Source organism: Lonchura striata, chromosome 3, assembly GCF_046129695.1.
Source record: "Lonchura striata isolate bLonStr1 chromosome 3, bLonStr1.mat, whole genome shotgun sequence".
Classification (NCBI taxonomy): Eukaryota; Metazoa; Chordata; class Aves; order Passeriformes; family Estrildidae; genus Lonchura; species Lonchura striata.
This window is the reverse complement of record NC_134605.1, coordinates 89,049,633-89,154,950: the sequence shown is the minus strand read 5'-3', so window position 1 is coordinate 89,154,950 and position 105,318 is coordinate 89,049,633. Positions and strand designations below refer to the sequence as shown.

Genomic DNA, 105,318 nt, shown 5'->3' with positions numbered 1-105,318 from the left:
AAAATATGAGTAGAAGTTAAATTAAATTAAATGAAAAGTTTCCGCTGTGCTCCTCAGCATTGTCGTACTTCTCCCCCTCTGGGCCGGGCTGGGTACAGCACGCCAAGCCAATGTGGGAACAGATGGAGCTCCTCGACCTGCTTCGGACAGTGCATTTCCAGTCTCTGTAAGATCTCTTGGGTATTAACACACTGGTCAAAGGCAAAAGCTTCATCTTCCTACAAATATTAGGAGGATTTTGGCAGATACACTCCTTACTCCTAAGCAACTCAGGCTGCAGCCAGGTGATGAAGGGAAGAAATTGTGTGCGATGAGCAGTGGCAATTTGAAAAAAACGTTGCTTCAGGTTAAAGTTTTATATATATAGGTAAAGATAAGAACTTGCTTTGGGTTAAATATTAACGATTACAAAAATATAAACACACAAATATATAAATAGTATATTTTCCCCTGGAAATGACAGGAGTCTCGGGCAATGAAACTTGACTTTGTGGCTGCCGGGGCAGTGCTGTGTGTCACAGCCGCTGTCACCTCGCCCGGCCTGCCCCGCGAACCCGGCACTGGTGCGTGCCTGCTCCGCCGTCCTTTCGTTGCTCTTAAGAGCTTGGCAGCCTCAACTACTGATCTTCCTCACTTTGTCGGCACAAACTGTACGCCATTCTGATTTCCCACCCTTCTGCGCTCCGAACTTCTCGCGAGATCACTAAGCAACTTTTAGGGAAAAATTTGTAAGTAGCATTTTGTGGCAGGGGCATGAAACAACATGCCCTCAGCTGCGGCAAAAATAGCAAATCCGGCAGTTCTCTTGGAAAAGTGACACAATTATAAAACCGTAGAACAGCGGAGAACGTGCCAGGCGCGGGCACCTGCCCGTGCCGCAGCCGCCATGTCGGGTGTGGGCAGCGGCCAGCACGGCCCCGCCCACATCGCTGCAGCAGCCAATGGCCGCCCGGCAGGCGCGGCCCTGCGCGGAAGTGGGCGGGGCCGGCGGAGCGCGGGAAGCCGGGGCGCGGGCCGGGCGGGCTCAGGTCGGGGCCCGGCGCGGTCCGGACGGGCTCAGAGACAGAGACAGCCCCGGGGCAGGGAGATGGAGTTCTCCAGTCGGGCAAGGCAGAGGCATGCGCGGTTGGCTGGAGACCGCAGGGAGCAGTACCCTCACAGCCTGCAGTTTTACCTGGAGCCCCCCACGGAAAGCATCTCCCTGGTGGAGTTTGAGAGCTTTGCCGTCGATCGCCTGAGGCGTGAGTAGCGTCTCCCTCCCGTCCCTTCCCTCCCTCGATGCTTTGAACCCTTCCTGTCATGGCTGTGTGCGTTTGTGGCAGGCCTGGATGCTCTGTTCGCCTGACAGAAGCGGGAGCTGGGCTGGCTGCTCTCATTAAAGAAAAACGAGTTGCTTTGGGCGTTTCGGAGAGCTGAGAGAGATTTCACAAGCGGCGTTTATTGTAGCTGTCGGGACTGTGTAGTTTTGGTTTACAGGGTGGGGGGGGTTATGAGCACATTTCACATTCTATAAATGTTTTGACATATTTGATGTCTCAGTATTGCATTTCAGGTCATTGTGGCTGGCAGCCAGGGATTCCCCTGAAGTCCTGAAAACTGGATCCAAATTTTCGTTAGAGTTGAAACCAATATTCTGGGACTGGTTCATCAGAATTAGCTGTCTCCCTTTCCTTGTTGATGGCATGGATCCCAGAATTGGGCCAGCTGTTCAGGACTCACAGGCCACACTTTATATTTCTCACCCTTTTGCTTCTCATGCCACTAAAAGCAATTCCTGTGGCCTTACCCCAGTTTGTGCCTTTCCCAAGCTGTCGTACATTTAGTTTGATTTCAGCATGTTGTCTCTAACACGGACATTTTCTTTTTTTGCCCAGTGCTTAAAGTAATTGAAAATCTTGGTGTGAGCTATGTAAGAGGTTCTGACGAATACATAACTAAACTGGGGGCTGAGCTCCGGAAACTGAAGTTTCCCTACAGAGTGAGTAAAGATCAAGACATAGAACTCCCTTGCACTTTGTTTTCTTTATACCATTCAAGAACAATGAATAAAAGTAGAGGTGTTGAAATGCTATTTCTAAAATTGCAATTCTGTGATTTTGTCAGAGGTAGTTTTTCTTGGAAGGGTTTCCTTTGAAGTTCTTCTTTCTTTAGGGTAAACACCTTCCTCAATAATGTGGCAAAAGATGACTATTAATACACTGTTAAATAGCAATGGTAAATTGATTGTGAATTTTTAATCTAGGAGAGATTATTTCTCAGAAATAATAAGAATATGTTCTACAGGCTTTGGTTGAGGACGATTATGAGGCAAGAAGAAAAGATCATATCTCTCATTTCATACTCCGCCTTGCCTACTGCCAGTCGTAAGTACTTTTTGGATTATGCTGTACTCTGATTATTAATTTTAAATATATACAAATACTGCAGTGCTTTATTGTAGACATTACAGATGCTTTAGAGTTACATGGCTAATAATGAGAGAAGGAGGCTCAAAGAGGATTTTTTGCTAGGAATCTGATCTCAACTGTGATGAAAAGGGATATGTGTAATCAAGATCTGGATTTTGTGATAACTAAAAAATTTACAAACTTTTGGCTTTTAAACACATGCAATTGATTTGAGTCTCTTGATGGCTTTTTTCTAAATGACTGCCTGTCAGTATTAACTGTTTGTCAGGCATTTGCAGTGATTGATAGCATAGTTTAACGTCTGTATATGCTAACTGTTGATAACTGACCAAAGACCTGACTATCTAAATAGGCTTTATATTACTGTGTAGACAGCACTGTTTCTGACTGACTAAAAGTACCATCTGAGTTTGAGGTTTCATCTACTGCCTCTGTTTTTTGTCCATATTTGTTGCTGTGGCTGGTTGCACTGCAATTTCTTTGTTAGATGAAATTTCAAGCAAAATCTTGATCAACACATTCTTTTGTTTCTCCTGTAGTTTTTGGATGAAATTAGAGGTTGTTAGTGCTTCATGTCTGCAAGTTGTTTTGTTATACTTTTGTGTGAACTCTTCTTACCACTGTGGTCTTTTCTTTGAATTAAAACTAGCAGATATGAAGTGTGTTGAATTGCTGACTCAATTGAACTTAAGGCTGCAATCCCCTTCAATACCCTTTATTTTAATTAAGTGACTGTGATGGAATGCATATTATGATACTGTGATAGCTAACATGACTGAAGTGCTGCTATAGATACAGATTTGTAAGCAAGAACAGGGAAGGTGAGTAGGAGGGATTGTGGTGTAAGCTGGGATATGGAGCTGGAATGGATGGGGCTTTTCTTTGAAATGGCTTTTGCTTCTTGCTGCAGAACATCTGATCAGAGTAGGAAGTAGCAAAGGTCTCAAAAGCCTGCCTCTAGATGGACGAGATCTCACTGTGACAGGCTCTGGGTGACTTTTAAAGACCCTGAAATCTTCCAGATCATTGGCGTCCCATCCTGTTGTCCTTTCAAAAGACATCTGGGCTGTGCTGAAGACAGTTTGTCAATGTGTGTGATCAATGAGCCTGCTAGATCCATGATGCATGTACCATGGAGGAATAGGTTGTGGATGTGAAGATCAATACCAGTCTTCACTGCAGTGATTCTTGTAGTGTACCTTGAAATCCTGAAAGAAGGGCGCAGATTGAATAACAGAATTGCAACTTTGTATTCTACATATATAATTTGAGATTGTGAATAATAAGTGTAATATTGCCTTCTTTCTAGTGCCCTGTTTGTTGTGTTTTTATAAATCCCCTTAATCATACTAGTCCTGCTGATTTTGATAGTATCTTTCTTTACATGTGTTGTAAGTTTGCCAAAACCCCCTAAAAGGTAGCATCCTCAAGTAGTCTGGGGTCTAAAAGGCCCCTGAAAACATAGTGGTTTGTGTTAGTGACATTATGAACAATCAATTTGGCTTAATTCCAAAGCCAAAACTTTAAACGCTTTTTTATTATATAGATCATTACTTTTCTTTGTGGGAGACAAGATGCTTGAGGGTGTTGGTAGTTAATGAAAATTCTGCTCTTGTGGAGGGTAGAATTTGACTCAAGTTCTTACTTAGTAAATAAATTGCAGGTACTATTGGAACCCTGTGTTAAATATTAGGCTATAGGCAGGGCAGAAATGGGCGGCTTGTTAATGGTGAATCGCTGTGCAGAAATGAATAAAAGTTATTTTGGGTCACAGAATCAGTAGGAAAGAACCTGGCTTTGTAATCTGGGGGGAAAGACATCTTTAGAGGAGGAGTTTTGAATAGAGCTCTGGGACACTGTTTAGACAACTTGCAGATGCCATTTTGTGTTCTCATTTTTATGTACTTGCTGCATTTTGAAAAAAGCAGCTTTTGGTCAGTTTCTACTTATACTTAGAAAAGGTGGATTTAGTGCTTACTCATAACATGGAAAACAGCATTCTAAGAACTAGGAGGTGGGCCTGTAACCCAGTGTTTTCTATTCTCTCTTGAAAAGCAACTACTGTGGGGATATTTTTATTGTCTACAACTGGCAAGTTTCCAAAAGATAAAATTGGGAGGCAAATAGAACATATAGTACTTCAAGTTTTTATCATACTAGGTCAGAAAAATAAGCTTGGCACAAATCATTAGGTTAACTGAAGAAAGTTGTTAAAGTAGAAGTGATTGAAAAAGTGCACTTAAATAGACATAACTGCAAGCTAGCTGAATTCAGTTCCTGAGTGTGTACCTGTGTTTACATTTTCCTGCCACAGTGCATTTTCAGTTGGCCAACACTGCCATCCAGGGGTAAAAGTTTATATCGATTTTTCTTTCCTAGTCACTGTCAGTCCTCACTTGTAAATTGGATTGTTTTGATTTCGTTTTCATGTGATCTGAAGTGACCAGCTCCACCATTCTGGCCAGTAAATTTGTAAGGTAGTTATCGTCTCTTAACTTTCCTTCTGCTTTCTGCAATCCAAGACTTTAAAGCTTATTTCCTTATGACAGAGTATTTGCAGTCTCATCCATACCCTTCTTTCACACCTCTTCTAATGTCACTTAGACTGTCAAGACCAGGAAATAAAATAACCTTGTTTCATTTGCTTTTATGGCACATGAAAGATGTAAAGATAATTTTATTTGCATGTGGATGGGAGTGTGCATTTTTGTTTTTTGTCTATTGCATCTCTTGTCACTTCAGCAAATCAGCTATGAAGAACCTTGAAAGTCACAGGGGCATAATGTTCACTTTACTGTCTTAAGATGGAAGAAATAAATTTTACCTCTGCTCTGACAGAAGGAATTTCTTTTATCCAGGAAATTTTCAAACATCCTTTTGTGCCGTTTTAAAGTTGTTTTGGCTTGATTTGCATCTGTGTCACATAACAAGGACATAAATTCTATTTCAGACTTAGCAAGGCCTGTTCACTACTCCCTGACATTTTTTTTCCTAAATTATAAATTAGACTTCTCTGCTAAAATAGCTCCCTCTTTATGTTGAGTAGCATTTTCTTTTGTGTGTTATCTGAACCCATGTTCTTCTTGCTGTCTAGTCTTTAAAATTTTGAGTAAATTGGTGTTGATTGCCTAGTAAAGCAGTGATCTGGCCCATGCCCAGAGTTTTCATAAATCAGTGTTAAGTTGTTGGAACTCTTGTATTAATTGTGGAATGGGAGCTACTTGTCTTAAATTCCAGATTTACAAGCATTTGCCTTCTATAAAGTACTTATATCTTCATGCTTCCTAACAATTATGCTGATTTTTTTCCTCCTTGGAGTGAAGAGTATTTCTATTCCAACCCCAGCCCCTCAAGTGCTGTTCCCTATATGAAAGAGACTGTTTTCTTATATTATTTTTAAAGTTGGGATCTATGAACTGGGTTTAAATTGCTAAATAATTTGCACTCCAGAGAGTTAAGTGGCAAAAAATGAGGAGATATTCTTAACATCTGCACTTCAATAACCTGCTACTCCCTTAACTCACCAAGCTGCTGCTGAAGCTATCTAATGATAGTGACTTTTCAGTTAAGCATGAGGTTTTGATAATAAGTATTATTCCTTAATATGAGTTTGAGATGAGAGTGTACAATTTTTTTCATGTGAGTAATGAGTATAAAATATGGTTTGACTTTAGCAGTGAGTTATAATGCCCTACTGATGATGATCCTAGGAAAGTAAATTTAAAGGTATTTGCTAGACATATACAGTAGTGTGAGGTCAGCTTGTCAGCTATTTTGTCAGTTGTAGGAAGAGTCCACATAGGTTTGTGTGTAAGAGATAAAATAGTATTTTCTTATTATGGTAACTTCAGTGGATAGGTGGGATTACAGCCTTTGATCTGATTTCCTGAAGGAAAGGAATGACAGACTGGCTGGCCTCCAAAGAAATGATATATAATCATGTTTGTGGTTTGTTTGTTTTTTATGTGTGTGTGTGGTGGTGTTTTTTTGTTTGGTACCCCCATAGGGAAACAAATGTGCTGTAAATCAACGAAAATGGAAAAAAATATCACATCCCAGGATTTAACTGCACTCCAAGATGGTCACAGAACTGCAACAGATCAGTCATTAAAGCATTAACTTCCATTTTAAGTTGCATTGTCCGCAGGATTATATTTTACAAAGCACCTTAACAGCCTTTCTGTTTAGCTATTTTATGTAACAATTACTTTTCTTCAAACCATATTTCAATCAGTGGTTTTGTCTACAAAACCACAAACAACTCTGTTGTTTTTCACATATTCCCTATGGGAAAAGATGCTTAAATATTGTAAAGAGAACATATGTAAGCCTGCAGTATTTCAGTGCTCTGTGAATTCCAATGGCAGTGGCCCAGAGGGTGGCTTTCAGAGGGCAGTTTAAGAGAGTGCCTCGTGGTAGTGAGATACAGCATCATCTGCATTCTGTGCTGGGACACGTGGGGTAGCTTTTTTTACTGGCACTCTGGTACCTACTTGCTGTGGCTTTCACTAATGTGCTGGTGCCTGGGAATCAGCACTAGGATGTGAAGAGTTCCATGAGTACTTAAAGTACTTGGATTGGCTTCAGTGTTGTTTTGAGTCTCCTGACTCCTGTTGCTGTGTTCTCGTTTGTTGTTCTACTTGTTCACCTCTGGTTGCTAAACCCCTTTTTCTCTTTTGTCAAGAGTTAGATGTTCTATTTGTGTTCCTCACCCAACTTCATTGCCATATAGTTTCATTTTGCGTATTTGCAGGCTGTTTGTTGCCTAAAATAGAATGCACAATTGTCACATTTACTGAGATATATGAATATTTTTTCAGCTGGAGATACATTTTGAAGGCTACTTTTTTAATTCTCACTTTTGGTGTATTTGCCTCATTACGTTAATTGTGATGTTAATTGTGCAATGAAGAAGTATTGTGCCATGTTGTAGAAAAAAACCTGTCCTTTAAATATCAAGGGAGAAAGTTACCTACAACATTTTTTATCCAAAACAAATAAAAAGTATTGTCTCTCCACAAGTCTTTTCTGATTGAGTATGCTTTACTGAAGGTTTCCTGCCTTCACTTCCAAGCTTCTCAGTGTGTGTGGGTCACATGCCAAAGTCAGCATTACTGTTGTGTTCACTAGGTTTGTGGTCTAGTTTTCAAGCAAAGAAATAATGTAGATTCAGAAAATGTTTTTTTTTTATTGTTTTTTTTTGCAGTGAGGATCTCAGGCGTTGGTTTCTTCAACAAGAAATGGATCTCTTCCGATATCGCTTCAATGAACTAACTGAAAATTTAATGCAGAAATTCCTGGAACACGTTAACTTATCATTTGAAGCTGTAAGTGTGTTACTTTCTGTATTTGTGTTGCACGTGTCTGTTGTTTTTTAAAATTCTCATTCAGATAGTTTTAGCAATCATGTTTAAAAAAATAGAAAGTGGAGTTATGATTTTAAAAAACCTAACCACACAGAACTTCTAAACTTGGGGAATAGTGTATGTGAGGATTAAGTGTTGTAATTTTTTGCTACAACAAGAGAAGCTCAGTCTGTTTCAGTCTACAAACACAGCTGAAAAAAATGTGTAATTACACAGGTAAGTTAACAAGGTTTACTAAAGCTGTTCAGTATTTTTGAGTCAATATTTTGGGTGAATTAGATCATAGGTCATAGAATGGTTTGGGTTGGAAGGGACCTTACATATCATCTAGTTCCAACTCCCTGCTGTGGGCAGGGACACTTTCCAGTAGACCATGTTGTTCAGAGTCCCATCCAACCTTGCCTTGAGCACTTCCAGCAATGGGACATCCATGGCTCCTCTAGGTAGCCTATTCTTGGACATCACTGCCCCCACAATAAAGAATATTTTCCTGCTCTAAACTTAATTCTAAACTAAACCTACTCGCCTTCAGTTTGAAGCCATTCCCCCTTGTCCTGTCATCACATAGCCCTTGTGAAAAGTCCCTCTCCATTTTCTAGGCTTTTTGTAGTACTGGATGCCACAGTTAGGTCACCCCAAAGCCTTCTGTTTTCCAGGCTGAACGATTCCAATTCTCCCAGCTTTTCTTAACATAAGTGGTGTTCTATGCCTCTCATCATCTTGGTGTCCCTCCCCTGGACTCATTCCAACAGGTCCATGTCCTTCCTGTGCTGAGGACCCCAGAGCTGGATGCAGCACTGCAGGTGGGGTCTCACCAGAGTGAAGCAGAGGGGAAGGATCAACTGTTAGGGTTAGAAGGGTCCTCTGGAGATCATCCAGTCTAATCACCCTGCCAAGGCAGAGTCACCTAGAGCAGGTTACACAGGAACCATGTGAGTTTTGAACATCTCCAGAGAGGGAGACTCCCCAGCCTTCCTGGGCAGCCTATTCCAGTGGTCTGCAGCCCTCAGCATGAAGTTCTTCCTCATGCAGAGTTGAAACTTCCTGTGTTTTAGTTGACCATTGACTGCTACCCTTTGAATGTAGATGTCCAGCCAATTCCTTATCCATCTGATGGTTCTCCTATTGCATCCATTTATCTCCAGTTTGGAGAGATGGATGTTGTGGGGGTCTGTGTCAAAGCTTTAGAGAAATGCAGATAAATGTCATTTGTAGCCCTTCCCTTATCTACTGATGTAGTCACTCCATCACAGAAAGCCACCAGTTTGGTCAGGCAGGACTTGCCCTTGATTAAGCTATGCTGGCTGTCCCAAATCACTTTCCTGTTATCCATGTGCCTTAGCACAGCTTCTAGGAGGATCTGTTCCATGGTCTTTCCAGGCACAGAGGTGAGGCTGACTGGTTGGTATTTGACAGGGTTTTCTCTAAGCTTTTTAAAGGTGTGTACAGTGTTTGCCTTTTTCCTTTCGCTTGGGAGTTCCGACTGCCATGCCTTTTCAAATACCACAGGGAGTAGCTTGGCAACTACATCATCCAAGTCTCTCAGGATTCTGGGATGCATCTTATCAGGTCCCAAATTTATGTTCTTCAGATAAGAGCATTGTTTGGATTCTTCAGATAAGATCTTATCTGGCTATCTGGGCCAAATAACACTGATGTTAATAATATCTTGCTTTCTTAGTGAATTGTGTGATAATTCACTCTAAGTGTTTCAGTAATAAGAAAAACAACAGCTGCATTTGATTCTTACATGAATGTAAGAATGTTCTTACACGTGTAGTCTGTTCTCACCACATTGTTGACTTCAGTTGAAAAGTAATTGTGGCCAAAATGTGTTTTTATTCATAAACATTGCTCTACAACCTTTACAATCTTCTACCTGCTTTTAAGATGTGGCTTCTTGTTATAGAAACCACAGCAAACTACAATGACCTGGGGACACTGTGCATTGTTCTTTTTGTGAACACTGACATCTGGAAACCTATGTGGAAGTGAAAAATAAGTGCATTCAATTAATGCTTATGATCGCTGTTGAGGACATAGTTAAAATTTAATAATCCAAGTATGAAAATCCTGTATGGATTGCTCAAAAATGTAACTTTCTGTGTTACTGTCACCATGGGGGCATGCACATGTTTGTGCATGCTAAGAACCATTTTGATTTTTCTTGTTTCTGTGTATTATGTGAGTTACTGAAGCTGTAGGTGTATAGCCAAGACCATGATTTAGCTTAAATAACACAAAATTAGAGGCTGGTATTAAATGCAGTAGCAACAAATTGTGGTTAAGGATAACTTATATAAGGATTATTTATTTTTTATAACTTTAAAAGAAATTATGTGCAATTAGACTTTATACATGCACATACATGTAAATTATCCTATTTTCTTGTAATAGACAATTTGATTTTTGCCCATTAAGTATGTGGTATAGAGAATGCAGAATATAAGTTGTCCAAAATTCTGTAAATGCTCTCATTCCACATTTGTTTTAGCATCATAACTTAGGTTCAAAACTTTTTCCCTTTTGACTTAAGCTTGTTCTGTTTCTTTTGATGAAAAACCTTGAAAATGCAAAATCTGTTTAGACAAACAACTGTTGTTGGTGTTTTAGGGATATTACGAAAGAGTTTCTGCTGTTATATACTGTTTTGTTTGTCTGAGTTGATTAAAGGAAAATGCCTATTGCAGTGTCTTCATTAATGATTTTAATAGTATTTTGCACTGCAGCTATGAACTGTTTTGTTGAGAAAGTCCAGCTTTGCCTGTAGCTCTCACTGCAAACTTGGGTGAATAAAAATTAACATGCAATCATCACTCCACAGAGAAAGCCTTTCTCTTAAAATACTGCTTATTAGAATAACTTAAATATTCTAAGATATGTGGCTGATGTACATTATGTGTTGCTGGACTGAAATATCTGGCGTCAGTGCATATTGGTAAAACACTACTTATGCAGTTTTAAGAGTAACAGAGGCTTTCCTGTGTCTTTGAGAGACTATTAGAAATGTCATTCTGTGGTTTAGCAGACCTTTCAGTGAAAGTTGTGCTTGTGGAGCTGCATTTTTGTTGCTTATTCCCCAGCCTCTTATTCTCCTGTCACAGTTTCAGCATTTGGGCTTGTAAGAATAAATTAATGTTTGCAGGCTGCTGGAAATAGCTAGGAGCATGTCTTGATTCCGTGCTACTGTATGTGCCTTCAATATGTCAAAATGATTAAGAAGGTATTACTTTCTTATTCCTGTTGAGGCAAAAAAGCATAATTTCATTGAAAATCTACTTCCCTGCTTCTTCTTTCACCCCCTGCTTCCAATTCTCATGGGAATTTAGCCAAAACTAATCCTTCTTTGCACTGTCATGTATAAAACATTTGAATATTATTAATGAATTCCATATGTATTTGAAACAGGTCTAAATGCTATAGAGTATGTAGAGGCCTCTACAAAAGTAAGGCCACTCTAAAAGCAGTATTATTTTACTCAGTGTTCTCTTTGTAAAAGGAGACACTTCCTTTGAAAAGGAAATTAGGATGAACTATTCTCCTTATGCTTCCCTGTTAGAAGCTGCAGTGTTTTCATGCCTTACTGTGCATAAAACAAGACAGAAATCAAACTTTGTGTTCTACCTGTTACTAAAAAAGATGGTTTTCAGAAAAAGGAAGTAAGTTCTGATGTTACAATCCATTTTCTATATGGGTAAATGGATAGAAATTCTATTTCTTATCTTTCAATTGTTTATGATGCACTAAGAAACTTATAGTTAAATTTCTTTAACTATAGAAGGGAGAGAGGTGCCTTTGCATTTTCTAGATACAGTTCTGGTTTCAGAACTGTAATCTGAGAAAGGTCAGAGCTGCTAAAACCTGACCTTGGCGTAGTCTGGCATAGCAATGTTAACAATTCTAAGAACCACTGTAAGAAGTGATTCTCAGTATTTATTAAAAGAGTCAACTCTTTTGTGGGGAGAAGGAATAAATGGATTGTCTTGTACAGTTTTGTCAGAGTTTTCTTGTCTTTTACAGCACCAATAAAGGGAACCTAAAATTGAGAATTCAATAACTGTCACCTCTTACCTTTTCTTATTTGCTTACATACATGAGGAAGTGGTACTTGCATATATATTTTGCAGGGGTTTTGTGGACTAATTTCTGAGATTTTGTGATTTGTTTTGTATTGTGTGTATTGCTTTATAGAATTGAGAAATCTTCAATCCCACTTATGGATAATGCTTAAGAAGTTGTTAGGATCTTTCCATATTTAAGGTCTTTGAATACTTAATAAAAAGATCTTACTTAGCAAATTTTGGAAAGGGTAAAATTGTTGACAACTAGAAGAAAAAAAAAGTACCGAATTTCCAAAGCTTTTATGTGATAGGCAGCTGTAGAGAGTTTGAAATGATAGTAGTTGTCATCTCATGGTTAAAGAAATTTTTAATTGAAGAACAAGAGCTTTCTGTAATTGAAAATAGAACTGGAATTTAAGGAAAACTAATGTTTTATTTTTTTAATAGGATTTCTTATATCTAGTGGCTGACATTTGTATTGCTGATGGAGCAAAATATGTAGCACAGTGTTTATTACATTTAGTAAATAGCTGCTCTGGGGAGTTTTACCTGATTATAAAGATGTTCTTCACTTGAAAAAGGAAGGCTGTAAACTTCATGATATTCAGGCTAAACATGTGACTTCAGTATGATGAATATGTCTGAATATGTATAGGATTATTGCAATTCAAAAATTTTACAATGTTTGTGAAAATAAGTATCTCTAAATTTACTATAAATCATGGAAATTTGAAGGTTATGTAAGTACTTCCTTGGAAAGTTTTTACAAAGCTGGCACTGGATTAAGTTAGTCCATCTTTAGTATTCTGTAAGAAGCTTCTGGGACTTGGATTTCTTGGGAGAAGAAAATGAAGCTTGAGTTGAGTTTGTATTTGAGATACTTTTTGGAACTACTGACATGTAGATTGCATTTTAATCACTTGTAGGAACAGCTTTGGCCAGTCTCTTTGACAAGTGTGGAAGATGCCTGGACTGGTGTTGCCCAGCCTAGTGGAACCTTACTTGGGTGCTCAAAATTTTACAGTGTTCTGAAATATTATTGTTTATACCTACCAATGTATGCCAGCATGAGCAAGAGGTAGAGTGCATGATGTTGAATCAAATGTCGAGAAAGGATGAGGATAAAAGGAAAGCAAGAATAAATCTGTGCTTTAAGAGTATTTTCCCCTGATGCATTGATTGGTTTCTTATTGCAGTAAAAGGAGAATAATGGAATGGTTCTGAAGGTATTTCAGAATGTTTTTAGTCTGTTCTATACTTTAAATATTAAAAAAAAAGGAGAGATAAATGTGTTTAAGGGACAGTACTCTCATAATCCAGTTAAATGTGGAACTTTTTATGTATGGCATGTAATTTTCAGCATTCAAGGTACAGTCTATGGGCAAAATCAGTCACATAGGGAGCATCAGAAATCCTTAAGCAGGACTCTAGAGGAGGAAATACTGACATTTAAGGTGACAGAACCCATCAAAGAGAATATGGAGACACAGGTGTGCAGTTGAGATTTACATCAATTTAGGAGATTAAAGTATTAAAATCTTGCTAAAAATGAGTAATTACATCAATGATGCCTGGCAGTTTCTGGCAGTAAAAGGCACTAACAGATTTAAAGATTTTTAAAGGGAAATTTGTGAATATTTTAAATATTATAGTCATTGAAGAAAATATTTTAATCTCAAAGTAAGTTGTTCAAGGTATGAAGGAATTGTATAAAATAAATGGTTTTACAGGTAACTGATACTTGGACTTCAACTCTGAAGCTGCTCTTGACATGGTTAGAAATGTCTCCTTTGGAGCCCTCAATCCGAGTTTTGGCCTTTTGTCTGCTTTCCCTCACATAATTTTAAATCTCCAAGACCTACCACTTGTTCTTAGACATCAAATCAAAGAGTTATTCTTTTAGCATCTGCAGCTGTAGGTCTGTGATAGATCTTGTGCTGATTTGGAACATCTAATTAACTTCTGGGTCCATTCCACTTGGTTCTTGTAAAAACCTGGCCAAAAGCCTGTTTACCTTAACCAGTCACACTTTTTTTCCCTGGGGATGGTCTTAGGGTCTTTTCAGGTGGACAAAATGTTCTGTGGTTACTTTCAAAGTTCAAGTCTCACAGTGGTGATCATCATTCCGCTGTTTTACTTTCCTTTTAACTTTTTAAAACTAATGTCGAACCTAACATATTTCTTCTTGTTCTGTCCACTAGTTGAGAAAGGTAGGGCTTTTTTTCCTGCTTGTTTGTTTTTTCCTTCTCTTCATATTTGCCTTCTATCTGTCATTATACTTTTTTGTTTCTTCTTTAAGCCTTTCTTTGTGTGATGTTTTGTCATTTCGGTGAGTGTCCTCTGCCATTTTTACAGGCTTCAATTTTAGATCAGATTTTCTTCTCTGATCCTGTTCTCTAGAGCTCTAGCAGTGCCCCCAGCCTCATGGCATTTTAGTATGTGATCTGCTTCTTTTTTAATATACAGGTTAGGAACTGAAGTATTGAATTTTACTTTGGTTGTGGAACTTGGCTTAAGCCATCCTTCTATTTTGAGTGAAATTTTTCTACACATGTCTTTTCCAATGGATTTTGAACCCAGGCTATAGAAGATCCAGTGGAACTATTTGGTCATTTGCATGTGAAAGTGTCTTCTGGTGACCTCAAGGGTGCTTGACACAATATGACACCTGCTTTTTTTGTGCCCCTGAGGCCTTCACACTGTGATAAAGGCCGTGAAATCAGCTTAACACAGTGGGGTTTTTTTGGCACAGGTGGATAGCTGTTTGTCTCATGTTTTTTCCTAAGATGCTTTGCTTTGTTGCTATGCCTCTCTAGGAATTTGACTTACATACTGGAATATGAAGTGAAGTAGAATGCAGAATTTAATTCTGAATTTATTTTTTGTGTTATTCTGGTCATCATTTTGAATATTCTGATTTCTTTATCTTCAGACTGTTAGTACCTCTTTGTTACTCCCAGAAAAAATGAAAATTAATAGACATTATCATGTCTTAATTTGTAGTGTCAGGATGTTGTATAATTGGATTTATATTTCCTGCAGTGCTTCTGTTCACTATTATCTTTCTGCATTGTGCAAAAGAAATAAACTTCTAAGTGTAACATATTTAATCTTGAATACATCTGTGTTGCTGTTTTCACTCCACAGAGCAGAAAAGAAATCATGTTTAAATTGAACTTTCTTACTTCTGAGTAGCCTCTTGGAATTTAAAAAATATGATGACGTTTTAAATAACTTCTCATTTAGATGCCTTATTTTTGGGGTAACAGCCGGTTATTGCAGAATCAGATGTCCTAATTTTTAGATGCTATTGTAAAGCACATTATTTTAAGAAAGGCTTTGGGTCATAGTAATCGTGAAGGAATGGCAGATGGGAATAGTCAGCTGGGGGAGCTAGAGGTCTTCAGTGCATCTGCAGGCATTTGAGAGGAAGGAATAAGAACTGCAAAATAAAATGGAAAGAGCGAAATGCATTAGCGATGGAATTTTTTTCCACAATAGCTCTTTGATGATACAGTTGAAGTGCTTTTTTAGCTGCTTTAAGCAGTAGAAATTAAACTTCTTTAATTTCCATTTTTATGATCTGAGTAGTCCTATGAGAGACTTTCTGATATCACTATTATGCAGTCTTCAAAAACATTTATCTTGGTAGTAAGGCAGTTGTATAAATATTTGTAGTTCGGCTCCTTGAAAAAACACTTTATGACTGCCTTTATTTGATACAGAAGATCCTACAGTCGGGTGTGGATTAATGAGAATGGGGACTAGTTTGTGTCCCTATTAAGGACAGATACATTTGAGAGAATATTCAATATAATTTCGAACCATTAAGGGGCTGTGACTATAACTATCCATTTTGGAACAGGTGTTTAATCCAGAATGTTCTTTTGATAAGGGTTATGGCTTTTCATTTCAGGGGCATCAAATAATATTTCTTCCTTTCCTAAACAGGATGAGGAAAACTAGAAACTATCTGGAGTCTATATTACTGTGTGGAAACTTAGGCCAAACTAAGAGAATAACTATGCAAGTAGGCTATAGTTTACATTTGCTAAGGAAATGGTTCTGAATTGTATCTTACTTTTCCACTGCATGAATCTTCTATTTGTCCCCTTGCTTGAAAACCAGTGATGATTATCTTATAGTTGACAGCAAAAGGCGTAACGGATGCATGCCTAAGTGAGAAATGTGCCTTACTGCCAAAAGTGTATTTTCTGTCATTTAACTCCATGCTTAGAGTCATTACAGACAACAAAATTGTATGTAGAAAGGTTGAGTGGTTCTTTAATGGCTGGAGTTTGTTAAATAAGACAGTGAAACATTTACTATTAGTGCTTTAATAAACGTAGTGAGTTATTCTCATCTAAAAGTAATTGGGTTAATTGCTCAACAGCCTGGCTATTCTAGTGAGCTAACATTTTGAGGAATGGGTAGATAGGATGAGGTTTGATTCAAATATTTAAGCTTAAAATAAGCTTAATATTTTCTTACAAACCTTTAAAATAAAGCTTGATTTTTTTTTTTCTTGGTTTTTTGGTGCACTGACATCATGTATGGGGGGCTCTTTATTTACTTTTCTCTAATGGATCCTTGAGCTGTAAGCATTATTTTGTTACTAGTTATGGAGAAAGCTGGTGCATTTTGCTGCAGTAATTCTAGTTGCATGCATTTATTTGCACATATGGTGTTGGTGATATTCTATGAAATTGTAGAATTGAGTAATAGATGTGATTAAAGAATATATAGCTACTGGGGATGTCCTTTTTCACCTTCATAAACTTAATGAACAACAGTTTGGAAATGATGCAAAATGCTAATTAAAATTTTAATTTGGCAATCATCTCAGTTTGATTAGAAGCAGATGCTGATTATCTGCAGAAATCTAAATGGACCCTTAGAAGATCTTCCTTATTGCTTAAAATTGACTTGTGGAAGTAAAGTCAAACTACTCTACAAAATGTGCAGTTACTTAAGCCCCTTTAGAGCACTGGGGCACTATGATTCTTACTAAATGGCTTTGTGTAATTCATCATTTGAGTTAAGCAGGAACTTTACAGTCCACTCTAAGACTGAATCCTTCTGTACTCACTACTATGTATGTTCTTTCTGAAGTACATTCCCTAACTCCTTTGAAATAAAAGTTGCAGAAAAGGCTGCAGTAAAGATTGTGATAAATAAAAACATTCTTTCTCTTAATTTAGTTGAAAGCAGCTAGACAACATTTGGAATACAGTCTGAATCCTGAGGCAGATGTTCTGCTGTAACTCTGGATTTCTAAAGTAAAATTGAAATGACAGCTGTGCCAAAAATGTAGTGGAAAATAGGATCATGTACACTAGGCTCCTCAGCTTAAGGTAGAAGAAGTGGGAAGGGGAACCACACTACTTGTGTGATAATGTGTTCTAGCACTCAGTAGTTGACCAGGTCATACTTGACTGCCATTTATCTAAAGGCTTAGAAAAGGTGAAAAAATAGCAAATCCTAACCTCATCCTTACAGATTTTCAGTTTTTAACAGTTAGTATTGTTGGATTCTTGGAAGAAACTTGATATAGACAAGCAGAAAGGTGTCATCAAGTGTCTCCTCTTTTCTCTGTAAATATTTGAGAGATTCTTTCAGGGAATGAGAAAAGAAAAAAACTGAGAAATTAATACTTTATTTTTAAAAATGATACCAATATGTTGTGCAAGATTTTTTTTTTTTAATAATCAAGGTGTTAAGTTCCTTTGTAGTGGTTAAAGTTCAAAATGTTTGAAAAATGAATTTATTTTTTACATAGCAGTGAATGCAGTAGCTTTGGAAATGTTTATATTGTTCCTTAATACAGCAGCATAAAAGCTGACAGGATGATTTCTGCAGGATATAATTACTCTGCAAGTAGAATTTACTAACTGCTGTTTTTGACAAGCTGTTTGGGATAAGCTTCAGAAGATGGTCTGCCAACTTTAAGACAGTCTTCCTGGCTAATCCTGTGATTGAATCTAGAGAAACATTTGTTATCAAGTTTCTTTAAAATTGCTTCTGATGTTACTATCCTGATTTGTAAATGAAAGAAAATTTGTTGATATATTTACTGGAAGCTCTTATTTTTCTGTTAGCTCTTCCGTCATGTGCGACTCTAGCTTGTATGTGGTAGTGTTTCTAGGTAATTCTGTAGTAATTGTTTGGTTGAGCTTTCCTTTAAATGGATATAGAGAAATGTTTGTCAGGAATGTATGAGGCTGAACTTGTATAACTGAGTTTTTTTGCTGTGATTATTGTAACCATGAATTAGCTGCATAGTGGGGCAGATCATAAAATGTTCTTTCTGTGCCTACTCTTGACTCTAAAAAAAAAAGGTCCAAACAATGTTTCACTTGATGGATAAGAACAGATAATTCCAAGTGCTGCCCTTTGTATTTTTAGGTATGCCAGGAAGCTGAACTTCAGCTAAGATATAAAGTTGTAGTATTTTCAAAGATAAAATTTTCTTCTTAATTAATTTGTGCTTGGCCAAAATGAAATTGATAATCATCAGGTTTGTGAATGACAGATTTATAAGCCTCTAGAATGTTTTCTTTAAGGCTCCTTTTAATTGGTAGGAGAGCTGGGAATGGTGTCCTTTGCTAATCAAACAATTCATTAACTTGCTGATTACTTTATATTCTCAAATTTAATGGTATCTAGGTTAATACTTTGGTATTCTAGCGCTAGCTTAGTTTGTAGTGTGATGTGTGGCAATGGAGAAGATTGATTAAGAAATTATTATTTTTTCTGCTTCATGCCTAGAGTTGCAATTCAGCAAAGTATAGATTGGCATAACTTGTTTTTGGTACCCACTTGAGTACCAGCTGCTCTCTTGACTCAAAGCAAATTTTAGAAGTTCATTTTCTAAGGACACCAGTGGCATGTGCACATAAATACCTGAAGCTCAGTCCTGAAAAAGGAAAGGACTTTGTGCATGGAGTTCTTGTTCCTTACTTGCAGAAACAGTACAACTAAGTAGTTGGACACATATATAGCAGTATAATGTGTGCATGCATCTTTCTCTTCATTAAAACAGAATAGTGATATCAATTTATTTTTAAGTTTTTGGACTACCTCACTGACTGTGTTTGTTTAACCAAGCCCTGCGTATTAAATTATTTATATTTTAATCTAAATTTATGCGTCTTTGTGTTTCCAGGACACTTCTGTGATTAAAAGTCAATGAATAAACTGCATGTAGAAGGCAAGAAAACTAAAAATAATAGAACTTGTCCTGAGTGCTTGCTTCTTTTCCTTCCTCTCTTTTTCTATCTTTATTTTTCCTAAGTCTCAGGAATTTACAATTAATTGTTTGAAGCTATGCTACCTGACCCATGTCACTGAAAAGGGAAGATCCTTTTCCTGGTGTTATTTGCTTGTGCAAAGCAAAGTCTGACATAGTGATAAGCAGCTTACTAAACTGACTACAAATGAATAAGGCAAAACTAGTGAATTCTTTTCTGTGAGGTGAGTTTAATCAGTGCCGTGTAGAGGGTCAGATGACTGGTGAGACACTCAGAAGACTAGGGTTTTTTTTTAATATTTTGAGCAACAATGTTTTACCTGGTGAAGATCACCAAGTTCTGTCAGAAGTTAAGCAGCCTGTTTATCTTTCCAATCTCAGTTAGAATCCTAAAAGCTGTATTTAATTGTATTTAATTTTTAAATGCTTACTGGACTGTGTATTTGCAGGTGCTATTTTAGGATGAAATTATTAAATATACCAACTGTAGTACTCTTACTTAAATTATTAAAAACCCCAAAAACAACAGTAAAAAAGAAGCTTTTCTAGCTTCTGTGAACCAAGAAAAATTGGGACATGTGTTCATGATGCTCTGGATGCAGCAATACAGGCATGGCCTAACTGAAAGCTTGAGACTTTAGACTATGAGTAGTGTATTCCTTTGCATTGCAACTTCAGCCAATTTGATGTGAAAATGGTGAAATCATTAATGCCAGTGGAAGGTTTATTTTTTCATGTTCCAGTCTTTAGGGAAGCTAGTGTTATTTTTGAATGTATTCTGGAGTAATTTTCCAGCTTTAGGTGGGGGCCTAGGATTATCCTTGTTTCTTCTTCCTCTTTCTTTCTATTAGTTGAAAACATGAAGGCAATGTGAATTTGATGAAAAGGCAAGGAGCAAAGTGTATGTGAGGCTCCTGTATGTTTGCCTAACCTGTAAGATACTTGAGCTTGTAAGAAATAAATTATTTAACAGCTTTATGTATATAATTTATGTATATAATAAACAATGGTTTGCAATACTATTTGTGTTAGTTTGAAAAATAACATTTCTGATAAAACTGTATTTTTGGTCACACTGTCTTACCTAAATCTCTAGTAATGGCCCATTAACCTAATTTATGTTAGGGTTCACCAGGATCACTTTTACCCCAACAACGTTAAATTATTTGCTAGTGAAGTGCAAGAAAATCTAAAATGATTGTCACTACATCTGTACAAAATTGATATGGTCAAATTACTAATTAAGAAGGATGAAGACAGCTTGTGAAGTTTGGAGTAAATCCCCCTTGAAATTAAGTGTAATACTGGAAAAAATGGTTTTGTTGATGAAATTAAGCTGATTTGTTTTGGAAGAACAAATAAAGAAGGAACCTTTGCCTTTCCCTCTTCTCCCCTCAATATTTCTTGTCTGTAAAAGTTTCTGGACTCCTTTAATAGCTCTCTGGGAAAAACACTCTGCTCTGTCCTTGGCTTAGTTTGTTTGATGGAGTTATTTTTAGTAAGATATGCTAGAAGAAGTGGTGGAATTGTAACCACCATTGCTATACAGTGTGTTGTACTGTTTTTATTTGGTCAGCGTATTTACACAGTTATTGAGGGTTTAGAATGGCATGGTGGACAGGCTCTCCTAAGGGATTTCTACTAAGAATGCATAAAACTGTTACATCTGAAAATGGAAGCCACTATTTTGGAGTTAAAATGAAAACTTAGGTCTCTGGTAACTGAAAGGCAGGCTTGCAGGCTGATGCAGTGACTTAGATTTATACTTATTTAGACAAGAAATAGATCATCTGGAGTTTTGGTACCACTGTGTGAAATTTGTATATAGTTTCAGTATGTCATGAAAAGCAGGAATTTTTCAAAGTCTTAAAAAGAATGAGATTGTTAATGAGAGTATTTTATAGAAAGTATTTTCTTGATTCATTTACAGAAACAAATTTAATTGTTTTGATACAGTTATTTTGTTAAAGAATGCTTTCTTTACAGGCTGCTGAGCTTTACATTTTTACATTCAGAAATATAATGCTGTTGTGTATTTCCTCTTTCTTCAAAGCTACATTCTTCTGCCTTGCTGGCATCTTTATTATTATTTTTTAAAGCTGGTTTTCCTGAGAGAGTACTACAGATTACATCGAGATGTAGACAGGGTAACTAACCAGAAGCCTTTTCAACATAGCTGCCTTGGCTATTTCATACGCATATATCATATCACTAATTTTCACTCGGCTACTCCTTCAAGTTTGAAATTAAATGGTCCTTCCCATGACTTCCAAGAGAAGTGGGTTTTCTTGGGTTTTTCAGTTGAGAAAGAAAGAAGTTTTGGTGAAATGCCCATTAAACTATGTATCAGTGTTGGTCAATAAATTAGATATTCTGCCTCATTCAGAGAATAAAATTGCTTAAGTACATCCCTTCCCAGGGAAAGACATTGGGTGACTTCATCTTGCATTTGGACTCTGCACATTTATTGTATGTGATGGCATGGGCTTGGTTCCTGACTAGTTTCTAAAAACTACCTTGACTGCAGCCTTGTATGGCTCACTGTAGGTTTTGGAGCACACATCCAGTTCGTGGAAAGCAGTGTCACACAATGTGTTATGCTTTGGTGACACTTGCGTCCATCCACGCTTTTGGAAGGTACTCTGCCTTCCTTAACATTTAAAATCCTTTCAGTCAGGGACTACTCCCATTATACTTCATCAAAAGCATGTTATGCAAAATGTGTGTGGATTTGGGTGCCACAATATAAGAAAAATATAAAGTTATTAGAGTGTCCGAAGGAGGGTGAGGAGGATGGTGGAAGGTCTGGAGGTGAAGCCGTATGAGGAGTGGCTGAGTCACTTGGTCTGTTCAGCCTGGAGGAGACTGAGAGGAGACCTCATTGCAGTTTGCAACTTCCTCATGAAGGGAAGAGGAGGGGCAGACACTGATCTTTTCTCTGGTGGTCAGTGACAGCACCCAAGGGAATGGCCTGAAACTGTAACAGGAGGTTGGGTATTAGAAAGAGGTTCTTCACCCAGAGTTGCTGGGCACTGGAACAGCTCCCCAGGGCAGTGGTCACAGCACCAAACCTGAGAGTTCAGGAGGTGTTTGGACAATGCTCTTGGGCACTTGGGGTTAGTCTTGGGAGCAGGAAGTGAACTTTATGATCCTGATGGGTCCCTTCCGGCTCTGTATATTCTATGATTGTATGATGTATATCTATGTATATGCACTACATAAGATTTTTTTGTTATGAAATGTAATATTGTGATTTTAAAATATGTTGTTTAATTAGAACATTGCTACTTTACTTACTTGTTTCAAGAACTGCAAAAGCACTAACACCCAGAGGACAGTAAAGATACCATTGTTCTCACTCCTTAGAAAAAGGGAAGTTAAATTCCTGAATATAGTTATATATACAATTAGATATAGTTTTGTTTTATCTGTATTTAAAAATAAGCTGAAACTGTTCTTTTTGTTAATATGTGATGAAGGTAAGTCTTTACTAATTGCCATTTATTCATCTTGCTTTGTTTTAATGCATATCTAGAGAAGCGAAGATTGTCATGAGTTTTATTTTAGAGAAGCTGACTTCTAAAAAGTGTGTTTTGCAGTTCTTGTTAATGCTTAAAATTATTGTAGTTTAAAATCTGCCCTTCTACTTCAGAGGGAAGGTTGCTTAACACTATTGACGACTAGTGTTTTGCTGGTTTCTGCTTAATTAATTATTAATGATCACTTACTGTATATGTAGCTCTTTCTTTTTTCAACTAAACTGATAATATTACAGGTTAAGAAATACTTTAGCTCATGCTAATAAAATAAAAAAGCCTTATCCTAAAGTATTCTAACAGTTTTAAAACAAATTCTTAATTTTAGATTGGTGAAGACCTGAAAAATGAATTGGCTAATGAGCTGAGTGTGTCAACTCCTGGCTTCAATATGTCTAAAGTAAAAGAACAAATGTTCTATAAGGTAAGTAAAAATTGCTGAGTCCCACAGATCTGCATTCATTCCCTCTCAGTTAAATGCAAAGTTACTAATTTTAAGTTTACCTGATAGTCACAGTAAATCCAAGTATCTTTAAGACTAATGAGAGTTCCTCTACTTGATGTGAGTACCAGAGTGGAGGGAGTGACTGGGAAAATGAAGCAAGCTTCAAACTACTACTAATGTCTTCTGTCCTTCTGTCTTCTGCCATCTCCTACTTTTGCCACAAAAATGATCTTAAGTTTTAATGTTTCCCAGACAAATGACTTAATTTACCTGGCTATCAGATTGTTCAGGATGGAGACATTGTCCAACATCTATTGCTGAAATTAGGGCTGGTCTGATTGTATTAGTGAGAAATTTGTTTTGCAAGAGAGCAAGGGGAGAGGAAAAAATTCCTAATGTGACCCACCGATTCTTTGGAGTGAAGCTGGCTGGGTTCCAGATCAGCTAGCAGAACCTTTTGTATGTGGCTTACATGAATCAAATATTCCTAGACGTTTGAAACAGAAATCCATTTTCAAGTATCAAACCAGTAAGTGATGCAAAGCTATGTAATTGGATCAATACTTGTAGACACAAACTTTGAAGTACTTTATTTTGCCGAGGTACATGACTTTCTGTAAGCAAAATAATGATTAGCTATTCCTAAATCAAGATTTAATTTCACAGTCTTTGAATTTTGTCTGGAGACAATACTAAAAGACAGAAAATTACCTAAAGCTTTACTGGTCCATCTTGAATCTTAGGGCTGTAAACATTACTGCTACTGTGTTATTTTCCTATTCCACAATGTGGGTTTTTCTTCCTTCTCAGGTTGGACTTGCCGATGCTGTGGATTTATTTAGAGCCAGAAAAGTATTTATTAAAGATGGTTTTGCCTATGTGCCATTTAAGGAGATTGATGTGATTGTTTTGAATCACTATAGAACAAAATTGTCTAAAGCACTGGCGGTAAGTCAGATGAAGTCTGATTTTCACAACTCTTGTATTGTTTGGTGACACTCCTGGACAACAGCCTTTTTGGGTTTAAAATGTATATGCTTCCATCTGGAGAATACCAGAAACCTTACTACAAGTACTAGTAGCACTGAAAAACATTGGTTGTGAGCCGAGTGTCCATTAATTTAGCATATAATGTGTATTCTAAAGAAATTTGTGCTAGAGGATTTTAGCAATTGTTTTGCACAGAGATAGTAACGTGCCCTTTCATTCAACATGTCAGCCCTATGCACACAACTGTTTTTTTACTGGTATCTATCTTTGCTCCTACAACATTTTGCAACAGTTTTTTGTTGGAGCAAGTGAAATAGCTGTGGATTTTTACTCTATGTTAAGTTGGTAAGAACTGAGATTAGCTCACTTGGTTAGAGCATGGTGCTAATAATGCCAAGGTCATTAGTCATCATTCAGTCTCTGAACAGGTCATGAACTTAAGGGTTGGGCTTGAAGGTCCTTGTGGGTCCATTCTAACCTTGAATATTCTATGAACTCAAATGAGGATAAGCCAGAGTATGTCAGGCAATGGTAAAGTTTTTGTTGTACAAACATTTGAGTTATCATATCTAGTTAGGACATCTGTGGTAAACACTGTATGTGAATGTCCTTCTGTTAGTAATTTGATCAGCTCAGGAATTGTTTCTTTTACAATATCTCTGAGACTCTTCACAAGGTTTAAAAATGGGTGATCATGCCTAATACACAAAATTTTAGTCCTAGAAAATGCAGCATTGAATAACATGAAGGCAGATAGGATTGCTTTTCAAAAATGTTTTCAAAACCTTGTATTGTTATGTTACATTAATGCCAAGGCTGACCACGAACATTTAGTAAACAAACAGTGGGAAGCAAAAATGCATTCCTTTATCAAATTAGGAAATTAGCATACTGCAGTCTTGTTTTGAATGTAACTGGAGTCTGTGAAATTACTTAATGTACAGTGAAAATTGTGATAGTCTTATATGAACATTTTCCTTGGAACTCTTTAAGAGAACTGCAAGTAGAGATGCCTATATTTGAGTTGATGCATAATGTTTTTGTTGAAAGCTGATAACACTTCTGTGGGATTTAAAAAGAATGAATGTATTCCACAGAAATGTGGCTAATTATGCACATTATCTGCATCTCTTCAAAATACTTTTGAGAAGCTTTGTGAACATCCTAAATTTATGTCTTGTGTGAATCGCTGAGAAGTCTGAAAAACAGTAAGAGCTGCAATGAGTAGGCCCTGACTTAGTTTGAAGAGAAATCTGCAAACACACACACTATCTCACACTATCTCATATCCATGTTATTCATTTCACCTGGATTGCCTTCTTAAAGCCAATAACTGCTTTTTAGGAAAGAAGTACTTCTTTACGTGATACTTTGTAGTCATGGTTTAGAAATTTGGACACTCATGACCTAGGAAAACTACCTTCTACAGAATTGTTGTATTTGAAGTTATTGTGGTGCTTTGGGTTCACATTAGTCTTTTAATAGATAAGGTTTGTTTATTAAAGTTCACCATGTTTTTGAGGTAAAGGATAAAAGATTAATGATTTCTGTCCTATTCCAAAGTTTTGAATTGAACTTGGGGGGGTTTTGATTACTAAATTAGTTTGAGAAGCTGTATTTAGGAAACTGTTTCAGCTACTTTTAACCAGTGCAGTGCACTGCTAAGAGATGCTAGGGATTATTGAGTCTTTGGAAATGAAGGCTAAAGTTCCAGCATGTTTTACAGAGATCAGTCTAATGTTAACTCTGTTGCATGAGGGGCTTAATTGAAGTGAGGTACTTGGTAGCTGGTTACTTTGCGTAGTTTTCAGTGGAACAAAGCTATAAACATCAATTATGTTTCAGTGAAACTGTAAAAATACACTTTTAAAGAAAGGATTGTGTATATATAAATCCAGAGGATAATCTTAACAATTGTCCTCAGCCATATCTGGAGTGAAAAGGCAGAAGTTATGACACAATAGCACAATTCAAGTATTGTTTGTGAAAAGTAGTTGTTGAAATACTGTTTGATCTAGGCCCAAGTTCTGCAAGTACAGCTGGTTTAGCTGTGCTTTTATAGGACATGGATGTTTTTTTTGTGTCTGCTGCAAAAGAGAAATCGGCCAAGAGAAATGTGTTCATTTCAGGCGCTCTGATGATACAGAGGTCTTCATGACTTTGCACAGAAGTTGTGCAACACGGCCAAACTTAATTAAGAAGTAATAAAGTCTTGAACATCATCACCTGTTTTGTTATTTGTCTCTTAATGAATATATCTGATAACATTGCCACTTTGGTAAGCATTACTTTTATGTTCTTTTGGGAGTATGTTTTAATTGTTTTGCAGCTTCTGGGTGTTTGCACTTTGCTCTCAGCATTTTCTAGTGGACAATCCTTGTATTATAATTTGAGAATTTAAGACTGTAATGGTGTGATAATCTGAATTAGGTTTATTCTATTTCTAAAGAAGGGGTTTGTAAAATTAGGTTAAAAATTGTATTTTTTGTTAAATATTTTGATATCACTGGCTTAAAACTAACTGGATGGCTGGGTCTCAGCTGTGGTGGTGAATGGAGCCACATTCAGTTGGTGTCTGGTCACTAGTGGTGTTCCCAGGGCTCAGTATTGGATCCAGTCCTGTTTAACATCTTTACTGATGCCCTAGATGAAGGGATGAAGTATTCTCTTTGTAAATTAATGAATGGCATCAAGTTGTTTTGGAGTGTCATCTGCTGGAATCACACCTTCCTATGAAGGCTCTCCAGATCTGGATCTGGGCAGGCTGGATAGATGGGCGATGAATGGTATGATGTTCAACAAAGCCATGTGCTAGATCCTGCACTTGGGTCACAACAGCCCCAGGCAGTGCCACAGGCTGAGGGCAGAGTGGCTGGAAAGCTGCCCTGCAGAAAAGCCCTGGGGGTCCTGGTTGACAGCTGGCTGAACATGATCCAGTGTGTGCCCAGGTGGCCCTGAAGGCCAGTGCATCCTGGCCTGAACCAGCAATAGTGTGGCCAGCAGGACCAGGGCAGGGATTGTCCCCCTGTACTCAGCACTGCTGAGGCCACACCTCAAATCCTGTGTCCAGTTTTGGGCCTCTCAGTTCAAGAAGGACATTGAGGTGTGTCCAGACAAGGGCAACAGAGCCTGTGAAGGGTCTGCAGCACAAGTCTCATGAGGGGTGGCTGAGGGAGCTGGGGTTGTTTAACCTGAAGAAACAGAAGCTCAAGGGAGACCTTATTGTTACCTACACCTGCCTGAAAGGAGGTTGTAGCAAGGTTGACCTCTGCTTCCAGGTGATTTGAGACAGGACAAGAAGACAGCCTCAAGCTGCGCCAGGGGAGGTTCAGGTTGGATAGTAGAAGGAATTTCTTCACTGGAGGGGTGATTAGGTATTGGAGTGGGCTACACAGGGAGACTGTGGAGTCACTGTCCTTGGAGGTGTTTAAGGAAAGATTGAACATGGCACTTGGTGCCATGGTCTGTTTGATGAAGTGGTGTTTGGTTATAGGTTAGACTTGATCATCTCACAGGTCTTTTGTAGCGTAGTTGATTCTGCAGTTCTGTGACTAGGCAATACTTCTGGTTTTGACAAAATACCCTGGTTATAGATATTGGGGAGATGGTTTTTCAAGCATGTACTTTCTTACAGCTCTCAGAGGCACAATTTTTCAATGTTACAGCACCACAGTTTTCCAGTATGGGTTGTTTGTGCAGTATTATTGATTATTTGTATTTGATCCATGTTTTGCTTTGTGGAGCTTATTTGGTGCTACTCTAAGTAGTCACATGTGCAGGTTTTTGGAAGGAGTTATGCCTAGGCAGGAATGATATTATGATGACCTGTCCTGCCTTTTCCAAGGTACTCTGAAATTGTACACCTTATGGGAGTGTGCTTGTGCTAAAAATGCTCTTCCTAGGTCTCCTAAGCATTGAATAATTTGGATGGTTGCCTAGCCTTGTTACATTGCTCACTACACTGCAGATGTATGTCACCATCCTATATATTAGAGCGATTCTAATTGGGGTTGTAAGGGAGGAATAGAATGAGAGTGAATTGATGTGTTGACACTGAGCTTTGAAAGAACAGTAAATAATTCATAGCACTGACTTTAAAAAAAAGTTTTGTGTTGACACTGGCAGAAATTCAGTTCAGTCAGTTACACTTTAATCACTTACTAGTCAAGTCCATGAAGCATTCAGATGTTCTCTTTCATCATTTAAAAACAAGTTTGACATCCCAACTGTGGCTATTTCTTGAGGCTTTTTAATAAGAGGAGTTGATATTAGTCAAGCCTTCTTGGCAGTTCCAAGTACAACTGAAGATGTTAATTTTATGCGCAAAATCAATACTGCAAAGGCCATATGTATTCTCTGACTCATTTGATAGTAAATAATTTCCTTGTGCCATTAATGATGATTAAACTGTAGAAAGCTTAAACATTTTCTGTAACATGTGAGCAGTAATGTTAGCACAACAATTGTTTTATAATGTAACACAATTTAAATTCATAGAAGTTTGCTTAATGTTTTATTCATGAGGGTTTCACTGCATTTACACTAACATACAAAATTATGCATCTCATATTTGAGGGAAGTATTAAAAAAATTCAGAAGATTCAGCTTAGTGTCATGGCTCAGACACTAATCACAGACCTATATCAGAGCTATACTGGTCTCAGTACTGCACAAAAGGATTGCTCCAGAGAAATCTGAAGTGAGACAAAAGACGGAGAGGATGGAAGAAGCAGCTGACAGATGGACACAGGATGGAAGGAGAAACCCACACTGAAGCAGGTGGAGAGTCCTGAAGGAACCATAGCTTGTGAAGAGCCCATATTTAAGCATTTTTGTTTTCCTGAAGGACTGCATCCCATGGGAGAAAACTGATCCAGAGCAGGGGGGATCCTGAGCAGGCAGGAGGTGTGGAGAGGATCTGTTCTGGACCAGTCACAGCTGCCCCTGCTGCCCTGGGGGAGGTGTGGGAATCCTGGGGGAAGGGGCACAGTGCAACTGATGAGAGAGGAAAGCAGAGGCTTTGCAAGCCTCATTTGTCTCTGCTCCTCACTACCTAAGTCTAATTGACAGTAAATTACATTCATTTCCCTCACGTTGGGTCTGTTTCACTTGCAGTGGTAATTGTTTATCAATGTCCCCTGTCTTTATCAGCATCTGTGTGGGAATTTGGCCTTAGGTTGGTGTGAGTTATCTGTGGCTGGTCTTCTAATATTTTGTTGTGAGACTTGTAGTTCTGCTGAGGTTGGATACTGGAGGAAAGGAGGCTCAGCATGCTGGTTTCAGCTCACACAGCCACGTTAGCTCCTGTGTTTCCTGGGCTCTTTCTTTCAAAGAGCTTCCTGATAAATTCAAAATGTGGGAATCCTAGATACTGAAAAACCCGACTCTGGGATGCCTCCAGTAGTGTTTGAATCAAATAGATTGAATCTTTGTCATTTTACCTTCATGAACATTACATTCAGAAAATGCTTTGTTTTAAAGTTTTTGTGGTTTTTGAGCAGTATATTTTAAAGCTATAAGCTGATGCTTGAGAATGTGTAAATATTCCTGCTGTGTGAGTGCTTTTATGGTGTGTTGAAGAGTTTTATTTTACAAAGACTTATAATTATCTATCTTAGCATAACTGAGCCATAGACTTATTATATTGTTTTTAAATACTGCCCCTTTTTTTGCCTAGCTATTGAAGTAATAATTCTGCTGGTCTCTGAATTACTGCAAAAAAGTTGCTTTTGTGAAAACTCTTTGTCAGAACATAATATAACATCTTACTGTTTGCAAATCAAAATATAACCTAGAAATAGCACTAATTGGTGCCATAAGAAATTAGTTCCAATATTAATACATACAATCTTGATAGAGCGTTTTTCTTCCTAATTTAATACCAGCACTTTTTTAGTTTGAATTATTATCTTGTGTAATCTGAAAAAATGTCTACAAATAAAATTGTTGGGTTTTAGGGGCTCACTGCAAAAGGAAGATCTTACTGGTGTTGTCTAATTTTGTATATTTTTTCTTGATTCCTTTCCTGATTTGGCATGTAATCTTTTAAACAGTTAGAAATGGGAATCAAATAAGTTGCATCACTAATATTTGTAATGATTTGTCCTTTAAAATGAAATATTAGTCAAACCAATATGGTATTTTGGTTGACTTATGCTATAGTTACAAAGAACCTCCTAATTCAGAAAAGTATCAGTATAGATAGCACCATCTGTGAAACATTTTCTTCCTAAAATGCCTCTATTTTTAAGCAGTAGAGCAGAAGGCTTTATGTGGTGGCATTAATGTTGAGAAAGTATGATTGATGATGGTCTTGTCACTTGAAATTCATTTCAGGTGTTGTGTTCCCAGTGTTAACTTGAAGTAATTCACTGTAACATAAATGGATGGTTTTTATAATATGCACATACAAGGTTAGTAAGGTAATAACTTAGGCAGTGTAAGGTAAAACGTGATTACAGCAACTTTGTCCTCTGAATCTCTCAGGGAAAGTTTGCAGTGAGAATTTTGCAGAGAAGCAGCTGGTCTTGGTTTCTGAGTATCACAAGGTCATTGTTTAAGGCACAGGTCAACTGAATAAAATGGTGATACTTTGAGTGGGAGAAGTGATATTCAGGGAAATTATTTAGAGAGAGTGTGTGTGAAGAGAAGACTGAAGCTTGTGTGTGGACTTGTTACTGGACTTTGCTTTGTGGCTTTTTTTTTGGCCGTTGTCCCATTGCTATTTTCTAAAATACATCCTTCAGTGTTTTATCTCCTCTACTAATTGAAGTACATATGTTCCTTCTAGAGACCACATAGATTGCTAGCATAAAGTAATTATAAATAATGTTGGAAGGCTAAATGAAATTTGACTGTATTCAATATTTTTTCTTTATATTTTATTCTCTTGTCTTCTTGCATCTTTTATACCAAGTGTAAGAATTTGTTAAGTACAAAATTTGCAACATAAACATTTGCTGTGGTCTCTACATAGTCCTGTCTAGTCTGATTTGTATGAAAATGCTTCAATCTTCAAATCCACATTGATTTTTCATAATAGTCAAGCTAACAAAACAAGATTTGCAGTACTTGAAGCATGTGGAAGGCTTGCCTAAGTAAGTTGTTCCCCAAATTTCAGAAAAAAAATGGAATTGAATATATTGGTTGCAAATGCAATTTTTTCTTTGTTGTGTGAGAGATGTGATAACCTGAAAACTCGTCAGTTAATTTGGCACCTATTAAATGTAATTTATTAATATACTGGTAACAATAATTTGCAAATTATGCACTTTAGTCAGTGAGAAGGAACTGTAATAGCATATGCAGTTGGTGAGTAAACAAAAGTCTGTATCTATCTGGAGTTAATTTCCTCCACTGTACTCTGACTTAGCAAGTTTATGGAGCAAGCAAAAAGAAATGGGTTCAATCACTAAAAATTGTGATGACTGCTTCTCCAATTATGTGAGTCTTTTTCACACATTTTGCAATAAAATATGGAGAATGGCTGTTCTCCTTAGTAAAGTGTTATGATGTCCTAAGCTATGGAATGTACATTGCACATGTGACATTAGCATGTTTGTTGCCATTCCTACTAATGATAAAGATTGGCTGACCTTTGGGGAAGGGCTAAATTTTAAATCCTTTTTTCAGTCAGAAGGAAAAATTGGAAATGACTGTCAGTAGATAAAAATCAGACTTGAAATAAATTGAACACCTGGTACTCATCTCAGGTCTTGGCAGATTAACTTAGAGAATCTTTTTAGAGGTTGGAGCACTCCTTAAAGCAATGAGTGGCAGACTAAAGTATGCACAAGTTTTATCTCAGCAATGCCTTTGCCAAGATGTGTTTCAAAGAAATTCTGCTGTAAACTAATTTTAAAAAGCTCCACTAATTTTACTGATTACACAGCTCGAGTGTTTTGAATTCTTTTAAGAAACAAGTAGCAATATGCTTTTTGAACTTACTGAATATTTATTTTCAGACTTCAAATATAGATTAAGTGAATATTTTTAGAAATGCTTATCACTGTCAGTGTTGCAGTAGCTAATTTCTGGGTGGCCTCATTGTATAACTTTCCATTTTACTGCAGTTTCCCAAAGGATATTTCATATGTTAATGTATTGCTTCTTCAATTAATTGCTAATCTGCATACCTATGCTATAGAGACTTTTTTGTAGTTCTTGTAAATGAAGATTATTTTTCAGAATAACCTTTTCTGAATAATAGGGAAGTAGGGTATGTTTCAGAGGCTGTATGTTAGAACAGAATTTTTATAACAGAAAATATTCCTGAAATATTAGCAACATTGTTGGGGAAGATGAAACAAGAAAGCCTTATAAATATGATTGCCTGGTAAAAGATTTTGAGAATATAGAAACTATAAGTGAGATTGAAATGAAATCAAGCTTTGAGGTACCAAGCCTTAGTTACTGAACAACTGGAAAACAATGGTATTGCTGGCTGAAGGTAATCCCCTTTTGATGAAACAATACTCTCTGCTTGCAGACAGGTGCAAGGGTCAGAGCAGACCCTATTGGCTTGGCAGAAGGGGTCCAAAGAATAGTTTTTAGGGTTTAAAATGTAACACAGTATGGTAGTGTCATGATTCTTATAGGCTGTATGTAAATGCTATAGGATTTGTATATTATTTGACTGGTTAGTGAAAATTAGAATATTCAGCACAGAAGGAAATTTATTGTATTGTAACTGGAACTTGGCTCTCTTACTCTTGCCCTCTCTTACTCTTGCCCTCTCTTGCTCTTGCCTCTCTCCCTCTTGCTCTTTCAGGCCTGCTCTGAGCTGCAGCTGACAGCTCTAGGCAGGGCCCCTGCACCCACACCCTTTGTAATAAACTGTGTGTTCCAAGAGCTGACTTCAGAGATCTCTCATCTCCGTCTGTCCCGACCGTCCTACCAACCAACACTCTGACAAACATGATTTAATTAGGCTGCAAATATGAGCTGGAGTAGTTTAGCTTGGCTGTAGTAGCATTGGAATCCTGCCCCTGTCCCTTCCCAGCTGTGCCTTCATTTTGCACCTCTGGCTTGAAAAGAAGCAGGTCTCTACTTGGACAGTGACTTGTCTCCAGGAAAGCATCAGGTGCCTCTGCACTGCCTGTGCTCTGCTGCCAAGCTCCTACTGGATCATCACTTTCCTTCTAGTGGCCATTGACCGACCTGCCTCAGGAGTGTACTGCTGTAGCCCTGAATGTTTTGACTGCAGGAATGTTTTAAAGTAGGGTAATCATTGACTTGGCCTTTCTTTTGATTGGATTTCCTCTTGGATTATTCCACAGGTCCTACATGAGTTATGTACGTTTGGTAGTGTCAACATACATAAATGTTTTCTGTCATCTCATTGGTCTGATGATACCTGTGTGAGGGAAGAGACAGAAAAGTACTAAAATATAGATATTTTGTTATAAAAATGGATTTTGGAAGGTGATGATGTATTTGGAAGTCTCCAGTTCTATGTGAAATTTTGTAAAATTTTGCATGTGCTTTATAGATTTTTGCAGGGACACTGAATTAGCTGTCCAGTGTCCTGAGTTGTAGAAAGGCAGAAAATAAGGTGAAGTAGCAGGGAAAAATAGACCAATGAAGATCCGCAGTTTCAATTTACATGTAGCTTGTGAAAGATCTTTTTGGCTGTAGTTTTTTTTCTGTATTTATGTAAACAATACTGCCTTTTTATGTAAATACTAGTGTTTCTCTGTTTGTAAGGATTGATGTTTAATTTAAATAATCTGTATTCTTGAACAAATATCAGAAAGCAAAGGTCTTTTTATTACCATCTGTTGCAAGTTAAGCAAAATGACCTGGTTCATTAGTGACTGCAGCCTTTCTTATGTATGTACACATGGAAAAAAATTGATTAAATTTGGATGTACCGCTTAGAGCTTTAAGTAAGAGAAAAACCAATGCATTTTCCCTGGATTTTTTGTAGCTACGATGGCAAAGTGAGGTAAAGGGTGTCCTGTTACTTGATTTCTTAATCCCAAACATTATTTATGTTTCTTTTACTCCATCCTTTTGATTTATAGATGGTGGAAATAAAATTTTAAAAAATGAAAATCCCAACACATTCCCCCTTCCCCCGCCCACCCCCCCCTTTAAAACTGAAGTGTAAATCAGGAGAATTTTCTTTGGGGATGGTGGAAATGTAGAATTACTTTTTTTCAAAGTGAGTAGACTGCCACCAGTTGTCAGAGTGAATGAATAAAACTATTAATCACTTCTTACTCCAGATGACAGGCTTTTAAAGTAATTTTAGGAAGAGTTGAGTCTCCCAGGCAGTATTGTAGAATGCTAGGCATGTGGCACCCCTTGTTGACAGAAAGTAAATACTTGTTTTTCAATAAAAGTTCATGATAGCTCATATTGCATAGGCAAGTAAATAAAAGAAATGTAATAGGAGGATGTAAATGAAAAAAGTGCTATGAATTAATTTAGCATATATTTAAATTTAAAATCAGCTTCTTATCTGTCTCACACAATACATTTTGCTATGTTAGATACTTTAATAAGTGTGATTTCAAAAGCAAATTATACTATTTTTTCAAAATGGGATTCTAAACTTTACTGAAATTCTTTCCCCTTATTGTTGCTACTGAACAAATGAAAATCTTGGGGTGAATCTGCATTTAAATTTGGTTCTCTGATGTTCCTGTCTAAGAAACAAAAGGCTTTGGAGAGCAGGCATCTTGATGCCTGTAGTTACCTTTTCTTTCTTCCCTGTCAGTGCTTTTATCACTCATAGTACAACCAGCCAATTTTAGACCAACCAGTTTTAAGTAGTAAATCCCGTTGGACTTTTGATCTTAAGTTATTTCAGGAGGAATGAAGAGGGGAGTGTGGTGGATCATCTGATGATGTGCTTTTGTCAAAATTTAGGCTGGGGTATAATCCCTGGTTTTCATCATTAGTGCCCATTCTAGTGGAAGACTATTAGACACATATTAATCTATGTATTTTTCTTATGTTACAGGATAATTGCTGTTAGAGCCTGGAGTAAGAACAGAGATTACTGAACTAATAATTCGAGAGGCAATAATAAAAAAAAATTTCCAAGCTACATGTTTTTAAAACCAGCACCATGCTTAGATCTGTGACTTTGGGAATTTATAATGGCTCCAAGACAAGAGTAATTCTTATGAAGTCCACAACTGAGTACTTAGCTCTTAAGAGATTAGAAATTTTTCAGGCACGGATTTGGGATATTTGAATTCAATTGGTGCAAGGGAGAATATATCATACATGGCATGGGCATAAACCTGTGCTCTGCTAGATGTGGAATACAGGAGAATGAAAGCTCCTGTCCTGCTCGGTGCAGGGTGCTCTGCCAGAACTGCTGGAAATCTGTGCAGAAGCTGTGTGAGGGTCATTGTGAGCACTTCTTTCAGGTGGATAACTTTTCCCCAGGCATGAATACTATTATGAGCATAAGGATATGAGATATTTGAAAAAAAGAAAACAATTTTATTTTCTTTCGTAACATCCTTTGTCTTTGTGACAGTGTCTAGAAGCTAAAGAGAATGTCTCAGAAAGAGAAGCTGCTTTTGTTTTTGTGTTGCTTCTTTTTTTAAAATATTTTTTATTTTAAATATGTAGCTCACCACAAAAATGTAATACTGTGTATAGTAAATGGTAACGTACTCTCATCTGACAAGTGATTACTCTGAGCTCAGGAGTAGTTCTTCAGCTTTTCTCCTTAGGCCTTTTTTTTCCTGAATGTTGGGTAGGACTATCGAAATCTAAGTCACAGTCACCAAGATTTTCCCTGGTCACTGATGTGTGTTCCTTCAGCCACTTAAATAGCATAGCAAAAGCAGCCACAGTGGGATTATGTGATGTTGTTGCTTGAACTTTTAGTACAAGTGTTACATTTTGGATTGAGCGTAGTTCATCTAAGCAAACAGTAGTTTCAATGTATGCTAGCAAAGTGCCCTGGCAGCAGAGAAGGTCAACAGTACCTTGGGCTGTATTGACAGAAGTGTAGCAGGTAGGTAGGGAGAAACCAATTCCCCCTTTACACTTAATAGACCACATCTAGAATATTATGTCTGGTTCGGGGGCTCACAGCACAAGAAAGATGTTGATAAGTTTTGTAAAATTCTACCCTTTTGGTTTTCTCTGTGTGTTGGTGCTGCCAAAGTTGAACCTCCTGCTTCCCAGATTTTCAGCTTTTTTCTGGAAGAGCTCCAGTGAGTTGGCCATCATCCTGTACCATTCTGTTGTAGGTGCAGGACTTCTCAGTTGTGCTTGGTGAATTTCAATTACAATTAGTCACCTGAATTTCTCCTGCAGCCAGGGAATATGGTTGGCACAACACAAGCCCAGGCAACACATGCAGTGTAGAACAGCCCAGGCTTGGCTTACTCAGGTTTACTGTAAATAGAATCCTTAGCTGCTTGCATTTTACGGTGGGCAGTGAGCTGGTTAGCATCACTCCAACCTTCCAACAGCTTTTCAGCCATCTAATTTAACCTGGACTATAAAATTGCACCTTAAATACAGGGATCCAGTATCAAAAGTCTTGTCAAAGCCAAGGCAAATGACATCTACTGTTCCTTACTCGCAGATGTACTTGTTTTTGTGACAGAAGGGAGCCATATTGGTTAAAAAAAAATATTAAAAGTGCATTTCAAGAATTCTAAGCTCTGTGACTTTCCCAGGGTCTAGAGTGAGACTGCCTTGTTTCCCACTCATCCTTATTGCTCCCTCAGAAGATGGATGGAGGACTTGCCTTTAAGTCATCAGGAGCCTCTCCTGATTAGAGTAGCCTTCCAGTAAAGGTGGAGAGTGGATTCATAACTTCAGCTCTCAGTACCCTCAGGTACATCCTGTCAAGTTTCAGAGACTTGGCATTAGAGCACATTTCTTGGTAGATCTCCTGCTGAATCCTTTTTGATTACTTGATAGTTCTTTGCTTCCTTAAATAATCTTTATAAGGTGTAAATGTCTTGAAATTTATCAGTAAAGATGAGTGAAAAATGTTAGAATTGCTCTCAAACTTGCATTTGTCTCTATTTGTGGCATTACTCTTAGAAGTTAAAATACATAAGATCTAATTGATTTCTGTTTACTTTTGGAAATTTGGAAAGTCAATATGTAATACTCCTTTTTTTTTTTTTTGGTTTACTATGTCCTGTAACTTAGCAAACATAATTAAACTATGCACTTTAAATATTACATGGAAATACTGTAGCAATTAAATTTCAGTGTCTGCATAATTGGACTCAAAAGTTTCCTGTATTTGCAGGATTCAAAGCATGGGAATTTGAAAACACTTTTGGATAATTCTATCACTTTTCAACTTAGATTTCTTTGCCTCCTGAAGTCTTTATTCAGCTCTTTAAAATGAGCTCTGTGAATGCACTGTTTTGTGTGTTGGGCTCAAATTTAAGGAAACTTTCAGAAAAGCAAGCTCAGGCAAATTACTAAAAATCAAATTCTATGTATGAATTTTCTATCCATGCTGCTGCAGTTCCACAACTTACATCATGTGGTCCAGCTGAACATTTTACCCGCTGAGTGTGGAGTTTGGAGCAGCTTCCTCAGTTTGGTGTTCTGTGAGCTGACTCTATGAGCGACGGTGGCAGGTTTAGTTCTGGTCAGCACACGGGTGATGCAGTGAGGACTGGGAGCCTTCCTCTGAGCCTGGTGTGGCTAAGGCAGGTGTGCCAGGCGTTTTCCTGCAGGTGTGGCTAAGGCAGTACCTGCCAGGCGTTTTCCCTGCAGGTGTGGCTTAGGCAGTACCTGCCAGGCGTATTCCTGCAGGTGTGGCTAAGGCAGTACCTGCCAGGCGTTTTCCCTGCAGGTGTGGCTAAGGCAGTACCTGCCAGGCGTTTTCCCTGCAGGTGTGGCTTAGGCAGTACCTGCCAGGCGTTTTCCCTGCAGGTGTGGCTAAGGCAGTACCTGCCAGGCGTTTCCCTGCAGGTGTGGCTAAGGCAGTACCTGCCAGGCGCTTTCCCCGCGGGAGCGGCGGGGCTGCGGCTGCAGCTCCGGGCGCGGCCGGCGGAGGGCGCGGCGGGAGCGCCGGACGGGCGCTGGGGCGGCGTTGCGGAGCCGCTGCGTGTTTGGCATCTCTAGCTCCGTCTGTCACATCTGGTGCATGCACAGCTTCCAGGCTCCTGGGTAATATTTTGTTTTGTCCATGATGTTAAGACTATACAGGTTAATCTTGCAGTCAGTAGACTCTATTCCATAAGACTTAGCATCAACTAAACCAAATACCTGACCGTAAATGAGCAGTTACATTTTTCTTGTTTATTATTGTTTAGACTGTTTACCATTGATTTCTATGGTCAAATCGTTGTTCTTATTTTCTTTCCCTAGTGTTTTAGTTAATTTTCTTCCTGATGTCGTTGTATTTTTACTAAATGGACATATGTTCCTTTTTAAATAATCTATATTAAAAGCTTCTTGTAATGTTTAAAAGATGAGTGGTTCTTTCTCTTTGAATATTTTTTACCAGCTGGTGTTGACCCTGGAAAGTCATGCTATCTGGATTTACCAAAAAAGCAGAAAACTGTTGCTCATTAACTTGCTACTCATTTGTTTCGAAAACTGTTCCTGTTTGCCTGTCTTTTCAGCTTTCTGAGGTCATTGCTTGAGCATTTCCATCAAGTCCTCTATAACCTGAAATACTGCAGATGTATCATCATCAGTGGACAGCTGGCTGTAAAAGTCATCCTGAGTTTAGAGTGTTGTTTTTTTTGCCTTGATATGGTTATATTCATCACATCTAGCCTTAATATTCTAGTTTAAGATCTCTGTGTTTGATTTTTTCTTGCAAATATTGTGTATTGCATCTCTGTAGATACTGTTTTACCAGCTGGATATTTAGAGCATTGTCCTGCATTCAATATTGTAAGAAGAGCACAGCCTTTTCCTGGTACTCTGGAGCCACAGTGGCACAGGGGTTCTGTCACAGATTTTTATTCTTGTCAGCTATGAAGTTGCATGTCAGGTTCCTTGTAGAAAATATATATTCCAGATTTTAGCTAATATCTCAAGGTTATATCTAAAACTTTTCAAGAAGAGAACGTAGCATCTACAATCTTATTTCTCCAGACTTGTGTTCTACTTGAATTCTCTTCATTTTCAGATGTAGCTTGTGTTGAGTTGTGTGTTCCGTGCCTGGTAACAAATGCAATTCTTCAGCAAGCTTAAAAAAAGCAAACCACAATTCTACTATAGGCTGCAATAAAAGTAAATAAATAAAGCATGTTACTTATTCTTTGTAGAGCCCCAGCCTTAAAAATGGTTATGCTAGGTGGTAACTGTGCAGCTTAGTGCAGAGGTAACAGGATTAGTGACATGTGGCTCTAGTACCTTCTACAGCATATCTGTGTTATGCCAAGGTATGACTGAGAAGTAGATGAAAGTAGCAGTAGAGTACCATGATAACATGGTGATTTTATTCTTAGGTAAAAGAATACCTATCTCTAGTGGTATCTCTAGTGAAAGCTGTGTGTGTTTAGCACATGTGGAGGCATGTACATTCTGAAAATCATTCTGCATAATATGGCTTTTCTGCATGTGGACTTAAATGTAGTGCAAACATAGTTCAGATTTGCTTCTACTTCAGCTCACGTCTACCTGACTTAAATGGCAGTATAAATTTAGGTTGTCTCACACTTCAGGAACAAGCTGAAACCCTGTTACTGTCTGTGTTCCAGCTGGTAAACCAATGAACAAATAGAGGCTTGAGTGAAAAAGCCTCCAATTCCAATTTGGAATGCTTCTGCAGTTGTCTGCTCTTGCAGCAAGATAAAGCAATAAAATAGCTTTGAAAAATATTTGACACATTTTCTGACATAATTTGCCTGTAAGCAACGAATCCTATATAGCTCAGTTTTGCTGTTTTCCTCCTGTAACAACATTTCCTCCTGCAGTTTGCAATGGTCTTTCTCAAAATAATAAAACTAATAAGAGGCATAGTACTTCCTGAGTAGTAGAGATCTGACTTTATAAACCATAACCCTGTTAGTGATACCTTCGCAGTAAAAATTCTTTTCTGTGTTTTCCTGGATTTGCCATTTTAAGCCTTGTTTGTGGAGTTTCATCCAGAATAATAGTATATAGTGTATAATAGCTGTATACACTTGTGCACTGTGTTTAATTAAAAATATAGTTTAATCGGCTCTTATGATGTGGTTATGCAGCATTAAATTAGTAGGCCCCACAACTGTTAAGAAACAGGCATCTGTTTAAAAAAACCACACATAGCTGAAGATACTTTTAGCACTTGTAAAGATTTTTTTCATGCCTCTTGCTGACCGTGGACACATGAAACTGCCAGCTTGTAAAGGAGAAGGACAGTGTCAGGTAAATTTACTTCCTCTTCTTTTTAGAAAGATTTTATTTATCTGCAAGATAAAGTAAAAGATCTTTGGTATATCAAGTGCTTCTAAACCAACCTTAAAACTACACTGTATGAGTTAAAACAGGTATTTTAAGTTTCTCAAGCTAGTCCTAATGAATTATATTTTTCTTACAAAAAAAATTAGTTGCTATTTATTGATATATCTAACAGTGCATTTAAATTTTTGTAATGACTAACGGAGTTTTTAATTTATAGGTATATATTTACACAAGTATAGTATTTTTATTATTTAAAACTCAAATCAAAATAATATGTAATTTTAGGAAAATGAAACAGACATCAGTATTGTCACTGAATTTACTACACTGTTAATTAAAGTACAAGATAGGTGTCACTGCTGTGGTCAGTCATTATGGAGAAGACATATTCACTTCATGTTTGAATATTGAAGTTTTGGATGTGTCATTCCTTAAGCAAGATTTGCCGCATTAATGAACCAGGGTGAATGGTGAGAATGGTTTATATTTTTGTTGGCTTATTTTACCTTTTCACGTTACCCATCAATCCTAAGTACTTTTCTCAAAAAAGGTGAGGATTTACTCAGTCTTTGTTAGATGAACTAAGTCTTTAATAATTCTCAGGAACACATAAGGAAGATTAAATCCAAACAGACTATTTTAGCCAACCATTCCAACGTAGTTCATTCTGTGAACTTAAAGTTTATCGGGTTTTGTGGATAATAGACTGTTGTGTAAAGTTCTTTTGTTTTGAGTAGAGGGAGTTTTGTTTGGTTGGTTTTTTGGTGGGTGTGTTTAAGTGTACTTGGTTAACCATTAGGACTATATGAAAAATAGTTGCATTTTTATTGAAAACATATGTGGGAATTGACAGAATCTTGTTTCTGTTTATTTGGTGACATACTAAAATGAAGCATGCTATTTTAAACATCTTTGCTGTGTTTTGGTTCGAGAAATACTTGAGATATTTTTAGGATTTGAAATGTAATATTTGGGTTAAGTAATGATGTTTTATGGAGATTTTCTTGGTTTTTATTTTAAATTTTGTGGCATCTAGACTTGACTGTTTAGCCTGGTATAGCTTGTGTTCTGTTTCTACCCAGAAGTCCTGATGGAATTCTGTAATTTTCCTTGCATGTTGCTTTTGATCTCTCTGGTCTCTTTTGGTCCCTTTGATGCTTGTTTGGTGCAAGGTTGGCATGTCTTACTATCCACTTGTATTCCCATAGTGGCAATATTATTGAAAAATACTGATCTGGCCCGTGGTAGCTTCACACTGTTGAAAAGTGCTTTAGCAATGGTCAGCTCAAGAGCAAGGCAAATGCTCCCATACAATATCACTTTGTGCTGTGGATAAAGGGGCCTAATTTGGTGAAAACTGTGATCCTTGTCTTTATCCAAGTTTCAGACTGTCTCAGGCAAACAAAAATTATATAGTCCATTGCCTTCTTCATCTGGAGTACTTTATAGATATAACATTCAGTGAAGAACAACTGAAGTGGCAATAGATGTCAGAGACAGAGCTGAAGTGGCTCTTTCGGAAAATAAGAGGTATTTGGCCTTAGTTGGCAGAAAACAACTTCTTGATAGATACTACAGAAGAGCCGGTCATCTTTAATACTGCTCCACTGGTAGTAAATTTTCTGTACTTTTTGTTCATATATAGATTATATAATTGAAAAATATAGTAAAATATAAATAATTGGCTAATTAAAAGCAAAAAAATGCAATTGAAAAATCAGCATGACAGCTTAGTATGTCTTTTAGAGTGTACGTTAAGAACATTGCAATCTCTTAAAACACTAAAAACACTACACGCTGGTTTTGATTTACTCTCTTCATTTTCCTTTCACCCTATACCACTTGGTAGGGCTGGGTAATGGAATTGGGAATACAGGAGTGAATCTGAACTTGGGGAGAAGAGGAGGGTCACAGCAAGGTTGCATTTTGGTTTTTTGTCTTTGTTTTCCACCACACAAATCTATATTTATTGTCAATACATGAGCATTTCCCCAGGTTGGGTCTGTTTTGCCCATAATGGCAATTGATGAGTAATGGACTTACAGATCTATTTTCCTCCCACTTTCCTTTTAAGTATGTGAATGTCTGGGTGGGAGTTTGGTGCTTAGCCAAGGTCTACCCACCAAATGGTTCTATGACCAGCTCTCACGTTCTCTGAAGTCAAGAGAGTTACATCAAACAGATTTCCTCTTGTCAAGCTGTGGTTAGTACATGGACTCTGAGCAGGGCACTCACAGGAAGGGTCAGGTCTTGGCTGGTGCATAGTGGTTCCCTCTTGGGGTCAGCCTTTCGCAGTGTTCAGTGTTCATGGGTGAGTCACCTCCTGCTGTTCAGGGCTATTATTTTTTATTTATTTGCTGCATTCTAGTTTAGGCACTTGGCATAAGCTGTCAGAGGCCTCCTTGGGGATGTTGTCTCTTTGACATTCTCTATGTCTAAAGCCCACCTGCTGTTGTTACCTGAGGTGCTGTCACTGGTTTGCATTTTGCCTCAACGGTAAGAATGCAAAGCTCTTATGAGTTTTATCCACTCTTCTTGTTTTTGTCCTGCCTATGCCTAAGCCATTAGAACCAGGCAGATATCAGGCAAGCTTACACCGCTTATCTGTGCTTTCCTCATTTTACCAGTGTATACTGGTATCATCTAAGCTAGAGCTGGACAAATGTTGTCAAATTCCTATCTTCTGAGTGACACTTCCAAGCACACCTGGACTATACACAGTTAATTCTGTCACTTCTCGAAGGCATTAGGAACAGAAAATTTGAATAAAGGAAGATAAGGATGTTTTGTTGCATGTGTTTTTCTATTTTGACTTAGTGAATTGACCTTAAAGAAAAGAGTTTATATTTTAGATAAAGAATTTCTCATTTAACTTTGCTTTCTATAACAACATTCTCTATAAGCTGAGGAGTGAGTGTGATTGCTCTGGCATTTTGTGGGAACTGTTTTCTGCTTTTTCCTAATCTCTTCCATTATCTCTTGCACATAGATGAAAACAATATGATTTTCCCAGCCTTGGTAACCTTACTGTCTCAGATAATTTTCCTCCTGCTTGAATATTCAGTACAGGCTTGGTCATAGTAAAGTCACAGGTTGTGTGAAAATAAGCTAAATTTCTTATGCAAATGGACAATGGGCTTTCACATGACTTTCAGTAACCGGTAGAGAAAGTGTTGTAAAAATCAAAATTAAAAAAAAACTGAGCAGGTTTGCAATCTGTGCTTTTACGATCATAAGGATGATGCAATATGCTGAGTTCTTTAGGAGGTATGCTTAGTAGGACTTGTGAACACTGTTTCAAGAAATAACAAAGTAGCTAATGGGTATATATTAAAAAAAATGTCACTCAGTTCACCTGGTCCCAGTTTAGTGAGGGCTTTGGAGCCATTTTGGTGTCCAAGGGTTATGCCAAACAAATCTGCAAAAAAATTAGTAAGCTGACTTTGAATGGTAAGTGGTGTTTTAATTTTTATTTGCTGTTGCTATGCTGATAAACTACCCAGAACATGACTGGTATGATATGTATTAGATCTAGTAACTTCTAACTTTTGATTCGTTTTATACTATATTTGGCTTTGCTGAACTATGTAGAAAGCAGCTTTTTATGTACTTTATGTACGCTTTCTCTACATGGGTTATTTTCTGTTATGAGAGCGTGCTGCAAGTAATTGTGAGCAGCTTAGAGATCCTTTAGGGCTTTATAATTACTCAGCAGCCATAGTGAAACAGATTTGATGCTAGCAGCAAGAGTTCCTTGGCTAATATAAATACTTGAACTACTGATTACAGCCTCTGATCCTCTGCCAGTAGTAATTACATCCTCTATTTCTCCGCCCTGAGGGTGCTGAACTGGTGTAACTTAGGAGAAACCAAACTTCTGTGCTCTGTTGACAGACACTTGGCCAATACCATTGTATATTTTCATGGCTCTCAATGGATCATAAACTGTGGTTTGAAGAATGTTAGAATGATACAAGAATACAAAAGATATTTGGTAACAGGTTTTGCTTAACAATATGTTCTTTCTGCAGAAAATGGATACCAGCTATGTTCAAAGACTAATGTTTGCAGAGCACATTCTTCATAAAAACTCCTTTTCAGTACTTCCTGTATTTGAAGGCATTACTGAAAGGTAGCTTGCCTTACCTTCTGAAATGCACTTGCACTACCTGATGTAGTATTTATTTGGGTTGGTTTTCCTTTGCACATTGATCTGGCTTCAAACAACTTGTATCTTTCAATCGTACTTTTGGTTGATGGACTCCATAGTCTTTTGGTGCCTGTTTTTGTGTGTGTGTAGTTCTTGAGAAGGCCAGAGATGTCTGCACAGTGTATGTGTGTATGAGGAGTACATGGCCAGCCTGGCTGTGTGAGCCACAGGCCTTCATGAGGGTCAAACAGAGGTCCCACTTCCATAGTTAAATTCTAAGGCAGCAATATTTGTCTTTTATAAATAAGCAGCTGTTTTGAAGAGTTGCTTTTCTGCTTTGTGAAATTTACTCCTTGGGGAAGTGTTCTTATGTCAGAGTGTATTTGTTTATTCAGAAATAAAATATTTGCAATAATTGTAAATGCAAATAATAATTTAAAAAAATATTAGAGCTCTGCATGTTGGAGTTGCTAGTAGTTTTCTTTGATACAAGTGTCCTTTTCTGTTTTGGAAAAAAAAGACTTAAACATTAACTCTTACTCATGTCTGAGGAGTGTTGTTGTTACTGGCAGTTGAGAGTTAATGAAATAAAATGTTGGAAAATGATGATAAGTAGGCTCAAATTAATGCTGGGTTTTAGCTGTATGAAATTTGAGTGCCTGTCATGTTTTCAGCTCTACTCACTAAAGATAAGAATGTAATCACTGGTACTTGAACATATGGGAAACTGGGGCTTAAAACTCTGTCAAAGGCTGGCAAGATTTGATTTTACTTCTTAATAAAAGATAACCAATATTTTAAAATATGCACAAATGAGCAAAATCGTTCCAAATGCATTTTACTTTTAAGAGATGAATATTTTCCCAAGTTTTAGCAACAAAACAATTATTTTCAAGCAGTACCACATATTGAGAGAATTAAACAATTGAAATTCAAATGCTGCCTTCTGAGTTTTCAAAGTGAGATTGTTGTCATGCAGGCTGTTGTAATGAAATCTTTTCTATGTTGTTTGTTACTAAAGATCAGGTATGGAATTCCTAAGGTTTATTTAAACTTATTTGAAATTGTATAGTAAATTTGTCAAGGGAAAAAAGTAACTATATGGAGATTTGAGAAGCTCATTAAACACAGAAAAGTGTTTTGCAATAGTATCCTCTTTCCTTAGATGTTAGTGTGTCTATCTTACTGTTTAAGGACTGAATAAGAACACAGCCTTGATAAGAATCAACCTCCCTAAGTACTCCTGGTCTTTAAGAAAAAGTGATTTTTAAGATCTTTTTTTACTATTTTTTTTCTTGAAGGAAATCTAAGAGTAAAATGGTCTTGCTTCCAAAAAAATCCCTGCATTTCATCCTCCTGAAAAAGGACTTCACGGTCTTGTTAGAATTTGTTCGGAAAACCACGAGTAACTAGAGAGAGAGAGAGAATGGAAGCTTTTATGTGCAAAACAGGAAGGCTTCGTTGTTCAGAAATATTTTGTACTGTATTTTGGGCTGTATTATGTATTTGGTTTTCAGCAGGTTACCCAGGGAGATGGCAGAGTCTCCATTCTTGGAGATATTCAAGCCCTGCCTAGACAATCCTGGTCAAAGAGCTCTAGATGACCCTGCTTGATCTGAGGACTTGGACCAAATGATCTTCAGAGGTGGTTGGACACATTGTGAATCACAGTTGTTGAAAACCAAATGCACAATACATAATACAGACAGTGTTTTTTGCTGTTCAGATGAGATCTCCTGTGTTTCAGTTTGTTGCCCACATTTCATGTGTGGTCACCCATGGAAAGAGCCTGGCTCTGTTCTATTTGCAACCTCCATTTGGGTATTTATATGCATTGGTAGAATCCTCCAGAACCTTTTTTCCTTCCCACTGGACAGTTCCAGCTCTCCCAGTCTTTCCTCATAGGAGATGTTCCAGTCCCTTCATCTGTGTGGCCCTGTGCTGGTCTTTCTCTGGTATGTCCATCTCTCTTTTAGAGAGGAACCTAGAACTTGGACAGATAATTGATTCCCAGTAGTAAAATCCTATTACTAATAAAATCTAAATATCTCTTCTGAAGCTCTGTAATAAAACTGATTTATAGTGCCTGATTTTTATACAGTAGCAGACATTTGTTTCCTGTAGTGCATAGGGCTTTATTTAAATGGGGTTTGCAAAGATAAAACAAGTTTTTAACTGAAGGTTTTTATGAAGGCCTACATTGATGAAGCCCTATAGTACTAATGATGACTATGGAAAATGAGCTTTTAATCAAGTATATAGGATGGATATATAGAGGGTTGTTTCTTCTCTCTTTGATGATACAGTCTTCAGCATTGGAGAACTTTTGCTAGTGTGGTTGTTCTGAAAGCATTCTGGAACACAGTGCTAGACTGATGAGGTCTGTGATGGGAAACACCTACCATGGTTTGTGACAGTGACTTTGAGGGTCTTCAAATAATAATCTTTCATCCATTCTAACCAATTGCTTCCTGTGTGGTACTGGCCAGTAGCTGCTACCAAGAAGAGATTTTATGAAGAGATTTTGGCTTTCTTAATTTCCTTCTCACAAATGAAGTGCAAGGGGCAGGGTGTGTGTGTGAAACTTTAAAATCATGACATTAAGACCCTGGGGAAATCACTGCTGTCTGAGTTACCTTCTCCCACATCAACTCCATGGATGTAAGTTAATTAAAGCATCATTGTATAGTTGAACTGAGGAATACATTCCAGGTCACTTTAGAGTACTGGAATCACCGTTTAGTCTGTGAACCTGGGAGAAGGACTAGAAAGGCAACAAACTGTTCATAAATAACACCAGAAGAAGAAACAAAAGATCTGCATGCAGCCAAAGAATAGTAAGCAGCATTGAAGAGATGAAGAACTGTTTGCTGAATCAGAAGTTCATGGTGAAATAAAAGAAACAATCTCATTTTCCATGCTTGCTGCAAAGGCAAGTGTCCCAGTACACTGTTCTTTTGGTTTGAACATAACTAGGTATCTGGAAGTTGATACAAAAAAAGGACTCGGGTCTAAATTAAAAGTTGAGAAAGCTCTCTGTAAAGGCCGACTTAGTGGTGAAACAGTTGATAAAATCACGGAAGAACGTGTGAGAACAACTATGAGAAGCAGTATTATTTAACAGAAGATTTGGATTTTGCTCACAGGGTAGTTTCTTAAATGTCTTTTTCAATCTACATATAATTAAAGCCTGAAACACACTATGCATTATTGTAAGAAAGATGAAATCAATAACTTGTTTTTTGGGGAAAATATCTAATGAGCATATTCATAACTGTCAACTTCAGCTTTATTCTAGTATGGAAAAAAGTATAAGAGATGAGTTCATTTGCATGCTGTCACCCTCAAATGCAAGTGAAGTGATTATATGCACAAGTAATAATGCTGCAAAACCCAGCAACAGTTCGTTTGGCAATTAAACAAGGTTTAATGATTGAAAAATTTTACTTTAAAGGACTCTAATCCAGGTGTTATTTATACCTCGGTGTGAATATGAAAGCCTAGACATTTCCAAATGGGAAAAAGAAATCAATTACTTTCAGAAGCAAGTGCCTCAGGAAAACATTAATTATTATTCTGAGTGCATTTGACAAATGCTAAGCTGAAATTAGTGGACTTTGAGTTTCTTCAGCGTTCTTAAAGTATGAGGTAAATATCTAGGACATGCTAGCAAGGACACTTTTTACAACTCTTAATTTGTTTCTTATATAGAAAATTTGTAATCTGGCAGTTTGAATTAACTGGCAAAATGAAAAGAACACATTATATATGTAATATTTATAATTTATAATATATATTTTGCAACATAATTTATATTTTATTATACTTGTATATAGATTTTAAATGTTTAGATACAGCATCTAAGCAACATTGATAACTATTGTCCCCTGCCTTTTAGAGTCAAAAAAGAAAATGAGTGCTAATAATGTAACTTTTTTTCTTTTGTTTGATTGTTTTTTAAATAAGTTAGTTGCTGCCTTTGATTTGCTTTCCTTAAACATAGAAGGCCACTTAGTGTTTCATGTGGTTTTCTTTTGGCTAGCTTGTTTTACTGTGAGCAGGTGTGTGTGTGAGGAGTTGGTGGGGAGTTTTATATAATTAAATAACAAAACAAAAGCAAACACACAAAACCAAGTTTAGCCTTATAATGACACTCATAACATCCACTAGGGATTCAAGAGGGAAATTTTTTCCTGTTCATTAGAAATGTCAGAATTGTTACATTTGTACTAGGAGCCCAGTAATGCTAGTCTGTATTATTTATTTCCTTTTTTCATAAATTTGGTGGTACTAGATGGAAATAATCTAAATGCTTTATGATTTAAATTAAATTAAATTATTAAATTAAATTAATTTAAATTAAATTATATTGATCAATTAAAAAGAAAAGTTTCATAACGTTGAAAGCATTTTTTGCATAGTTTTGTTAGTTGTGAAGAATGTTATTTGCTGTTATGTAGGTTGTGTGTTGTGGAATAAATGTATCCTTAATTGTTTGGTGTGGTTTTAATTGAGCATATTTCAGTGTACGTGTTGCTGAAATAACTTTTAATAGCTGAAGAAGCCTTGGCAAAAATTACTTATTAATTTTGTACAGTGCTTGAGATTTGTAAGATGCTGTGAAAGGTTAAACCACAACTTTTTTCAAAAGAAAATTGATCAGTATTAAAATGTCAACTGTCTAGGTTCAGCAGCATACTGGCATGCAAACACTGCTCTCTCATTCCAGGTTCCCCAGCTGCATAGTATTTGCATTGTGACATTTTCTAACATTAGCTGATGTTTCAAAATCAGTCAGTTTCTGTTGGTATGAGACAGCCTGCAGCTTAGCTGGATGTTGAACGTGATTGTCTGGAGTATAATTAACTTGAATTCTTGGGTTCTGGCAATATCTGCATCTCATGACTTCTTAGTGCAAAATCATACAAACCAGGTAATATAATTCTGAAATGTCTTTTAAAAAATAAATAAAGGCAAACCAAAGTAATATTAAGGCTTTCTCAGAAGTACAAAACCTTTCTCTTGGACTCTATAAACATTGAGTCTGAAATTTAATCTAAAACAAGTATTTTGGTGCCTGGTGCATTTAAATGCCTTACTGGAGAATTCATATCCTTTAATACTACATTTTAGAGAATAGCCAGCTAGAATTCAGATTTTGTTTTAACGTTTTCTATTCATAAACAATGCTCCTAATCAGAGAGAAATGCATTAAGAAGTCTTTTGCGACTATTACTTCCTCTGTTTAGGCTGAATTCTGTAATAAAATGTACATGAAAACTATTTTTTGTTGCTGAAGGCAGATTGCAGTGGGAAACAGATTTTACCTGAATGATTTATGTTTCAAATGTCATTGTATGCTAGACTTTCCATTTTTATATAAAGGCATGGCCTTATATATGGACTCATGAACTCTGTGTAAGTGGAGCTGAGACTTAAAGACTATTTGTCATAATCTTGCTGGATATTCACAGAATTCGTGTTCAAGACTAAGCTGGATGGGGCTCTGGTCTAGTGAAAGGTGTCACTGCCCATGACAGAGAGTTTGGAACTAGATGAGCTTTAAGGCCCCTTCCAGCCCAAACCATCCTATGAGTCTATGTTGATCCTGTGAATGTGTAGAGTACTCTGATATGTGTGTAGTGTATCCCTAAGAATATAGTGAATATTATGACACTATGAGTAGAACTAAAATGTTTCTACAATATTGTTTTTAACCTGTTCTCTATCTTAAAATGGGAATGAGGAGAGGAAAGCTTCCCAAAGGCTTTTGTAGCATCTTCTGAAGATTGTTTTTTCTTTTGATCAAATGTATACTCCAGAAGGATAGCAAATATAGATAAACTAGGGTTAAAGAAAAAAAAAAACCTGAATTAATAGAAAAACTTTTACAGAAAGCATCTTACTGTCTTCTTTTGTTTCTCAGTTGTTCCCAGTGAAGGGAGAAAGCTGGGAACTGTTACTCTGACTTTTGGATATGGCATGGCTACAGTATAGTCAATTAAAAAACCATAAATGGTTTAGTTACATAAAATTTGATATTCTGTTAGATTGGTTACATTTAGATAACATCTTAAAATGATGGCCAAACAGATCTTCAAATAAAGTTTATCTAGTACTAATGAGTTAGTTGGAACAAGTGTGCCTATTAATGTTAAACAGCTCTTAAACAAGTGCCTATTAATGCTAAACAGCTATTGCTAAAGGCAGTTTCTATTTCAAAAAGTTCAAGAGAAAGACCTGACTAGTGCTGGATTAGTAGAACAAAAGGTAATTTTATTTCATTTCACTAAAGGTAATTTCTAACTGTATACCATTCCTTTAGATGAGTTACTGCACAGGTACTACTATCATGTCATATTTTACTCATATCCTTGTTTCCATTTTTATGGAAAGAAGCTTCTACCTTCTTTCCCTCTTGCACTTTGCTTCTGTTCAGGCTCATACTCAACTGGGTGATGCATTTAATGGGAATAAATAGCCCATAGTGCATTTCTTGGGTGCAGATAGGTCTGGCAGTAAGTTGGGCACACGCCCTGCAGAGAGACCTTGACAAATTAGAGGGCTGGGCAATCACCAACCATATGAACTGTAACGAGGGAAAGTGCCAGATTCTGCACCTGGGATGGGGCAGCCCTGGTTGTGTGCATAGACTGGGAATGAGAGGCTGGAGAGCAGCACTGTGGAATGAGATTTGGAGGTCCTGGATGATGGAAAGGCAAATCTGAGCCAGCAGTGCCCTGTCAGCCAGGAGGGCCAGTCCTGTCCTGGGGGCATCAGGCCCAGCATGGCCAGCATTGTCCCACTCTGCTCTGCACTGGGGCAGCCTCACCTCGAGTGCTGGGGGCAGTTATGGGTGCCACAATATAAGCTGAAGGAAAATGTGCTCTTTCAATTAAAGTTGTTCAAATATTTTGATGAGGTCTCCTCAAGTATGTTTAAGGAAAGCTATCCTTAGTGTTAGGTAGAAAAGAGCAGTGTCATGAGGATACCACATCTTTCTGAAATTAAACATTTGAAATAACTGGATAAAGTGTTTGTTCTAAGATTTGAAAAGTGTTAGATCTTATTTTCACAACACCATGGTTTGTAGAGAACATTACCTTGTCCAGGCAACATAATTGATGAAAATGAGGACTAATTTTGCTCCTAAGATTTGAAGATTCAGGAAGATATTGGCTGTGTGGATTCTCCTTTGACTTCAAGGGATTGGTTTTTTGCCCTTTAATGGTAGATCCTGAAACTGCCAAGCATAGACCACCTCTTCTATACTCTTTCATTGCAGTGTCAAGAAAAATCTTGCTTAAAGATCACTAAGTCTTGGTTATGCCTTAATTACTACAAGTCTCCTAAATTAGTTTTAAACTAGTGTTTCTGATAATTGATAGTGCTTACACAGAAATGTAGTTTATTTTATATATAACTTTGATAATAATGTTGATACTTTTCCAGGTTTTGAATGCTTTTTTTTTTTTTTTTTTTTTTTTTTTTTTTTTTTTTTTTTTTTTTTTTTCTGCTTACATCATTATTCAGTCAGACTTTCATAAACACCCTGTTACAAATGCAGGCTTTTTTCTGCTTAAATGCAATGTTTCAAGTGCTGCATAGAGAAAAATGCTTGTCTTATGTAAAATTATACCTATGTGTTTGAGTGTGCACACAAATACTGTTTTCTATATCTAAGTTAATAATGGAGAAAGAAATAGACGGTATTTCAGATGGTTCAGTCTTTGTTCTGATAACTTTGATTGGTGTTTAGAAGGCTTCCAAGTTCTTTTCAGAAATAATTTCTGATTTTCTGGTTGTGTTTAGAACAAAGTTAGAGGGTTACTTTATAGGGGATGTGAGTATAGAACAATGCATATATTGACTTTTAAAAACTCAGTAGTAGGAAAATGAGTGTTTTTTTCTAATAAAAACAAACTTCTGAATACATGCAGAGTTTACTGAAGTTTTAGTGTATCATATGCATTTCAGTCTAGTTCCATAAAACGAAGGAATGTGGATCATGCTGTAACTGCCAAGACAGCTGCCTTCCTTAAAAGGAGGATGCATGGGTTGCTGAGAGTGCCAGGTTACCATTTTCTGCAGCAGTCAGGTGGGCTGAGTACCTTTGGGATACCTGGGCTGAGCAGATCCGTGCTGTGAGACAGTGACTGCTGCAGCCCAGAGCAGCAGCAATGGCCCCTTCCTCCTTCCCTGCTGTCCCTGTGTTCAGTGGCTTCAGCCTTCCCTGGCACACAGCTGCTTCCAACCTCCTCTCATTTATTTGCTGGATGGTGCTGCGAGCGTGAGGTGCAAGTTTCAAATTTGATCCCAGTCTGAGTTCTGCCCAGAAGCAAAGGTTGTCAAGTTGATGTAACAGATGGGTGGTCTTTCAGGAGTTACATATTTTTAATTAGTATGTATAAAAATTAATTTAATTAATACTGCATCCTATTTTTGAGTTACCTGTGAAATACTTCAAAACTTGATCCTTATTTATACAGTGTGAAATATCTTGAAATTTCTACTTTGTTCAAAGGTAGTTTTCAACATACAGCCTAAGAATCATGGCAGCCACAGAATCATGAAATGCATGTTTATGTTCATTATTTTGAGTTAGATGTATGTCAGAATTATCCAAAGTGCTATGTTTGTAGCTTTTGTAGGTGAAGGTAGCCACCTTATATACAGATACTGAACGCATTTAATACATATATTTTTCTAGTTATTTTAGCTAATACACCAGTTAACTAATATTGTACAATAGTGTAACATATAAACTCTGGGTTTATTTTTGCAGAAAAAGTTGAATGTTTTAACTAGTCATATGAATTAGAAAAAAATATTTTAGAACAATCAAATTGCAAAATAGGTTATGCTCATTTAAAAGAAAACAGTGTACACAGAGGCATGTTTATATAAAAATCACATAGTGCTAAATACTATGTAAATTGCTTTTATACAAATGTAAATTATGTATAATGTGGCTTTATGAATTATATTTACATTGATAGAAGGCTGCCTAGGCATAAGATCACTTCTGGTTCAAATATGTTTGGAAAAACGTGTACCACTTTCAATAATGTCTTGCTATTTAATTCTAATTGCATTGTAATTTTAGAAAAATGATTTTTCACTGTTTGTTAACTTGTAAATATTTCTGCTAGCTTCAGGCCCTGGAAGACTGTGCTTAGTTATTTTTAATAGGAGAAATTATGTCTTACCCAATGTTGTATAAAGTAGTAACAATGCAATGTGACTTCTAACATAATCCTTCCCTTGTGCTATCAGGTTTTTTGAGCTAATATTTTATTAATTTTACTCCTTTTTTCTTCCAGCTGACAGCACGATCACTACCTTCCATACAGTCTGATGAGAGACTTCAACCTCTGCTTAATCATCTCAGGTAGTGTAAAGTGAAAGCATGACTATATTCCTTCATACAGATTAAAGTAATTGTTTTGGTAGAATGCCTTAGGTACAAGTTTTTTACAGACCTCATCTGTGTGATTGGCTTTGTAAAAAAACCCCAAATTGTTGCAAATATGCCATGCTTTCTGCTCTTTTTGGAAGATTTTGCTGTCATTGATGAATGGAGTACTAATATGTTCTTTTAATAGACCTATGTAGATTGCTGAAAGTGTGAAGCATTAGAGTAAATAGCTTGCCTCCCTCTTAGTTGTGTGTGTTTATATAGATATATATAAGTGTATATAAATGTATATAAGCTTTCTACTTTAATTGTAGAAGAAGGTAAGTAACGAACTCTTTCATATATATATATATATATATACACGTGTATATATATATATATATATATATGAATGATTGCTTTTTACCACTTTATGTGGGAGACTTTTCTTCCTTTGGTCATATGCAAGAGGACAAGGTCCATACAATTAGAGGGAGCTGGTTTAGAATCATGGAATAATTTAGCTTGAAGTGCACCTCTGGAGATGATTTAATCTAGCCTGTGCTCAATGCAGATCTAGTTGGATCAGGTTGCTCAGGTGTTTGTTTTTGTAGAATTTTTAATGTCTCTAAGGATAGAAATTTACTAAAATATTGAATGTCAGCAATGAAAGCTGTTTCTGAACACATACATCTTAGCATTAAGATCATTGAAATGATGTTGGATGAATTAGAAATGGAAGTGTTGAGGCTCCATTATGACAGCACTGCATGGGTAATTGGGATGCAGATCTTGTTTGCAGATCATGCTTCTTATTTTCTATGGTGCTCTACTGCTTGAACTATCTATTTGCAAACCCTGACATTTTATTCTGATTTTTAAAAGTCTCATAATTTCTATTATATAGGAAGAGTTTTATATTTTGTTGTTTTTAGTGTAAATCAGAATATGAAATATAGCTTTAATTGTATCACTGCTTATGTACATATGATTGAACTTTGTTCAAAAGCAATGAATGAAAACAAGGATTGCAATGTTATTGTTACTATTACATAGCTGGGGGTATGTCTGAATGCTAATAACCTTCAGTGATTTTATTACCCTACATCTTCCTGGGGTTGTAAAAATACGCCTCAGTGGTATACCTTTCTTAATTTGAAGAGCAAGATCAATTAAGTTAGGTTTTTATAAATGTGCTCTCTAGGAGCAATTACTGAGAAATTGAAAATTTCTTTTTGATGTATGCTCTGTTCTATGTAAGTGGAACAGTCAGTCCTTCAGTATCATGATCAGTCTTGTCTGTGCATTTTTTTTTTTTTTTTTGTTAATATGTAAAAAGGAAAGGTTCCAAAAGAAGGTACTTCAACAGGGATACTATACCCTAAATTTATGCCAACTACTATTTTTGTACATTGTTATGTTACCTTGTATGTTATATAGCTGATAACTCACATCCATTTTGCTCTTTTGAAAATGGAGGGACTGTTTCCTGTTCGTTTTGTCACCAACTGAAAAAAATTATACAATACTTACTTCCAAGTTGCCTATTTGGAAGTTCCTTTAAAATTAACAGAATATGTCAGACCTTGCAACTTGAAAAGCAACCTCTGGCAGTGAACAGATAGGTGACCAAAGGGAATTTAGATGCTTCTATAGTAAAATTAGTAATAATGGACACATGTGGTTTAAATACTTTAAATTCTTTATCTCTTTTGTGCGATGAAAAAAATCTATTAAGTACAGCAATCCCTAGAGGAGTACCTAGGGTCCTGTCTTCTTTAGCTTCTACTTTATTGCCTTGGGTGATGGAATTGGGTGTGTACTCAGCGAGTCTCACATGATATAAAACTGGGGAGAATGGTTTGCACCAGATGGGTGCTCTGCCTTTCAGATGGGCAGGTGGGAGAAATGGGTTGCCAGGAACCCTGTGAAGTTCAGCAAAGGGAAACAGCAAGGTGTGCAGTTGGAGAGGATTGCCCCATGTGCCAGTGTAAGTTGAGGGCTGAATGGCTGTGGGTGCAGAAGAGGACCTTGGGGTCCTGCTGGACAGCAAGCTGTGAGCCACCTGTGAAGCAAAGACAGCCAACAGTCCCCTTGCATGGCATTAGGAAGGGCACATGCATCAGGTCAGGGAAGATGATTCTTCTGCTCTGCTAAGCACTGGTGAGACCACATCTACAGGTCTGTGTCCAATCCTGGGCTCCCCAGTAAGTATGAGAAGAGACTGAGAAAACTGAGGTTGTTGAGCCTAGAGGAGATAAATTTCAGGAAGTGTGTGTGTGTGCATATAAACAGGTGTCTGATAAGGAGGAGTGAAAAAAAGAGTGAGTTTTCTTAGTGGTATCCAGTGATAGGCCAGGAGGCAATGGGCAGAGAACGATATAAAGTCTCTGGAAATTGCCTAAACATAAGAAAACACTTTTCTTGGTAGGGTGGTTGAACATTGGAACAGGTTGCTCAGAAGGTTATGAATCTCTGTCATTGAATATGCTCAAATCCCAGCTTTATGAGATCCTAAGCAACCTGCTGTAGCAGATACCATTTTGAGCAGGGGCTGGACTAGATGATCTTCAGTGGTCTCTCTAATCTAAACCCTATATGATCCCTCACCTCTCCTTTCAGATAAAGAGGGTTTCTTTGTTGTATGTTTGCTCTAATGTTGGCTTTATGAGTCCTAATTACTTGGTTTCTTGTTTTGCCTGATATGAAATATTTGCAGCCCATAACTGATAAATTATTTTATTTCAAAATTGCTAAACTTAAAAATATTTTGGAACTGCTTTAAATGGTGCCATAATGTTTGCTTTGTTTTTCAGCCATTCTTATGTTGGCCCAGATTACAGCGTCCAAAAAAACACTGGAAAAATTTCTCTAGAGCAAATCGATGCTGTAAGTTGTTTCTGGAGTTATATAGGATGTTGAAATATAGCTTTTTAAATTTAAGTACTCTATGTACAAACTAAATATAAAGCCTTTATCTTCTTTTTATTCATATTTTCTTTGTAACTGTTGAACGAAATTGTGTTGTAGTTCGAGACAGAGAAGAATTAGCTGAAAATGCATCTAATAAGGATTCAGACTCAGAGTGAAGTTGTAGTGAAATGCTTAATTTGCTGTTCAATTTTGTGCACTTTCACAAATGCCTAACATAATTATAAACAGAATACAACAAAATTTTCTTATTGAACAATCTTGCAAACCATGATGTTTAGTTTATGATTACTGTGTTGCAGAATTAGTCTTTCCTATGCTGGTTTTTGATTTTTGACTTACAGGCAGGGTTTTGAAAACAAGGAAGTAAATAAAATGGAAGTAACAAGAGTCCATTCAAAACATATTATAACTCCTTTATCTGAATTTTAGGAACCGTGTGTTTTCAGCATCTCTTTTAATCTTGATAGTGTTTCTCTGGCAGTGAATTAAAATCCTCTCCCCTTCCCCAACCCCAAAACTCTATACAAGGTCATTTTGCCATTCCACATGCTAAAATAAAGCAGAGTTAAGAAATATTGTAATGCAAGTATGGGTATATTTTTCCTCACGGCAATTAAACCTGTGTAACTTTGTAGCTGGAGACAGTCTGATAGTACCAGCTGTATTACTCTGTCCTCTGGATTTTGTTCTTGAGTTGGTTGTTGAATTGGTTAGTTTATGGACTCACGTGTGTTATGAATTCAGTCCCATGGTTCTCTGTACATGCCTATCTTTTCTTCCAGTCATTGGCATTTTCAAATGGAGCTAATTAATAATCGCATATCCTACAAATTAAATGATCAATATGCCTTAAACAGAAATTCTTCTCTTGTCAGCTGTCTGTGAAGTCGTTCCCTGTGTGCATGCGGCAGCTGCACAGAGCGCTCCGTGACAACCACCACCTCCGGCACGGCGGCCGGATGCAGTATGGGCTCTTCCTGAAAGGCATCGGCCTGACTCTGGAGCAGGCACTGGAATTTTGGAAGAAAGAATTTATCAGAGGAAAAGTGGATGCAGATAAGGTAATTCAGCTAATGAAAAGTATCTCAGTATGTAAATGTGGGGACATAGATAATGTGTACGGTGTGCTACAGATTTGAATAGACGCTTTTTGAAGTATTGGGCAAAAGGTATAGTAATGCATTTTAAATGTGGGAGGGTTTTGATTTTTTTTTACTCTTTGCTTATAGTTTTAGTCATTTTGTTGGTTATTGACCTGAACTATGGGTAAAAAAGGAAGCCATAAAGAGACTTTTGTAAATGTGGACTAGAAAAAAACCTTACTAGGAAATTACTAGGAAATCAGTATATTTTATGAAGTACATGTATGATGTAACTAAATTAATTCACCAAGCAGATCAGTGACCAAACCCAATACTGTCTGAAAGACAAGGTTAGACTTTTTTGTTGTTTAATTAAAAAAAAAAAATTAGTTGGACAGCTCTGTGTGAAGTAGTCTTGCCTTAGCAAATTTACAGTTGAAGAATGAAAGAACAAACTGGGGACAGGAGACAGAAGAATATGTTCAAGGAAATAGTGAGAAAATACTATTCAGTGCAATGGGAGGTATTACTGACATATTAGTCATTGGTCTCTTGCCAATATTTTTGGGAGTACTGTGGGTGTGGAAAGATGTAATGTCTAATTTTTGGAGGATTGTGGTCTGCTGCTTATCTTGAACAGCTCATCTACCATGAAACAGTCTTCCTCTCATCCTTCTATGCCTGGCCTGTGGTATGTGTTTGAGCAGAGTTTCAGGCCTTATCTCACTTTTGTGTGGAGTGTGATACTTCATATTTAGTGTTGTGAGATCTCAGCCTTCCAGAGTACTATGAAGTATTTTTGGAGTGCTTGGTAGACAATCTTTTATTACCTTAGCTTCTCTGGGCTGTGGCTATTTATAGAAGATACAGGGCAAAAAAAAAAAGTCTGCTAAAATGAATTATGGCACATATTCATACATACATGGCCTCTTTCAAGACCCAGAAGATAGATCAACTTGTCTAGAATTTTTTTGGGAAGGAGAAGGGGATTTAAAAATATGATTTCAACGAGTATCTAAACCTCTGTTTATCTAGTTCCTTAAATGTAACATGATTTAAAAAGAGATAGGTAGTTTGTTAAAAAAAACCTTCAAAATGCATATTTTTACAAAGGTCTCATGAGCATCTCTGAAGAATGGCAGTAAATTTTGCAGTGGAATACCAATTAATTACTAGTTGTACTGTGTTTATGTGGCCAGGTTTTGGTAGTGAATGGGGCTAGAGGGGTTAGGTCATGTGAGAAGCTGCCAGAAGCTTCCCCCAGACAACTGGCTCCAAATAGAGTCCTGTGGCCGGGGCTGAGCCCATAAGCAGTGGTGGGTAGTACCTCTGGGATAACACATTCAAGAAAAGGGGGTAAAAAACTCACAATATCAGTTTCAGCCAGTGAAAGGAGAGTGAGAATATGTGAGAGAACAGCTCTGCAGGCTCCACGATCAGTGTAAAAGAAGGAGGAGGAGGAGGAGGTGCACCAGGTGCAGAGCTGAGATTCCCCTGCATGGTGAGGCAGCTGTGCCCCTGCAACCCATGGAGGGCCATGGAGGATGCAGAGATCCACCTGCAGCCCTTGGAGGACCTCATCCCAGAGCAGAGCCTGAAGCAGGCTGTGACCCAGTAGGAAGCCCGTGCTGGACCAGGCTCCTGGCAGGACCTGTGGCCCCATGGAGAGAGGAGCTCACTCTGGAGCAGGTTTGCTGGCAGGATTTGTGATTCCATAGGGACTCCCACTGGAGCAGGCTGTTCCTGAAGGACTGCACACCATGGAAAGGACTATGCTGGAGCAGTCTGTGAAGAACTGCGGCATGTGGGAAAACTAAACATCGGAAAAGTTCATGGAGGACTGTTTCCTGTGGGAGGGACCCCACTGTAGAGCAGGGGAAAGTGTAAGGAGTCCCCCTCCAAGAAGATAGGAGTGGCAGGAATGTGGAATAAACTCCCATTTCCTGTCAGCCTGCACCACCTGTGGGAGGAGGTAGAAAAGTCAGGAGTAAAGTCAAACCTGGATTAGGGGTGATGTTTTAAGATTTGTTTTTGTTTCTCATTTCCCTCCTCTGATTTGATTGGTAATAAATTACTTTTCCCAAGTCAAGTCTGTTTTGCCTGTGACAGTAACTGATGAGTAATCCTTCTGTGTGCTTGAGTCCTTTGTTGTATTGTTTTACTCCTGTCCACCTGAAGAGAGGAGTGATAGACTTGCATGGGCACCTGACATCCAGTCAGGGTCAACCCACAACACTACCTGAATTCAGGAAAATCCAGAATTTTCAGTTGCCATATCCTGTGCTTAAAGGAACTAAAAGACTTAAACTATTAGAAACGATAATGGTATAAACCCACACTTTTGTTACTTCTGTTTTTGAAAAATATTGTCAGAACACATCTGATTCCACCTACTTGTGCTTTGACCATATATGTACATGCACATGTATGAAGACATGCATGCACGTCTGTTGCATGTGTATGCACATGTATGCATCCTGTTTTCAATCACAGGGTTATGACTTTCTGTTACAGCATCTCTGTTGGTAGGCTCTAGAAATAAATGAAGTTTTATGATCCTGTGTTTAGCTTCAAGAGTTAGAAAACATATTGTGAATCAAACAAGGGGTTTGGTTACTGCATTTTTCACAAGCAAGCTGCTACTTCCATGTAATTTTGGTTCTTTTCAAATTCTAGATAACCAGCTTTAATCTTGAATAAAAAAGAAAACTAATTTTTCATGTCTCTAAGTGAGGTTGGTGGCCTGTGATTTTTCACAGTAGTGTCATACAATGTTTAATGTCCTGAAAAAACAAAGATTAATACAATTCTTATTGCTGTTTTCTTCTTTTGACATTTTTATTTTCTGGCATTCATGCCATTGTTCCTTTCCTGTAGAGTGGAGATAATTAATTATACTGTTTCATTGTACTGGAGCATTGTGAAGATATATGCATGATACTATGTAAAGATGAAGGTTAATGATGTATTACCTATTGACTCTTACATTGCAAAGAGGGAGTGTTCAATTTGCTGGAAATTGTTATGATTTCAAAATGGTTTGTTCATTTTTGTCTTTAATAGTTGCAGCATCTATGTCAGTTTTCAATCCTAAGAATTCTTGGCACACACCTTCAGTCTTCAGCAGGAAGGAAGTTACCATGAACACATTAGCAGTGAACTGGCTAAGCATGGTCTCCAGGCTGAGCATAGGCATATGGACAATTTGCACCAAAAAGAATTCCTTCTGTGCTCTGAAAAACAGATTCAAGCATACCTCAGACCTCACTGATAAAAATGCTGTAGAAAAGCTTTTAAGAAATTATATTTTACCTTTAGAGAGGAATCTGTGAAGTATGAATGAAGTGTGAAATCATGTAGTCCGTGGGAAAAAAAAATCAAGTAACACCTATAATAAAGAAGGTAGAGGTGCTCTGTTGGTGGAGTGGGGGAGGGAATAGTCATGTTCACAAGAGGGACAAATGCAGAATGTAAAATAAAACATTTTCTAATTCAGGCGCTGCAGTTAAAATTCCTATGCAGATTGCTAGGTTAAGAGTGCCTAAATGGTAAATTGTTGTTTCTCAGATGAAAATATCAACTGCCAAATAGGAGTAGATGCATTACTTCTGAATGAATGGTTTTGCCAGTTGGCTTCATAACTATGGTGTTATTTCAAGGCTGATTTTTTTCTATAAATTGTAATCTTGCTCTAAACAGATATTGATTCTCACAGATTCTTTCACTTTTCTTTCTTAAAAACTAAGTCCTGATCTTGTCCAAAAAAAAAAAGGGGGGGGGGAAGGGATATAACTCCAGTGTGCTTTAAAAATACACAAAGGTAGTAAAATGACAAGACAAATAATTAGAATGCAGATGTAAAAATGCTTTCATAGTTGAAAATAAAGTCCCCTAACAGATATCATTGTAGTGGAGTTTTACTGTTTTCAGATATTTTTGTATGATTAATCTATGAATGTAAAAAGGAGGAGTTGAAAGATAATGCACTATTTCGAACAAAGGAAAGAAGGAATGCAGAATCAGTTTCTTTAACATGTTATTCAGTTACTTCTTTAGTTAATAGCCCGGATCTGAGATTTTTATGCAGATGGAAGGCTTCAAGGCAGTTCCTCAATTTTTGCTTTCCATTGCTACATATACTTGTGATACACGTTCTTTTTTCTTAGCAGTTATTGGTGTATGGTGGTACGAAATGCCCTCTTCTAGTACTCTGATTTTTTTACCTCTTTGTACAGAGGTAACAGTTGCTGGTTATACACTCCTGTGCTGAGAAGTAATTCCTTTGGTAGTGCAATTTTATATTGCACTAGTTTTTATTATTGTTGCATGTGCTACTGAAGCACATCTTAAAATTGTGCAAGAGCGTGGGGGTTTATTTATTCAATAAATCTCCAAGACTGAAGTATTACTATATTTACAAAATTATCCTTGTGATAGAACAGCTTTCTTGTCTTTGTGACTTCTTAGGGCTCTTTAGCCCCTGTGTTCTAGGATGCTTTCTTTAGAGATGTGGTGGCACTCAGGCTGGCAAAGCCTCTTATTCATCCTGACTCAGTCTTCCAGATAAACTTACTGTAGTTGCATAGGACCTGTTGTTTTCTGTTGCAGTTGATTGCAAATGGCAAGGAACACATTGTTTTTCAGTTGTCTGAGGCAGGCCTCTTCATCCCTTCTTGCTAGTGAGGGCCTCATGAGAGATTTTTTGCTGGAAGAAAGAAGAGGAAAGTTCACTTAAATTCAACCTTGCTCAGGGTCTGTTATGGGTAAAGAAGCAAACCCTTCACAGTCAAGCTTTTGAACTTCAGTTGATCATTGATATATTCTACATGTTTCTTCCACACATGGTGGTTGTGTATGAAGCTGAGGACAGATAATGTGATGGCCATATACTGCATCAATATGCAAAAACATGTGTCCTACTCTGTTAAAAGACAATGAAACTTTGGGATGACGATACATCCCAAGTGATCGTTCCAGAGACTTCATTTTCCTGGCTCTTCGATTTCTTCTCCAAATGCTCTTAGGAGGTTCTTGAGTCTGGATTCAGCAGTGAGCCTTTACCTTGATTGCAAAGAGCTGGTGATGAGTGTTTCTAACAAGGCCAACCAGAAATTCCTTGAAGGGGAGTGTGGACTAGGGACCTCCTGAGGTCCTAACCAGCCTGAATTGCCCTGTGATTCTGCAGAAGGGCTGAATCCAGGTAGAAGCTCATGTTTGTGAGAGCTAGCCACTAGAGGGAGACAAGATAGTATTGAATAAACAAATGTAATGTTAGATAAATAAAATGTAAATAAATAAACAAATGTAAATTAGAGGTGTTTGTGCTCTAATGTGTTGTAAATCTATACAATTACATTATTTAAAAAGCCCTTTGTATTTAAATGAAAGTAAAAGTAGGCACTTGGCAATCTTCAGGTCAGTGCTTTTAAGCATATACAACTATCCCCAGTGCAGTTTATAATGCTTGGATGATATGGTGGTTCTTTACAACAACCTCCACCTGCTCAAATCCTCAGGAATATTTTCTTTATTAGTCAGTTGGTTATGTTTGTGTTTGGTATTTTACTTTCTCATTTTTAGAGATTTGTGATTTTAGATTCTTTTTCTTACTTGCCCCCTTTATATTGGGTATTGCTAGCTACTACTTTAGGAAAGTTTTGATTAATAAATCAGAAAAGGATCTTTATTCTCTCATATTTTTAATTATAATTCTCTAATTGAATTTTATCTGCTATTTTTAGTCTTTAATAATTTAAGCTTTAAAAATCTGCAGGCTAGAATGACATTTTGGACAGAAAGCTACAATCTTTAACATCTAAGAGGTAAAGGTAAAATTGAAATGCCTCTATATAGATTAAAATCTCATTTTAAAAAATTGTACATTAGTGCTATTGAAATATAAATAGGTGGCCAGGCTTGAATTCCCCTGAGATGTATAAAGACTGAAATAGAACTTCAAGAAGATGTTGTTTTCTCTTCTAGGATATATAAAACAAAATTTTAATAAAAGTGGAGCATATATTAGCAGTAAGATCTTATTTCCTGAATTCTGCAGTGAAGGAGTGTGTCATGGTAACAAAGTGTTAATATAGTCAAGAATGTTGTTGTTGCTTTAATGGGTTATCAGGGGCCTAGATATTCACATTATTGATTAAATTGTGGTTTTGTGTTAAACTTATCATAAAATCACAAAGTTTTTTTTTCCTTCCACCAATGACTAAAAATTAGCTTCAGTAGAACCACTTACTAGCTGTATTTATCTTCAATTATTTGGAATTTATGATTTCATACTCTAGTTGTAGTAAAATAGTACTTTAAAGATTTTGAGTGGAATTTTAAAGATTTTGAGTGAATAATTTTTATTATGTTTTGACACAATTGCATTCCATTCATAACATTATTTTCATAACATTTTATTTTGTATGGCAATACTTATGTAATATATCTATGTTTCAAACAGTATGTGTCAAAATGTATTTTGTATTCTAAAAAGTTAGCTCTTGAAGTTTCTTTAATAACAGGCTTAAAGTGATTTAATTGTCAGAAGAAACATGAAAATGTGTTTTTCATTTGTATGACTCATTTTTATCCCTAAATGTACTGTTTAATTGACATTAAATCTTTTCTTTCAGTGCAAGTTGAAAGCAAAATACAGTAATGCGCAGTTGTTAGGGGTCTCAAGACAGTTAGTAGATGATCCAAGGCCTATATACTAGGCATGTAGGCTTGAACTAAAAATTAATATTTAATTTGAATTTTAACCCCAAAGGCAAAAGAGCCAAGTAAAGAAAAGAAAGCTAAGTCTATGAAATCAGAGTATTTGTGCATAACTGCAATGTGATTCTACTGAGGTATATGTTGGGATGCTTGTTAGGAATTGAGCAGCCTCTGAGACAGTGATACACTGAAGACCAAGTTAAAAAATTACTCCTGTTAGTTTCCAGAAATCAGCCTAATATCACTGAGTCAAATATCAGGAGATCTACTCCTTTCATATAACTTCCTCAGTGTTTTTTTCCACATACAAATTGCAGCCCGGAGGAGGAGAGGTGTGTTGTTCAAATAGGACATAACTGTTTTTGTAGGTGATGTTCACATGAAGACAGATGGCTGCTGAGGTCAGTGAGCTGCCTTGATCCTGGCTGAAGAGGATAGTCTGTGGCCCTTTGTATTTTAATAAGCAATATGCAGAAGAGGTGTTTTGAGTTAATTTGTTTTATAGAAAAAAAAATACAGTCAGGCAGAAGAATTAAAAGCATTACATCAGGCTATAAATACATAGATTACTGGTGTTATATTTAAGTCAAGCTGAATTAGTAGTATTCTTGTTGGTTGTATCTGGAAAAAGATTTTGATTTATTTTCCTTTGGCTATTGTAGTTTGCTAATTAGCAGTGAGGAGTAAAACTAAAATAACTGAAAATCCTGAGGTTTCATGTTGTGGGAAGCTATTGTTCTTCACCATTTGGTTCCATATGAATAGTTGGAGCTAAGCCTGACAAGTAGGATTTTCTTGAAAAACCTCTGTCATCTGGCCACGGAGTTTAGAATCATAGAATCATAAAATTGTAATAACTTTCTTTAGCTGAATGAAAATAAGCTTCAGTTGCCATTAAAATGATGGGGTTTTTTAGCTTTATAGCTATCACAGTATGTTTGTTAAGTCTGTGCAAGGTTCTTGCTGTCATGTATTATTATCTAAAGTTATGTTTTACAGGTGGGAATTTGTCCTCTGTTTCCTTCATGTCCTGTGTATCCTGGACACATTTGCCTATGCTTGCTAGCATTCTGTTCCCTTTTCTTGTGGAGTGCTTCAGAATTTTGAAAGCTCATCAGAGTCTTGTTGGTGGATTACTGACACACTGGTCTGCATGGTTTGGTTTAGTCATTTTTGTGCCCATTGACTACAGCAGTAGGAAGGAGATCTGTAATAGATTCTGAAGTGAGAGGACTGAGAAAGCACGCTCACAGGGGTTGCATTTGATTGTATTCCAAGGAGGAGAGTACCTAGGGACATGGCTTAGTGGGGGACTTGGCAGTGTTAAATTTATGGTTGGACTCAATCTTGAAGGCCTTTTCTAACATAAATGATTCTATGTTTTTGTGATCATAGTTCAATAACTTCTTGCAGAGTCCTGTTAAATTCTGCCAGACCATAGCAAGGAACTGGGACAAGATTCCTCACTTGCTGTATCAGAAGTGGAGATGATTAGCAATGCCTGTAAAGATATAACTGTGGCCAGAGGGAAGTCCCTATCAGCATTGTCAGTGTTACTTGTGTTTAGTCTTGTGTACACAGTGATTCTGAAAAGAATGCATAAAATTAGCTCATCTAATCAGAGCTAGAGATAGCTGTTTTTTTCCTATTTAATTAAGCATTGTGAGATCAAATCAAAATTGTTTAAAGTTGTTTGCATCAGATAATGATTTTTATTAGGACTTAGATATAAATAATCGTATAGAATTGCTGTCATTAAAATAACATGCCATGTTGCATTTGTGGACGTTGCTGCCTGATGTGATTAGTAGTACAAGTTTTACAAAGCAGTTGATAACCATTTCTGCTTTCCTGATGGATAAACAATTATGACTGCTACAAAGAGATTTGCCAGTAACATCTACATTGTTCACAGTTCTCACACAAATACATTTGTGTGAGATACATAAATACATAACCTTTTTACAAAACAAAGAAATACAATACAGACTTTTTCTGTGGCTGTTTCTCTTCTAGTTTGTTTTACTTTTGGTTCCAAATAAGACAAGTAAACAAAGCACATCATAATTATGGTTGACACATAAGAAGTTAGATGATGAAAAATCAGATGTGAGTGTAAGAATGCATGCTCCACTTATTTCAGGAAAGTTAGATGAAAGTAATTTTTTTTTCACCATTTCTGCCCATATGCTATATATGTAATCAACATTGAAAAGGTACTGATAACTTGCAACTTTATGGAAACATAAATACATAAATACACATGCATACCCTGTCCAAGGGTAGATGCTGCTCTGGTTCCTTTTAGCAGGTGAATAATCTGTAACTTCACTTGATACTGTTTTCATTCAGTTTGCATAGAATTTCTTTTTTGACTGACACACTGGGAGTTCTGAGCACTAGAAGGCATAAAAACAAAGCCAATCTTTTTTTACCTCTTACTTGTAAGAATTTATTTTAAACAGTACTGCCTGACCTTTTAAACCCAGGGTGCTTACAGGATTATCAGTGAAGTTAAGGATGCTAAGGAAAAAATGTCTTTGGGACATAATTATGTTTTAATTATGCCCTGCAGCTGATGATGCATATTAATCTCAACCATATTTCTGTGTATTTCCCTCTGAAACTTTATATTCTCAAGCCAAAAATCATCATATCAGTGTCTTAGTTATCTAATCTTAGGAATATTGACAAAAATCTGTTGCATTTTATAACTGTTTTTCTTAAGAGAGTATTTTTGTTACAGAAACTTCTAAATAAAAAAGCACTAGTTTTTGTGTAATAGATGCAAAGTCTTAAAGCAGTATTTCTTAAATGAAATGGATCTGGTATAGACCCATTATTTTTCACCATATTTTTGTTTCATTGGTGTTGTTCCAATGAATCCCAACTGAAGATAAGGTACTAGAAAACATTGAAGAGTATTAGACTGTAATATATGTGAAGGCTATAGTGTGCACATAAATATTTGAGGAATCACAGTAGTAAATGATATTTATTCCAAATTCAATCCCCTTTTCAGTTTCCCCAATTATTCGAGTTGAGACTGGAACTCTGCAGTCTTTGTTGTAACACCAAAGCTATGCAGTCGTTTGCCTGTAATTATGCACTTTAAAGTGCTTTAATTTGTTCAGTATTTTTTTTAACCTGTTAAGAATGTTTGATTTTCAGTTTTCCTCTTCTGAATTACGTTAGAAGGGAAGATTTTGGACAGTGTTTCAGCCTTTGGCATGTCTTAGGGGTAGAGAAGTGCTCTAGCTTTAATCTCTCTTCCAGGACATTAACAGTGCTGGCATAGTTTTAATGATGTTTCACTGTGCTAGCTACCATAAAAAGAAATAGGATCACTTTTTGTTGTTACATATTAGACACAGAAATCTGCATTTAATAATCTAATGTTTGAGCTGGTTGGTGATAAGGTTCTTGCAGTGAAGAGAGTGAAAGCAATAATTATCTTTCCTGTACTAAAACTAATTTAGATCAGAATCTGCTCTCTTATGACTTGTTTTATTCTCAGCAACACAACATTGCTGTAGATAATACTTGATGTAGTGTCTTGTTAGAACTGCATGTATAAAAATGAATGGTGAAGCCAGACCTTTAATTTTCTAAGATTCCTTTTGTAGTTTAGAATCACTTGTCAGTCCTTGCACTTCATTATCAGTGTAGATGGACTGTACTTGTCAGAAGAGTTTTCTGTTTTATTGGCCCTTGCAGCAGCAGAGCAAGAAAGTCATTCCATGACATTTTAAGAAAAGTAATAGATGGATTTGCCTATGTGGCTGATAAATTTCTAAGTTTAGGGATAATGAAGTATCTGAGTGTCACTAAATATAGAGCTTTTAGCAGACTTTTGAACACCTTCTTAACCATACAGCTCTAACCATCTGCTGAAAAATGCCTGCTGCACATTGCTGCACACGCCACTTGGTAATATATTTAAGCTCTTTGGCTATTTACCCCAAGTTCTGAGACACGGGTTAGTGGTTTTTGAGATGCAAATCTTTTCATCCACATCTTTCTATTACCTTCCAGGACAAGCTGAGTGGCGCAGCAGGTCTCTTCCAGTTTTGTTCCTGTGCTTTTTGAACAGAAACGTTTTGCTAGAGATTTTTAAAATCTTGATACTCTTAGTTGAAATAATGCTTTAAAATAATTTTATCAAATATTCAGGTATCCTGGAATTGTATAAACTGTTTTCAAAAACAGGACTCAGGACTCTGAATACTTTTTTTGATAATGTCCATATAATTGCTGTAGCATCATATAGCTGTCATATTCAGTCTATACTCAGCCAATAAATCATGTCTGTGTTTCATATTCAGTCATCCAGAAAAGCAGCATATTGTATCAAATGTGCACTCTGCTGATATATCACAATAAGCATGATGTAAATAAAAATGTACTTTTGCTTTCAGAATTGATTTAGCATTCTGCCTCCTGTCTTTGAAATCTGTTGAATCTCATGAATAAAGACAGAATAGCTCTTCATACATTATTTGTTCTATGTGCAATTTATGTTTTGGAACTTTAATATTTTGATTTAGGGAAGGGAAATGCTGATAGGGCTCAAGTATTTCAATGGTGTTACTACTTCTTTAAAGAAGGCCAGATTCTAATTTTGTATGAAATGTGCAATACTATTTAGTTGTGAAACTGAATTCCATAGAATGTGGTATGTGCTAGGCTTTTACGTCTTTTTGCATCCCCTCTTAAGTCCACTTACAAAGAAAGAAAACCAAAATGTCCTCAAATATGGGGTTTTTTGGGGTTTTGGATTTTTTTTTTGTTTGTTTTCTGTTTCCCTGTTTTTCTTTTGGTCACCTGCTGTACATGTAGGAGTGAAAACATGTGGTCTTTATGGCAAGTTTTGCTATTTAAATTCCAATTTTTTTTTAAATTTTTTTTTTTTTTTTTATTTCATATACTTAATGAAGTTGAATTTGGGTCATGAGAACTGGGGCAATACTAGTGAATTCTAACAAACTTTTTAAAAAAAGTCAATTACAATAGTTGGGCTTCTTCTTGTACTTTGTTACCACAGTTATTTTCCTGTTTTTAGAAGTTTACAGCAGGCACTGAAAATGAGATATGTGTTACTTCTTCTGAGGCAGTTCAGAGCAGTTTGGTAGTGGAGCTTCTTTATTCTTCTGTTCCCATTTTCTCTTTAGTCAAATAATCTTTTAGCCAGAAAAAAAACCTAGAAGGATAGGAAAATAGTCTTGTGTATTTTTGAAACAAGCTTTCTTTTGTTGAGTGCAGAAAGGCTGTTGTAATTGCAGTCTAGAGTTGAAATATGTCTTGATTATAGTGCACTTTGCATAAGGTAGAATATAAAATGCTCTTTGTATGTAATCAGTTCTCTTTATTATGACAACAAGGGGTGATACCTGGTTTTCTGCACTTCTGTTTGATCATTATCTTAAAATCTGTTTTTTGTCTTTTATTATCCTGTTAATAAATAAAAAAAAAATCTGGTTTTACAGCAGAGTTTTTAGAGAGAGAATGCCAGTGATTTTGAGTCAAACTGTGCTGTTAGGAGAGCTCCAATATCTGGTTTACTCTGTTCAAGAGGGTTAATAAACATCAACCAGCCATGCACTGTTATATGTTTCATTGCCTTGCTTTTGTCATTCTTCTATGACTGCCTCAAAAAAGCTAAGTGTATATGTTTCTAGAGTAGATATAAGGAATACTTATCAGCCTGAGGAGATTTATTAATTACTCAGTCTCCTTGTAATTTTATTTTAAGAATTATTTGGGCTTTTTTTCCAATGATCAGTTTATCTAGAAAATAAATAAATTTTTAAAAATTTGCAATTATATTTAGGATTTGCTGACATCTTGAAACATGTGACTGTGTCTTAATATCCTTTTGTTCTGTCACTGATCCTTGTCCAATATCTCAGTAAAAGGCAGGGATTTTTGTCACAGTTGTATAAAATTTTGATAACTGTGTCACTTTGGTTGAAGGGATGTTTTTCAGTTTTTCAGTCACTGAATCTCTTTGAGTTATGCTGCCATCTTTGAAAATCTGAGGCTTAGAGTAAAATTCAAATAAAATTATAGAACATCATATGAGAGTATTCTGGAATTGATAGGGAATTGATAGAGCTTGAACTAGCAGTAGGAAATTAGTTTTTGGACTGTGGGTCCCTGGCCAGTACTCAGGGTACTGTGGCATCCATGTAGGTATGGGTTTTTATCAGTTTTGATAAAGACATACTAAATTTCTCCTTAGTATACATTCTCTTTACACTTGCATTATAAACTGCCATTATGACCAATGGAAATCTAGCCTATATAGTCAATACTGTCTAGAGAATTATTTATTTTATGAGCCTCCAGAGCAAATTGAATTGCTCCCCAGACTCCTCTGATAGCATTGAACACCACTGATGATAATGACAGATGTCTGGATATCTGGATTTAGATGTTTGGAGTGGAATCTTATTTCTGCAGATGCAGTTAGTTACTATTCTACTTCTGTTGAGCTTTCTTAGTTATCAAAATAAAAATAGAGGACCCTCTTCCTCTATTTCCTCCCACCTCCAAAAATCACAGCACCGTCCCAACAAGCCACAAGTGTTAGATAATAAATTGCTGACCATGTGCTGAGGAATGCCCCCCCCTCCCCCCCCAGTCCTTAAGCAGTGACCAGCAGCCCCCACACAGCTTAGAGCAGTTTATGTACCAAGCATGATTTCTGTGGTCTGTAATATTCCTTAGCTAACTGTCCTGTCAGTTCTTCCTCCCAGCTTCTGGTGCACATCCTCTCTGGCTGAGCCTGGGAAACTGAGAAGTCCTTGACTCTGAGTAAGCACTAATTATAAATAACCAAAACATCAATGTGTTGCATCATTCTCATACTAAATCCAAAACATAGTGTTGTACCAGCTACTGGAAAGAAAATTAACTTTATCCCAACTGAAACCATCAGAATTATTTAGATACAGAAGGAAATACTGTAATGTTTTGAAGTAGCTTTTGTAGATGACCAAGCTTGTGCTCCAAACATGGAGGCATAAAGCCTCCATGTTACAGAGGAGGCTTTAAGATGTGCTGTGCTGATAATTTGATGCAGTGTCTTGAGGTAGAAGACAGCCTGCTGTGTTTTAGGTTTTACTTTTCCTTTTCAAAGTCTTGGTGCATGTAAAAGTGTGAAAAAAATTGTGTAAATAAATTCTGTATTTAGCTAAATTATATGACGGCAAGCTTAGACTGATGAAAATAAAAGCCTATGGTATCAAATTTTAGCTACTTCATCAGCCACAAACTTTATGTTCATATTGGTACTATACAAGGTGTTTAATATAAAAAAATTCTTATTTTCTTATAGTAGATACAACCATCTCCAGCAGTAAGAAATTCTTGCCTCATGTAGTTTGATAATCCTGGAACTAGAGAGAAAAAGGTTTTTATACTGCTGTGAATTTGTCTGTGCTGACGGCTACACAATGTAGCAGTTTTCCAGCTCCTTTTTAGGTGATGTCTCTGATCTGTACCTTTGAGGTAGAAATTGGGCTACAGGATGGTAATTTAGGACAAATTTTTCTGTTGGCAGATAGAGAAGCATTTATTTGTGCTCCTAAATACAACTGTGCTTGCAAAAAGATAATCTCAAGTTGAGGTTATTTTAAGAATGAGCTTGAAAAAAGAAAAGTTGCTTGGATAAAGATATGCCAACTAAGCAGGGTCAACAGTAATGATTTGAGTGACTGCCTAGGAAATGAATGAGAAAGAGAACCAATTATTTCAGCAGATACATGACTCTGTGTGATGAATTTATGAATCTGAAGCTGTTATCTACACAGGCTCAATGATTTTTTGACAGGAAATTACCCAATGACTGTTTAAAAAAAAGGTGTTAAGCCATTACTTTGAATTTTGCAGACTTGGAACTAATCAAGTGGTCAGCCAAGAAGCTAGACAAAGTTAGTGCACCATTTTGCTTAGTTAACAGACTTTAAATAAATAAATTTCCCAGTCCTGTAAAGAATAGATGCATAAAATCTTACAAGAATATATAAAAGTAGTTCTGACTGAAACATGAAAGTTTTGTGGAAGTGTGAACCTGAGCATACAGGGCTTGCAAGATATTTCAGCAAATTATTTTCTCTCCTAATATCCAAATTTGAATATCAAATTTGATAACAAATTTTATGGGGCACCCAGTTATATTTACAGATACTAATCTGCAAATATGGCAAGTGATATAAGGAAGGTAGCTATGAGTGATGACATGATGCCCATTGTTCAATGACTGGCGTGGCTAGGGAATGTCATTTCTTGTAGCTCTCTTTTGAAAGTGTATTCTATTACATCAAACTGATAATTATGGGGCAGATGTGACCCATGCTTTCCTGCTCTGTCTGTTGAAAAGTTTCCTGCAAAGGAGAGCATCCTCATGCCATAGCTAAAGATCTTGTATGCGTTTATGTGATCAGAACTTGTTGAAAAAAGCTTTTCTTATCTGGATCTTTTCCTGTCTAGAACTTACTATCTGGAATATAGGAATCTGGTATTAGGCTATACCAGTTGCAAATTTATAGCTTTTAGATATCTGTATCTATACCTAGCCCTTTTTATTTATACTATAATTTATAACTTTTGTATCTTCTAGTGAAGGCTATCTAGTACAGTATGTGTGTATTTAATAACATTTGTTAGACAAATTAATCTGCATTACCTGATACTCATGGGAATGTACCACATGAAAGCAAAAGCTAAGTTCCTTGCTACAGTACACTTACCTGTACCAAGTGAACTGTCTCCCAAGCCTCCTTGGTTGTGGCTTTGGACTGTTGGTTTTGTCCCACTTACCAGTACTCAGAGTTTTGTTTCTTAGAGGGAGAAGTTGTCTAAGAAAGCCTCAGTCTCAGCAGGATAGCCAGTATCACCATTAGCACATTCACTATGATACAATGGACATGCCAGTTCATCACAGCAGGCACTGGTGCATAAACCCTCAGAACTGCCCACTTGCCAGGTCTGAAGTGCTCTGCTGATAACATCACCTGCATCCTACATCCATACCTAAAGGAAAGAGAAGTCCCTAAAAAACTATGTCTTTAGTGATCAAGTTAAACCTTTGAGAGTTGACTTGCAGTTTCTTTTAAAACAAAAATTCACACTGCTACTAAAGCCCAGACTTACACATTCCAAGATTCAAATGACAATTTTTGCTAGGGCTGCCTTTGCCTCAGTTTCTTGGCTCAGCGTGAATCGGTTCATTGCTTAAACGAGATACATGTCTTGATCTCTTTCTCCCCTGCCAAAGCCGTGGCCCATTCACCTCACACATAAATTATAAATGTATTACATATTCTAGAAAGCTCAGAGAGCTAAATAGAGGCAAAGTGAGATAGTCCTGATGTGGGCCATACAGTTAAAAAGTTGGAGAGAATCCTTGCTGTCAAGTGTGACCAGCAGTAGGTCATCTCAATAGTGTAATGATGGTGCTTCAGTATTACTGTTTCATGGTAACTTTGGCAATTTCTGTCGATACTTAGCACAACTGTGGTGGAATGTGTAGAATATAGCAAGCTTTTCTATGAATAATTTTTTTTGTTTGTGTTCATTTCATCTCCATGGAAACTGTCATGCAGAGTACAAGGGAAATGGACTTGCTCCTGCAGCATCATTACTGTTGAGCAAGTTCATATCAGGGTTCAATTAGACCCTCAAAATCTTCAAATAACTTAATTTGAGCCTGACCTTTTACAGGTTGTTGCCATAATGCCCTTTTAATAGATTGCAGTTAGAATAGGTGGTAATAGTAGTTTTGTGGATTTTTAAGCTGTTTCTCTAAAATTGTTTAAAACTAAGCAATTAGAATGATCCTGGAAACATCTACATGCATTATATGTGCTGTCTATAATTCATTTTGCTGAATGAATTTTAATTGAACCACTTCAATTTGGAGTGTTAGAATAAATAGGAAGGAACAGATCCCTCTGCCTTCTTCTTTCAGCAGATTTCAAACATGTCTAAATTTACCTTGGTGCTTTTTCTAGCGAAACAGGTTGCTCCTTGTGCTTTTTTTTTTCTTTATGCACATCCTAGTAATGATATTATGGTATTAGGAAAGAATGAGGCTGACTATGGAGTTTACTCCCCAGTGTACAAGAAGGCTCTTCTGCAGGGTGCATTTTCTGTAATAAAATGCCCTAATTCATGACTTCTTCCCACTGAGGATGACCACACAGCCTGTCAGATACTGGCCCTGCTAAAATCCTGTTTCCTTGATCAGTGATAAGAAAAGCTGAATCACAAGGATGAGAGAGCTCTCAGTGATGTGTGTAACTACACATGTGTCAACTTGTGCCACGTAGCTGTGTTATTCTCGGCCATCTGCCATGCAAAAAGAGAGAATCAAACAGCATTACAAGAAAGCAGTGAGAAAATATCCAACCTGTCCCAAGGCTGTGTTGTGTTATTATGTAGCTGTTGTTTCTATGTACTGCAAGAGCTGCTTCTCAGCATAAAGTAATGAGTTAGGTGCTAAAAGTAATTTCTGTGGACATTAAGGCAAGTGATGTGAAAAGTACAGCTCAAGATTTTAGTATACAGAACTGTTAAAGAGGGGTGTCAATTTTCTAGGAAACTAAGCACTACATCCTGAAGCATTCATGACTTGTTTTACCCTTGGGGAAAAAAAAATAGTCTAACTTAATTGCTTGCTCAAATATCCTTTGTTAAGAAGACAAAATGTACTTTAATTCATCTTTTGAAAAGGAGGAAATATTCCAGAGTTACTGCGTAGAAGAACAGGTGGCTACAGGATCCCAGATTCCATCTTCAGTTTAACAGGTTCATGCAGAGACTGGAAATTAAAATGCAGACATCTTTGTATTTGATCTTTGCTGTTTCTCAGGGGTAGCCAGATCATTTGCAGTGCCAGCAGGAGCAGCAGCAGGACTTGGCCAGCAGCTGCTGGTGCTGGTGAAGGGGTGGGGAGCTGTTCCCTGGCCCTTCTGAGTGTGAGCACACAGCCAGGGAATCCCTTCTAGTGTTGAGTTGGTAAGCCTGACTCTGTTGCTGGAAAAGGTGTTGTCCATTTGCTGTTCAACCAATCAGTTCTTTTATCTCCTGACCAAAAAAGTTGACTAGATAGGAAGGAGTATTCCCACCTGCTTGAGCCTGCCTGTGGCTATGCTGAAAACTAAATGCTATTTTTTCTCTTTTCTTCCCCTTCTTGCTTTTTAAAAAGTCTTTTAAAGTAAACTCACTTTGTCAAATGCACAGTATGGATTAATTAGTCAATGTTTGTTCAGAGCTGTGGATGTCTTAAGCCTTATTAGGGCTGAGTGCTGAATTTTAGTCTTCCTGTATTGACTTGATTATGAGCAGCATCTTGATGGAGAAGTTTCATTTTTACTGTGTAATTTAGGATTTTATTCTCAAAGTTTGTGTATATTTTTATACACATTTATAATCTATATTTGCATATTATGTTATAGAGTTTTAACTACTATATTTTCAAAATCATTGGAAAAAATACATTTATATTTCTAGTTTGTTTTTGACATCTTTAGGCCCGCCAAGAGATTTTGTAGGTATATTAATATTCTGAAGTACTATTTAGACATCCACAGGCCAAATAAAGAACTACTTTTATCAGTAGAAATGAGAATATTCATGCAGTAGTAGTGTTAGCAGTGGCATGTTTGAATGATTTTTCTCAGGGTATTGTCTTCTATTAGTAAAATACCAGAGTCAGAGTAAAAGTTAATTTAAAATTGTTTTGAGAAGAAAACTTAAATTCTTATCAGAATTGTCTATTATTTAGATGGAGAATTTGAGATTAATGCCATAATTTTGAACTGAGCAAGAGCAGAGTTGTTCCTTTTATGTATTGTCATAGTTCTTTTTTTTTTGAGACAAAGAGACTGAAGAGGTGCAATTCTAAATATGATGCTTCTTTATTTTATGATATTTTTGGTTTTTAGAACTTGAAGCATGATCTTTGAACAAATGTTCCTTGATGTCTTATAATAACTAATGCAATGTAATAAAATTGTGTATTAAGTAATATGATTCCTCTACAGATTTTATGTGATCTATTCCTATTACCATGTAAAAAATGACACAAACTCATGTAATTGAATGGTTTCCACAGGACTTATCTAAAATGATATATTCATAGCTGTGTGCTCAGCTATCAGTAAAGATAGATGTTAGATTGCATCAATATACTTTAGAAGATTTCATTTCATTGGAGGAGTTGGTAGTCTGTTGGTAGACATAAGAGAAAATCTTTTTTATACAAGCAAAATAGACATAATTTTAGAATCTGAAGATTCTGAACTTAAGTGCTGAAGCAAAGCTAGGTGTAACGTTATACTTTGGGAGAACAAGAACATGAGCCTGAGTAAAGAAATCTGAATTTTTGTTTGTTTTTTCCCCCAATCACATTTGTGAGGGATTTTAAATTACCATGTTTTCTCCATTTACTAATACTGTGGGGTCCAAAATTTTGATCCTTATATTATCTTATCTTTAAAGCCATTACAGAATCAGCTGACAAGACCTTAAATCAGTGCAGTTAGACACTTCTCTTGAGTTGTGTCTGTAACGCACCGTTATGTACAAATATGAGTTCATGTAATAAAAAAACTCAAAGCTAGCAGCAAGCAACTAGGGTTTTATTTTCATCAGTTTGAGTATGTTTGGAAAAATTATTTTGTTATTCAATATAAATTTGAGTTAGAGAAGTTAGAATTACTGATCCAATCTATAAGAATTTATTCTTCTGTTTTTACTTAGTTTGACAAAGGATATGCTTACAGCATTCGCCACAGCTATGGCAAAGAAGGAAAGAGGACTGATTATACCCCATACAGCTGCATGAAGATTATCATGTCCAATCCACCAAGTCAAGGGGATTATCATGGTGAGTTCCTTAAGGGAGAAACCCCCAAGCATTTACAAACAGCAGAATCTCTTGGCTAGATAAGTTATTCCCTCCTATAGTCTCTTAAACTGTGTATTTAATTTCCAGACCATAGTGGTCTCCAGCTATTCTCTTTAGATCAGACTTAATAACTGCTGTTTTTACTTACATTGTGTCATGCAGCTCAAGGAAACTTTAACTGTGCAGATGCTTTAAGAAATGACCAATTAGAGGTGTTCTGAGATATGAATTCAATCATACAGGAAGTCTGAAGTTTGCTAGGGTATTTTAAAAACTCCTACATGTATGACTAAACATGGAAAACCTAACTTGCTTCACTGTTGTTATGTATGCTAATATTCATTCAGTTGTGTCTCAAAACTCACTCTAGGACAAAAAAAAAAAAATCCACTTAGCTGGTGGAACTTTCTAAGTTACTTGTGATATTTTTCCAACTGACTGTGCTTTCAAGGACTGGTTGACTCTCATTGCTTCTATTTTCTTGGTTTTTTTAAACAGCTATTAAATGTACCAATACTGTCATTGTTAGTAAGAAACCAACTTAAACTCTTTTCCTGTCAGTGAATAAGAATTGTGGCCTGTTTATGGTGGGATATTTTATGTGACTCTTGAGCCTGTGGTGCCTTGATAACTCTGCAGTAAAGTAATTATTTAGAGGGAAAAAAAGGCAATTGTACACATGGGTAATTAACTTTCCTATTAATAAGCTGTTAGACAATTAGGAACAGCTTAGATGGTCTCTTGAGTGCCTTACTGCACTAACTCCTGAGTAAACAGCCTTGTTTGTGAGCTTGCTTATTTTTTACTGTCAGGGTGCCCATTCCGCCACAGTGATCCCGAGCTACTCAAGCAAAAGCTGCAGTCATACAAGATCTCTCCCAGTGGAATAGCTCAGGTAAGGCATATTTTGTTTGACACCTTCATTAATAAGGCATTGCTTTTCAATTTTACTTTGTATTCATGTAGGAATGCCACATGCAATTTGTCACTGTGTATTGTGAAATATTTCTTCTTTTATAAGTTTTATACCAGAATTTTGGCTTTCTGGCTGCAATGCTCTGACTGATGTGATGATTATTGTCACCACTTTTTATTGCTTAATATAGTGAGGAGGTTTATTCCAATAGTGGATACAATCCAGATTTTTTTTTTATACTTTGTTTTACTGCACTGTGATTAAAAAAGAAGTTTAAATGAAACTGGCTGTGTTTTAGAGAATTCATTTTTATTTTTATTTTATTCAGTGACTGGTGGATGACTACTGTGTAGTCAGTACACAAATGTGATTCTTTTCTATAATAACCTTCTAAAACCCATTCATTCCTCATTATCTGTTGTGCTAACTTCCTCTGAACAACAAAAGCACATAAAACTAACGGAATTAAACAGAAATTTTTATCAGCTTTTAAAAAATGTAAACTTAAATTTATCTAAAATCAATCTTACATAGATGTAGGAATTGGATTTTTGAGAACTGTGTTTCTCACTGCATTCTCTAGCAAGAGCTTAAGGCAGTAAGAGGATGTCATAATTTTCATTGAAAGAAGGAGGTACTGGTGAGATTTAAGCTGAGACCAGACAGTTCTGTGTATTAACTGGCTGGAATCTGCTTTAGGTCCATAGGAAAAAACTGCTTTAAATTGTTGTCTTTAGTTCATGTGGAATGTCACCACTGTTCGTCAAGCATCAACAGGCTGTTGTACCAAATGGAAAAGAATGTGAAAGTTCCATTTCAAGCAGTCTCCCTTGGAAGGACTAAGATGCAAATTAAAAGAAAATAGTTTTAAAGAGTTTATTGTTCACTATAGTAATTCTTGACAAATTCCTGAAACATTCGTATTTTTTGTAGGAGTATTTTTTCTTTTTCCTTTTTTTTTTCCCCCTGTTTTCTTCTGGTTCATATCAGTAAGCATCATACAGGCCCTAGAGATATTTTCCTTTGGCTTTTTTTCCTTATATATATATATATATATATATATAAATTTATCCTGGTCTGGGATTTTTTTATCCTCCTAATCATTGGAAAGATTGGTAAGGATTTACTGGCTTAGATGCCTTGCTGTATGAGTGGATAGGATTTAGTAGAGGTTATTTCTTCAGTGAATTTGCACAGTAAGACGGTATCTTCATATTTAATGTAGTTCCTTATTTAATGTGAATTGTGATTTTGTTTTTGTATGTGTTTAGGGTTTTTTGTTTTTTTTTTCGTAAAGTAGAATTAGAATTCACTAGAAGTCTTATATTTTCTTAGCAAAAGTGACTAAGAAAAACTGTCTCCTGCAACATCATCTTTGCCCAGAAATGGATGTTGTCCTGTCCATGACTTTTGTGGTGTTTAAGTGCATTTAGGGTAAAGGGCTCTTCAGTGTCCACTCCTAGGTTAAACCAAAGAAACCCCAAAATGATACAGCTTCCATGCAAAACCTAATAAAAATAAAACAAAATAATGTAAAATAAAATGTTGGCTGGTCCTGGCTTCTGAGAAGTCAATCTTTTATGTTAAACAGTCTTTGAGATATCCAGTAAGAGAAGAGGAAGAAAAATGGTTGCCATCAGTCTCCAACATGTCATTATTGCTGCCTCTGCTTTCTGCTCCATTTTCATGGTCCATTATTATTTGTGTGACTAAGAACAGGTTAGGATCCTTCAGTCCAGACAGGGCTTTTAGGAGTCTTCCCTGATGTTGATTATGGTTGGTGGGTATCAGAAATGCTTTTTTCTCTTTAGCTCTGTGAATAGATATTAGGGGTGGATGGTTTACCAATCTTTCAATGGTCTCATGTAACTAGACTGTCCATACCCTTTGACTCTTGACTTCCTGTTAACTCCAGGTCCAACAAGAGTTCTCTTAGAAACTGGTAGATAGTATTTTTAATGAATGGCTCAAAGCTTGATCTTTCAGCTATGTATTTCAATAAAGAGTATGTTTTTTCTAGGGCTCAGGACCTCTTATGCTCGTTCCTTGCTCTGTTCCAAAATTCTGGCAATGATGCATAATTTTTCAAACATCTCCTTTGAATTTAGCTCTGCACTGATGAATTGGTTCCCCACTGGGATTTTCATCTTTTGGTTAGAGTACTCATGTCTTCCCTCCAAACCCAAAAACAAGGCCCTTCCTTGTCTTTGAAGCTTGCTCCTCATGGCTATTATGTGAGCCACAATGGGGGTTGGTGTCTAGCCCTAACGGCTGTGGTTTTTCCCCAGTTTTTTAGTATTGGTCTCAGCCTCCTGTTTCTGGGGCTAGCCATACTCTTGACATGCACCCTTTCCTTTAAAGTTCAGAAGAGTTTCTGAGTTTTAACAATACAGATAAAACATTTGATTGCTGCTTGGTAGGAACAAACCCCATCCTAAAGGGCTAAGACTGTGTGTGGAAAGGGAAAGATGATGTGATGATGGTAAAGAGCAAATCCTGCCAGACCTCATGTGACTTCAGTAGTCAGTCTGAGCATTAGACTGCTTTCATTGCATTCATTTTTGTAGTACTGTCAGTAATGAAAAAATGGACTAAAGCATTTGAATATGTGAATCTGCTTGCTCTGAAGTATTTGGATACAACCTGTTGTTCCAGTCTAGATTTTCTGAGGCTGTATCTTGTCTAGGATTGTATCTGCTGAAGTAAGTGTCTTCAAGTAATGCAGCAGATGACATACAGGTCTTCCCTAGTTATCATAGTGCTCAAAGCAGAGAGGTAATCCTCATGTTTATTCCAATAACTGAATTACTTAATTTGTATTAATTTCACATTTTCCTTAGCTTAGTCTATATTTGTTATAGTAACTTTCATTTTTTTTAAATGCTTCTTGGAGAAAGAAGCATTGGCTGAGCATCTGATGTGTGGATGTGCAAGTGCATAGCATTTGAATTTATAGTGTCTAATTTTTCATTTCTCTATCTGATATACTGCTAACTAGGTAAAATCCTAATGAAATCAGGTTTGATAACAGCTAATCAATATGAAGAATATAAAGACTAATGTATATGCTAAGATATGTTTTTACATATGAGGCATTGAACAAGTGCATGTAGTGACATGACAAGGGGGAGTGACTTCAGACTGAAAGAGAGGGAGGTTTAGATTAGATATAAGGAAGAAATTCTCTGCTGTGAGGGTGGTGAGTCACTAGAACAGGTTGTCCAGAGAAGTTATAGATGTCCTGTCCCTGGAAGTGTTCAAGACCAAGTTGGATGGGACATTGAGCAATCTGGTCTACTGAAAGGTGTCTCCATCCATGGCAGGTGGGTCTGAACTAGATGATCTTTAAGGTCCCTTCCAACTCAAACCATTTTGATAACTACATCTGTTGTGATGCTGTACTAAATGCACTGTAATGTGTTGCCTGCACATCTTACATAGAGAGAGAAATTATAGGCTTTGAATTAGTTATTTCAAAATATCTATTATTTGTTTCAGAAAGTTTTCTTGGAGAAATTACCTTTTTCCCAAATCATGTCAATAACAATAGCAAAAGCAAAAAGTAGTAAAAATTTCTGGTTCTACAAACAGAGAAACAGAGTCTAGACTAATTCTTTTTACTTTTCTATTAGGAGTAAAAGCATTTTAGGGAAAAATACTTCTGTCGATGAACAGCAGATAAATTCAGAAGAAGGCTTGTTCTTTCTAGTAGAATTTTTCTCTTAATTTAATTTTTTTTCTATAACTGGGTTAAATTAAAGGTTTTGATTAAGCCATTCACTGAACTTTGTGTCATATTCTTCAACAGATTTAGTGTTTTGGTGGGTTGGAGATTCTTCACAGAGATGGACATAAATAAGCCAATCTGTGCTTAGACCTCTGATATGGCTGTATGTTTCTATGAATGAAAAAAATCCCATCAAAACACCAAACAAAAAACTGCCAAACCTGCAGAAAAACCCACCACAAGACCACCACAGCAACACTTAATTCTCTCCCTGTTGATCTAATATTTTTAAAGTTTTATGTTATTGCTGTCCATAAAAATATTTCTCCTTGCAGCTAAAGAAAGTTTCCAGGAAAAGTTAGAAATTAATCACACATAACTGAGTCTATGGTAGAAAGATTTTCATGATAAGTTAATTCTGCAATGTAAAAAAACCCAAACCCAAACTCACTTTGAGCAAGTTGAAAATAACTGGATAATTATAGAGCCCAAACTGTCCTGCTATGCAACATCTTTACTTTGAGTGCTGAGGATCTATAAAAGCAAGTGGCTGCATACATCTGCCAAACATCATCTCAGCCTCATTAGCAGTCAGTAGAGCAGCATCAGAAAAGCAAGTTGCAGATGGCAGTGAAAAAAAAGGCACATAAGGACTAACAGGAAAAGTCCTTGAGTGTGTACCTTTACTTACAAAATAAAGCAATGCAGTGTAAATGGCTTAATGTACATAGAGGCAAAAGATTGCTGCTGTGAATTAAGGTTTGAGTGGAGGTCTGTTTCTGGAAAATACTAGGGAAAAACAGCTTCAAGCTTGCTTTCATTATGGACAGAAATGTAGTAGAAAACATATTTATTAGGGATGGTAAATCTTTTTTTTTAATAGAGGATTGTTAGTTTCTCACACAGGGGACTCCTTTCTAGCTGGGCTTCGTTGTACTGCAGTGTTTAACCTTTTCTGTTTCCTCTTAGCAACTTCTTCCCTCATAAAGCAAGTTAATCTACTAAAGTTGTTCTTCTTCAAATGTTAAATATGCCCCTTATTCCCCCTCCCTTTCACACATGCAGAAGGGGAACCTCGTCCCCCATGGTGTGGCCAGTTGAAACTTAACATGTATACTAACTTTTTGTCTCTATTAGGGTTTATACTAAGGGTTTGTACATATCTGAGTTTGTTTCCTCGATTAAGGTTCTGAGAGTTAAAATGTATTTACAACTAAATTTAGAAGACTTTTTATTTATATAATTTTATTACATATAATCTGGATTAAATAAAGAAGAATTTTGAGAAAATCTTAAGTATTAGCTGACTTATTTCAACTGGAAAATTCAGGATATATATATACATATATATATGTGTGTGTATATATATATATATATATAAAATATATAATATCGTGAATGTTTCTTTTAACTAACCAACAGACAAATAGGTCTTCTGATAATTGCTCCATATTAGGTGAATATATTTTTTAAGAAAGTATGTACATATAACATGGTTAGCATTTTCTTTAAAATTTTGTATGGCATAGATTGTATTGTAAGGAACAAACAAGCAAAGATAAGGCAATATGAAATTGAAATGTTTAGAATATATGAGGTTTTTTAATCCTTTACTAATTTTTCCAGTCAGTTTCAAGGAGAGACAAGAAAAAATGGAAATATATGTATGTATACAGACAGTGGCAGATTTCAGACTTCATTGCCTAGCTGGCCTTGGCCTTTGTGTTTTACAGAAGGTTTAACAGGAGGTGGCAAGAGGGATGGAAATGTAATCAGCTGAGCTATTACAGAGAAATAATGGAGCTAAGTACTTTCCTGGCAGTATGTTGCTGTTTTTATCCATTCAGCAAATGTAATTTATTTATATATCTGTCAATAAATACAAGGCACCATCCGATAATGAGTACAGCAGGGATTTAAGCTGTATATTGTTGTGTTTGACACAAAGGTCAACCTTGGGAAATGGCTTGAAATTAACATTTCTTGAAAACTATTTTTCCTTCCACTGAGGCTATCTCTTAATTCTAGCAATTTTCTCTGTTTGATAAGCAGAGAGAGCATACATTTTGATTATATAAAGGAAGGAGGAGGTAATGAAACTTTAAAATATTTCAACCAGCATTGCATTCTGGTGATAAGAATGGGACTTCATGCAGCACAGGAGAGATTACCTGAAGTAGAATTGGAAAGCAAATTGTATTTACAAAAGATGGCATGATTTTCCTAATATGTGTTCAAAACAGCCTATTCACTCACATATTCTGCTGAGCTTGACTAGAAATAGCTTCATTTCAAAAAGGACAAATTTGATTGAAGGTAAAAGCATTCCCCTCTCACAGATACATGTCTAAAGGATTTGCATTAAATTTTCTTGATGGGAGCACAGTAGTATTTTGTTGTGCATCTGCATGAACTGGTAGTGTGGAAAATAAAAGTACAAATCATGTCCTTGATTGCTTCATGCTTCAACCACTTGAATTCCTAGATTTATGTCTGCAATTATAGAAGAGATGTTGCAATATGATAGTTTGACAATAACTGTCAAAATCCTATTACCAAAATATAGATTCAACTTATTCTTGAAGTTAAGAGTATTGGAATTACATTTTAAGGGTTGGGCGTACCTTCCTGTGGTTTTATCTTGCTTTTAACATTGCCAGGGCATTTTAAAATGTTGTCAGTTTTTTGTAGGACTCACAGGTTTCGTGTGCTGCAAATGTCCACGAGCTGTTGTGCAAGGCTGCTGTGGAATACCTTTTTGTTGCAAGTGTCAGGAAGTGGAACGTGTGCTGGTTGTGAGTCTCTCTGTGCTCTCCCGTGCAGGTGCTGGAGCTGGTGAAGGGCATGCATTTCCAGCTGGCCTGCCAGAAGTACTTCGAGCTGACGCATGATGTGAGTAGCTGCTACTCTTTGTTCAGCTGTTATCACCTACTTGGTCTTGAGGGAGGCCTTGGAAATCACGAATGAAGCCCAGAGACTATTTTCAGTTTGCCCATCCATCACTAGCTGTTTTGCCTTGTTAGTTATCTTTTCAGTAATTTTGAATATTCCTTTGTAATTTTCTGCATTTATATATTGACGTTATTAATACCCTCAGTATTACAGGATGTTGCAAAATATTATGCTGTCTTCCTGAAAAGGTCAGCATTGTTGAATTTTACCTATTTCAAGTCATTTAGTGTTTTCAATATCCTGCTTTTAATCAAATTTGTAGGCTTTAATACATTGAGCAAGTTTGATGTATTTAGATACACCTTAAAAAATAAAGGGAAAGTATCTAAAACATCTTAATTTAATCTCCCAGCATCTTCATGGTACCTTTTGTTAATTTTTATTTGGTATTTTTTCACATTATTAGTCATGCATTATTATTTTTTAAATCAAGATGAGCATTCTCAGATCTTTCCCATTTGCTTAATTTAAGCAAAGTTATCTTGAAATTTTCTGCAAAAATTTTCTAAGATAACAATTGGCCACACTGCATCTCCTGTGTTATTTCTTGATTCAAAGAACCAGCTTTTGCACTGCTTCAAGATTCCTTGTCATCAGAAAAAACCCTCTCTTCACAAACCAAAAAATGGAACCATTTCTTTCTAACAGCAGACTATGGAACAGCCTTACTAAGTGTATGGATGAGGATTAGATGACTCACTCAGAGGCATTTACCACTGACTTTTTTGTTCTTACCGGTTTTCACAACTGACTTAAGTGGAACTGTTTATCTTTACATATTTCCAGCAGTCATATATATGAATGTATAGCAAAGGTGTACCCAGAGCCTGTGTTCAGTGTTGTTTTGGCAGCTGTATTTTGAGAGGAACACTTTGTCTTATGGTCTTAGAAAATGTGAGAACAAGTCTAATAATCTGGAAGGAAATTCAAAATAATATACAATTTTAAATTTAGGTAACACTTGCTCTGTGTAAGCTCATGTCAGTAGAAATAATATTTTCTCAAGATGACTATAGACCCCAAGGTCAACATTCATCAAAAGATAAATCACTACTATGCATTTTAGGAAAGCTGTCTTTCCATTCTTCTGTAGGAAATTCCAGGAAAACATTATTTTTTATCAATTTTGTGGTAATATAAGTGTCTTTTCTGCTTGCACTCACAATAATCTTTTTGCTTTGCTCTTGATATTATTTCAGTGAGAGAAAGTAAAATACACATACACTGGAGTTTGAATGGCACATGCTTATGATGGCAATTTTATTGCAGAATTTAGCTACTCAAGTTGTTACCAGCCTGCTTGGACTGATTTTTCTAGTCTACAGCTATGTGCTTTATTGATTTTAATTTTTTCTATGGGGAGGTAAAAGATGTGCTTCTGAAGCTGGTGACCTTTACTTGCAATCATACCTTTGTTTTCCTGTATATCACTAGCAGAGTTTTTCATTGAAGGAAATTTCAGAAGAATCAGTTAGCATAACTTTGATTGTTTGAGTAGGGGAACAATCTTAAGTAAAATGTTCATGGAAGTAATGGACTTGCTTACATGGAGAATTCCAAATTATGTAAAAATTTTACCAAGAAAGTGTTTGATTTGTAATGGAAAGAACTCTTGGTGTTGCCTGCACTTCTTAAAAGTTATGGTGTATATGTGGGTAAGATTGACTATGAATGACTTTTAACACAGACTTGTTACAGATTTTGTTCCTCTGAGTTCACAGGGTCAGCTTCAGTAGTCTAGTGCTTGGCACCAACACTGTGCTAATTCATGCAGCTGGGCTAGAGTGAGAATGTTCAGATACATTTGTGGGGGGTGGTGATGGGGTTGTGTCCTTGCACTTCAGTGGTACGGGTTTGAATAGCACGGGCTAAGAAAAAGCTGATTCTCTGTGTATTCTGTGTAACCTGGGCTTCTTAACTTCAGTGCTACACCTCTCCTGAATGTAGGTTGCACTTTTTCACAACCACAGAACAAAAGCAGACATCATTTGTGTGGTCTAGTGCATGGACCTGGCAGGAGCTAAGATACATGTAGGCAACTTAACTCTTCAGTAAGTGTGCGAAGGGAAAGCTGTAGCAATTGCTCCATGTGGTTTTTCTCTAATATCAGCTGTACCATTATCAGCTGTCATTTTAAAAGTTCTTGGTTAAAGCCCAAAGATGTCATAGCTTCAAAATTATTATTTCAGGATTTTCAAAACAATATTTGCTATAGTAGGAATATTAAACTGGAACTGGAGTTTGTATGAGAGCCAGTATGTAAAAAATGTGCTGAATCCAAAAAAAGTCTTGTGTTAGTATCACCTACTTAGATGGATTGATTATACAGTTGTGTCTGAAGTGCCAGATCCTTTTGTTTGGTTAAAAGCTTAAAGTTTTAAAGATTTTGCACGTTAAAAGCTTAAAGTGTTGACTGCACAGAAAATACATTTTTATTTGGGTACGGTGGGTTCCAGATAGATTTAACAGTGCATTGGCAAAGCTGTTAAAGAAATCCACTTTCTCTATTTCTTGTAGTAAGTCTAAGGTAACTTCCAACTAAATAATGATGAGGCTTTTAAAATTAATGTGCTTTGATCTATATTACTTAAAAACTGTAAAACATGCAAAAAAGCTGTATGAGCAGTCTAATGTAAAAAACTACTTCCATTTTTGTGTTCAAATATCTTTTGGATTTCCAGCCAGAGTAGAATATTTTTATTCAAAGAAATGCTTAATGAACCCTGTTGAAAATTACAGAGAACAGAATTCTTTCTATATCACTATATCACAAATGAAGATGATGAAAAAATCTTCCCCCTTCTCTTTTAAGGCTCTCACAAAAACTTGATGGTTTGAATGGTTTGAATTCTTTTACTTAAGAGTTGTCAAAGCTTCATCTTGATAGAGTTTTATTTAAGTAGTATTCAAGTTTGAAATGTAAAAAATGGTTTATGGAATCATACAACAATTTCAACTAACAACTCATAAATAACTTCTAAAAACCCACAAATTAAAACTCGTATATACCATCAATCACCTCTGAAAATATGGTTGTAGGCTCCATTCATACAATGAGCTGCTTCTACAGCTTTTTCCAGACTGATGGGGAGAGAAGAGTTTAGAAAAAAATTACAAGTTACAAAGTGACTCTTAAATTGGTCTGAAGAGAACTGAGATTTTAAGGTTAAAAAAAAAAGAGCTCATTAAGAGGTTCTGAAAGGAAAGCCAGTTTTTCACTATATCACTTCTTTTTAAGCTTTTTTTCATGTAAAGAAGTAATTTAGTTCCCATGTAATGAAAATTGGAGCATGGATGAAAGCTGGCTGGATGAAATTCATCCATATAAAACTAAAATCAAATTCAGTGATGACTTTGGGTTAGTTTTTTTTTTGTTTTGTTTTTTTTTTTTTTGTTTTTTTTTGTTTTTTTTTGTGGTTTTTTTTGTTTGTTTGTTTTTTTGTTTGTTTTTGTTTTTTTGTTAGGCATTTGAGTGCCAAATTAGAGTCCTAGGACTGTTACTTTTAAGATTCTTGAAGCAAGGTCGCTGACTACAGTTGCCAATTCATGTCTGAATTAGATTTTGTTATCCATGTCACAATTTTCTAATGCAGCTAAGCTCAGCAGTGGTAATGCATTTAATCAGGGTTCCATTTAGAGCACACACTGATCCTCTGCTTCATGATTATTCACAAGCAGCTGAAATTTAAATTGATGGGTTTTGGCATATTAAATTAGCCACAGTATGTCCTCAGGAGACTCAGTGTGTGTGCAGAGTTGCTTATTATGCCTGAATTGGCCACTCTCTTCTGGGAAAAAAGGAATATAGTTGGAGCATAAATTTACAGGTATATGACTCTTAGTCTTCCATGGTGTGTTGTATCCCATGTTTGGTAAGTCTTCTAATGTATTTGAAGAACAGTATTTTTTATTAAATATTCCTAGAATTCACATGAGCTGACAGGCAGCTGAAAGGTGCAGGTTGCCGTGAAAGCACCTTTTAAAGTAAGCATTTCCAACTTCTGAGCCTCCCAAAAGAAATACAAAAGTTATAACTGGTTCTTGGTCATTACATCAGAATAGCTTCCTTTTAAAGCTGAAAGCTTTCTTGACTTGAAATATTTGATGAGCATTAATTGAATGTTCATTTATCAAATAATTCCAGAGCTGAAAGAATGCATCTGCTAAGTAAAAAGTAGTAATGCAAATCTGCTGCTAGTTTTCTGTATTTTTTGCACTGAAGACTAAATGTTCTGTGGTACTGGTTGTGCATCTAGAGTCAGGATGCTGATGGTGGCACTGATGGAGCAAGGTTAAGTTTGATCTTTGGGGCTTCTGTCTTAGCTCGCTCCCTTATAAATATTGCATTTGTGCCTTCTTGGGAAACCAGGGAAAGACATGAAACTACCCTTTTCCATTTGCAGTTTCACACTGATACTTAAGATCAGGATTTATACTGTGCAGTTGCTGCAACTTCTAGCAGTATTTTTCACTCTCATTTGCACTCTAGACTTCTCTCACTCCCTTTTTTGGATGGTGAAAGTCCATTTTAAGATGTAGGTTCAATAGTTCTACATCTCTAAAGAGATGCCATTTTAGTTATGTGTTTTTAGATGCTTTGGGGTGTTATTTTCTTTCCTGGAGTAAAGACAGTGTGAAAAAATGTTTGAATATGCCAAAGTTATTTTATTTCTGCAATGAAGGAAGAAAATTATTTATGAAACTAGATTTATGTTATGCTAACATTTACTGAAACATTATTTACAAACCAATGACTTTTTCTTCAACAAAATCAGAACTTACTACTTTGTTAATTAATCTAGTTTTGAATATGAAAAAGATGTGTTTTAGAAATAAGTATAATAACTTGGTGTTCCTTTCCTTTTATGTGCAGGTGGATGACATTGGGTTTTCTTTGAATCATCCTAATCAGTACTTTGTAGAGAGTCAGAAGCTGTTAAATGGTGGTAGAGAACCAAAGAAGGAATTCAGTAACTCGGGAAACTTTCAACAAAAAAATAATAATAATCAGGAAAGCATAAATTCAAGTTCTACTCCCACCTCTTCAAATGCAAAAGCTGATACAGAACTGGAAGGACTGGAAGCATACTTCACTGAAGACTAAGCAGCTGTGTTATTTGTATTATTTTTTCTTTCTTTTATTATTTCCCTTCTCTAGCTGGATTTGTCCCTGTACTGAAGAATATGCACTTCACCACCTGGAAGACAGAAGCATTTAGTGCTTTGAGAAGGTTGAAAAAACAATAGATAAATATTGAAGCTGTAATTGCATCCAATATTTATTCTTAGGGCTTTAGGAAACTGTTTTATAGAGTGTGTTTAAAGATGGGAAATGAAACTTTCTTCACAATTATTACATAATTTTTGTCCAACTTAACTTTTTTTTTGTTTTCTTCAAAAAGTTCTAATATTTTTATCCCCTTTTGTGATCACTTTTCTATGTATCATCTTAATAAAGAAAATTGCAAAGCAGAAGTTTTTTGTATTTTCTTTTTAGCTGGGGTGGTAATTTATTGGGATGGTAATTAAGTAGGAGTTTTACAATCAAAATTACTCTCTGGAGGAGTCTGTCTGTCTCTTCTCTATGAGGAGCTGAGGGAAATCAGCTTCCTAATTTGTACCTTGGCACTAAATTTAGAGAACTGGTTTTGATACTTGGAAGAGAACATAATGAGAGTTTACACACCTGTATGTAAGAAAGTAATAAAAAAATATATTCTACCAACTGATTTATCATGAAGAAGCTAAAAACTTATTAGCATATATTTATTTTAAAGTTTCCTCAATGTCTGAGTGTGGTTGGAGCCTTCTGTGTCCAGCTAAGATAAACAGCCATCAGAATGAAGCTTTGGCTCACCTAAATTCCTCCATTCTGCCAAAGCTCAGGTTGCCCAACACACAAACAGCTTTCAGTCCAGCAGCAACCAGTGTGTGCAGTGGATGGGAGCTCCAAGCAGAGCTGGTATTTTCTAGCATGCTGTTTGAGTACTTTCTCAGGGATTTAAAAGACCTCAATTTTATTTTACCTGATGCTTAAGGAGTTTCAAGACAACATTATGCCCTCCCTGGAGCTGACCTTGCTACCAGTGCAGCCTTTAACCACATAAACACAGTATTGTCATTGCTAGAGACTTGTGCCAGCTGTGGGAGACTTTGACATGAAGACTCACTGACCTCTGCTTTTCTGAGCTTGCCTTGTCCTTTGTTTTAGCTGTAACTTTGTTCCTCAAATGACAGCCTAGCTTGTACAATTGTGTGCTGTGCTGCCTATGTTTATAATGATTCTGGTACAATTCTGTGGCTGTTGGCTAGGAAGTACTAGGTAGTTACTTTGTGTAGAATGAATTCATCTATGATTTTAGGTGCAGGGGCTCCATGGATATAAACAAATCATCCAAGTGCCAAGCACGGATCCTAATACAAGGATAGTTTTTCCTATTGGTTAAGCTTCTGGCATCACCTCACCTGATGTGTGGAAGTCCATGGGTTGTAGTAGATGGTTAAAACACTTTGGGTTTTGAAGTTTCTTAGATAGTGGTAACTGTCCTCTGATTTAGCATTACTGAATACCTGAGTTGGAGGTGCCTACGTGGACATCATGGATTCTTTCAGTAGAAGTTAACTCTTTCAGACATGCTATGAGATTTATGGTCTTAAGTGAAACAGCTGGGAGAAGAATGAGGTCATCAAGGCAGTGGATGCAGGTAATCCAAGGGAAAATAGTTTCTGGTTCAGCTGTAACTTGCTTACATAGACATTAAGCTTCCAGCTCTTCCTTTCTGAGCTTTACTTGGGCTTTGAAATCTATGTTGGTAACGGGCTGTTTGTACATATATTCTGTAGTGGATTGCTACATTAGAATAAACTTATTTTTAGAAATTCAAGCATAAAATATTTTGAAAAATAAGTGTATGTTACAATGAAGATAATAGCAGAAAATCCTCTGAATGAAAAATCTTAAACCAAAGTGCGAGAAACAAGGGTATGGGGCCTACTTCATTACTTTATTGGCCTACTTCATTATTGTAAGTTTACATCACTTGATTAATAGTACTACAAATTGCCTTAAACTATATTTTCTTTCCCTTTATTAGCCAGGAGGACTATAATTAACTAGCAGAAAAATGTACAGATTATGGCCTACAGTTGCAAGTAACTAACAAAATATTGAAATTAATGCTTTCGGTGCTATTTGAAGCAAATGAAAATTTTTTTCATATTTCACACATTTTCACTGTTTTGTCTTCCCTTTGGAAGCTGAATATTTTGGAAATTATGATATGGAGAAATCCAGAAGAAAATCCTCCTTTTGAGCTGTTGGACACTGAGGAGCTTAAAACTCTTAGTGCTTTGTAACTTCAGTGTGAATCAGTTGTCCTATGGTTATGGAGCTTTTTGAGATTAGAAAGGCAGAATCACTAAGAATCATTCGTTTGAAAACATTCCCTGCATTGTAGTAGTGCTGCTGAAGTTATACTTAGTCAGAAAATAAGGGTTCTGAAAATAAAGGACACCCTGATAGAATTATGCAGTAGTCAAAAATAGCAAGAAACCCAATTACCAAACAAACCAATAACCAGAGGCCCTCAAAATTCCAATCCCCGTTTTACAAGTTGAAAATGTGTTTGTGCAGTAAAGCATTGCAGATAGATTTCTTTGCAAGTATCAACTCTTCTAAGTGGATCTTTAAAGTAAATTATTGTATTTTGCTACTTGAATAAAACACAGGAGACATACATCTAAAATTTGAAATTGTGCTGGAGAAGACACTTCAGTATTCTGGCTCAGTAAAGGAGACACTAAGATAGTATTTGGTTGCATTTCTGAGGGGTTGCACTATGCCAGAACATAGCCCTGTGCAGCAGTCATGCTGATGTAGGGAGTAGTTTTCTTTCCATCCAACCTTTAATATCAAATGTACCCCAGTTCAGTTTGGAGTTGGATGTTCAAAAGGAAACAAAAGGAATGCTGGCCCAAAGCTTGTGAAGCGCAAGCATCCAAGACAATAAACGGTCTGGTTTCAATGCCTTTCCAGGTCTAATGCTGAAGAGGAGGTCACTGTTGGGTGTCCAGCAGAAGGAAGGCTGAGGAGCTCCCAGACTGAGTGAGGCTTTAAGTGCTGTGCTGAGGCGAGGAGTGCAAGGGGAATGGTGGGAGCTGCCACCACCGCCACGGCACCCATGGAGCTGATCCATGCAGCCGCACACCTGATGCTGAGCACGCTGCTTGTTTTGGGAGGTTTACTTTGGACTAGTTTTTGTCTTACACCGTAGCTGGAGTGGTCAGTAGCAGGTAGAGGAAAGTGCAGAATGCGGCTTTGGTGTGAATTTCTTCCAGAAGGGACCCACTTTGCATGCACACAAAGTGGTTGGCAGCGTGAGCCAAAGCAGAGCAAGTGGAGGTGACTTGAGAGATTGCCTTGAAAATGGTCAACATTTCAGACAGTTGTAAGTCCATGTAATTTATCCTGGTTTTGGCTGGAATAGAGTCAAATTTCTTCCTATATCTGTCACTGTGCTGTGTTTTGGACTCAGAATGAGAGTAAGAATGAGAATAAGGTTGATGACACTGATGTTTCAATTGTTGCTGAGCAGGGTGTACTCTAAATCAAGGACTTTTCAGTGTTCCATGCTCTGCCAGGGAGCAGCTGCACAAGAAGCAAGGAGGAAGCACAGTTAGGACAGCTGATCCCAACTGGCCAAAGGCATTTTCCATACTGCAGAATGTCATTTTCAGTGTACAAACTGAGGGGAGTTACTTGAGAGTCACCAATTACCAGTCAGTGTGTGGTGAGCAGTTGTGTTGTGCATCACTTCTTTCTCTTGGGTTTTCTTCCTCTCTGTCCTTTTCATTACTATTATTATAATAATATTTTTAAAAATATTTGTTATTAAACAGTTCTTATCTCAACCATGAGGGTTTTTTTGTTGTTATTTGTTCTGCTTTGGTTTTTTGGGTGTTTTTTTGCTTTGATTTTCACCCCTTCCCCTCATCTCTCCCCGGGAGTCTGTGGTGTGTGTGAACTTTCAGGTAAACTTACTGATTGCAAGCAATTAGAGATGCTTTTCCTTGTTTCCCCCAAGTACATATCAGGATAATCCAATTAATTACAGATGGAAAGATATGTTCAAGGTTTCCATATTTGAGTAGTTCTTTTGGGTGTATTTCGCATAATGATATTCGGTTGCTATTTTTTTTTAAGCATATACAGCCTATTCTAGAATCCATATCTATTTGAAGTCCTTTAAAAACCCACAGAAGAATCACTTTTTTTCTGCTTGTACTCATGAACTACTCTTGGTAATGGTATTATCTCAACATCAGAACTACCTGTGGTATCCAGTTGACAGAAAAATAAAGACTTTCACCCCTTAACACACTTATTTGCTGAGATTTGTCTAAATCCCTCAAATGCTGAAGGATTTAAAGTGTTTGAATTGGACAAAGGTTATGATCAATGGGTATAATTCAATCCCATAAGGAACCTGAAGTGTTTATGTAGGTAAATTGATTAAAAACAAGTATAAAAATGGTTGGGATAATGTCAAGAATGAAATATAGCTGTGAAATATTAGGAATAGATACCTAAATACTAACTTACTAACACAGGAAGTACTGGAAGACTTTAGAAGAGGGTTGGGTGAAAAGTAGATAAATTGCTGGAGACTTGAAGGTGGTATCAGTGTGTATCTGTTGGGGGAGAGCAGGACTTGGTGATTAGACTGCAAAAAAAAAGGAAGATGTATAAACTCTCAGTTTCTCTTGGAATAAAAATCACAACCACAACGGAAGCATCATGAGAAGCTGTGTTTCTAGCTGAAAGTTTTCAGCCAAGTTGAGAATGTTTTGTCATATAATCATAAACTTTAATGAAGATGGTTCGTGAACATGGGGTAATGAAAAAAGTCAGGATAAGTGGAAGATGATATGGCACAATGTTTATTTTTTCAGAAGAATATTGCATTGTACTCAGGATCAGAGTTGTATAATGGGAGATGTTATGCAAACAGAAAATCTCTGCTATGCTCAATGGCCAAATGCATAAAGTGAACTTCTGATCTAAATTATTTTTACTGAAGTGTCTTTGCTCAAACTGAACCAGTCAAATGGATGCATGCACTGGATGAAATGTAAATGGTCTCTGTTGTGCTGTTCCAAGTAGATGGCCTGGCCGGCCCTTTTGGCCATTAAAGTCTGTGACATGGCTTTATTTTTATGCTTAATACAAATTTAATCTTCTAAGCTGAAAGTGTCCTTGCTTCAGGCAGCTACTGTAGTACTGTAGAGCCAGTCTAAGAGAGATGGAAGAGTCAGAAATGTGTGATTCACCCACTCGATGTTCAGGTCTTGGAGTTGTCGGTGGTTTGGCCAGCTATAGTTTTCAGAGAAATGGTTGGCTGTAGAAAAATACCTGCTTTAATTCTGAGCTGATCTTTGGTATTGGAGCATAATTAAAAATTTGTGAAGTTCTTAACATGCTGTAGGTGAAAGACAGTAATAACTGTAGTTACTATATGACTTTGAATGAAAGAAAAAGAGAATCCTTGTCAGCTGTGGCTTAAGAAGGAGGTGAAGGTTTTCTTACATTGTCTCTTGGTTAAATCTGGAGGCACTGTTGAAGAGTGGTTTTATCTACAGTGATGCAGTTTTTCTCTCTTTTATGGTATCTGAGGAGTGGTTGTAGAACTTCCTTTTCCAGGACCTAGCATTAATAGAAATACAATTTATTACAGTTGGGGAAACTTTTCACTTGGATTTAGGTATTCACCTATTGTCTTCTCAATTTCATCAGTACTTTAGTACATTAAGTATAACAAGTGCAAATATCTGAATCAACATACAAATAAGAAAAATAAAAATAATTGTTTAAATATATTTGTCATGTCAGTTGTAGGGTGTGTAATCAGAGCTACAATAGTTGAATAGGTTGGTAGTGCAGCCATTGTAATCTGGGGAGTGCAAACATATGAAAGAAGTGCAGTACTCCTTTCCCAGGTTATTTCTACTTGGTGTTTTTAGAAATGAGCTTTAAAAACTATATTTCTCACTTTTTTACCATTCATTCATAGATTGTTAGAATTTTATTTTGTAAAAATTTCAAATTTATTATGCCATGGAAAAAATACATTGGAATGTCCTTTTTAAATTCATCACTGATATTCACAGATTTTATGTCTTTTGCCTCTGTGTTTGGTTTAAGCTCCCTCTTCTGAGCTGTGTAAGGCCTTACCTTGAAACTACTGATTTTGTAGTTTTCAATTAAAGAATCCAACTTCATTCAATTTTTTTTTTCATGCATCACTTAGGAAAAAAGGCCCTACACAATGAAAATTCAGAAGACCCTTTTTATATTAAGTAAACTCCTTCTTTTGACCTTCTAAAGCTTCAATCAAAAAAAAAAATTATAAAGAAATTAAGTAATTTTTCTTCTAAACAGCAGGGTGTAATTACACTGAGGAAGCCTTATGACTATATTTATGCCTGTTCTCGAGGAAAAGCTTTTCTTTTGATATCTGAATTGTTTTGGAGCATATGTAAATGGGACTTAGATTGTGAGGGAAAACCAAAACAACCTGAGTAGCCTTATCAGAAATGAAAATAGAATATTCAGTCTGCTGGACTGCTTCCAATCTGAAAGCCAAAATTATCTGAAGCACAACCATCAAGCTGGAATATCTAAATTGGCTGTCAAGCAAGTTTGATGGGATATTCACTCTTTTTGACTGCAATGTGTGCTCCCAGCATGTATCAAATTAGATGGCAGAGGAGAGACACTTGTCTCCTGTAGGTAGCTGGAACCTATTTAAGCCAGTTCGCCTGTGTGACACTTACTTAAGGTGCTTAAATCCTTATCTGGGAGGGAAAAATCATATCTCTGTGTATGGCATCCAGCTGTATAACTGGCTCTGCTAAAGTGCTTTCTCTAAATGGGTTTTATGTCTGAATAACAACAGCTGTACTGTAACAGGCTTGTCATATTTTTGCAAGAGGTGTTCTTAGCACATGATTATTTCATAACTTAGTAAATTCAATATTTATTAAATTGTCTACTGTGCAGATTTAGAGCACTAAACCCAGTTTTCTGCAGTAATGCCAGCCACCAGTGCTCTCAGCACACAGTTTAGATTCAGTTTCTCTAAGGTAGTTGATAGCTGATCTTATTTTCACCAAGTAGCAAACTCTTGAAATGCTTTTTTCCTAATTAGAATTTAATGCCGTTTCAAAAATTTAACTTGCACTCTTCAGCTGTAGTGATTCAGTATTTTGTGGTAATTTTAATAAGAAAGAATTGTTAAAAATAGTTTTACTTATATTTGAACTGAAAAAAATACTACACTTTTAAATTACAGTTTGCTACTGATTTTTTAAATTCATTGGAGCTTATTGCCAGCAGTTTATTCCTAATAAGTTACTTTTTTTTACCCTTTGTGTTAGTAGACCTAAACCTGTCTGAGTCTTCTTCAATGACAGTAACTGCAATTATCATTTTCTCTAACAAAAATCACCTGAGAAGCTTTCTGTAGCTTGAAAGAACAAAATCTTAGAACAGAAACTAGTGCTCCTGCAAACAGTGTTATTCTTCCAAATAACAAGAGTTAAATAAGAAGTGTTTTCCTCTTCTTAATCACCATAACTATAGAGAACATTTAATTACTAGTAGCTGATGTTGTCCATAAATCTGGAAGATTTGTCTAAATAAGAGCATCTCAAGCTTTAGTAAGGACCAGTTTTAACAGCTGTTAAATTGACATTATAAAGAAGTGAATAGACCCCTTTTTCTGAGCAAGGTTTATTCTGCAATTGGTGTTAACTTGCGTCTCAACAGGGCTGAGATTCCTCGTATCAGACTGAACTGTTCTTCATGGCTGGTTTCATCTGAGGATAGGAATTTGGGTCTGACAGTCAGGTGGGCTGTACTGTGTGCATTGACCAGCTGCTTAGAAAACTCAGATCTCACATGCTGAATTCATGTGAGAATTCATTCACAAGTTGAATGCTCAGTTTATAGCTGCATAAGGAGATAAGCAAGTTGGTTTGGACTTATTTTAACCAGCAAGTTGAAGGTTGCTTGCATTCCTTTAAAATCCAAATGTCTAAATATTTCAATTAAAATCAAACAAGGAACACCAACACATGTTATTCCTGGGTACTTTAGAAGAGTCTTAATTTTTAACAGTTGCTGAATGACTGTTTTGGGAATGAAAAGATGGCTCTTTTCTGTGCTCTAAGTAAATAAATGCATTTGGGGTGTTCAATGCATCATGGTGTTAATGTCTTCACGGTTCACTCTGGTGAAAGTCTTGCATGCAAATCCTTGAATGTTGCTTAACCTAAATCTACTCCCTGAAAGTGGTGGGTTTTTTTTTGTTTTTTTTTTTTTTTTTTCCCCTTGTGTGGATAATTTGTGGTGCTTCACTGAGCAGAATCTACAGCATGAATTAGCTGTATGACCAAACTGTGGTTACAGAGGGTAAATTATTAAAGCCATGGGTTACTTTGCATGTTTGTTCTGCCAGGTGGAAGACTGAACTCTAATAATTAAAGATGTACTTCTGAACTAGTCTCAGTGGGATGTTTGTAAGTGATGGGTAAAATCTTCATTTGCCAGTGTAAAGAAGGCTTCTATTGGCCATCAGTCCTGCTTTGCACATGATTCAGGATAGTTGTTAGCACTGAAAGGAGTCCAGAGTGATCCTTGGGGTCACAGGATGGCTTTGGAATAGAAAAGGGAGGGATAAAAGCATCAATAGGTTTGCTTTCTGCATGGATGAATTGGTTGCACAGTAAATGGGACGTGGACTACGGGCTCTGTGTGCCAACAGCCATCAGGAGAAAATCTGGAGGTCTTGTGGGTGACTTTATCTCAGGGACTTTATGTAATACTCATGGCTGTTAGAATACAAATACCTCAAAAAATCCCCCAAACTGTATAGATTTTCACTTTGAAAGAAGCACAGAATCACACTATCAAAAGAATTGTGATGTTAAACCTGGCTGTAAACCAAATAGCACCAAGTGATCATTTCAGGGCATGGTGTTGCACTGTTACAGGAAAATGCTGCTGTTCCTATTCACTGTTACTAACAAGGGGGTGATTCAATGCCTCAAGCATTTGCTTTTGGTAGGCAGGAGACCTTTTTTGTGTGTGCGCTCCCTGAGCAGGTTTTCAGATGAAAACACTCCCCAGATGGGGTTTTATTGTCAGGTTTACTCTTAGAAATAGCTTTGGCTTAATGGAGACATTCAGGCAAACTTCATTTTGCCATTGTCTCTCATTGTGTGTTCTGTGTTCAATGAATGGGAAAAAGGAAAAATATGTACCAGGAATATCTGGAGATTCACCTTCTTCCTCCATCAGGCTGTGGGAACCTGGAAGTTGCTAAAATGCTAATGAGCCACCTGAGTTTCAGCACTTTGGTAAATAGATGTAGTGTGAAAAATCACTTTTTCCAAAAGAACACAATTTTTGTTTTGTAATCTCTACCATAATACTGAGGTGCTGCATGCTGTGGATTGCTGTCCTCTGACTTTAGAGCACCATGGTGCATGACAAAACCAAGGCATCTTCCTCTGAAGGACAAACCCTATAGAATTCATTCACTCTGCTGCTGCTACAACACACTTTTCCCTTGGAAGATGTGTGCTGTAAGGGGCACATCATGCAAAATGCAAAGAGGTGCAAACCAGACAGCAGCTTCCATTGCTACTCCTAAAAAAATATAGCAAAAAAAAAACAACTTCAAAATTATAAAGAAAAGGTTGGAAGGATATAATAATATTGCTACATATATTAATTTCCAAATCAGCTTTTGTGGCAGGGTCTCATTCTTTGCACAAGAATATGGAAGACAGAATATTTTTTGTCCACAACAGTTTACAGTTTAAATTATGAGATTATGTAATGAGTGAATGCAACAAATATAAGGGGCAGATGATTAAAATATAAAATGGGAAGGACTGTGACCAATGGTATCTTTACATTTATGTGTTGTTGTGTAAATTGAAGGTTTGAGGTAGGTTGTTAAAATAGATGCTAAATATGTCCATAGTCTTCACTGACCTCTTGCCTATCCAGTATGAGCAATTGGGTGCTGAGGAAGGATTTTAAATACATTAAATCAAATTAAATAAAATTATGTGCAAAATAACCCTGAGATGAAGGATGAACTGCTGAGATTAAGTCTGTGCCTCTCTTACTCTCTGTGTTCTCTTGCTGTCCACCAACTTTTCCAGGAGCTCTGACAATGCAGAAGCTCTTGTATGAAAACAAGCTTTCACTTTCCTGCTCCTAATTCTGGGTTATTGATGTGGCATTGCAATGACAACAAAAGGCACAGGAATGTGCCTGTTTCTCATGTATGAGAGAAGGATGCTTTTGTGTCTGACAAGGCCTTTAATCATACTGTTGTTGTTCTCAGTGTTCAGAAAGCTTTACTTGTTTCTTTGCCTGGGACTTTTGGAGACAGAACAGGTCTTGTTTCTGATGTTGTCCAAGTCTCTTTCATCCAGCTTTGTAATATTTTTTTCAGCTTATAAACCACATTTTTATTAGCCTGGTTTGTTTTCCAAAGCAGCACTTCCACCACAGAAGCATTTTGACATGCAGCAGCTGTGCTCCCATGTCCAGCATTGATGACTCATGCAGAAGGTTTGTAGATTGCTCCAAAAGAAATGCAGGTTTCCCTTGGCAAACCTTTCAGCTGTATCTTGTTCAAGGAAAGAAAAGTCCACAGTATCTGGCAGTTCTAATTTGATATGAGTTAAAATACAGTGGCTTTGAGTGGCACTGGGCTAATGCACATCATGAGATGACAATTTGTCATTTCAGCCATGTTAGTACTTAGGGGTCAGCTCATAATTAATAAAGATTATTTTAATATATTGGGCTTTAGTGCACTCAGTTGCATTTATGATTGATCACAAAGGCATCTAGAGGCTGGATTTCTTTGTTTCAGTCAAAATAAAAATAAGTAAATATTATGCCACAAACTAGTCATGATACCTTCTGTTTTTAAAGACCTTTGATTAGAAAGTAACTATGTAACTCAGGTGATGAGTACTGGAACTACTTGCAGTATCTCAATCCCAGCTCTAATTCTCATAGCATAGAATGGCAATAACAAGCTTGATCTATTCTTATTGCCTATTCTGTATATTGTTTATTCTGATGGTCAAATCTTAAATTTTCTTAAAATCTTAAATTGCTATTGCTGCTGCTTTTTACTCCATGAGCACTTGAATTGAAATGAATGTTTGCTACCTGATGAAGCTGAGTGAGTTCTATAACTTTCTAGTCCATACCTTATCCCTGGCAACTCACTGGATGCTTAGGACAGGAAGGAAACAGGTGGGCAGTGATCCTTCTCTAGGTAGGCCATGTATTTTAAAGCAGTTTTTTGAAGTAACTTACACTTTTTATCTTAGCATTCTTGTGTTTCCATGATGTGATTTTGTAGTATATGAAAAAATGTTTCTTTTTTTTAAAGTCGGGTGCCTGATCATATCATTATATTGTATGATGAGAAAGAACAACTAACTGTTGTTTCACCTTCTCAAAATAGCAAGTTCTAGCAGTCCTCTTTTTTTTGTAAACAGAACAATCTTACTGTGTTTGATATTTCTGCACATGGATGTTCTTCTGTGTGTCTCATATTTCTTGTGTCTTTTTTGTATATGGTTTATTTCCACCCTGGACTTAGGTTGTGTTTTCAATCCCAGTGCTCCAGAGACTTGTCTGGTCACTGTTGCAGTGCAGCTAATGAGTCTCACTGCACACCCTGTGCTCAGAGCACAAGTTCACCTCTCATATCAAGCCTGCATGAACGCTTCTGTGTACCTGGTAATTTTGCCTGGGGATAACCAAAGGTGGCTGGAAATGATGCAGAGAAAATTACTCTCCTGTGTTTTCTTAGCTCCAGAATCATCATCTGCCTGGTAGGCAGCTGTGTTTGAGACTGACCTGCTTGAATATTTATTAGGATTATATAGATCAGTGATGTATCTAGGAGATCTAGTGGAAACAAGTAATTCTGTAACTAGGAGCTCACAACAGCACATATTTTTTCTAACCTAAAATCTCATATTGTCCTAATATTTACCAATAAAGAAAACAAACATGCCTTGTAACTAGAATATATATGTAGAAGGAGGTAGTAAATTAAGCAGATATAATAGAAAATATTTTTCATTATATTGTTTTTCATAAAAAATCTAAGGCATTTTAGCCTCTTTCATGCTTCTTGATAAATGCTGAGGTTAACATAACTTCATTTTATGAAGTATAGTCTGGGCCACTACATGGAGCCCAGAGTGCTGTTTCAAACATTTCAAATAGCTTCTGCCTCAAGCAGAATCTTCAGCTCTAGTAAGGACTAGCTCTAAAAAGAAAGGCTCTGTTTAAAAAAAAAAGTTAATTAAAAAAATTAATATATATAAAAAGAAGATATGTGTTCTGTCTTCACTTCTGTCTTTTAGGGAAAGAATAAATATAGGGCATCTAGGCTCCTCTAAATTGTTAGACTTCTTTTTTTCTTCCCTGAAAATTGGTTTTAGGTGTGACAAACACAATTTATCATCTCTCTGGACTGCATACAGGTACTTGATTGATTTCAATGTTGTGAAAGCCAAAGTCAGCCCCATGTTTTATCATTGTACTCCTCTATGAGAGATCTTGAAGATTGGATGAAATACCCCAAATAGAAAGTATTTTTGTTATTACAGATTGACCAAAGAATAGGATTGTGTATACTTTCTAAACACTTCCTCTTGTTCTGAGCATCTCTAATCTCCTATTCTCTAAATACAGGTAGTTAATTTTCATAAATGTCTTTGTATTTGAATGAACTGTTTTGTATTCTAGTCTTGTGATTGTATAGCTGGAGCAAAACCCTGGCTTCAGCAAATTTCATGTACTAGCTTATGTGCTGTAGCAAATGATTTTGGACTGATGCCATAAAATGAATCTCATATTTTAGTAATTATTTTATAATCATAACTAACTGTTAACAGTTTGTAATATACAAAAATCCTACCCAGCCAAAAGAATAAATGAAAATATCTTTTGCTTGACAGATAACTAACTGTTAACAATTTGTAATATACAAAAATCCTACCCAGCCAAAAAAATAAATGAAAATATCTTTTGCTTGACAGATTTGGTTGACTAGGGAATAAGCCAACTCATTTTTCTGTTAATTTATATTTTTACATGCAGCCTAATAATTAGCGACAAACAGTTTTTCAATAATTGAATACCCAAAATGTATACCTTGATATTTTATTAATCTTTGACATTATGACAGAGCTGTTTTCTACACTCTAGATATGTTCCCCTAATGTTTTAGGCTTAAGAGCTATGTCTGGAGTGAAACAACCAGCATATTCTCTTTCCTGCTCTGCTCTTTCTAGCCCTAGTTTTTATTTCCAGAGCTTCCAGTCAAATACATTCAAAAAACTTCATGATAAGCACTTGAAACATGTTCATAACAGGATTCTGGTCACTTAATTATTTTCTGCCATTCCAGAATCGCTTTCAAGTAGAGAATTTTTTTTCCAGGTTTAAATAGTACTTCCAGGAAAAGAAGCTTGTTGTAGAAATGAAGTCACAAAAAGAAATTTATGAACCCTGAGCAGGTGCCCGCTTGTTTGGCTTTTATCTTTTGTTTCTGATTTGGAATGGGTATTTGAAGTATTGCTTTGTTTCTCTACGGATAGATCAGTAAGCAAATGCTTTTGTTCCTGACAAAAGGCTGAAGAAGAAGAAAAAAATCTGTTTCTGCAGTCACATTTCAGCTTTTAGTTCCAAGGACAGATCATCCAAGATTCTAAAAGGTACCAACCAAAACAGTCAGAATGGCAAATTTTTTATTTTAATTTTGTTTTTGACTTTTCTCCTTAAAGTAATGCCTACACTGAAAGTTTAGTGTTTCCATCATTCAGAAACCTCAGGCACTGTGGGAAAGGGAACACTGCTTGCTGAACAGTATCAAGGCTGGGGAGCTACCTTGCCTTTGACTGGGGGTGCTCTTGCATGCAGTGTCAGTCACTTGCTTTTCCTTTTCAGAGTAAGCATAGATGCTCTCCTGATTTGGAGGAAGTAAATTTGCTATTTTCTGGGCATGGTTTATTTGCTCTCCACTGCTGATCAAAATACAAAATTTCCTCTTCTCTGGCAGGTGTTCTGTCTCTTGTCTCATCCCTTGAATTTGAGTTGCAAGGAGAGGTTCTCACTTGGAGCTCTTCCATAGTAATTTCTTTTTTGTGAAATGGTAGGCTAAGAAAATGTACTAATGAGGACTGCTCAGGAGGTCACACACCAGTGGCAGCTGTCAGGATGCACTGTGAGCCACTGGTGGTGGCTGAATACAGCCAGAAATAAATGCTTTGTCACAATGCACTGTGGGCGAAGCTTGGTAATTCTTTGTTCTGGCATACATATTTCTTGAAATATGAATGCACCACGAAATGGCATCTCTTAGGTATAAATAGCAGTAAAAAGAGTCAATATGATGGTTTTGTTGCTTTGAAGATTTGAAAAATTAAAATATTATAGGGCCTGAAGAGAGAGAACAGTTTTATCTACCTGCATATCCTATATTATCCTTGAAAAAGAACACAGAATGGTTTTCAGACAGTAATGAAGGACTGTGGAGCCACATGTTCAGGATGTGCAAGCAGGTACAGCATCCAGCTTGTTATGAAGGATGGTAAGTAGGGACTAGCTGGGCAATCCTGCCAGAAAAAGAAGGTTAACATGCTGTCAGAGGTAGGTAGAATAGGGTTTTGCCTTGATGAACTGGAAGGTGACGAAAAGACCAGTAAGTTATGATGGGAAAAACATAATCATGCCTGCTTACCAGAAACTACCACATCTTAATGCCAGATATGAGCCTAAGGCCAAATAGAGCCTAAGGCCAAATATTTCCAGATTTACAAGCTGATTGCAAACCCCTCTCTCCTCTCTTCATTAAGTGAAATTTTGGCAGGGCTGAGCCTGTATCTGGACTTTGCTCATTGTATTCTTTGTGTGGTCTCCTTGGGAAATTGTGGGGAAGGGGAAAAATACCCAATTTGCAGTTTAATGCTCTGGAGTGGTGCAGCTGCAGTAGCAGATTTTGCTGTT

The 105,318-nt window shown here is 36.7% G+C and overlaps 1 protein-coding gene across 1 annotated transcript; it reads left to right on the top strand.

Moving 5' to 3' along the window:
- Window positions 1–1,007: 1,007 nt before the first annotated feature.
- PRIM2 (DNA primase subunit 2) lies at window positions 1,008–90,671 on the top strand. Its single transcript, XM_031504423.2, has 13 exons — window positions 1,008–1,241; window positions 1,875–1,978; window positions 2,284–2,363; window positions 7,615–7,735; window positions 22,949–23,044; window positions 23,876–24,013; window positions 53,879–53,946; window positions 56,769–56,841; window positions 57,762–57,947; window positions 77,454–77,580; window positions 78,414–78,496; window positions 85,068–85,136; window positions 90,070–90,671. The coding sequence occupies exons 1-13, from the start codon at window positions 1,088–1,090 to the stop codon at window positions 90,298–90,300; spliced, it is 1,530 nt and encodes a 509-aa protein (XP_031360283.1). The 5' UTR covers window positions 1,008–1,087; the 3' UTR covers window positions 90,301–90,671.
- The last annotated feature ends 14,647 nt before the right edge of the window (window positions 90,672–105,318 follow it).

What these genes read in the sequence shown, in the direction of transcription:
- PRIM2 (XM_031504423.2), top strand. Translation starts at nt 1,088, where the DNA reads ATGGAGTTCTCCAGTCGGGCAAGGCAGAGGCATGCGCGGTTGGCTGGA. An exon ending in AACTGAAGTTTCCCTACAGA is followed by an intron (nt 1,979 to 2,283) that starts GTGAGTAAAGAT and finishes TATGTTCTACAG; the next exon opens with GCTTTGGTTGAGGACGATTA. An exon ending in CTCTAGAGCAAATCGATGCT is followed by an intron (nt 56,842 to 57,761) that starts GTAAGTTGTTTC and finishes TTCTCTTGTCAG; the next exon opens with CTGTCTGTGAAGTCGTTCCC.